The following is a 142,639-nucleotide window of genomic DNA, read 5'->3' as shown; positions in this document are numbered from 1 at the left end:
GGTTAGGATTTGCATTTTAAAATACAGTCCTTCATCTCAGTGCTCCAATAATGGTTCTAGGGCACAAACATTTGCAGAATCAGAACCAAATGGTGGAATCTTGGCATTGGCGTATTTGCCTGGACCCAAGTCCATTCACACTCAGGTTTGGGAACAGATGGGTTGAGTTTTGGGGTGTGCATTTGAGGGCACTGACTACGGGGGAGAGAAGGTGTTTAGCCAGAGCAGGGACCCCGGCCTCCCTCGGGGTCCTGGCAGCCTCCTACACGGCCTCCTGAGGACACAATCAGGTCCGCGCACCGCGAGGTGCATGCGCAGCTCATCTCCTGGCTGCTCTCCTTTGTTCTCCTCTTGTTATGTTGGCGTTTTGTGTTTATAATTTTAAAACAAAGCAACAAAGGGGGAGAATGTGCACACAGTATGGGAAGCAGTCTTTTCCTGTGATTGCTGAACATCCTAGTCCCTGATGTGATGTGAAGACTCCACAAGTCCTGGGGGAGCTGTCACACTCTCCCCCGGGTGCTGGGTCTGCGTCTGGAATTTTATCATAGGCGCTCAAGTTCATTCTGCTGGGCTGGCTTCAGGTTCCTGTGGTCCCCAGAGATGACCCCAGGTGTTCCAGCCCCACATGAGTCCTTCATTAAGCCTCTTAGAATCCAACTTTTAAATAATCACAATTTTCCCAGATTCACTGCAGCCCATGTCCCTGCCTGCTGCGTCATTACGATGCGTGTTTCGCACCGTATTCTGTAAGCTGGATGCTGTGTGTGTCTTTCTTGATGCCTCTCAATCTTTCCCTGCTTGTTAAGAGAATATCAAAAAATGACAGTAAAGCCCATTTACTTTAAAGCAAATGCAGCTCACATCTACCTACAGTCGTTAGCCCTGTGCATGATCAAGGCTTGGAAATTGTTTTCAATCTTATTTATCCCAAATTATTTCAGCTGCAGTTTCCCACGGACCTACTCAGACTTCATCATAATCCTTCTTTTTTGTGATCCTTCTTTTAAAATGATTTTTTTACCCAAAAGTCAGAGTGACAGAGACAGAGAGAGAGGGAGAGACAGCAAGGGAGGAATCTTCTGTCCAGTGGTTCACTCTCCAACTAGTCCTAACAGCTGGAGCGGGATTAACCAAAGCTGGGAGCCAGGAGCTTCTACCAGGTCTCCCATAGGGGTGTAGAGTTCCAAGGCTTTGGGGTCATCCTCCCCTGCTTTCCCAGGCCACAAGCAGGCAGCTGGATGGGATATGGACTAGCTAGGACTAGAACTAGCGCACCAGTAGGGGATGCTGGCACATTGAGGTGAGGGATTAGTTTGCTAAGCCACCACACCAACCACTCATGATTCATCTTCAGTGGCAAAGTAATGTCACCAGTTTGACAATGCAAAGTGTAAATCTGTCTCTTCTTCTAAATCTTTGATTTATTCGTTTTTATTGGAAAATCAGATTTATGGAGAGGAGAGACAGAAAGATCTTCCATCCACTGGTTCACTCTCCAAGCAGCTGCAATGGCCGGAGCTAAGCTGATGTGAAGCCAGGACCAGGAGCCCCTTCCAGGTCTTCCACATGGGGGCAGGGTTCCAAGGCAGTCAGCCATCCTCAACTGCTTTCCCAGGCCACAGGTGGGGAACTAGATGGGAAATGAAGCAGCTGGGACACAAAGTGGCACCCACATGGGATCCTGGCACTTATAAGGTCAGGACTTTGGCCACTAGGCTACTGTGCCAGGCCCCAGCTTTTAACTTTTTGGCCAACTTACTTGGGATGGCTTTCCTAGAAAGGTACTTCCTGGAAACCACTGGATTTTTTTTTTTTTTTTTTTTTTTTAGAAAGAGGGGAAAAAATGAATGTGTTCATTTTCTTTTTCCCATCCACGGCATCACTCCCCAAATACCTGCTGTGACCCCTGCTAGGACCAAGGTCAAAAGTGAGGAACTCATTCCAGGTCTCCCACATGGGTGACAGGGACCCAAGTACTTCAGTCATCCCGCTGCCTCCCAGGGCCCGCATTAGAAGGAAGCTGGAACCAGGAGCAAAGTCAACACTTGAACCATTGTGCTCTGAAGTGGGCCCTGGACTTGGGGTCTTAACCACAAGACCACACATCTGCTCCTATCTGAATGGTGAGCTCCTGGAAGGCCAGGACTCTGTCCTCTCCCTGTGTCTTTCACATCCTGCTCTCATCAGGCTACAAGTGTGCCCGCTACACATGTGTGCACCGACCAAAGTTGCAAGGGGTGACTCCTGGGCTAAAAACGGCTGGGATTTGGATATTAAGCCAAGGACAGGCCTGATGTTTCTACAAGATTGGGAAAATTTCATTTTAAGCTTTATACATCAATAAACAGAAAATAAGCCAATGTCTTGTTAATAGGAGTCCTTATGGCACATCAGTGCCGTAACATCTGGTACACTGGGGGTAGCGTGGGTGCCTGAAGTCCCGCCCCAATTCCCACTCATCGGTTGTAAACCAAAGGTCAAATCACTTGACCTCAGTGATTTCCTTGGAAGCTGTATAACGCAGGTGACACTGAGACTCTGGGACTCCACAGTTACTGTGAAACCAGACAGTGTAATGCACATGATCATGCTTCATAAATACAAAGTGAATACCCTGATTCCTGTGTTCATGCTTAGGTTATCGTCAGTGGCTGAATAAAGAACTTTTGCTTGGCACACTGGAATGGCGGCCATGACCTCTGACTTCTCTTTAGAGCATCAGGTGACTGAGCTTAACAGCTCAGCCTAGTCACATGCAAAAACATGATTTCAATCATGACATGTGGAATGCAACTTTGTGCGTAGGCCACTCAGTCTCCATGAAAAGGTGAACGAGTCTCTCACTGGGCGTCCGGCTCTCCTCTAGTCACAATTTCATCCCATCTTTGTTACAGACTGGACAGCAGTTACGAGCATCCATGCAACCAAACAGAAACTGTTAAAGCCGTACCTCTGCCCATGCCTCTGTGCCCAGCTGGTGACCCCATCCCTTGGTGTCACCCTGTCCCTGGAATGCTGGGTGAGCAATGGGTTGAGATAGACGGTCAGGGTCAACAGTGGGGAGAAATTACAATAGCCTACTGTGTGCATTAGTTAGCTGTTGCTGCATGACAAACCACCCCAAAATACACTAGCTTAAAATAATACATGTGTGTTTAGCTCCTGAGTGTGTGAGCTGACTTGTTGAACTTGTTGGTTTTCTGGTCCGGAACAGCCTCACGTACCCTCCTGTGGTCAGCTGTGGGTCATCCCCGGGTTGACTTGTTGATCTTGGCCGGGTTTTCTCACGTATCTAGGCCTCAGCTGGGACAGCGAGGCTGACTCAGCTCTGCCTGCCTGAGTCTCTTATTGTTCGGTAGGCTGCCCAGGCTTGTTCTCCCGGCACCAGTGGAGAGCAAAAAGACATGGATGGGTATGATTTCTCGGGGCCCACATTTAGAACTGGTCTTCTGTCACTTGTACCCAGAGAGGAGCAGTATTCCTCTCTTGCATAGGTCTGACCTTCAGACACCTCTGTGAGGTTGTCACCACTCACAACCCCTCTTTGCAGATGGGGGTATTAAGGTTCGGAGGGATTAAGCAAAGGGACACAGGACAAAGTGGCAGAGGTAAGATCGGAACCCACAACCCACTCTCTTGGCCACTCACGCCTCACAGCGAGACATATCTGTACTGTGGGCCTGGAAAGGGAATGGACGGGGCACATGGCCCCAGATGCCTAGCAGGTGGCATGGCTGGCCAACTTGTGTCACCCGCTTCGAGTGAGAAGGTGCTGAGGGACAGAGCCCTGGAGGAGGGCAGGGCTGGGGCTGGGCTGCCGGCTGGGCACCCCCGTCACTAAAAAGGCTTGTCTAGTTACATTTAATTTTTTAAGAAAGGCCCCCTGGCTGGGACTTCCCGTGTCTGGCTTGGTAAGAGGGCTGTTTGTCTGGGAAGAACTGGGAAGCCCTTGGACCCAGGACTGCCGCGTCAGCTCAGCATTGTCACAAAAATAGCCCTTCTGGGGAAGGCAGGTACTTCCTCTGGCTGCGTTTCCCCTCCCAGCTCCGCCTGGCCCTCACACTGACTGCGCACAGGATCGCTCCGTGGCTGGGGAGAGCGCTTCTTGGGGCCTCAGCAGTAACAAAGGGAGGAAATGAATATGCAGTATTAGTAATTATACTGTACGCGTCCCAATTTGTATTTCAATATGTCATTTCCATAATAAAACTGCCGAAGCGAGTAACTAATGACACGGGGCTCATGTCAGGGAGCTGATGGGGGAGGGAGACAGAGGGATTTTTTTCCCCCCTTAATAACAAAATTGCCTTCAGTGAGCTGCTCTTCAGGAAAGCGTGCTCGTTTACAAGGCAGATGTGTTCCAGGAGGCAAAGCTGCAACCTACGCCTTTTCTGGACTGAGAGTCAAGTACGGCCAGCCGACCAGCGGAGGGTTGTGGCTACTTGAGTTCCATCAGTGTATGGAACCATTCTCCTGGCTCAGCAGAGGTGTTGGGTGCCTGGTCTTTGGAAAGCTCTGTAGCCGGAAATGTGAATTAGCGAAGATCTTATTCCTTGGGCCCCTGAATTCAATGTTACTAAACCACCCCTGCCTTTGTACACGACACCCCTTAGCACCTGGGGTGTCCTTGGTCCTCTCCTTGCCCACCTACGTGTTGGGTCATTTGAACTTAGCCTTGTGGTTACCTCCCTAGAAACCAGCCGTGACCTCCAGTCGCCAGCACTTCGTTGTCTCTTTGGGAGGAAGCTGCTTCCTCTAGTCCCTGGACTGCCACCTGCAGCACTTGCCATATCATGTGGCAAGTGTCACTGGACTTTCACCATGCACATACGCACACTGAAGGCAGAGGGCAGCTGGTCAGGAACTTGCTGGGGAAGGAGAGGAGGAGCAAGGTCATGACTTTCTCACTCATCTCCCCACTCCCACTCAGATGGGCAACCCTGCTTGGAACTCACTCTGCCCCCGTCCCTTCCAGTTGGAGAAGTATGGTCCTCAGGAAAAGGCACAGAATGAGTGCTCAGGCATGAAAAAGTAACATAACCGTCTGCTGCTGTACTAACCACACAGCCCTAGGTGGTCACTGTTTCAAGTGAAGCCCTCCTACTGGCACCATGAGGTCAGTTCACAAAAATTACAATTATTCTCATTTTATCATGGAGAAAGCCAAGGGCTTAAGACAAAGGGACCTGCACAAGGTCTCATGGTGTGAATGTGCATGTGGGAGTGGAGGCTTGAGCCCCAAGGCTCTTGTCTCTGATGCGGAAGGTGTGAGAGGTGGTTTCCTTCAGTAGAGCAGCCATCACTGTGAGCTGGAACCAGAGAGACCCAGAGCCAATGAAAGAAGCCAATAGAGAAGGGGGAGAAGTCACAGGTTCGATCTGCCTTCCCGTCAAATCATGCCACACACAGGGTTCAGTCTTTGAATTCTGCAAACACGCCCCTTCACCCATTATCTTGTTCTCCAAGTCAAAAATTACACTTAAGCTTCATCATCATAAACCAAAACAAAATCAACCAAAAGCAAATAAAAAACTCTTCCCTAGCCCTATTCTCCTGCTCTGTTCTGACCAGATGTCTGGAAGGCGCATGCTCACGGTCTGTACCTCTTTTCTTTAGTCCACCTGTCTGCTCCACCTCCACATCCACCTGCTTCCATGCGGCCCTCCTTTCCCACCCTGGAGCATTGTCAGTCCTCCTCCTCCTGGAGCACCTGGGCCCCCCACATTACACACCAGGCACAATGTGACCTTACTGGGGAAAGATGAAGGAAGAAAGGAGATGGCTGAAGAATGGTTGGGTTTCAGGCACAGACTGTCCCCCCAGAAAGGCTTGTGTGTGTGCAGAAGACCCCTGGAAGGACCTAGGTGACACCATGTGGCTGAGTGGCCGGGCTCCACCCTTTGTTTATTGATCCATTGTGACTCGGTAACAGCCATTATTAGAGCCATGGGGGATGCAGCACTTAACACAGGCACAAAATGTGATCCTCACACTTCTTAGCCATTCCTTTACCAAAGAAAAAAACACTAACTTAATAAATTAAGTAGAGAGGGGCAAAGCATATCATTCTATTGAATACCCTGTGTCTGCTCACAAGAATGGAAAGCACACACAAATCTATTTTTATGTATAAAAAGCCAAGTGGTTACATATACATTGCGTTATTTTTTGTATGTAAGGAAAGTATACGTCTATAAAATTCCGTATGTCTGCACTGATGAATGAAAACTTAGGAAGAAAAATCTGGAAGGCTTGTAGGAAGGATGAAAAGTGTGTGAATCAATTAAAGTAAACTTTTGAAACTATTTCTAAATCACATATTTTTATGTTAAAAAAATGCATAACTTTTTGGTTTTTTTGACCAAAAAAAAAAGACCCTGAGACCCCAAGGTCATGGCTGGTCTGGAAATCTCTGTCCTGGTAGAGGTAACATTTGTGTCAATCCTGGTGTGAACTGGCAGCTCAGATCAGAGTCAGGGCCTAAAAGCTTCTCTTCTCTGGAAATAAAGAAAAGACTGCTGGCTTTGAGAACCGAGTATTCTGCGCCTGAAGATAAGACCAAAGCCCTCAAGAAGGCTGGAGAGGGTGGCTGAGCCAGGGATGCTACGACAAACCACATTGTTGGCGGTGTCACCAGGGCCCGTGTTACGGAAAGCAACAATGGAGAGATATTGGCAACTTTGACATGGAGGAAATTGCTTTCTTCTATAGGAATGAGGAGTTCTGTTTTGAGGACAAAAAGCCACTTGCCCTGGCAAGATGGTTCACTAGGAGATAAGCCAGCCAGTGCAGGGAGGGGCGTTGCTGGTCACGGGGCCTGAGAATCCTGTGCGGCAGATGCTGGCTATACTGGAGCTTGGGGCTGTAGCCGGCCACTGGAGGAACAGGGTCAGCCATCGTGGCCAGAACTACCCCGCCTCTCAGGCAAGCATTGAATCTGTTGGGACTTGGGTTTGCTCAGCTGCAATCTAGTGTCTGCAATCTCCACCCAACTTGTAGGAGAGGATGAAATAAGGCAGCTTTAAAAAAATAATTGTATTTTTAATATTGTTTACATAGTTGAGAGATATGCACACCCATGTAGGTCTCAGATTAGGGTGGGGAGGTCAGGTATGGAGGAAGATGGGTGGGACAAATGCTTCAGTTTTGCTTTGCTTTGATTTCTCTCCTGTCCATAGGGGAGAAAGAGGCTACTCCGTGTTGTCAAACTACATCAGCACCTAGGGATGAAGGCAGGCCATTTGATGATGCCCCAAAATTGAGAAAATCTTCCCAAGATCTGTTGTTGACAAAGTCTAACCTTATGGCACCCAAGGAGCCAGAAACATGCCACTAGACTTGGCCATGAGTATTGTCCAGCCTGCTCTGCCTTCCGCTCTCCAATGTGGCAGTCAACATTGGAGACCTAGATGAGCTGGCTCTCACGTCGCCGTGTGCACCTGGGCATGTTGTCCACTGCACAGGCATCAGCAACTGAGGTGCTGATACATGTCGGACCACACATCCTGTGATTTTCCCTGTGGCCAGGGTCTGAGTCCAGCAGTCTAGCTGGGGAATCCCCCAAGAAACCTTGCCTAAGGTTGGCCTTAGGCTTAACTCTTGTGTCCATCAGCCAATGCAGAATCAGATTTGGTCTGTCACCTGCACCAACCAAAGCACATACTAGTGGATGCAGCTGCCTAGTTCTGCCTCAGCCCATATCATGTGAATCGACAGGTGGTGCAGCCCAGCCTAACCAGCTCACCACAGACCCAATCCTCATGAATACTAGCAGGTGCTGCAACCTAGTCAGAACAACTCCCAATAACCCCACCAGGCCTGCCCTCAACCAGTTTTTGCACGTGCCAGCCTCTGCTGTGGCCTAGTCCAACCCAGTCTGTATCCCATCAATCTCTTGTGAATACCCATGGGTGCTGTGGCTTAATTCAGACAGACTTGCCCTTAGACCTGGCCCTCACATATGCCAACAGCTGCCACCACCCTGTTCAGGTTGGCCTGCTTCCAGCCCTGGTTCTTGTGCTTACCAGAGGTAGATAAAGCCTAGCAGGGGAATGCCCACAGTTCCTCTGCCAGGCATGCTTTAAGCCCTGGATCTTGCACCTGCCAGGGGTTACTGTGGTCCAGCCAGACATAGCTTGCACTCAGTTCCAGCACCTGCCAGCTGGTGCTGTGTTCTAGCCTGACTGGCCTGCACCCATTCTGGCTTTTGTGAACACCAGTGGGTACAACAACTAGCCCAGCCTAGCCTGTTCCGCAGTAGGGAGACACTGAATTCCCCTACCAGACCCACCCCCAAACCTGGTTGTTATGTGTGCCAACAGGTGCTGTGGCCCAATTTGAGATGATCTGCCTCTAATCTCAGCATTCCCTAGCAGGTGCTACAGCTTGGCTCACCCCAGCCACTCTTAGTCCCAGCTTTTATTGGCAGGAGCAGCAGCCTAGCCCAGGCTGACCCACCCCCAGCCCTCATGAGAACTGGTGGGTGTTGCAGTCCAACCTGGCCAGGTCTTACACCATCCTGGCTTTCACTCATGCCTACGGACTGATCCTGCCTGGTCCACCTTTAGACCTGGCTCACATATATACCAACTGCAACCAAGCCTGGTCTGGCCTGCAGTGGGTAGGAACATTCTCATACTTACCAGCTGGAGCTGTGGCCTAACAGAGGAGTTTCCCATGTTTCCCAGCCAGGCCTATTCCCAGCCCTGGATCTTACGTGTGTCAGCAGGTACAGTAGTCCTGATTGGTATGATCTGCCTTCAGTCCTGGCCTTTGCATGTGCCAGCAGGTGCTACAGTCTGTCTCTAGCTCCTCTCATGCCCAGCTTCTATAAGTGTCAGGTGAGTTCTGTGGTCCAGCTTAACAGGGCTGGCTTTCTCTGTAAACCAGCAGGTGCTACAGTCTCACTGAGGTGAGCCCACAAGTCCCCTATAGCACCTGCCCCCAGATTCAATTCTCTTGCATTCTGGTGGGTACTGCAGCCCAGCCTGATGTGGTCCATCCCTTGCTCTGACATTCACAGGTAGGTACTGTGGCCTAGCTCAGCCAGGCATGCCCCCTAACCACAGCGTTTGTGAATGCCAGCAGGTGGGGGGTGATGCTATTTAAGCCCAGCCCGGGATTCCTACACAGATGGTCGCCTTGGCCTGGTCCACATGCCCTAGCTCTAATACCTTAAACCACTCTGCCTCAGCTCCCTTGCCTATCTACGAGTACCATGACCTGGTTGACGGAAGAAATTATTCCTTTCCTGTCAAACAAGCCATCAGCCACTGCCAACCTAATATACCCCAGACCTCTTTCCCTGGACAATCTGCAACATCTACACCTGGGGACCAGGGTGGCGTGCCCTGGCCCTTCCCTTCTTGTCATTAAAAGATAAAGAAAATAAAAGAACAAGCAACTCTACCGGCATACAGGTATAGTTAACACAAATTTGGCATTAGCCAGACCCATGATGCCTACCAGCTATTGGTTGCTTTTCTCCCAGCAGCGTAACATTTGACTAAGTACAAAGAAACCCAGGTAGTCGCCTACAGCTGGGGGAGACTCAGTTTTTCAGGGTCCCTGCTCAGTGCCCAGTCCCTGGTCCCTATCCATGGGTTCTTGGGTCAGACTGCTAAGGTAAGAGTCCCAGCTCCACCACTCACCCATTGTGGGAGGTGAGCCATCTCATGACTTCTAGGTGCCTGGGTCCATTGACCAGTAAAATGGAAAAACTACTAAAACGTTTTCATGGGTTGAGTTAATGCCAATAAAGTGACCTGTGCCTACCCCATAGTGGTGCTTGCGACATAGGAGTTCCTAAGGAGAGCAGGGACAGGCAATGCAAGACAAGTTCAGCCAAGGACTCAAAGCTGTCTTCCTCATGGGCCATTCTCTCACTGTCCAACCATAAGAGTTTGGAAGAGGCTCAGAATAGGATTTCCCTTCTTCCTTTGCTCACACTGATCCACAGGCAGGTAAGCAGCCTCGTTCCCCATGCTCAGCCATGCCTGCAATGAGGGGACGTAGCCCCCAGGCCCTCAGCTCCCTGGTCTGGGGACCTCTGTCCTCGCTGGATGCAGCTCCAGGGCTGCCATGCCAGAGATCTAGTGGTATAGATTTGGAGCTCCTGGCTGAGTGGCCCAGGGAGGCCCCAGGAGACAGAGGCTGGCAGGGCTGGGGTCTCCTCGGGAGAAGGTGGTACCGGAACTGGTAGACGCCGTCAACACTGAAGCTGATGACCCTGGAAGCCTGAGAACAGTGATGTGTGTCACTCTGGATGGATTGGCACCATTGGTTGGCAGTTTTCATAGAATTACTCCTTTCCCAAAGTAAACTGTCTTCCCTGAAAACTGTCCACCATGATGGTGGTAGCTAGGAGACATCTCATGCCAGTGTCCCCAGTCTTTGAGCAGAGTGGTCTTTTTAAATACCTATGTTGGGGCCCAGCGCTGTTGCCTAGCAGCTAAAGTCCTCACCTTGAACACGCCAGGATCTCATATGGGTGCCAGTTCTAGCACTGGCTGTTCCACTTCCCATCCAGCTCCCTGTCTGTGGCCTGGGAAAGCAGTGGAGGATAGCCCAAAGCCTTGGGACCCTGCACCTGCATGGGAGACCCAGAAGAGCTGCTCCTGGCTTCAGATCAGTGCAGCTCGGCCATTGCTGTCACTTGGGAAGTGAACCAGCGAATGGAAGATCTTCCTTTCTGTCTCTCCTCCTCTCTCTATGTTTATCTGACTTTGCAATAAAAATAAATAAATCTTAAAAAAAAAAAAAAGATACCTATGTCTACAGGGCAAAGTGTCCTGGGATGGGTCATCAGCCTAAACCTTACACAGCAGCTACAAGCTCTTCAGAATTTAGTTATCGGTCCCTTTTAAGTGAGAGTACCATCCAATTGTAGAGACCCTGGGTGTGTGGGTGTGTGGGTGTTGGTGTGTGGGTGTGTGGGTGTTTGGGTGTTGGTGTGTGGGAGTGGGTGTGTGGGTGTGTGGGTGTTGGTGTGTGGCAGTGGGTGTGTGGGTGTGTGGGTGTTGGTGTGTGGGAGTGGGTGTGTGGGTGTTGGTGTGTGGCAGTGGGTGTGTGGGTGTGTGGGTGTTGGTGTGTGGCAGTGGGTGTGTGGGTATTTGGATATTGGTGTGTGGCAGTGGGTGTGTGGGTGTGTGGGTGTTGGTGTGTGGGAGTGGGTATGTGGGTGTTGGTGTGTGGGTGTGTGGGTATTTGGGTGTTGGTGTGTGACAGTGGGTGTGTGGGTGTGTTGGTGTGTGGGAGTGGGTGTGTGGGTATTTGGATGTTGGTGTGTGGGAGTGGGTGTGTGGGTGTGTGGGTGTTGGTGTGTGGCAGTGGGTGTGTGGGTATTTGGATATTGGTGTGTGGCAGTGGGTGTGTGGGTGTGTGGGTGTTGGTGTGTGGGAGTGGGTATGTGGGTGTTGGTGTGTGGGTGTGTGGGTATTTGGGTGTTGGTGTGTGACAGTGGGTGTGTGGGTGTGTTGGTGTGTGGGAGTGGGTGTGTGGGTATTTGGATGTTGGTGTGTGGGAGTGGGTGTGTGGGTGTGTGGGTGTTGGTGTGTGGCAGTGGGTGTGTGGGTGTGTGGGTGTTGGTGTGTGGCAGTGGGTGTGTGGGTGTGTGGGTGTTGGTGTGTGGCAGTGGGTGTGTGGGTGTGTGGCAGTGGGTGTGTGGGTGTGTGGGTGTTGGTGTGTGGCAGTGGGTGTGTGGGTGTTTGGGTGTTGGTGTGTGGGAGTGGGTGTGTGGGTGTTTGGGTGTTGGTGTGTGGGAGTGGGTGTGTGGGTATTTGGATGTTGGTGTGTGGCAGTGGGTGTGTGGGTGTGTGGGTGTTGGTGTGTGGGAGTGGGTGTGTGGGTGTTTGGGTGTTGGTGTGTGGGAGTGGGTGTGTGGGTATTTGGATGTTGGTGTGTGGCAGTGGGTGTGTGGGTGTTTGGGTGTTGGTGTGTGGGTGTTGGTGTGTGGCAGTGGGTGTGTGGGTGTTTGGGTGTTGGTGTGTGGGAGTGGGTGTGTGGGTGTTGGTGTGTGGGAGTGGGTGTGTGGGTGTTTGGGTGTTGGTGTGTGGGAGTGGGTGGACGGGTGCAAGGAGTTGGGCTGGGAAATGGAGATTTTCACACACAACAGAGAATCGACAATTTGGCAAACTTTTCTCTAACTTTCAAGCTGTGCAAGCGTATATCCAGCTATTCTCTTCTGGGAATGTGTCCTTAGGAAATAATTAAGGATGTGGGCAAAGATTTTGCGACAGGATGTTTATCGGAACCTTGTTTACAGAGGAGGGGGAAAATGTTTGAAAGCAATTTAAATGCCTATTGGGAGACTGGTAAAATAAATGGTGGCGCAACCATACCATAGAATATGGGGCAACCATTGAAATATTAGGAAAGTCTATTTGTTGACCTGCAAAGATGTTCAGAATTGATTTTTGAGTGAAAAGAACTTAGAGTGTGCAGTCTACCATTTCCATTAAAAATCATAACCATAGATCATGCGTGTATGTACTATATGTACGTATGCAGAGCATGAGTGCTGGTGGCTAGGGGGGCCTTCTTGTACAAAGGAGTTTTTTTAGACGGACATGCAACACAGGGCCTTGCACAGAGAGCTCCTGTATCCTGATGATACATGTTTTTTTTTTTTTTTCACTTAGCGTGTTTTTACTTTACCCTGGAAGGGTGGAGAAGAACCTCAAATGGAAAACTAGGTGTGTCCGTGTATATGTATCAACCAAAAATGTTGTCAGTAGCAACTGAGGTTTGGAGAAGTTGTGTTATCTTATTTCTCTGATAACTATGTACTTATTTTGAAAATGTTAGTTTTTTTTTTAACTATCTATTTGAAAAGCAGAGCACAGGGAGTGGGACAGAAGGAGACACAGAGAGATCTTCCCCCACTGGTTCCCTCTCCAAACGGCTGCACATCCACATGGAAGATGGGATGGAGTTCCAGGCTCGGGCCTCAGCCCCCAGCCCTGTCTCGGGGGCATTTGGGCAATTAACTAGTATAAGAAACACCTCTTTCTTTCTCTTTCTGCCACTCTTCTTTTAAATAAGTCTTCATATATGTGTGTATATATACACACACATATATATATGCATATATTATGAATACCTATAATCTGAGCTCTTTTTGTGTCGGAGGCTACCCAGTTGAAGCGGAATAGAATGGTGAATAATTTGGTGTACACATTCATTACTGATGAGTGGTGGATATGCTTGTGTCTTTCAAGGATAATTTTGATTTCTGTTTTCCTTTTTTTCCCCCTGGGTTTATTTTTTAAGCTAATTAATTTTTTTTTAAAAAAATCTGACTATTAATTCTACACTTTACCTAGTTCCTCAATAATTTAAAAAAATTTTTTTAAAAGATCTATTTGTTTATTTGAAAAGCAGAGTAATAAAAGAGAGAAGGAGAGACAGAAAGAAAGAGAGAGAGCTTTTATCTGCTTGTTCATTTCCCTGATGGCCACAAAGGGCAGGGCTGGGCCAAAAGCCAGGAGCTTCTTCCTGGTCTCTCCCGCGGTGGTGCAGGGACCCAAATCTGGCCCCAGGTCTTCAATCCTGAAAAACCACTGGATGATGTCACAACCAGGATTTTAACACCTTGTAACATCAAGAAGACACAGAATAGTTGTGTCACCACAGGGAACCCTCATACTGGCCTTTCCTGGACACACAACTGCCTGTTTTATCCTCAGAGTGGTTTTACTAGCTCTAATTCATCTGCCTTTATGGCAACAGGTTAGAACAATTGTGTTTATATTCCCATGGCTCTTGCTTGATTTCACAGGGAACACATTAAAACTGGGTATCAGTTGTACAGAACTAACATCTTTACTATGTGGAGTGTTACCATCTGTGACTATGTCTCTCTTTTTATTTTTGGCATATGTGTAGACTAGCCCTATGCACATCGTTGGGTAAAGACTTCCTCTTTCATGTATAGTTTTGAAATTTTCAAAAATATTTATTCTTATTGATTTGAAAGGTCGAGAGAGACAGAGACAGAGAGAGAGAGCACAGTCTCCCCTCTCCCCAAGTGCCTAGGGCAGAGCTAGACCGAAGCTGAGAGCCCTGATCTGGTGCTGGGGCACCCTCATGGGTGGCCGGAACCAGGGTGCTTCAGCCTCAAACGTGTCAGCAAGAAGCTGGGTCCGAGCAGAGGGATCAGATCCCAAACTGGCGCGCCACGCATGGCCTACCCGTCCCAGTGGTCACCGTTTGTCCTTCTTTCTTTTCCTCCTACTTACTTTGGCTTTATTTTTGCCTTCTAACAGGTTCTTGGGGATAGATTAAATTATTTCTTTGAGACTTTCTAGCTTTTCTGACATTCATTTAGCGCTATAAACTTGTCCCAGCTCTGTTTTAGCTTTCCTCATCATGTTTGATACATTTTAATTTCCATTCGGTTAAATGTACTTTTTTATTTCCCTTGTGGCATCCCCTTTGATCCATGGATTATAAAGAAGTGTATTGTTTAGTTTGCAGATGCTTGGAGAGTTTAAAGTTTATTTATTTACTTGGGAGGCAGAGAGAGGAAGATGACAGAGAGAGCTTTTGTTCACTTGTTCACTCCCCAGATGCCCACCCTGGCCAGAGCAGGGCTGGAGGCCTGCGTCAGGAGTGCGGAGCTCTGCCCAGGGCTCCCACATGGGTGGCAGGACCCCCTATGTTTTATTTTATTTTATTTGTTTTTATTGGAAAAAGGTTTGCAGAGAGAAGCAGAGACAGAGAGGAAAATCTTCCTCTGGTTCACTCCCCACGTGACCGCAACGGCCAGAGCTGAGCTGATGCTAAGCCAGGAGCCAGGAACATCTCCTGAGTCTCCCACGCAGGTGCAGGGGCCCAAAGCTTTGGGTCATCCTCTACTGCTTTCCCAGGCCACAGGCAGAGAGCTACATGGGAAGTGAAACAATCAGACACGAACCTGTGCCCATACAGCACCCCAGCCCATGCAAGGCAAGGATTTAGCCACTAGGCCATTGTGCTGGGCCCTTCAGGACTGTAACTGTTTAAGCAGTAACTGTTGCGTGCTGGGGTCTGCAGGGAGCCAGAGCAGGCACTAAGCTCAGGCACTCTTCTGAGGAGGGGTGCAGGCCACTCCCCTGCTTGGTTCAGCTGTGTCCGTTGTGTCCCATCGTTGATTCCCAGTGTGATTCTGTGGCAGTTGAAAGGCATACTCTAGGATTTTAATTGTGTTGCACTTGCTAAAGTTTTGTTTTGCAGTCTATCAAAAGGTCTATCTCGTCACATTAAAAAACTGTGTTCATTATAGCTGCACAGAGTGTTGGATAACTGTCCATTAGATGACGTTATTGAATCCTTCCACGTCCTTGCTGATTATCACTGTAATTATTCTGTCAATTATTAAGATAAAGCTGTTGAGACATCTGTAACTGTGGACTGATCAACTTCTTTTTAGTTTTAACTTCACATTTTTTCTGTTTATATTTTTACTGAATAGGCATTTAGAGTTGTTACATCTTCATTATTTTTGAACCTTTTATTATATTATGCTTTATATTGCTTTCTGTCTCTAGAGGTGCTTTTTGTTTTGTAATTTATTTTATCTGGTATTTCTATAGCCCTATCAACACTCTGGGTTTTTTTTTTTTTTTTTAGAGATTTATTTATTTTTATTGGAAAGGTAGATATGTGGAGGGGAGATACAGAGAGAAAGATCTTCCATTCACTGGTTCACTCTCCAAATGACTGAAGCTGAGCCGATCCAAAGCCAGGAGCCAGGAGCTTCTCCCATGTAGGAGCAGGAGCCCAAGCTTTTGGGTCACCCTCAACTGTTCTCCCAGACCACAGCAAGGAGCTGAATCAGAAGTGTAGTAGCTAGGATACAAACCAACCCATACAGGATCCTGGACATGCAGGGTGAGGATTTAGCCATTAGGCTATTGCTCCGGGCCCCAGTATTCTTGAAATATTATTATTATAACATATCTTTTTTCATTTTCTTTTATTGATTGGACTGCATAGTTATATTTGGAGTAAGTTATTAGGGACAGTGAAGATGGTCACATTTTTTTAATCCAGACTGTCAATCTCTGTATTATAATTCTGTGTTAGAACACTGACATTTAATGTAATTTTGAATATGCTGGACTTGAGTCTGCCGTTTCAGTTTTTGTTTTTTGATTGCCTATTTTCTTTTTCCTGACTCGCTGTGGGTGATATATGAGTTTACTCTTTAGAATTCTATTGTGATTTCCCTAATGTATTTCTGATACCTTCATATGACTTTTTAAGAAGTTACCTCCGCATTATGCTCTAGACACGTAACTTCTTCGTGTCTGCTGGCATCATCATTCTATGAGTTGAAATGTAGTAACTTCACTTCTCTTTGCTTTCGCCCACTCATAACATACTGGGCTAGCTCCCTCACACACATGAAGAGAAAGGAAGTCTAGTGTATTTATTATCCCTACTGTGTTGCTTACTGTGACCTACCTTTCTTCCTGATATTCCAAGAGTCCTTTAAAAAAAAAATCCTCTCTGGGGAGTTTTGTAATGATTTGGTGTAATGATTAAGCCAGGCCTGTGTTGATGTGTCTGGATTCAAGTGCTGGTCCTGTTTCTGATTCCACTTCCTGCTCGTACAGATTCTGAGTGGCAGCAGGAGGTGACTCAAGCACCTGAGTCAGTGCCACCCATGTGGAAGAGTAGGGTTGAGTTCCAGGTTCCTGGCTGGCTTCAGCCTCGCCCAGACCTGCCCTGCTCTATTGCAGGCACTTGGGGAATGAACCAACACACGGAAGAACACAAGATTCCCTCTCTCTCTCTCTCTCTCTCTCTCTCTCTCTCTCTCTCCCCCGCCCCGTCTCTCCTCCTTTTAAATAAATAAAAATAAATAAGCATTTATTTTTTAGAGGTCTTCATTCTTATTTTGAAAACTTATGCAAGCTATTCTTTTAGGGTGTGTCTACCACTATTAAATTTTCTTAGTTTTTTCCTTACTTAAGAATATCTTGATGGTCCCTGCATCCTTGAAGAATATTCTCATTGGCTATAGGAGTTTCAGGCAACAATACTTTGGGCACTTGAAAAAACTCATACCGCTTATTTCTGGCCCTCAGTGATGTTGGTGTCATATGTCTTATTCTAAAGGTAAAGTATTACTTTTCTCTGGGTGCTTTCAAGACTTCGTCTTTAGCTTTCAGAACTTTAATTATGTTATTTCTTGGCATGCCAAATACTTGCAACTGCATTATGTTATTTATTTGGATTAATCTTGTTTGGGGCTCACTCATCTTGAATCTGCAAAATATGTCTCTTGACAAATTTGGGAAATTTTCCATCATTATTTCAAGTCTTTTTTTTTTTTTTACACACCCCTCTTGTTCGTCTCCCTCAAAACTCCAATGACATGACTATTAGACAATTCATTATACTTGTATGTATCTGTTGGACTCTGTTCATTTTTCCTAACAACTTTCTCTCAGATGTTCATTACTTGTTTTTTCTATTGTTCTGCCTTTCAGTTCACTAACTGCTCCTTCTGTCTTCACTGCACTGTTAAATTCATCCACTGAGACTTTTATTTTAGTTATTGTGCTTTTCAGTTTAAAATTTTTCATTTGGTTCTTCTTTGTATCTGCTATTTCTTTGCTGAGGTTTTTAAAAACTGTGTCTCCAACGTGTTTATAAGTATTCATTGAAACATCTCTGTTATGTAGGTGCTGACTTCCATCTTTAAACCAACTTTTCATTACGAATAAAAAATCATATGTGAATATTGCACCATAGGATGTTTTGAAATATGTGCAATTAAGTTATGCACCATCTCACATGTTTATCTTTTCTGTGGGGAGAAAACAACTTTCAAGTGTAGTGCATTGCTCTTGACTAAGATCGCTCTGTTGTACGCCGAAACTCTTGACTTTACTCTTTCTAGCTACTTGAAATTTTGATTCCTTAAACAATGTCTCTCCAATTGTCTCTCCTTCCAACATTTATTTATTATGTTTTTTTTCACTTGGGTTAGATCACCTTAGCTTTAAAAATGGTTATTTGAAGGTAGACAGCAAAGGAGGTACATGAAGATCTCCCACTTGGTTCATTCCTCAAATACCCTGGACCTGGGCCAGGAGTCAGGACCTCAAGTTGGATATACCCATGTGGGGACCCGGCTGCCTGAGCAGTCACCAGCTACCTCTGAGAGCGGACACTCACAAGCAGCTGGAAGGAGGAATGGAGCCAGAACTACCATGTATAAGGAAGGTATCCTAAGTAAAGTCATAACCACCGTGCCAAACACTTGCAACTGCATGATATTTAAGCCCTTTGGTCCACATGATTTTTCCTGCTACAATTATGACAGGGGAAGTGGGTAGGAGGGCTCACATTCATGGTGGATAGAAATAAAAGTGCAAGGTCCTGTAGTAGCCTCTGTTGCTGATTGAGGATAACGCCTTGTTAAATGTGCAGAGATGGGGCTGACATTGTGGTGGAACAGGTAATGCTGCCACCTGCTACACCAGCGTCCCATATGGGTGCCAGTTTGTGTTCTAGTTGCTCCACTTTTGATCCTGTTCTCTGGCAGTGGCCTGGGAAAAACAGAGGGAGATGATTCAAGTGTTTGGGTCCCCTGTCATCTACATGAGAGATCTGAGTGCAACTCCTAGCTCCTGGGTTCAGTCTGGCCCAGCTCTAGCCATTGTGGACATCTGAGTAGTGAACTAGCAGATGGAAGGTCTCTCTCTCTCTCTCATTTTCTCTCTCTCTCTCTCTCTCTCTCTCTCTCTCTGTGTGTGTGTGTGTGTGTGTGTCTGTAACTCTGACTTTCAAATAAATTACTAAGTCTTTAAGAAGAAATTAAAAGTGTATATTTTTGAAGAATGTGCAGAGTCCTCTCTGAAGGCTGTCCTAATAGAGGTCAAGGGGCTCTCATTACCGCCTGGCAGGATTGGTGGTCCTGTTTGCTGGTCTGCCTTCTCTGATCTCACGTGGTGGAGGCGAACAGCCTTGTTAGAGCTGGCCAGGGTGGAGGTCCAAGCTTCCCACTTGGCCTCTGCAGTGAGCGTGTGGGTGAGGTCACCATATGTCTGTGGTGCTTGGCTAGAGTAGAGTGATTATTATCTAAACATTTTTGTCCTGCTGGGTTGTTCCTTTCCTGGTCCTCTGACTTGTGAAAACAGGCTTTTGTTGGCCTTTTTTTGTTTGTTGGTGTGTCCAGGTTGCCAGATTCTTTAACTCTGTATCTGGTACTTAGGAGGCAAAAAATAAATAAATAAAACCAGAGAAGTTTCGCTGTGTCATTGCTTGGGTTTGCAATCCCCAACCAGTCTGGCTCTCTCTTGCTCTGCCTTCCAGAGATTTCTGCTGTTTGTTTTGCACATAATGTCCAAGGTTGTGTGTTGTGTTTAGAAGGAACAGAGGAAAGTATGTCAACTCCCATCTTCCTGGAAGTAGAAGTTCTTTCCTCTCTGTTTTTATTTGTGCCTCTTAACCATAGCAGAAAAACCACTGGAATTCCAGTACCATTCCAGTTTTTACCAAACATTTTCAGTGTTCAAAGCCCTTTGCTAAGCGAATGTCATCATGAGATATTTTGGACCCATCTTTCCAGAAATAAAATTGAACCTGCAGTATTCAAAGATCCTCCTCTGTGGATAAGTCTGTTGTCACAAGAAAATGAGCCCTGGCAAAGGGTACCGAATCTTGACAGCTTCTACACTCAGAAGGGCTGTCTCAGAAACACCTACAAGACCGGTTGTGGGTTCCTGCTTGCCACAGTTCCAACTGCCAGCTGATGCACCCCCCAAAAGGGACTATCTGCAGCCTCAACCCCCCCCCACCTTTGATCTCTTGGAGGTGCTGCCTAAATTCTTACTATATTTCTTTCTGTGAGGAAAGTTATCAAAATCAAATCAGAAATAAATCTGAATCTTATTAGTAAAGGATGAGTTTCCTTTGAACCATAGTTTTCGTTTGTGTGTTTTTTAACTGTGTTTTCCTGAGGTTTCCTGAACAGCTTCCACAGGAGTCCGTGACCACTTTGATTAGGAATTTATCTCATGTCCTAATGAAGACAGAGTTTTCTCAGAACACCCGTCAGCGCGAAGGCTGGCCAGTTATGTCTCCCGGAAGATGAACTGACACAACTCCTCCTTGGAAACAGCACAAACAGAACGATTTTCCTCATCAGAGGTAAGGGACAGCTGTTTCTCCAACTCTGGGCCCTGTTGACAGAAAACAAAACAACAAAACAAAACTTGGGCAAATCTGAAGAAGACTTTTCTTTAGGTTTCTAGTTTGCGTTTAGGTCCACCCTGATAGGGAACAAACATGTTGTCTTTTGGTACTCTATTGTTTTGGTTGTTCAGGGATTTGGAGAAAGATGGGGGTGAGTGTGTATGTTGTGGGGGAGTGTTACGGGGTGGATAATGGAGACAGATGGCCATGCAATTATCACTTGAAAAACAGGTTTGTCCTTCAAAAATGACAACAGCAGTGGACTTTCAATGGCAGGTGAAATTTGAAAAAGGATTAGGAAAGGATTACCTAAAAGAAAAAGAACAGGTGCATGGAGGGTGCTCCAGGGAGGCCAAGGGGCTGCAGCCTTACACCGACACCCTCAAAATAGCCCTTTTGCATTTCAGTTCCATTTACCCCACGGACTTTGACAATGGTCAGTATCAGTGAGGTTTGAGTCATCTTGAAGAAGTCCAAGAAGTGCAATAAACACCAATATGTTCCTCAATTCTTTGAACAGTTAGCAAAGCTTGAAGAAAAGGGGTCTGGCATTGTGACACAGTGAATTAAACTTTGGCTTGTGACACCCGCATCTCATAGTAGTGTGTCACTTATAGACCTGGCTGCCCTGCTCCCATCCTAACGTGACTGGGAAAGCCATGGGTGATGACCCAAGTACTTGGTCCTCTGTGACCTATGTAGGAGACCAGAAAGCAATTACTGGCTTCTGGCTTTGCTCTGGCCTAGCCTCGGCTATTGCAGCCATTTAGGAAATAAAGTAGCAGATGAAAGATCTCTCTCTCTCTCTCTCTCTCTCTTAAAGCTTTATTTTATTTTTATCTGAAAGGGAGATTTACAAAGAGAAGGAGAGACAGAGAGAGTGAGTGAGAGAGAGCTGCGATCTGCTGCTTCACTTCTCAAATGGTCACAACAGCTGGAGCCAGGCGAATTTGAAGCCAGGAGCCAGGAACCAGGAACTTTTTCCAGGTCTCCCATCTGGGTGTATGGACCCAAGGACCTGAGCCATCCTCTGTTGCTTTGCCAGACCATAAGCAGAGTAAGATTGGAAGTGCAGCAGCCAGGACTTGGTTCGGCACCCACATGGGATTCCACCACAAGTGGAGGCTTAGCCCATGGCAATGCCCCCCCCTTTTTTCCTCTCTCCCTCTGTTTCTGATATTCTGCCTTCCAAATAAGTAACAAGTAAGTGCCAAATCAGGGTACTTACAACTCTCCAAGCTCTGTTACCTGTGGGTGCTCCAGGACCCCCACTTCACCCTGGGTATAGGTAAGGAAAGAAACTTAGCCCTCTGGAAGGGATGGCTGTGCAGACAAGGGCAGCTTTTTTTTTTTTTAAAGATTTATTTTTATTATTTTTGATTGGAAAGGCGGATATATAGAGAGGAGAGACAGAGAGGAAGATCTTCCATCCCATGATTCACTCCCCAAGTGAGCGCAACGGCCGATGCTATGCCGATCCAAAGCCAGGAGCCTCTTCCGGGTCTCCCACGCGGGTGCAGGGTCCCAAAGCTTTGGGCCGTCCTCGACTGCTTTCCCGGGCCACAGGCAGGGAGCTGGAAGGGAAGCGGGGCTGCCGGGATTAGAACCGGCGCCCATATGGGATCCCGGGTGTGCAAGGTAAGGACCTTAACCACTTGCGCCACTGCGCCGGGCCCAAGGGCAGGTTTTCTACAAGGGAACTGAACCCAGAGCGTTACTGATGGATGCAATCATTTGGCCTATACCCATTTCACAGATGAAGAAACAACTCTGACAGGTACAATGGCCTGCATTAAGGTCATAACTAGTTACTGGCAAAGTTACAAATGGAATTTGGGGGTCAGGTCCCTTCTGCCTGTTTCACCCCTTTCCATTATGTTATTAGCAATATAATTTTAATAAGCTCAGCCTATATATTCCATCTCAAATGCCTAAAGGTGGGAATAGGGGGTCTAAGATGTACTATGTGGACCATCAGCTTCTGCTCTCATTTTGCCTTGGACTCAGAGGGTCTGCAGACCCTTGGAGTAGGAGGGTCTACTTCCCTTCTTGGGAAAAACTGTTGCAGCGAAATAATAGTGGTTATTTATTAAAGCTCCGTCTAAGTCAGGAACCATGCAAAGTGCTTTATGGGCATTATCTCCATGATCCTCCCAATAACCGTGTGAGGTCAGGATAATTATCATTCCCATCTTGCAGATAAAAATTGAGGTTTAGAGAGGTAATACAAGTTGCCAAAGTTTATGTGCCAAAGTAAATGACAGAAATCAAATTTGGACTCATCTCTACCTGCCTCTAATCCCATATTTGTGACCACTGTGTTGTGCCACTTCTCAAAGGCAGACTTCACTCTGATCTCCACAGCTTCTAGCTCAGGCCAGCCCATTCCAGCTCTGACTGGCTGGGGCTCGAGGAGTGGCCCACAGAGCTCCAGAAAGGCAGAAGCTTGGGCGGGTAAGATTCGTCACGTGTCCTCATCCCATCTCTACTTTGGCTTCCTTGCTCTGGACCAGCCCCTACTTGCTCTCCTGTGTCCATCAAATACATTTACTATACCAGGATGGACTGAAAGGTCTTCTTAGATCGTTGGTATTTGGGTCCCATTTCCAGGCACTCTGATTTAATCATTCCAAGTTAGGATTCCCAATGCAGGGGTCAGATAATGTACAGGATGTCCAATTAAATTTGAAATGTCAGTGAGAGATTATTAACCTAAGCATGTTCCAAATATTGCATGGGTCATACTCATTAAAATATTATTGGTTGCTGAAATTCAAATTAGCTGGCCATCCTGGATTTTCATTTGACAAATCTGATGCTCCTAGCAGCAGGTGAGCATCAGTCCTCTGTGGGTGCTATCCTTGCCCTTATGCAGACGCACTATTCTCGGCCCAGTGGGCACCTGCAGGTACTTTCTGACGACTTCCTGTAACAGCCTGGTGTCTATCCTCCCCTTCATGTAACAGGGAAGACAGACCCTTTGTGTGGGCACTGTGCGTGCTGAGTGGAGGTTGCTGACAACGCTATGAGGACTGCCTGTCCCTGTGCTGGTCCTTTGTGGCATTTCTGGAGGTTGACAGTGAGCACTGGGCAACTACCCGTCAGGTACTTGGAAGGCCTGCTGGGGAGGCCATAAAGCCATGGAAGAACTCACAGTCTGGGTTGGGAAAATGCAGGATACTGTGATTATAAAAAAATATTCTAGTGGGAATTTGGAGCAAGTCTTGTTGTTACACACATAAACCCACTCAGCAAGACTGCATACAACCCATTTAGTTGGACATACATTTATACCCATTTACTTCTGGCCGAACAGAACTAAATGAAGGTCAGGGGGTCATATACACCAGAAGGGATGCCCTGCTGTCCTGCTGGATGAGGCTGGAGCACCAGCCCTGCCACTTACTAGCAGTGCCTTCTGGGTTAAGGCGCTTAGACTACCTCACTCTTTCTGTGGAGTGTGTGTGTGTGATGATATCTCATAGCTCTTGGAGTGATTATGAGGAGGAAATGGAATTGATCCTGGAATATCTGAAGCCTTGTATGAATGCTAACTCCTAGTTACAGTCCTGGGCCATTCCATGTATTCATAATATACACCAAAGTGTTCCAGTCACAAGCATGTGAGATGAAAATGAACAAGACAAGAAAACATTGCCTTTGCATCAGGTCAACATAAGATAGGACAGAGCCCAGCTCTCCCAAGAATGGAAAGGGAACCAGGAAATGGAGACCTTCCCAACCCCAGCCTCTGTGTTCGGGATTGTCTATTCAATTCTACTTTAACAATGATGCAATTAAGTATCAAAAGTCTACAGCGAATCCTTGCAACTGTTTGCCAACGTGTTATTCTCCTGTGCCTGCCTGTCTGGGGTGGCTGTTTTTAGGGTGTAGTTATACGGAAACAGCCTCTGATTATGTTTCTGTCTTCTCCAGGTAGGTTATAATTTCAGACAGTTGTTTTGACGTGACTCTCTGGCAAGGCACACAGGTTTCTGCAAAATCTTTGGACTTTTTGTTCATTAGAATGACATATGAAACTTTGGAAAGTAAGAATAGCTCTGATACAAAACTTGACACATCTTACTACTTGGAAACATTAAGCAGTCCGTTGTGTGCAAACAAGTACTAATTTCCTACATAAACAACAGGAGAGACAAAGGAAACACCACTGAGGTTTCCTCACTCTTTCTGGATTGTTCTTATGCTGTACCAGACAGGGATGCAGAGCTGGGTTTCTGCCAAGGGCCATTTGATTTTTGCATAACATCATCTGGGGGCCACATAAAATTATCAGCTTAGAATTTAGCCTACTAGGGAACCTAGCACAATGACTCAATTGGCTAATCCTCTCCCTTCAAGTGCCGGGATCCTATATGGGTGTCAGTTCATGTCCTGAATGCTCCATTTCCCATTCAGCTCCCTGCTAATGCAACTAGGAAAGCAGTAGAGGATGGCCTAGAGCCTTGGGCCCATGTACCCGCATGGGCGACCCAGAAGAAGCTTCTGGCTCCTGGCTTCGGATTGGCTCAGCTCTGGCTATTGCAGCCATTTAGGGAGTGAACCAGCAGATGGAAGTGCTTTCTCTGTCTCTCCTTCCCTGTGTATATCTGCCTCTATAATAAAATTAAATAATTTTATTTGAAAAAGAAAAACATTAGCCTGCTCCAGACTTACCAACTTCCAAGTTCCACCAGCAGGTGCCTTGGCAGAACCCAGCCAAATGATTTCATGAGCCCTGTAGCAGCACATCCCTCGTCCCTGTCATCTACGCGAGACCCTGAACTGTGGCCCTAACTTGGAGTTTACATTTCGTTGTTGAAAAACACAGAAGTTCTTGAGCCTGTCTTTGGGGGTGTCTGCCTATATGTGCATGTGCATACTTTGGTAAGAAATCAAGCTCCTGCGGGTGGGCTCCACGGCCGCGGGCTCACTGCTGTGTCCCAGCACGAGCCTGGCACGTGGGAGATTCTGTGTCTTCCAGTGGAACAAATGGAGGTGGATGCTAAGGACGTGCTCGCCTATCTGCTGTGCTCTGAGTGAACAGCTGCTTCCCCAGTGTGAGCTGCACACTGGTGCAGGACAGCGAGCGGGATGGCTTGCAGGGGAGGCAGAGAAAAAGAGAAAGAGAAAGCAAGTGGTACAGGTGAGGAAATCGGGTGTGGTGGGCAGGGCTCCAGGCAGGAGGGCAGGAACTAGAAGCAGCCAATTTTGCTGCTGAGGAATCATCAAGAAGTTCCTGGAAAGTGTGTATTATTATAAATACTATGCCTGGATTTCATAGTTTTGTGCCTTTCTAGCCAAAGGAATGAGAAAGAAAGAGAGAAATGAAAAAGAAAGGAAATGAGAGTTTATATGTTCTGATTTACTCCCCACATGGCTGCAATGGCAGAAGCCAGGAGCTCAGTGCAGGTCTCTCACGTGGCTGGCAGGACCCACTCGTGGGAGCGGGATCTGACTTGGCAGGAAGGCAGAGGCATGTGTGGGAGCCAGGTGCTTCGGGCCTTAGCCGGGGTCTTAACCTCCAGGCCAAACATCTGCCCTGACTTACCTTTCAGATTCACTTTTCCATAAACTTCTGCAATTACTCTCACATCTTCCAATGTGGGGGGCGGGGCAAGTACTGCTTTGTAGATTGATTTGTCTGGCAGGTTATTGTTTATTAATGGGCATCCTGGACCCCCAGAACTTCTTAAAGAACCCTCCCCCCTTTTTTTGGCTTTTCAAGAAAGCTCCAATATGATATAAGCTTTTCCCATGACCTAATAAACCTGGTAAAATTCTTTCGTTTTTGGCTAGATTTCTGCCAGTCCAGTACGGGTGCCATGCTGGCCTGACAGCTCCAGCAGACAGGGTCATGCTGACCTAAGGTGAATCAAAGGAAGTGTGTGGCATGGAGAAGACACCAAACGTCTGTGCCAGTGGAACCTCCTCTTGGTGGACAATAGCCCTATTGCTCCAGGCGACAAGATTATTTTTCCAAAAAATCCCACAGGAGTGCAGTGGAAGAGTTGGCCCCAACCTGGTCTTGGAACTCTTGGTCCCATCTTGGTGGTCATTTGTCTTATCTGAAAAGCTGCCAGGACTCTTGACACAACACAAGACGTTCAAGGTTCCAAAGTCCTTTTCGCATCTCCCTGAAGCAGGGCAAACATCACTCTTCCCACTCAGCAGGTGACAGTCCTGAGACTCTGGGAGGCTCAGCGGCCGTGAATGAGCAGTTCAGCCAGCAATGACACACAAGCAGACCCTCTCTCGGCCACCAGCTGCTTTGCACTCTCAGCTCCTGATGTCCAGGGTCTCATCAGAAGGAACGGCTCCCCTCAACATAAGATGTCTCCCATCTTTCATGCCAAATGTCCCTAGGAGGAATCATACCTTAGTGGCCTAGGAAACTTTTGAATATTCTCCATCCGAGGCATCTCACTACAGAGGAGTCCTGTGTCACCAGCAGCTCGGTCACCAACAGCAAGGGCAGGGGAAAGGACGGCTGAGTTGTCCTTTTTGGTAAGGGAACCTCGGCCATGTGACTCGATCGGTTCTTGGCTTTATTCACATAAAAGCATTTAGATATTTAAATTTTAATGTTAGTGATGCAGGAATCTTTTTTCTTTTTCTTCAGACAACGTCAGATGCTTCTTCTTGCCACATTGGAGCAAGGCAGCCTTAAAGGGTCAGCTCTGAAGCTCCACCCAGCTACTTGGTGTCAGGCATGTGTCATGTGGCATGCCAGGGGCTGGAGCTGCCAGGGGAGAGAGGCATGCCCTCTACCCTTGATGAGTTTATGGTCTACTGAATAAGTACGGGAAGTCCCAGGAAGGGCTCGCCGGACTCAGCGGTCCAGTGTGCCCAATCCAGGAGAGCGGCGATAATGTCTTGGGAGCGGGTGGCTCCAAGGAGCTCCACTGTCTGATGGGGGTTGTGTATCCCCTGCCCAAGGCTACACCCACTGGGGAGTGTGTGGGTGGAGGTGAGGGCATGGGGGAGTGATAGGAGGAGGCCTTGTCAGCACTTTTCAGCGAATGGGACAAGCAGAACCATCTAGTTCTCTCTGTAGCAGCCACTCCGCTTCTATGGTGCAGTCTCTAACCCACTCTCCCTCCTTTCTAACAGTTGAAGGCTGGATTAAGACCAGCAGAGAGAAGGGCCAGGGAACCTCATTGCAGCGCGTAGATGCCTGCTTCCTTTTCAAAGGGGAAGGCATTTAGGACCAGCATGACTGGGAGAGCCCAGCAGTGGGGCTCGGGATGTATGTGACAATGAGTGACAATGCAAGGGACAGGGCTATCTGTCTGAGACACTCCATCATGACGCAAGGAAAAGCTAAGAGTTGGAGTGATAGGAAGAAAAGAATGGGTGAGGGAGGAAGGGCAGAGCTCGGGAGCCAGAAGGCCCAAACGACCCGTGACGGCAAGAAGAACATCCCATCCGAAAGCGAAGATGGGCCGGTCTCCGTGGCGACCTTTCTATTGCCTTCTCAGTAATTAACCAGCCTCTGTGTACATAAAGACATAATTATAGGCAAAACAACTCCTTTGATGTGAGCATATAGAATGTCTGGGGGGAGAGAGAGGTAAATAAAAGAGAGAACAATCTTTCTTTAATATGCAAACAAGGCCAGTGGAAAAATATTACCAAACAGGCCGATGGGACATTCAGAAGGTTGGGAAACCAAGGGCCAGGCCTGAATGGTCTTGCCAGGCAGCTGAGGCCCACCGGGAGCAGCCAGCTGACCTCATTGGGCATGTTTGCTTTTTCTCTCCCAGAGTTCACACCTGCTTAGGAGGTCAGCTTTGTGTTCATCCCCTACCTGGTCCCTGCAATTTCCAAAGAAGCCTGTTTACTTCTGGAATCAAAGCTGGGGAGGAAGGGAAGGGAGAAGGATGGCTGCAGAGGATCTGAATGGCTTCTCCTGGGAAGCAAAGCTAATTGGGAATGGGACGGAGCTTGTAATCCGGCATCCTGGATGCCTGTCCTGTGGTATAAGCCCCCTAACATCATTCTTTCTGTTGGGGCCAACTCTATTAGAGAAATCTGCTAATTGGGGATTGGAAAGAGAGAAGGGAGAGAGAGAGAGCAATGTGATGTTGATATGATTTAACACTCGATGGGCTCTGACAAACACATAAGGAAGAGGCTTCGGGCTTCAGCTGGGCGCACTGGTGGTTCCACATGTATGGTACCAACATGAGTGCATGCCACTGAACCACCTGCGCCACTCTGGGGGCACAACAGCGTAGACATCATGGAACAAAAAGGCAGTTCTGTTGCCTCCTCTGTGTCTCTTGCGGTGCCATTGTCTGGGGCTAAGAACTCACATAATAAGAAAAAACAATGCCCCCTATGAAGGGGGGAAGACCTGGTTTGGCACCAGCCGGGGTGTTTTCCATGGGAATGGCAGTGGGGGCTGTGGCCAACTGTGGGAATAGTGCAAATCAGCACTTTTTTTTTTTTTTTTTTTGTAGATTTTCTTCAGGCCATTGTTTATTTTGGCTTTGGTTGGTTCCGTGGCCCAGCTTGAAGATTCCCGCTGGGCTCTGTAGCTCACAGACCTATGAGCAATGGAATAAGGATAAATAAATAATTACCAAGCACGGCTGCTCTGCCCTGGCATTGTGTTTGGGAGTGCTGCATGCACACACACACGTGTGTTGAAGTATCCTGTATGGGACCCATCCCACTTCTCACAGAGGAATTAAAGAGAAACCAAGATTTTCTCTGGGTTCGTTGTTTATCATCTTTCCTTTGGGTCAGGAAGTGACAGGTTTTGCAAAACGGCATTGGGTGAAGCTAGCTGCATAGACTAGACTTTCCTGGCAGACATTCGAACATGAATGACTCAAGGTTGTGGTTCTGACAGAAGCAAAGGGTCAGCCATTGTTTTTGATAATGGAAGATGAACTTGTATCTCGTGGCTTCTAGAAGCTTCTACTTTGCCCTGGTCAAACTGGCATACACAAGTGGAACTCAACCATGCCAAATCTGTCACAAGATGGAAAGTGAGCAAAGAGTATGTGCACTATTATGTTGTAGCCCCAGATGTGAATACATGGGCTTTAAAATGCCAATCTTTATTCTGTCACACCTGCAACAGGCTATTACAGATTTTAAAGTCCACAGGAGCTTTCTGGAAGGCCCTATATATGTATTGTAAGACAACACTAAGAAGTGTACTTTCGCTGCAGCAAAGCCCATTTCCAGTGGGAGCCTTGGTGGCTGCCTCTGGGCCGGCTGAGCACCGCACACCTCCAGGGGGCGCCACTCGCTGAGTCCGCCCTGTAAAGGGTCCCCTGGAGGAGGTCTCCTGGGTGGCAATGAGCTTGTTGTGGAGATGTTTTCCAGAGAGGTACAGACACTGCGCCCGCTCCTCTCCTGGATGACAGTCACATCTATCAAAGGGTGCGGGCTGGAAGGAACTGTAGTCCTAAGGGCCAGAGCCTGCTGAGTGCAAATACAACCCACACGACCTCAGAGATTTCGGGGGGCGGGGAGCTTAGGCCCCCGACAGGTTAAGGAGCTCGCCCGAGGTCACGGAGGTCACTAGGTCTGTATGTGGCAGAGCTGGGGTCTGAACTCTTGGCTAGGGCACTGCAGAGCAGCCCTCAGCTGTCACCCCCATTCCCCGCCCCACCCCAACCCCCACCACATCCCGCGGCTGGAAAACATCCGTGTCAACTGAGGCAGGGGGCTTCAGAGCCAAAAGTAGGAATTCAGCTGGAGGGGAGGGGAGGTGGTTCCAGCGCCACAGTTCCCGCCTCCCTGTCAAATCAAAGGCGGCCAGGTGCAGGGCACCCTGAGTGAGCTTTACACAGCTGGACCAGGGCTGGGGAGGAGTGTGGAGAGAGATGCTTACGCCTCCTCCCCCTTCCTGGCAAAAAAAAAAAAAAAAAAAAAAAAGACTGCATGTGAAGGAGGAAGAAGGATTGAATCCATCTGTAACCAGGCCTTGGGCAGCCTGTGGGCTTCACTAGACTGTGGAGGCACGCACAGGTGTGTGTGTCTAAGTGTGAGTGTGTGGAGGAGAGCTGTGCAGGAATGCGCATGCCACATTGTGAGAGCGTAGAGCGGCTAAGGAAGTGTGTGTAGAAGCCTCTGTACACACGCGTGTTGTGTAGAAGTGTGTGTGTCAGAAGGTGTGTGTGTGTAGGAGTCCCGTGGTGTGCGCAGGAGTGGCTGCCTGTGTGGGTGTGTGTGGAGTGTACACAGTGTAGACAGCAGTGTATTGGGGGGACTGTGTGTGTGAAGGAGTGTATATAGGTGTGCAATGAATAAACGTGTGTTGTGGAGGTCTGTGTGTAGAAGTGTGTGTGTTACGAACGACGAGCATCAGGTTACATGGGATGGTTTTGGGTTGCTTTTTTTATTAAAAAAAAAAAAGTGATAGCAGTCAACCATTATCAGGGACTGCTTTAGAGGTAGGGTGGTTCTTGGTTTTTTTCGTTGTTTTGCTTTTTTCTTTTCTGTAAAGAAAACAACCATCTCAGGAGTTTGTTTCCCTCTGCAGGTGCACTCCGCGCAGCGAGCGCGATCGGGGCGAGGCGGGGGCAGGCAGGCCGCTCAGGTCTCCACCTTCCGTTGTGGCCGCTCCGCCGGCGACGGGCTCGCGCTAGGACCCAGCGCCAGAGCGCCTCCGTCCGTCCTGTAGGTTCATTCAATCTCCCATACACACAGACCCACAGCGAGACCGACACACACGCACACTCGCGCGCACACACAACTGCACGCCACCAGCCTCCTCGGGAAGTCGGGCCGGCTCCTCGCTCCGACGCCTCCTCCGCTCCTAGCCTGCCGGGTCTCCCTGGGGGCCTGCCGCTCGGGCCCCGGCCACTCCTCCTGCCCCGAAGCGGACGAGCTCAGCAGACCCCCGGCTCCTCCATGGGCAAACGCGGGCGGCCGCGCAAGGAGGCGCGCGGCGAGGGCGCGGGGCTGGCCCCCGCCGCGGCCGCGCCCCAATCCCCGGTCCAGCCCGAGGACCCCGCGGGGGGCAGGCCCAGGTGCCCCTTCTCGGACATTTTCAACACCAGCGAGAACTCGATGGAGAAGCACATCAACACTTTCCTGCAGAACGTGCAGATCCTGCTCGAGGCCGCCAGCTACCTGGAGCAGATCGAGAAAGAAAACAAAAGTAAGTTTGGGGACCCCCTGGCTCTTCCACGGCGCCCGGCTCCTCTCTCTCCGACTTGGGCGACCCCTGTCGCCGGCTCGGCCCGCGCCCCCCGTCCCCAACACACACACACACACACACACACACACACACACACACACACACACACACTCACACGCGCGCGCGCGCAGCCCTCGGCGGTGCAGCCGATGACACCGGGGGAAGGACACGCACGCACGCCCAGAGCTGCCGGAGATGTAACAAAGACGAGCGCGGGCAGCTGGGCCTGCGGGGCGTCCGTGTGTCCGTCTCGCGCGGCGGGCCGTGCCGTTTGCTGACAACTGCGTCCGGAGCCCAGCTCTCCGAGGGTGCCTTTCTTCCCTATTTTTTTTTTTTTTCTGTTTTTGTTTTTCTGGGAACCTCTTCGTGCAGACAAGTGTTGTTTTGCTCTGGCTTGTTCCCGGGTAGGATAAGGATTAGAAGCCGAAAGTTGGACACGGTAGGCAGAGCTCGGGGTTCCAGAAAGAAAACACACAGGCGCGCACCACAACAATAACAACCGGCGGCGGCGGCACAGCCTCTCCGGCGTGGGCGCCGGCTGCCCCCTCCCTCCTGACTACTTCTTGCGTTCCTGCCTTCCTGCAACAGGACTGGGCTCCGGCCATCGCGACCCCAGGCCCTCTGCGCGCCCTTCGTCCTGGGGTGCCATCGTCCCTCCACCCCAACCCCCCCACCCCCGTCCCTAAAGAAACAGGCCACGGGACCCGGTAGCTCCAGCAGCTTGTCCTGGACCCTCCCGTCCTGCGCCCGGGAAACTTGACGAGGGGGACGCGGCGAGAAGGAAACTTTGGGATCTCGCAGAAACAATAGTTGGCGAAGAAGGTGTGGGGCAGTTGTGTGCGTTTTCTTTATTTTCCTGGAGACGGCTCCCGAGTGAGGGCGCAGGGCTAAGGAAGGCAAACGCTTTCCCGGTTCTCCCCCCCCCCCCCGCCCCCATCCGCCTCCTCGTCTTCAGGTTGCAAAGCAATGTAGGGAGGGGGGTAAGCGCTGGGAGCCCCACCCCGGCCCGGCTTCCTTTCTGTATTTGTTTCCTTTGGCCCCTGCCAGCGGGGTCCCCCGGCCCTCCCCGGGTAGGCGCCCTAGCGCCCTAACCGGGGCACGCGTGTGCAGCGTCTCGGGCACCATCCATGGAATAATAGATGTGAGCGAGGGGAAGGGGCCAGGCAGACAGAGCGACAGATCGGAGGAAACCGCGGCGGTCCGTGTATCCGAGCCAGTGGGAAGATCCGTGGGACGGGAGGTGGGAGTGGGGGGAGAGAGATGCGACTGCAACGTGTCAGGTATCGTCTCCCCACAACAACGGCAACGCTGAAGCACAAAAACGCCTCTGCTGACCCACACGGGGCCTTCACGATCAAAGCCGCCAGTGTCGCCGCGCGTCTGTGCCGGCGCTGTTCAGAGCAAAACGAGGCTTGGCGTGGGGAGCTGGGGGGGGGGGGTGCGTTCTTTTCTTTCTCTTCTCGCCTGTTTTCCCGGAGTGCCTGGGCTGCGAGAAAGGCACATTGCAAGCTGTGTAGACGAATCGCTGTGCGATTATTTACCGGGGGAGGGTGGGAATGGGGGTGGGAAGCTGGGTGTGCTCTGGCCTGGAGGGTAGTTTTTCCAAAGCGCGAACTGGTGGGGAGCTGGATGAAGACGTGGTTTTGTTTGCTGTGTTTGCTTTTGTTGCGGGGGGGGAGGGGCGCGATTTCTTTAGCCACCCCCCGCCCCCTTCGCCCCCCGGGTCTCCCGAGTCTGCCCAGTGGCGCCGGCTCTGCCTGGGGGTGCACCCAAGAGGGCACCTTGGCAGCGTGTGGCCAAATTGACCCCCCACCCCCACCCCAGGAGGTATATGAAGGAGGCGACCGGAGCTTCCTCGGCGTCCCGTGTCCCCCGCCCCCTCCCACCCCGGCCCGGCACCCGCAGACAATTGGAGACCTCTCCGCCCCACCCCCCGCCGCCCTGGCCGCCGCCACCTCCTTGTTTACCCCTTGCCGGGGCTCCGGCGTGGCCACTAGTCACGTAAGCAGAGAGCCGGGCGCGCCGCGCGGGGCGGGGAGTGGGGCGCGAGAGGCTGGCGAAACCAAAGGGCTTCCTCCTGTCCCCTCTCGCGAAGAGGGTCGTGCTGCAAACCCACCGGCCCTAGAGACGTGCTCGGAAGCCCTGATCGCCCCAAAGTCAACTTCGTGTGGGTGATCGGCCCCCGGCCCAGCAGCCCGCCTCGTCCGGCCCGCTCCCCCACGGGAGTGTTTTTTTGTGTGTGTTGTTTTGTTTTCATTTTGCGCTTTTTTTTTTTTTTTTTTTTTTTTTACTCTAAGCCTCTTTTCGCCGCCGACGTTTGGCTCTACATGACGTGATGCCCAAGGTCCCCAGATTTCCCCGGGAGCGTGGGTCGCCGCGCCAGGCACGGTTCGACTGGAGAGAGCCGGCTCAAGGCCCAAACCCCCTTCCCAACAGTTCAGGCAGCCCGGGGGTTGACCCCTTAGCAAACTCTGCGCGCCCATCCTCCGGGCCCTGCGAGCAGGGGCTCGGCCCAAGGGGGCCCCGCTCAGGCCTCCCCGCTTTCTTGCCCACCCACCCCCCTCGCCCGGTGCGGGTCTCCCGGGCGAAAATCGGCGGGCCCTGCGCCTGCTTTCACTGGGGGCGCTTCCCGGCGCTGGCGGCGCTGGCCGTTGTTGTCTGCTGGCTGCACACAATGCCCGCGCGTCACGGCGGTCCGCGTGTGCACAGCAATATCGCGAGTCGGGGGGCGGGTCGTGCGTGCGCCGGGCTCGGGCACTGCGGGTCGCTCGGCGCGCGCGGGGCTTGTTTTGCTCCCGAGCTCTGCTTTCCGAAACGCTTACATCATTCTGCCGCTCGGGGAGGGAGGGGTACCTGGGCGTTCCGATAGGGCTCGAGCGTTACCCACGTCTCGGGCTTTTGGAGAAAGGCAAGGATCTTAGCTTCTTCAGAATGATGATGATGATGAGGTTTCTTTCCTGGGGGAGCGGGGGAAACAGGGAAACAGGAGGTGGTCTCTGGTTTGGTTGTGCAAGTCTTTTTATTTATTAATTTTTTAGGTCACTCCTGCAAAGGGCATAGCTGGCCGGCTCAGGTGCACAACCTCCCCGCCTTCATTTCTCCGAGTTCCCCCCGTAATCGCTTGATCTCAGTTTCTCCGCCTCCTCCTCCTCCCCCTCCCAGCTAGAGACACATGGTTTCCACATGGAGACAAACTTCTTTCCTCCGACTGGACTTGACCTAGCTGAGCCGTTCAGCCAATGGTAGCTTCGATTCTCGCTGACGTCACGCGTTGCTGGGGCCGGAGGCGAGGGGGCGGGACCAGGGGGCGAGCCCAGCCAAGTCTGGGAGCTGCTGTGCAGCCAGCTGGTTCAGTCTCTTCTTAAAGGGACGCTGTTCTCCCCAGAGACAAGTGTCGGGCCCCGATTCTCCATTTCGGGTTCTAGGAGACCTTCCCGAGAAGCCATTGTGAACAGTCACTCGTTCCGTTTTTGATGTTGTGTGCAAAGTGCTTACTTGGCAAGAGCTCGCCTTGTTTTCCGTTGTAGCCAGAACTGCTGCTCCCTCCCTGCCCGCTGAGGTTTCCGTGCTAGGAGTGTTCACCAAGTTGTGGTCACAGGGCTAAATTATTTCCAGTAGATGGGGTGAGTTTTCCGGAGGGGGGGGGAAGGAAGCAAGGAGTTCATGTCAAGCCACCCAGGGCTGGCATTCCACCGTGTGCCAGGCATGGACTTCCCTGGGAAATTCCCACTGGGATGAATCCCTGTAGGAGGCCTCTAGAAATACCAGCGAGGAGGCTGTGGCCCTGTTGTCACACACCCTTGAAACCGTAGGTAACCTCGAAGATCACCACCTGCTCGCGTGTGGAGAGGGGCTCCACGTAGCAATTGCATAGCAATGCTGACTGACGTCATCGCTGGAAAAAGCTTGGTCCCTGCTTTGGAAAAGGTCGAAATTGAAAGGGAGAAGGCAATTCACTGAGGGATGTCTGTGTTTAAGCTGGCTGGTGGAGAAGAGAGAGAGAGAGGCATGGTCTGCGGGAGGTGGCTCTGGAGGCAGCACCCAAGCTGAGGAGGAAGGACAGTGTGGGAGTGGAGCCGACTCTCCAGCAGCTCACCTGGGTTTGAGGGCGACCTCTTCTCCTGGGGGCTTGTGCAGGCCAAGCAGCAGCCTCTTCCTCTTGCTGGAGGAAGCTGCTGTGGCATGGTATCATTTACTCCATCCTGCCTGCCTGACTTCATCCCTCCTGAGCCACACATGAGACCTGCGCTCCCATGGGCAGGTGCACCAGGGAGCTAACTTCGCTGTCAGGTCTCTCTGCTTCACTTCCACTCCTCTGGCTCTCCAGTGCGCCCTCATTCTCTTCCTCCCCTGGGCTTATCTGTACTCTGCTCCCTTCGGGACCTGGGTTGGTGCCCGCTGCCTCCACCGAGCTTTCTCTGGCTCTTGGAACCACTTGCCTGTATTTCTGAAGTCAGGGTAGCTGAGAGAATGGAAGCTTTGCAGTCACATGGAGTAGGCAGGGCTCCAGATTGCTACTCTGCTGCTTACTGGTCTTGTGACCTTGGACCAGCTTACCTAGCTTCTCTGAGGTTCCTTTTTTTTGTTGTTTTTTTCTGCAAAGGGGATATAATTTTAGCACCACCCTCACATCATTGCTGAATAATTAAATGAAGCGTTGCATTGAAACATTTCAACCACCTGAAATATGATAGGTGCTCAGTGAGTGGTGACTTCTCGGAGCTTGGCGAATCAGTCCCAGGCCAGTCCCTCGTGGCTCCCTGTGCGTCGGCTTTATCCCCACCGGGAGATCATAAACGTCGTGTCCACCCCTTGCATCCAGTAGATGGTTAATAGAAATTTCTCGATGGAGTGGATTTGTCATTTATTGGCTATGGCATAGTGAATACTTTTGGAAGCCAGAGTGACACATGGCTGATTTTCTGATAACCTGGAGGACCTTGGGCAGTGGGACCAGGGCCTTCAAGGAGATAACAGGTCAGGCTCAGAGAGAAGCTGCTTTCTGTCTACGGCTGTGGCCTGGAGAACTGAGAAGCTACTGGCTTAGCATGTGAGGGACTGAAGCAAGTCACGCTGAAAGGCAAGGCTTTGATGGCCACCGTGGCTCTGGGGAGTCACGTTTCTGCATGGGAGCCATCATCCTACAAGTATGCCTCGAGCAGGACTGTGTGTAGTTGCTATCCACCCACTCCACATTGTGTGGGCTGCCGTGCGGGGGGGGGGGGGGGGGTGGGGGGGATGTTTGTTTTTAGTGGGGTTGTGTGAAGAACATTCTGAAGTCAGGCTCCTATTTCCTCTGCATCTTAAATCGCGTTTCCCACATGCAACTTTTTTTTTTCTTTTTAAATTGTTGTTCTGTTTTAAATGTGATCTCTGCTCACTGATAAAATGCCAGCAGGAGACTCTGAGGGCAGCATTGTGGCTTGCCTTGAGGGCTGGGGGACTGGTGAAGGGAAGCCAGGGAAAGGGGACGGATTCTTGGGGTTTTACAGACGCTGAATAATGCCAGGGCTGGCCTGGGTGGGGGAGAAGAGGGCTTGCATTGACTAACGGCCCAACTTCTGTCTCTGGTGAAAACATCGTTCCTTCAGCACCCCCAGAAACAGGGATTTTTATCTGGGGGAGGGGAGCAGGAGGGGACCAGGCAAAGTCTTGAAGGTAAAAGTAGAAGCAATAAAGAGGGTGCCAGCATGTAGCAGTGACTGCTGATTGCATATCAGTTCCTGCTGCTGCTCATTGAACACTGCCTGTATACCAAGAGTAGGGGTACACAGGCATTGCCATCTCCTCCCATATTCACATCAGTCCTGAGATGGAAGCCATTGTACTACTCCCGCTGGACGGAGGGGGTATCTGAGAGGCTGGCACGGTGGTAACTCTCACAGAGCTCACAAGGTTAGCAAGAGGCAGAGCTGTGTTTCCCAGCTGCGCTTCTATGCCAGAGTCTGCGCCCTCCACTGTACACCCGTGCACTCATTTTGCACCCAAGGAATGAAGTCCAGACAGGTGCAGTGACTGGCTCAAGGTCACCCAGCAACCTGGAGCAGAGTTGGGAATCGAAATCCCGGCTTGATTGCCCGCAAGGAGCTCTTCCTGCACACAACTTGTGCAGGAGAAACTTGGAAGTGAGGTTGGAGACAGATGAACCAACCAGAGACGGTTTGGTTTTGTTTTTCAGAGTTGTTCAACCCTCCTGGCCCTAACTCAAGTTTAGGGCTCCTAGGAAACACCAACCCCCACTCCTGCTGCCTTTTCCAAGTCTGTCCTCTGTGCATATTAGAGGACTTGGGGCTGTTGCCATGGTACTGGGGCCAACAGCAAGTTCATCAAAAGCCTGGTCTTTTGCCTTAAAAAAAAAAAAAAAGCCTGGCCCTGCAGCAGCGCATTGGCCACAAAGATTTGCATCAGTCATTGTGGCTCGTTCTGTGTTCTGTTTTAGATCCCCCTGCTTCCCCACCTCTCCTCTCCCCCCCACCACTTTCTATAAATACAGTTGGATAAATATTGATTTAAACTGGGTTTCTAGAAGAGCAGCACATGTTTGCCCTAGCATGGTCTTCACTTAGATACCATGAGTCTGTCAGGCTGACACACCTAACCCCAGCCAGCTCTGGCTTCCAAATGACCCATTCTGGAGAGGTGAGTAGTGGTTTTGTGGCTTTTGAGTTAAAAAAAAAAGGGGGGGGGAGGGGTTAGGAGAAGAAGTTAAAAAGCAACAACCCAGCCAGAAATGGGAATTTTCTTGTAGAATTGAAGCCAGCTGTTTTCAGCAGGTCCAAATCCAGGGATGTCGATGGGAGTCTGCTGTCTGAAGTGCCTTTTCCCCTTCTCCATCCCTTCTTCTTTCACCTTCAGCAGGTGTCACCTGTCAGCATCGGGTGCCCTCACTGTACAGACATGGAAGGCATGGTTCAGAGAGGGACAGTGGCTTGCCCAGTGTGACAATGCAGAGCCACAGCCAGCTCTTTCTGGGCTGTGCTCCCTCTTGCCTGATGCAGGACCTAAACAGGGCCTTTGTTGTACAGGTCAGGTGCTCATCAAGTCAGCAGTGTTGCAGCCTGGTTTACTGATCCCAGGGTGTGTCAGTTATTGTAGAGGTCATTGCAACATGCTGGGTAGGCTTTCAAAATGAAGCTAATTTGAATTTGTCATGCTTAGGAAAATATTTCCCTTTACTTTTTTTCTTTTTTGAGGCGGGAGGAAGTAAGTGGGTGGAGGAACCTGAAGGTGATGGCTACCCCAGAACCCTGGGGCCTTCACCAGAGGGGAGGAATTCGTGGGTGTGGTGTAGGTGTATGGGGGGGGAGGTCTCTGGGGGTACAAGTGGAGTTTCTGGCTCACACCAGGGATAGACAGTGAGCCACAGAGACTTCAGTTCTCCAGGGATAGACACCTACTCTTGGGCCCTTCTGCTAAACTTCAGAGAAGCAGTTGTCTTTTGATATCATTGTCCCTGAGTGGCCTGGCAAGAGGTGTGAAAGCTGTCAACAGCTGACTCCATCTCTGTGGGGCATTTGCAACCCGCCTCCCCCAACTCTCCCAGCTGGAGGCTCCTTTGCCGCCTCATCTCAGGAGGAAAGCTCTGCTGGGCCCCTTGCTTGTGAAGGATTTGGAAAGTTCAAGTGACCCTTGCTTGGAGCAATATGTCTCCAGCAACTACATATGAACAGAATCCTAAAAAAAAAAAATCAGACTAGAAAAAGAGGCCTTTAAGAGGCCTTGTGGCTATTCCATTGCAAGATGTGGCATTTTGTTTTGCGCCACTCATTCTGCCTAGATTTGTTTGTTCGTTTATGGGGCAGACTTGTGCCGAAGGAGCACGTGCCTGCCCTGTGTTAGCCACTGTGCCAGCCCCTGCAGGTGTAACCCCTGCTCTCGTGGGAGGGTTCCCCTGTTGCACAGGCAGGTTTTAGAGATGCCTATGGTGGACCCCAGCAGCGGGGGATGGCATCTGACATGGGTTTTATGTCTGTGGCTCTCATGATGACAGACAACAGGCCAGTGTGTCCTCGGTTTCCAAAAGAAGTACTTCCTTCCCTTTCCGCTCTCTCCCTGCAATGCAGTGTTGAAAATCATTTGTATTTTTTTTTTTTTTGTAATTTCTACAGACCTGAATTTAAGGGGAAAAAAAAAAAAGCAGCCTGAGTTTAGGTTTACCAAATACCATGTAAGCAGCCTTGCAAATAAACACATTCCACTCTCTGTTCCTTCTAGACAAGGCTTCCTGCACATGGAGAGACTGTCCACCCACACCAGTGTCCTCATCATGCACCCAGTCCCACTCCGCCTGCCCTTGGCCCCATCCTTCTAGTATGCGACTCCAGTGTCTGTGGTGGAAATTTAAACACAGCAATTTTAGAAAGATAAACATACTGTCCTCAGGGAGAAGGAGATTGGGAAATTCAAAGGAAAACCAATAAAAGGGGGTTTGGATTACCTACTATTTGAAATAGTCCACTCTGTATTTTCTTGCTATTTAGCAAGGATAGTCCAAGAAAGACACTTTGGGGCTAGGTAGGCTATTGCGTTACAGTGAAGGGCTGGCTTGGTCCCACCTTGGCAGGCAAGTGGGAGCTGCGAGTGGTCTTGGTTTTTGATTTCTATAGAACCTAGAACTACTGTATGCCATGCATGTGTTATCTGCCCCTTACCCCTGCTGTGCCCCCACCATCGCTACCGTAGTTGTTGGGTCCCAGGACTCTTCAGGTTGCCTACACCTTCTTTCTCTTTGTAAAAGTCAGCTCCATTCAACAGATAATTTCTAAAACATGCCAGGAGTCAAGCCCTGTGCTTGGGGCTTCCATGGCGAAGCCTGTATGGTCTCCAGTTCCAGTTCCCCATTCCAGTTCCAATGAGAGAGGAACAGAAACTAATAAACAATCCTAGCTGCCTCCTGGGAGTCTGATAACCTGTTCCCAAGAGGGCTGCTGGCCAAGTGCAATGCCTTCTCTGTTTTCCAAGGCAATAGTGACAATGGCCTGCTTTCACTGCACATTTACTGTGTGCCAGCACAATGCTAAGTGCTCTGTGTTAACTCCTCGCAAATACCCACTAGGCTACAATAGCTAATTGGGAGGTGCCATAATTCTCATTTTACAGACAAGGAAAGCCTTAGCCTTTGCAAGGCTGCCTAGCTTTCCAAGGCCACTGCTAACACACATTGGAGCTGAGTGAGACTCAAGGGAGAACTTAGGGCTCTGGGGGAACTTTCAGGGGAAATAAGTTTGTTAAGACACAGGAAACAGGGTCTGAAATATTTGCAGCCCAGGCTGAGCTCCCTCCCTCCCCATACCTTCTCAGGGTGACTTCCTTTTTTTTCCACCATTCATCCTAGGGTGGAGAGAGGGCATCCAGAACCGTCCAGGGCTCTCAGGCAGTAACGATGAAGCTACATAGGGCCACTTTTCGGGAGGGTCACAGTTTAGGGCGTTGTTGCTTTGTATGCCTAGCATCTCCTGAACAACTCACCCAACCAGTAGGGCTCCCGTGGCTCTGCACTTGGGGCTGTCAGGTGTGTGAATACACACCCTCTCAGGCTGGGGGAGATTTTCCTGAAGCGCCCCAGCTGGTAGGGCAACTGGACAGCCCCATGCATGGGGCCAAGGGCTTCTGCCACACAAGTCAGGGAGGAGGCTAGGGGGAGCCATCAAGGTGAGTGTCTGCTCCCTGCTGCATCCCAGCAGACAACTTGAACCCAACCACTTCCTGTCCCTGCTGGAGATTAGGAAAGAAGAACACCCTGGCATGGAAGTGACTTCATGTTACTTGTTTAGAGTCCTCCAGGAGTTACTTTGCTGTCCCATGTAGAATTCAAACTCCTTACCTCAGCCTTCACTCTTGCTGTTTAGACTGAGTGTGGCCTGAGCCTGGGCAGCCTCAACTTCTTCTGGAAGCTTGTCAGAAATGAGACTCCTACACCTGCTGGATCAGAAGTTGCATTCAGCCAGCCCCCAGGATATCTGTGCACTCCTCCACATCTGAGATGTCCTAGGCACCCTTTGTGATCTTTGGGTCCCTCTCTCCTCGCTTTTATCACTTGTCTTTTTTTTTTTTCTACTACTTAGCCAAAATTCACAGTTATTGGACTTACTTGTCCTCGGTCTGTCAGGCTAGACTACAAGCTCCTTGAAGACAGGAACCAGAAATTGATTAGTTTGTTCTGCTGTCTTTAGTAGCTGGCTTCGTATGCAGTGTGAGATAGATGCTTAGGGAATAATCGTGGGACAAATAATGAGTTTTCTGATCCAGTGTTTCTCATCAGGAAATTGGTGGGACGGTTCTTCCTGCTCAGATCAGTCTGTAACACTGCAAGAATTAACGGCCTTGGTGGCCAGTCATTGTGACACTCAGAAGACCAAAACAGCAACAACCACAAACCCAGCTTTTGCACATTCCTATAGCCTTTTAGAGGGACAGAGTTGCCCTTAGCTGAGTCCACTGCCCTAACCAACTTTGATTTAATCTGATTGAGTGTGACATAATGTATGCTGTGGGGTTCCAGAGTCAGCAAATCCTGGTTTGAATCTGATCCCTGCCTGTGTACCCTTGGGCAAATCTCTTCACCTTTCTGGACCTCATGTGTCACACAGGAATTTCAGAGGTGTACTCGGGATTGAAGAAACTGATGGAGGAGCCATAGAAATGGCTGCATATTGTTCTAGGATCTGTGGAGGGTCTCGGGGTCTTGGGATCAGGGAACTGTAGCTGGAAGAGATGGGCAGGTCTCGTGACCTCAGACAGCCCAGGGGCTGGTGCTTTGATTAGAAACGCTGCTCAAGGGAGCAGGGGCTGGATGTGTGATTTGGTGTCCAGGGCTGGCTGGACTTCACTGAGACCTCCCAGAGTTTCTGCTCCTGGAAGGGAGTGGTGGTGCCAGGGAGTGGGGGCAGGGCCTCCCTGGGCCAGCTCCTGGCAGGGGGAAGGAGGGTAACCCAGGGCTGTGGAGGAATGTGGGGCATCCTCTTAGCAGAAGGCTGGCTTCTGGCAGGTTTTTGTTTTGGTTTGGTTTGGGTTTTTTTTTTTTTTCTTTCCCTTCAGACTTTAAAATTCAAGTCGCATCTAACTTTGAAAGAACAGAACATGGCAATAGCGAAACCTGATAAATGCAACCAAAGAGACAATTATAGTTTACTTGTGCTATTGACGACAGATGCCAAAATCCTAAGCAAAATATTAACTCATAGCACATTGAGCAGGGCTTCAAAAGAGTAGTAAGCCGTGGTTGACCAGGTTATATGCCAGACGTGGCTGAGAGTCGTGAAATCTCATGGATACGTGATGACAGATGCAAATTAATGGAAACTAACATGAGACTACAAGTGATGGAATGTCGCTGCAAAAGCTATTTGGAGTGGTTCCCCATGAAGGCAACTGCTCCAGCACCCTACCCTGCCCAGTTTACCTGTGGTGGTCTTTCAATGCAGGTGGAAAGGACAGGTTGGCCAGAAGTGCTTGCCAGCAGCGAGGGTGCTGATTGTCAGGGTAACCTTATTGAGCAGAAGACTAAACCTTGAACTGAAAACAAAAGCCACACTAGGGCCCCACAGGTTAAAAACATCAGAAAATGGAACTCTTATTTTCCTTTAAGCTTGAATCAGCCAGAAAAAAAAGAGCGTTAAGGACTGAAAAGGATGAGTCCTAACCCTTGCTCCCTCAGTTTGAGGGATTGCTGTGTGGCCTTGAGTAACTCACCATCCCTGTCTGAGCCTGATTTCCAAACTGAAAAAAAATGGAGACTGAGAAATAATCTCAATGATGTAAATGTCTTTGGTGCAAAAAAAAAAAAATCATGAACTGTTGCTTGGGAGGAACATTCAGTTGTTCTGGCCCTAGCAAAAGCTTCCAAATACCTCATCAGTTGATCAGTTGCACCTAGTATCACCTCAAGTGGAGTACTCCAGACTGAGCAAGCCACTTTGGATGTGCACATTCATTGAGTCCTGCAATGCAATGCAGATTTCTTTTTGGATCCAAGTTCAGGCAAAAAGAAAAAAAAAAAAAAAGACATTTGAGAGAGTAGTACATTCATTATAATCACCAAAATAGGCTGCTGTAAGAAGGGCCATTTAATAAAATGTAAGAAGCCCTTTTCTGAGAGATGGGTCAGGATGGAAGTCAAGTGCAGCTGCTTGAGCCGCTGCCAGTGGTCTGATCTCACCAGAAAAACTGGAGTTAAAAAACAACACACTTCTAGCTTCAGCAATTTCAAATTAACACTGCCTCTTCCTGCTGCTCTGCCCACCTCGTGACTGTCCTTGCGTTTATACCTTTCTCCCCAGCTCGGGCACCTGGGTCACCTGGAGCTGTGTGGTTGGGATGTCAGCCGGCAGTCCTGGCGACTGGAGCCCCGGGAGGCGGCAGCTACCTCTCGGGTTTAGCATTACGTCATCCCTTCTAGACCCAAATTTATCTCAGCTGCACACAGCCCCGCAGCTCTGAGCTGCTGCTGCTGACTTGAGGAGAGCTTACGCATGAAGTTAGGCAGGGCTGACTCACCAAGCAGACAGGAGGGTTTTCAGCTTTTTCTTCACATTTCTGGATTCTGGAGATGTGGGAAAGAGGCTGGCCATCTTTCTGGGTGTGTACGTGGTGGGGGGTGGGTGGTAGATGTAACATGTTATAGTTCTCATTTAGAAGCCCAGAGCTTATGAACCGCTTGTTCCAACTTGAGTATTTGAAAATCCCCTTCTGGATGATTGCAGAAAACCATGCCCTCAGCAGGCAGCACTTTGGCACTCTGCATTTCCAGGGAAGTGCCTGTAAGCGCCAGGTGTCACCAAACACAGTGACTTTGGACTTGCAACTTAACCTCATGGCTTCTTCCCCTCTCTCTGGCTCTTTCATTTGCAGAAAATATACAGAACACATCACCCTCCATTGTTGATGAAGCTGCCACAAATCACTTGGAAATTTGTGCGTAATAAACTGTGCTGGGAAAGGACCCCCTAAGGACTGACAGCTTTGCCTGGTCCCCACAGAAGGCAGATTGTTATAGGTCTGGAAGACTCTGGGGGACTTTTTCCATTTTCAAATGAAACTCCCAAGGGAGGAAAGGAGGGGCATGGCTTGTGGGGAAGAGGAGATGGGTAAGATTCCAGGTTCTTTTGTCCACAGATTCTGGAAGCCTTGCTCTCCCCCTCCTCCCCCTGCCCACTGCCTTTGTTCTGCTAACTGGATTCATCTGAGCCAAAGAGGGGTCCTGGCTCCTCCTGGGTTCTTTGTGCTGGGGGAGGCCCTAGTGGTCAATGTCCAGGCAAGGACGACACCCATCGGCTAGTAGAAAAGAGTGGAGATTTGTGAACCCACCAGCCCTTAGTGCTGCTCCCAGCCCACCAGACTCTTTCCCTGTTACCTGCAGATGGCAGCTCACCAACTGCCTGCTCTCCTCTCTTCTTGGCTCCAGAAGGGTGGTTTGTTCATCTGGAGGTCATTCGGCCCTAGGCATCTGTCTAGTCTTTCACCACCCTTTGATAGCTCTATGACCCATGCAGTTCAACGGCCCTTGCATTCATGTATATTTTCAATTTGCACCACTTTTCTTGATTGCATGTCATCTGGGTTTATTTACCTGTCACTGGGTAGAGTCGGCTTTTACTGAAGTTCCTTGGTAATTTGGGATCTGGATCTTAAGAGGTTCAATCTAGAAGTTTCTATCCTCAATCGACAGATGCTCTGAGTAAATGGTTGGAAAGTAGTTGTTACCTTCACTCAGTGGTGAAACTCAGTTCTGAAAAGATCCAGCAACAGCTGAACAAAGCATAGTCCCTTTGCAAACACCCCCACCCCAAAAATATCCCGCATGCCTCGTTTCCTCCTCCCATTTTGGGTCTCCCTGCATTTGAGGGAACAGCTAGTTGCTTCCTAAAAGTTGTGCCAACTGTAATATTTAGAAGGTCTGGCAGCAAGTTTAAACTTATAACCTCATTGGAGATCACTGCACAGAGCTAAAGGTATAAAGGAGAGAGTTACACACAGTGTGATGCCCACAAACATAGCTGAGGGTAAGATTTCCATTTCAAGAAGATTATTTCTGCAGGAGCCAAAGCAATGGCTGCAGCAAAGGGAAATTCCTCACGTATTGAGCATCTCCTGTCAGTGTAGATATCTACCAGCAGGTTAAGTAATCAGGTAGGAAAAAACAATGAACAATGACAAATACACATACCTGCTTCCCAGCTGGCTCCTAAAGTGGTCATCGCCTCTGGCCTCTGGCCTCTGGCTGGTCTTCCTAAATCACTTGCTCTCAACCAGGGGAGATCTGACTAGATCTGGAGGCATTTGGAGTTGGCATGTTTGAGGAGTGGTGGTGTGCTACTGGCATCTACTGGGGACAGTCCTGGGACTGTGCTAATCATCCTGGAGGACACAGACAGAACACCCATTCCAGAACGGGACTGTCAGTAATGGCAAGGTTAGGAAATCCTGGCCCAGCCTTGGAGGACTTGTTAGATGAAGGACGGGAAGCACGGTGTTGCTGTAGTGGTTTCCTGTCTGTAGCCAGCACCTCAGTAAAACACGGGACACTGTAGGAGGAAGCAGTTGTCAGCATAGCTTCCATTTACTCCATTTGGTTTTCAGTATATCTGGTATATACTGCATGCCAGGATCATCTCGCTGAGTCTTCACAGTCAGCGCTGATGAAGGGATGCTCCTTGGGAGCAGGGCCATGTGTGCATTTCCAGGGCCTAGCACGTGGCAGGCCTTCAGTGGCACGTCTAATAACCCTATCTGTAAAATGCGGGTTTCTGGAGCCCAGTGGAGGACTACGGGGAGGAGCAATCTTTTTAGAAATAGGATTTAGGAGCTGGTGATTGGCAGAGGCATTCAGTCAGCTCACATCGCACTGGCTGCCTGTGTGGGGTCCCGCTCCGTTGGTGAGCCGACCTCAGGCTGATGTGCACCATGGAAGGCAGCAGGTGGCCCAAGCAGGTGGGTCCCTGCCACCGATGTGGGGGACCTGGATTGGCATCCTCCTGCCTTTGGCTAGACTCAGCCTTGGCTGATGGGGGCACTTGGGGTGTGAGGGTGAACCAGCAGAGAGAAAATGGCTTTGCCTTTCAAGTAAAAATGCAAGTAAATAAAAACTTAAGTACTACGATTTTAAAAGCTGCTTGGGTGGAAGCGGAAGTGCATGAAGGAGCTATAGAAAGCCCTCTCTGGCGCTGACGAAACATCCCCTTGTTTTGAACAGCGACTGTGGCTTTTCAAGAGTTTCAGTGTGTGCTGCCCGGGCAAGTGGGGAAACTGAGGCACAAAGTTTCATGACAAACCGGTAGCAGATATCGGACGGGAAAGTGGCACTTCGGATGGGGAATGCTACAGCCTCTGGCCGCCAGCGGCAAGTCGCTGAGACTTGACCCTACCACACGGATCGCTCAACTCCTTCCCTCCCAGAAGGCAAAGCCTCGGCAACTCCTTGCGCGTCCTATCCTGGAGCGACTACAATTCCCAGCGCCCCCTGCGGAACATCCCGTAGAGGGCGCAGGCGCTCCGAAGGGAGGGGCGCCTGCTCCGCTTCCGGGCGTGCGGAGAGCCGAGGGCGGGACTACATTTCCCAGGGGGCAGCGGGAGGGGCGGGAGGGGGCGGGCCGCGGCGCTGCTCCCGCCCCTCCCCCGTGCTCGCGCCGAGAGGTAAACAAACCGCGCGCGGGCTGCGGGCGGCGGGGGCGGCGGAGAGCGCGCCGAGCCGCGGCCGGGTGGCCGGCCCGCCCGCCGCACCAGTCCGAGGGCGGCGCGGGGCTGGAGCCGCCTGCGGCGCCTCCTGTCGGCCGGGGAAGGCAGCGCGGAGCGGCCCGATGGAGCGGGTGCGGATGATCAACGTGCAGCGCTTGCTGGAGGCCGCCGAGTTTTTGGAGCGCAGGGACCGAGGTAACCGCTGGACGCCGCCGCCCGGAGCCCGGCGCCCTCCTGCTCCGCGCGCGTGGCGGGAGTGCGGTGCGGCGGGTGAGGGCAGGCGCGTGTGCGTGTGTGGAGGTGCACGCGCGTGGGAGGCGAGGCGCGAGGGGTGTGTGCGTGTGCGCGCCTGTGCCTGGCAGGGGAGGTGCGCATGTGAGGAGTTACACACGCGTGTGCGCGGAGGCGCGCGTGGGGCCAAGTGCACGCGTGAGGAGGTGCACACGCTGCGGGGCTGCTCCTGATGGGGACGTGCGTGAGACCCAGTTGAGAAGCAGGTGGTGTGGGGCCAGCCGGGTGGACGCACCTGGGCTGCAGGTGGCCAGGGACGGCGGGCATGCGAGGCGCCGCTGCTTCTGCCTGTGCTGGGAAGGACACGAGGGAGGGGAGGATGCGGGCTTGGGTTGAAGCCTGGGGCAAGCCTGGACTCCCAGGCAAGGCCTCGGGAGTGGAGAGCTGGCAGGCGAGAGGGGGATTCAGAGGCGGGGAAGCACGGAGCTCAGGAATGCAGGCCAGGCCGACTTCGTGTGGATGGGCACGTGGCTCTCGGTGGTGGCCCAGCCTGGCCTGCGAGTCTCCTTTCCTAAGGATCCAAGCGTGGGAACTTGTGCTTTGAGGCATCTGTCTAGCAGTCATATTACACCTGTTTCTGGCTCTTGCTCTCCACAGAGTGTGAACATGGCTACGCCTCGTCGTTCCCCTCCATGCCGAGCCCCCGGCTGCAGCACTCCAAGCCCCCCCGGAGGTTAAGCCGGGCACAGAAACACAGCAATGGGAGCAGCAACACCAGCACTGCCAACAGGTACCAGCTGGGGGGAGGGGGCGCTGGGTGCCTTTCTAAAAATCGTAACCTGCTTTGTGTGCAAGGGAAGGAGTAGAATCCGGCAGGACAGCTGCAGGTGCCCCTGGTGGGGTCGTTGAGTTGGGGAGGTCTGTGGCTGAGGGTGTCCATGCTAGGGGTAACCCCCAGGCCAGCTTTCCTTGCAATTTTCAAGTTTCCTTGGACCCAAGAGAGACTTTTAAAAAGAACAATCTCCTGCAAGATGTCAGGCCGAACCCAAGGTTTGTTACTGGAAGAGAGATACTCATGTCCAGTAGGATGCTATTGGGAAGAATTTCTGCGCAAGACGATTGTCCTGTGCAAGCTTTGCCTTTTATTTGCTGGTAAGAACCGGTTCTGTAGGGCCCTTAAAGCAGAAACGCGGGGAGGAGAGCTGTCCTTCCAGGAGTCTTCTGTAGGTGTGCTCTTCTGTGTGAATGTGTCCGGCTCATCCCAAGGATTCATCTCCTGTGAAGTTTCCTTCCACGGGGACCCACAGCTTCCCAGCCTTTTCTGTTAAGAGGAATTTCATGGGACCTTTGTTGCCGGTTCTGTCCACTTGGTCTAGGGCCGTAATAAGCATTGGCTCTCAAAGGGGACATGGCAGCCCTTGGTTGGCTAACATTCCCTGAGGTCTCCAGGGAGTGCTGGCAGGTGCTAGATCGCAGACCCGAGAGGTGGGAAGGATGGGAAGTCCGCAGGGCAGCCGAGAGCTGGACTGCACTTCTCACCCTGAAAGTTGACTCATAGGCATACAAATCTCTATTCCTCGTTTTCTCTAAGTGTTGGAAATCTTATTTTCACAGCAGTACTATGGAGGAGGGGGGAAATGTGACCTTACAAACATATGTACCTTGCATGTCATTTGTGATCCTTCTGACAGGTGGGAGCTGGGACCTATAATATGTAATTATTGCCTAAGTGCATTGTTGGTTTAACTGTATCCTTGGTCCTTCCGGCACACCTCTGTGTCGCCCTTGCTGAGATGGTACTGCCATTAGAGGACCTAGCTATAATAGCTCTCTGTTCTTCGGAAACATCAAGATAAGCTCAGAGTCTCAGCTTCTTTACCTGTTTCATCTTACGACTGAAACATACAAAGGTCTGTCATTTTAAAAATTGCTCAGTGAGCAGGGGCTGCCGTGTCCCACTGGTTCCTTCCCAAGTATCATTTGAAACTGCCTTCTTCTGCTTGTCAGCGTCATGGCTCACCTTACGCCTGTAATAACCTCCAGCGGAGTTTTCCTCCAGTCACAATTCTCACGAATGATGTCGGCTGACCTTTCAGTTCAGTGTGCAGCATCTCCTTCTGCTGCAAGGTCTTTGCACATATTCTGCTTCCTGCTGGAAATAATTTTTCTCCCCACGTGTGAGGTTGTCTCTTGTAGCAGTCTTCCTTCAGGGTAAGCGTAATTTACTCTTAGTAGCTCAGGTTTTCACATACTTCGGGGACCCTTACTTTTCCTTTTGTTTGTCAAATTCATAAAAACACAGATATCTGACTCTTTCTCAAATTTGTGTCCCATTCATTGGACTGAAAATTCCCTGAGGGTAGAAATTGTCTCTTTAAAAGAAAGGGAGAAATTGATTGATTGATTGAAAGAGACAGACAGACAGGGAGGTCTTCCATCTGCTGCCTATCTACCAGAGTAGACACAGCAGCCAGGGCTGAGGCAGGCTGAGCCAGGAATTCTGTTCTCTTGCACGCTGGGTGCCAGGACCCACATGCAAGGGCCACCTGCTGCTTCCTGTGCGCATTGGCAGGGAGCTGGATCAGAACTGGAGGCTCTAGGCCAGTTGAACTGTGCCACCGTGTTGGGGCTCTGTGCTCAAATGTGTATCCCGGGTACCTGTCATGGTGCCTCTAATGCAGTAAATGTGTCTTAAGGAGTGGAAGATTGGGGCCCGGCGCGGTGGCGCAAGTGGTTAAAGGTCCTCGCCTTGCACGCCCGGGATCCCATATGGGCGCCGGTTCTAATCCCGGCAGCCCCGCTTCCCATCCAGCTCCCTGCCTGTGGCCTGGGAAAGCAGTCGAGGACGGCCCAAAGCTTTGGGAACCTGCACCCGCGTGGGAGACCCGGAAGAGGCTCCTGGCTTCGGATCGGCTTCGGATCAGCATAGCATCGGCCGTTGCGCTCACTTGGGGAGTGAATCATGGGATGGAAGATCTTCCTCTCTGTCTCTCCTCTCTGTATATCCGCCTTTCCAATGAAAAATAATAAAAATAAAAATCTAAAAAAAAAAAAAGGAGTGGAAGATTTTCAAACTTCAAGTAATTGGTCTTAATGGAAATGGATTTTGTGTGTGTGTGTGTGTTGAGTAGCATATTAGACTGGAAGGAGAAAGGATGAAAGACTGTCAAGCAAGTATTATAGAATACTGTAGAATATAACCTTTTGTTTAACAAAAATTAAATATTTTTGAAAAGCAGAGAGCAGAGATCTCTCCCGTCTGGTTCTTCCCCAAATGCGCACCACAGCTGAGTCAGGGCCATGGTGAGCCGGGGGCTGGGAACTCTGTCTCCCAGGGAGGTGGTTTGAGTGCAGATGCTCGAGCCCTTAGCCGCTGCCTTCCAGCCTGTGCTTGGATGAAGAACCAGGACTCCAGCCCAGCTCATCTGCTGTGGGGTGGAGGTGTTCCACACGACAGCTTAACCATCACACCAAAGGCCTCTCCCTAGCTTTAACTTTGTTCACTGTTATCCTGTCATGAAAATAAAGTTGCTATTCAGACTTGTGTGTTCTGGGCTTGTGTGGTGGAGCAGTGCGTGTAGGCCAGCATCCGTGAGACTGGCATCTCATGAGGGCTCGTTTAAGTTCCAGATGCTCCAGTTGATCTGGCCCGTGCACCTGTGAAAGCAGAGGAAGATGGCCTGGGTTCTTGGGTCCCTGTGCCCATGTTGGAGACCTGGGTGAAGTGCTGGGCTTCAGGCTAGCCCAGCCCTGGCTAGTCTAGCCATTTGGGAAGTGAGCCAGTGGATGGAGAATTTGTTCTCTCTCTTCCTCTCTCTCACCCTGCCCTTTCAAATGAATAAATCTTGAAAAACAGAAGAACCAGAGGTGTGTCAGCTATTGATGGTGAATATTGGTAGGAGCCTGTGGCGCGTACACAGTGATGGTTTAAGGGACTGTGTCGTGCCGTGTCTTACGTTGCTAAGAAATGTCTCGTCCTCCCTGTGCATGCTGAACAATGTCACAGCAGCAGCACTTCAGCAAAGCAAGTTTCCTGTTACAAGACCTTAACTTCTCTTAAACCACACAGTAGGTGTTTTGGTCTGACTTAAAAATGCTTATTTATTGTTTTATTTGAGAGGCAAAGAGGCGCACGGAGACCTGTGACCTGCTTATTCAGTCTCTGAATGCCTGCAGACTTCCCAAGCAGCATCTTCGCTGCTAAACCTCATGCCTGGCCTTGTCTGGGATTATGTTGTATTTTCAGTCTTATGTCTCTTTTTGGCTATTTTCATGGGTTTTTACATGTTTTATTTTTGAGAGTTAGGATGGTAATGAATTCTTTCTCTACAGTAGTTAAGGAAGCATGCATTTGAGTTAATATATCTTGCATTTTGATCCTTAAACATGTTCCTGTTTGGGGCCAGTGCTGTAGTATTACGGGTTAAGCCTCTGTCTGTGGTGCCCACCTCCCATATGGATGCTGCTGTGAGTCCTTGCTGTCCTACTTGCTAATGCGCTTGGGAAAGCAGTGAAAAGTGGTCCAAAGCCTTGGGCCCGGTGTGGGAGAATGGAAGAGGCTGTAGGCTCCTGGCTTTGGATTGGCTCAGCTCCAGCCATTGTGGCCATTTAGGGAATGAACCAGTGGACGCAAGATTTCTGTTTCTCCTTCTCTCTGCAAATCAGCCTTTGAAATAGAAATAGATCTTCTAAAAAAGATCCTATTTGTTTGTAAAAGAATTGAAGGAAACTTAATTTTTATTTTTGTAAAGTTTCTTTTCACTATGCTTTTCAAATTTCCTATATTGAAGAGCAGATTCTTGGTCTCTGTCTAATGTAAAATTTGCACGGTTTCAGAATAGAACTGGGACTAAGTAACGGCCAAAGTCTTCGTGGTTTTAGTTCCAGTATTATTCTTGATTATTTTCTGCATGTTGAATGATTGATGGAATTGAAAAGTTTTTTTTTTTGAGATACTCTGCCTTCTGCAAAACAGACATAAATGCGAAATTGTCAAGAACTGTTCCTTTGCCTTGCTCTAACACGCAGGCTCGCCGTGAAGTGCTTCGCTGGAGCCCCAGTTGGCTGCTGCTGGGTGCTTAGGCTGATGTTCCTCTTTGCAGGAGTTGCTGGAGGGGGACCTGGTGTGTTTCTGTCGGTGCGTCAGCTGCTTCTGCTCCTTTTTTGGGGAGGCCTTTGTGTCGCAATACTGAATGTATGATGTGGCACACTGTGGTGTGGAAAGGGAGGTCGGTTGCATTTGGCACAGTTCTCTGCTGGTACCTGTCACTTGGCTTATGGTTAAGGCATATGTTAAGAGGTGGGGAGTTGACTCTAGGTGGTAGGTTTCTTCAGTACCAACCTGAATTTCAAGCAGTATTAGTATCGTTTCAGCCAGCTCTGATTGTTGAATGGAAGCCTGCTCTTCTAGATCTTTCTTCAGATGAAGCTGTGCCACCTCGTTTTATCATGGTACAGCAGGATTTTCAGTCGTTTCCTCTGTAAGGATGGGTGCCTTTTTAAAAATATATATATCAGCCTAAATAAATATTTGATGGTATAATTTGATAAAACATACCTCTAATCCTGTTTTGATTCCGATATACAGAGCTGATGTGATTTCCTCATGCATTTCGTTTTAGGTTTTAGGTTTTAATTTTTTATTTAAAGATTTATTTTTATTATTTTTTTTTATTGGAAAGGCAGATATACAGAGAGGAGAGACAGAGAGGAAGATCTTCCGTCCGATGATTCACTCCCCAAGTGAGTGCAACGGCCGATACTATGCCGATCCGAAGCCAGGAGCCTCTTCCGGGTCTCCCACGCGGGCGCAGGGTCCCAAAGCTTTGGGCTGTCCTCGACTGCTTTCCCGGGCCACAGGCAGGGAGCTGGAAGGGAAGCGGGGCTGCCGGGATTAGAACCGGCGCCCATATGGGATCCCGGGCGTGCAAGGCGAGGACCTTAACCTCTGCGCCACCGCGCCGGGCCCTAGGTTTTAATTTTTAATGTTTTGTTTTCTATATTAAAAAATATTGGCAGACTTTCTTCTTGTATATCTGTATTTATAAATATATTTTTTCCATCTTCCTGCTAATGAAGGAAGAACATCTTATCAAATAAACACACAAACCTATTATTTCAAAGTGAGATGGACTTCCTGTGGGGGCAGCCGAGGGTCCTGATTGGCAGACTCCCAGAGGACCTGATTAGGGTTACTGGACAAGTTTTGGTTTTAGCTTTTCCTGCAGATTTTTCCATACTCAAATCTGTTTATCATCTGTGGTTGTTGCATGGTACTATGTTGTGTGTGTGCCGTAGTTTTTAAAGTCAGTTGTCCATTGCCGTTCAAATTGTCGTCAGAGCTTTTAGCTTTTCCAAGCAGGGTTGCACACATACCTGCTATTTGTTCACCCAGATCCTCAGGCCAGACCTGAGGAGTTAGAATTGTGTGGAAGGGTAGGTTCTGTGGTTCGTAATGGTGACACCTTGCTTCTCTGTTGAATTTCAGAGAAGTTCTGTGAAGTGAAATTGTTTTCCTCATTTTTTTTTTCATTTGATGAGAAAACTAGACTAGTGTGCAGAGTAGCTCACAGGTAGAACTAGAGGATAAGCCAAATCCCAGACATTTGTTTCTGTGGGATCAACAGTTTTCATTAATAATTTACTTGAAATCTAGGGCTCAGTGGCCATAGCCTGACATTTTGTGTGTTGGTGCTCGGCATTCCTGCTCTGTCAGATGCCTCCCCTCCTTCCTGCCTTGTGTAATTCACCATGTCAGACTGGGTAAATGTCATCAGTTTGGGAATATACCACGAGCTCCTCTGCAGAAAGGGACAGTTCTGTACAAGTTCAGTAACTTTGGTTCTGTAAGTGGCTGGTGACAAGGGGAGTGGGAGCTGCTTCTCCCCTCTGTGTGTTGGCGCAGTCTTACTTACCATCTATCTAGATTTCATGCATGTGAAATCATGTGTCATATGTGCTGTCACAAGTCTGATGTGTTTCCTCTAGTGTAAGGTCCTGGAATCCATGGTGCACTTTGTATCATTTGCTGCTTGGTGGTGCTCGGTGTGGCAGGCCTGTTGGAGCGTGTTTACCCATTCTTCAGTCTGCAGACATCAAGGGTGCTTCTGGCTTTCTGCTATCACAGAGGCTGTTAACCTCTTACGAAAATGCTGCTTCCTGGGCACATACTTTATAATTTCTTCTAGGTGGAATTGCTGGCTCTTGTAGTATGTGGTAAGCATGTTTTTAACTTTATGAAGAAACTGCTGAGTTTCCGAAGTGTCAGGAGACTTGCTGTAGATTCACATCTCCATCAGAGCTTAGTACTGTCAACCTCTTGACCTCTTCCGTGACTTTGTCGTGACTGTTCACCCTGGGCGTGCTTTCACGTGCTCATGAGCTCTTGGTGCGTCTTCTTCGGTGAAACATGTTGACGTCGAGTTTTTATTGCGTGCTAAGAGTTCTTTGTAAATTCTGGATACAATTCTGTGTGTCTTTTCCAAACCTGTTTTACTCTGTGGTTTGGCTTCGAGGAAGAAATCTGCATGTGCCAGTATTCCAGGGTTTCTCTCTTACATTCCAGCAATTTGATAATGCTAGGTTTTATGGTCAGATCTGAAATCTATTAAGAGTTAATACATGTAGGTGTGAGAGTAGGGTTAAAGTTAATTTTTTTGCAAGTGATTTTCTAGTTGTCATTGCACCATTTTTTTTTAAAAGACTCCAGTTTCTGCATTAATCTTACTGTGTTTGTAAAAGATCAATTAACTTTACTGTTTTGTATTTTTTTGTGAACATACTTTAACATATCCTGAAGTATTTACACTGTTGTAAATGGCAGTCGAATTTGAAATACTGACCTTGTAAGCTGACTTTGTTAACGTGATGTATTCTGGTAATTTGTATATTCCCATAAGAACATTTTAACTTCTTCCCATTCTGTATGACATTTCTTTTTATTTTGCTAGCTAAGACTTTGGTAGGGTACCAGTAGAATTAGTAAGAGTGAATATTGCTATCTTATGTTCTTTCTTAAGAGAATATGGTAACCGTAGCTTTTTTTTAAAAAGATGCCTTTATGGGAGGGGTGGGGGGAATTCCCCAGCGCCTATAAAACTGTACTACATAATACAATGTAAGCAACAATAAAAAAAAAAAAAAGATGCCTTTAAGTTGAAGAAATTCCTTCTCTAATTTACCAGGAGAACATTTACAAACTATTTTGAGGGGAGCTGATGCCTTGGCATAGTAAGTTAAGCCTCCACCTATGGTGCTGGCATCCCACATGGCCACTGGTTTAAATCCTGGCTGTTCCACTTCTGGTCCAGCTCCCTGCTAATGTGCCTGGGAAAAAAGTGGAGGATGGTCCAAGTTCTTGGGCCCGTGCTCCCACATGGAAGATCGGGAAGAAGCTCTTGGCTCCCGGCTTCAGGTGGCCCAGCTCTAGCTGTTGCGACCATTTGGGGAGTGAGCCAGCAAATGGAAGATCTCTCTGTAAATATGCCTTTTAAATAAAAATGAATAAATATTAAGAAAATGAAGGGCAGAGAGAGAGATCTCACCCATCCACTGGTTTCCTTCACCAGAACCTGCAGCAAAAGCCAGGAGGCAGGAAATCAGTCTGGGTCTCTCACATCCATGGTAGGGACCCATCACCACTGCCTCCTGCGATGCAGATTAGCAGGAAGCTGGAAGGAGTGGCACCAGGACTCAAATCTGGGCCCTCAGATCCAGGATTTAGGTTTCCCGCCACCCCCAAGTGGTGTTTTAATCACTGTGCCAAATGACTTGCCCTGGTAAGGATTTTTGTCAGATGTTTTTTCTGTATCCATTCCAAGGTGACTGGAAGCTTCTTCCCTGTTAATACGGAAGATTATGTTGGTTGGATTTTGAATTTTAGACCACCCTTGCATCCCCAGGTGGCGTTGGGTTTGATCCTGTTGGGACTCTGGCACTAACCATTGAGTAGTAGCACAGCTTCCACACATCTGCCCTGACAGCAGGTCAGGGATCCCTAAACCCACCCTGACTTCTGATGCGTTTGCTTCAAGGGGAGGGATCCTGCGCCTCCCTCAGGTTTCATCATCTGTTGGAATGCCTCATCAACTCAGGGAAGTTGTACTTTGAAGATCTCTCTCTCCCTTTTTAAATAAGCGGTAATAGTTAGGCCCAGCTAAATGAAGACACATTTGGGATGAGACCTGGAGCTTCTGTGCCCTCCTCCCATGACATCGGTACCACCAGGAAACACTGCACCTCGGGTTCTGGAGCTTTGTTGGTTTGCCATCAGTCAGGCATGATTGGCAGGTGGGCCTTGTGAACTGCCTCACTTCTCCTGCAACAGAGGGCTGCTATGACTGATAGCTCCAACACTGAGCACACAGTCGGTCCTTCCGGTATGACCTCCTCTGCTCTGAGTCTCCAAAGCATACATTCAGTTGTAATCCCAGAGCTGCTGTGAGTTCCTGGAACGGGGCACAAAGCCGTGTTGTTATATAACAGTGATGCTTTCTGTGTTGTTGATGGAGTTTATTAATGTTACACATTTTTCTGTGTGGTGACATGATCACACAGTTTTTTTCTTTGCTTCCTATGTATTTTTTTTTTTTTTGGTAGGAAGCTTGGTTTTATTATCATTCTGGTCTCATAAAATGACTTGTGAAATGTTCCTTTTACTATATTTTTTGATGTCTTTATATATAATTTTTTAAAAAGATTTATTTGTTTTTATTGGAAAGGTAGATTTATAGAGAGAAGGAGAGAGAGAAAGATCTGCCATCCAATGCTTCACTCCCCAGGTAGCTGCAGTGGCCAGAGCCGAGCCAATCTGAAGCTGGGAGCAAGGAGCCTCTTCCAGGTCTTCCCCGTGGATGCAGGGTCCCAAGGCTTTGGTTCATCCTCCACTGTCTTCGCAGGTCACAACCAGGGAGCTGGATGGGCAGTGGAGCAGCCAGGACAGTGCCCATTTGGGATCCTGGCACATGCAAGGCAAGGATGTAGCTGCTGAGCCATCAAACTGGGCCCAAAATTGGTTTTATGTATTCCTTGAATGCTTAGTGAAACTCACTAATGAAGACTTTCTCCTAGAAGTGTCTTTGTGGAAAGGTTGTTTTTGTTATGAAATCCATTTTAATAGATACAGATTTATTCAGGATTTCCATTTTCTCTTTAGTCAGTTTTGGTCATTTGTATCTTTCAAGAAATTTGTCCATATCATAAAAGTTGTCAGTTTAGACAATATGAACAATATTAGCATAAAATTATTTATATTATTCTCTTACTCTTTGTTCTTTATTTTTTAAAAGCAATTTTAAAAATGTTTGTTGATTTTTGTTTAAAAGGCAGTTTTACAGAGAAAAGGGAGACAGAAAGATCTACTTAGTCCCAGGGGCCAAGGCTGAGCCAATTTGAAGCTGGGAGCCAGGAGCTTCCTCTGGGTCTTCCATGTGGGTACCGGAACCCAAGGACTTGAAGCATCTTCCACTGCTTTCCCAGGCCATAAGCAAGGAGTTGGATCAGAAACAGAGCAGCCAGGATACAAACTGGCACCCGTGTGAGATGCTGGTGCCGCAGGTGGAGGGTTAGCATGTTACCCCACTGCACCAGACCCTGTTCTCTCATCCTTTTAATGTTGTTGATATTTTCTAAGTTTTTGTTTGTTTGTTTGTTTATTGGCAAGACAGATCTATAGAAGCAGAACAGAGAGAAAGATCTTCCATCTGCTGGTTTACTCCCTGAGTGGCCGCATGGGCTGGAGCTGAGTTAATCCCAAGCCAGGAGCTTTTTCTAGGTCTCCCAAGTAGGTGCAGGGTCCCAGGCTTTGGGCTATCCTCTACTGCATTCCCAGGCCATAAGCAGGGAACTGGATGGGAAGTGGAGCAGCTGGGATATGAACCGGCGCTCATATGGGATCTAGGTGGGCGCAAGATGAGGATTTAGCCACTCTAGGCTATGACACTAGGCCCAATTGAATCTTTATGATGCATATTATTTTCTTTCTAATGCTGTTTCTTTTTGTATTATAATTTTTGTTTTTGTTTTTCAGTTTTGTTCCTATTTTTAAAGTCAGCGTTGAGTTTTATTGATAGTGCTGTGTTCTGATTTCTCCTCTTGTGGTTGGTTTTCTCTGAGAGTTTTTCAGCCTCAACACTATTAACATTGGAGGCCAGATAATCCAGTTTGGTGTGCTATAGGGCGATTAGAGGCATCCCTGGCCGCTGCTTACCAAGAGCCAGGGCTTCCTGTAGTTGGGATAATCAGAAAGAGCTCCAGGTGTTGCCAGCTGCCGGTGGGCAGACACCGTGCTGGACTTCCTACAGGTCAGTTTGTCCCTTCGTAGCTTCTTAAGGTGGAATCTCAGACCACTGATTGTTTTATACTTGCCTTCACCCACCTCACATAAAGATTTAAAATAACATTTTTCTCAAGGCACTGCTTTAGTTGTGTCTAATACATATTTGTGTGTCATGTTTTCTTGTCTTTTGGTTCAGGATGCTTCTTAATTTCTTTGTGAACTGCTCTTTGATCTGTAATGACTTAGTGTCTCCACCCTTTGAGTTTAATTACTTTTGTTTTGCTAACTTAAGATGAACGTAAGACTTCTGATTTACGAGCTTTCTCTTTTTTCTAAGTATTAACAAATAAGAATCAGTCTAATTACATCTAGCAAATTTTGATGTTTTCATGATTTGGAATACTCGCTTCAGTATATCTTCTAATTTATCTGTGGTTTATTTGACTTGTGGTTTGTTTATTTATTCTTAATAGATTTATTTTTATTGGAAAGGCAGATATGCAGAGGGAAGGAGATATAGAAAGATCTTACGTCCGTTGGTTCACTCCCCAGGCGGTAACAAAAGCCGGAGCTGAACCGATTCGAAGCCAGGAGCCAAGAGCTTCTTCTGGGTCTCCCATGTGAATGCTGGGTCCCAAGGCTTTGGGTTGTCCTGGACTGCTTTCCCACAAGCAGGGAGCTGGATGGAAAGTGGAGCAGTAGGGATTAGAACTGGCACCCATAAGGGATCCTGGCACATGCGAAGCTAGGACTTTAGCCACTAGGCTTCTCCTCTAGGCCCTGATTTGTGGTTTATAGTCTATATGTAATTCTGCTGTTAGAGGACTTAGCTCACTGTGTATGATTCCTTCAGTTCTAAAGGATCCTTTACAAAGTGTGTGGAGATGTTGTTGTAGCATGCAAAAGGTTTGTCAGTGAAGTTCTGGCCTTTGCTGTGTTTGAAATAAGAATTGCCTTCTCTACAGGTGGCAGTTGGAATGCTAGTTGAGATGGCAGGACCTGGGTTAGGAGCCTGGCTCTGCTCCCTGCGGATGTAGTCGTGATGGTGCGGTGTTAGGGGTCCTGCCACGCCGTGGACTTTCTGGCTCCTGGCTTTGGCTTGTGCTGCCCTTAGACCTTGAGGGAATGGCCCCTGGTGGGAGCTCTCTCCCTTCCTCCCTGCCCTCCTTCCCCTACAAAATTTCTCTCTAGAGAATGCAATTGCTATGTGATTTTTTTTTCTATTTATTGTTTCCGGAAACTCTTTTTCTATTTATTGAAATAGAATGTACATACCGAAAAATACGTAGCTCTTTTTTCTGCAGCAGCTCAGTGAATCCTGACAGAAGTGAAGAAACAGAATTATCAGCTTGGCCTAGGAACCACTTGCCCAGATCCCAGCCAGTTGCAGCGCCTGGCCGAGGAACCACTGTGTTGACATTCACGTCGCGCTGTGCGCTGCCAGCTTAGAACGACAGGGTGATGTGCGGCTGTGCTTGTCTGTGACTGGCCTTCTTCATTCAGCATTATGTTGAAGTTGTGGAGATTAATTCATGTTACTGCATTATAGTTGGATTTTTAACAGTTTTTTTCCGTTACATTGTATGAGTTTTTCCTAATTTATTCATGCTACTACATTTATATATACTAAACTTTATTTATTTTATTTGAAATTCAGAGGCAGAGCTCGGAATTTCCATCTGCTGGTTTGCTCCTCAAATGGCTGCTCCAAAGCCAGGATCCAGGCGCTGCTTCTGTGTTTCTCACGTAAATGTAGAGGCCCAAGGCCTTGGGTCAATATTCTTTTCTCTCCCAGGCCATTAGCAGGAAGCTGGATCTTTTTTTCTTTTTTTTAAGATTTATTTTTGTTGATAAGACAGATTTACAGAGAGAAAGATCTTCCATCTGCTGGTTCACTCCCCAAATGACTGCAACAGCTGGAGCTGAGTGGATCCAAAGCCAGGAGCCAGGAGCTGTCCCGGTCTCCCACGTGGGTGCAGGATCCCAGGGCTTTGGGCCGTCCTCCACTGCCTTCCCAGGCCACAGGTGTGGAGACTGATGCAAGTGGAGCAGCCGGGACACGAACCAGCACCCGTATTGGGTTCCCGGTAGTTGCCAAGTTGCAAGGCGAGGATTTGGCTACTAGGTTATGGAAGGGTGGAATGGGGGCGGGGGGCTGGGACATGAGTATCTCAAGTGGAGGATTAATCTGCCTCGCTCCTCTGCATCTTACCAGTAATGGATGTTTTGTTTCCAGTGTTGGTTAGTATGCAGAGAGCTTTCTGAGCATTCTTTTCTATGTCCTTTGAAGAAGGAATATATGTAGTTTGGTATTTGCTATGAATGGAAATGCTGAGTCCTAACATGCATGTATTCTAATTTGTTTAATTTTTTTAATTGAAAAGGCAGATTTACAGTGAAAAAAGGAGAGACAGAGAAAGATCTTCCATTCGCTGGTTCACTTCCTCAAATGGCTGCAATGGCTGGAGCTGAGCTGATCCAAAGCCAGGAGCCAGGAGCTTCTTCTTAGTCTCTCACACGGGTGCAGGGTCCCAAGGCTTTGGGCCGTCCTCCACTACTTTCTCAGGCCACAAGCAGGGAACTGGATGGGAAGTGGAGTGGCTGGGACATGAATTGGTGCCCATACGGGATCCTAGTGTGTTCAAGGCGGGGATTTAGCCATTGAGCCATCATGCAAGGTTCGATACCTAAGTTTTAAGGAAAGAAGTGTACTGATCATAAGTATTCTTTGCATTGTTTTTAGATACTTCGTTTTTGTGGGCTTCATGTGGTGGCTATGTTTTTTGTCATTAAGGAAAAAGCAATGTATTTCTTATGAGACATTTTTCCCCTAAAAGTTTGTAATATTTGAGTTTTTTTACTGTATTCAGCAGATCTTAAAAATAAGATATACCTTTTAATGGAAACAGCTGTGCAACACCACCCATTTTGAAAGATGAATACTATAAGTAGAAGTTTTACTGTCACACTAATCCCAGTAGAATTTCGCTGTTAACCGGCATTAAAAATATGCTTCCTAGATCCCTGCCATATTGTGGCTGAGATTTTTTGTTTTATTGCCCTTTGAGAGTGTGTGTATGTACATTTGTATATGATTTATGAACTTCAGGATGTCAGTTACAAGATATTCATGTCTCCTCAAAGAATAATAGCTATTAGACATTTTAGGGTTAGAACGTAATACTGCAGTTTTTCACAAATTAGAGGTGTTCTCATTAATTCAGCGGAGACATAGGTCTTTTCTTTGGCCAGAAGGAAGTAGGGATGCTGGGATGCAGGCTTGCCCTTTCCACCCATGCCTCGCTGCTCCCAGGCAGCTGTGTAGTTCTGTGCTGCTTTTCCATGCCTCCACCCTACACCCTGTTAGAGCTGAGTTGAAAGTAAAGTCACAGATATAGTTGATATGATGGCTCCATTCAGTTAGGAATACATTAGAATATCTCCTTAAACGTGGGCTGTTTGTGAAAACGATTACCTGTGACTCAGTGAGAACGACTGAGGACAATGTCTCTGTCTCTGAGCATTTTTAGGCAGTCAGAACAGCATCTGAAAGGAGACCAGTTCTTTGGAGTTTGTTCTCAGAGGTGCTTTCTGGTTGGAGAGGGACAGTGGGCTAACCAGGTGGGTGGCTCAGAATCTCCCATCCTTCCAGTTTGTCCTCGCTGAGTGTTTCAGTGATATTTCAGTGGGGTGTCGTTGGACGGGCCCGGTTGGACTCAGGCTGAGAGAAGCACGTAGCTTGCTTCTGACGGTAGCAGTGTGTGAGTTGTTAATTTCCTCACTGTTGCCTTCACTCTGGCTTCTTGCGCTCTGTGCGGGAGATGAGGCAGCGTGTGTGTGCCGTGTCCTCAGTCCTGCCCAGCTGAGCCAGTGAGCAAGCAGCTCCAGGTAGCCATCTTTTCTCCCCCCACCCCCAAAGATTATCATGATTATTCTCATTCTTCATTTTTCATGATACAGTTCCTCAGGCTGAGGGATTTCCCCTTCCAGCCTCCCTCATCCCTCCCAGCTTTCTCCTTTGCTTCCCTCAACAGCAGCCACAAGGCCATCATTCTGCTGTGTGTGTTCTGACACTCTAGGTACAGAGTGGTGTGTAGTCCAGCGTTCTAGTGTCCACATGGATCCAACAGTGTCGGTGGTTTACTTTCTCTCTTCTTTCCCCACTGTTGGTTGGTTGATTGCTAACCGCAGTCATCCATCTCTGTTTGCTTGTTTTAGGACAGTTCCGAATGTCGCTGAGAACCTGTTATGTCCCACGAGATATATTTAACAGTATTTTGATTAGTGTGTTTTTAGTCTTGTTACATGGAATGAAATTAATAGTACTGGCTAATGTTTATTGAGTATTTGTTGAGCTGGTTGCTTTCCTATATAATTTTTTCTCTAATTATCACAGCTAAGGCATGGGATAATATTTTAGTTTTATAAATGGGGAAGTATTAATCAGGTTAAACAATTTGTCCTGAAGTTATACAGTTAGTGTGAGTGGAGTGGCAGAGTTAATATTTAAACGCAAGCTTTTCCCTCTAACACAGTAGGTCTTTATGTACCTTTCCTGTTTCCTGGTTTTGCTTTGGGCTTCACAGCCCTGCTGGTTTGCCTGACTCTCCTTTCCACTTGGAATGTCGCCTCCTTGGCAGGTTCCAGACTGTTCTGTAGCACGGGTACTCAACTTCAGCCCTGGGCCAAATGCCGCCTTTCCCCAAGCCCCATCTGGATGTCAATCTTGGCTCCTTTAAACTACCGCAAATACTTGATGTATCTAATTATCATGATACGTGGCGTACTTTACCCATTGGTGGCTATGATTTCCTGCAGCCTAAAATCTCCTGGGACACTGAGGGTTTTCACATTTGTTGACCTGATATTACAGGCAAAAACTTAACCAAGCAGAAGTAACAGGGATGGGCGTTGGGGACCGGCAGGTTAAGCCTCTGCCTTGGGTGCTGTCCTCGGTCTCTGCTGCTGTTCCTGGGAGGAAGCGGGTGCTGACCAAGTGCTTGAGTCTCTGTTACTCAGTGTGGGAGCCAGATAGGTAGAGGTCCTGACTCCTGGCCTGGTCTTCACTGTTGTGAGCTTTTGTCTCTATCCTAACTTACTACACAGTGTTAAAAATTGTGCTTTTCAAAATAGGAATCAGTACTGCTGATCAGTTTCTTTAGATTGGAAGAACACGGCAGTAGGGTGTTGATGAGTGCATTTCTGCTATTTGGGAAACTTGCTAAATTTTGCTCTCTGTATAGCTAAATATGACAAGCATTTCTTGGTTCAATGAAAAGGTTTATAGTTTTAGATGTCTTTTTTTTTTTTCTTGAAAGGCAGTAAGAGCAAGATTTCCCAACCACTGGTTCTATCAGCAGATGCCTGTGATCACTGGGCTAGGCAGCAGCTGGAGTCAGGAATTCAAGTCTGGGTGCCCAGGATTAGTATCAGGGGCCCGGCTCCCTGAGCTTGCATCTGTGTGCCCATTGGCAGGATGCTGGAACCCAGCCTGCGGTCGGGACCTCAGCCTGGGCACTCAAGCATGGGATCCGACCCTTCGGAGCAGCATTTTAACCACCATGCCAAGAGCCTTCTCGCTTACCTATCTTAAAAAAGAAACAAAATAAATAATGAAAGTCCATAGAGAGAGAGGTAGGACGAACCTGCTGTCTTAATTTTGCTCACAGCAGTGGGTGAAATATATTCTTTTATTGCCAAGTTTGATATAATGAGCTCAATATAATATTGGAATTCGATAATTATTGTTTGGCATATTTTGCATTTATGACTGTCAGTGGGTTACTTGACTTTTCAGAGTAAGCTTGTGGCAAGCAGTCTACCCTTGCCGCGGAATACCGATTCTGTTGGTTGCTTGCTGTAGCATTTTGTGTGTGGATTGCCTTTTGTTTCGCCTATTCTTAGTTTTCTCCTTAGAGAAAGGCAATTAAACCAAAACCTGCTCAACAAGAGGGACCAGGGTAACCTCATTACTATCCATTTACATTTTAGAGAGTATTTTGTTTGTTTATTTTAAATTGCTTACTTGAAAGAGAGAAAGAGCGTGTTGTCTTTCATTCACTGGGCCAAGTCAAGACAACCTGGAATTCCCTTCAGGTCTCTCAGAGTGGATGGAAGGGGCTCAAAGTGCTTGGATCATCTTCTGCTTCTCCAGCAGGTTGGATTGGAAGGGGGTCTCGAACTAGCACCTTTTAGGGATGCTGGTGCTGCAGGCAGGGCTTAACCTACTGTGCCACAACACTGGTCCCTAGTATTTATTTTAAAAACTATTTAAAATATTTGTTTCCGGGCCTGGCATGATAGCATAGCGGCTTAAGTCCTCGCCTTGAACGCACTGGGATCCCATATGGGCGCCGGTTCTAATCCTGACAGCCCCACTTTCCATCCAACTCCCTGCTTGTGGCCTGGGAAAGCAGTTAAGGACGGCCCAAAGCCTTGGGACCTTGAACTCATGTGGGAGACCTGGAGGAGCTCCTGGCTCCTTGCTTCGGATTGGCTCAACTCTAGCCATTGTGGCCGCCCGGGGAGTGAACCATTGGATGGAATACCTTCCTCTCTGTATTTCCTCCTCTCTGTATATCTGCCTTTCCAACAAAAATAAATAAATCTTTAAATTAAAAAAAAATTGTTTCCTCTCTTGTAACTTATTAATTGGCTCTAACATTTCCTTTAAGTAGAAGAACTTTATTAAAACTTAAATACTTGTATTGTGATAATGGGTTTTGTTGTTTTATGTATTGAGATTTGAGCTGAGTCTGTTAAACTGACCATTGTATATTTTTATAACTTCTTCCATCTGAATTGTATATTTATTCACTGTCAATTTTGCTGGACTGTTGAAATAGTCTAAGGTTCTTTTTTATCGCCTTAAGGGAGAAGTGCTTTCATTAAGATAATCTGTTTAAAATGAACTTATTTTTTATTATATGTCATTTGAACTTTATGAAACTAGTAAGAGAATAAAAGTGGATAAGAGACAGTAACTCAAAGGAGTCTTCTGGCTCTTGGACTAAGCCAGTGCTTAAAATTTCCACAAATCACAAGGCTGCTAGAATATCCTCGTTAAGGTTTTGGAGTATGATTTACTAAAACATCCTTTGGACAAAAAAAGTGAGACTAAAGCAGTCAGTTGTATAATATTCTAAAGCCATTTAACATTAATCAGAACAGAGAAAATGATTAAAATTTAGTTTTCATGATAGAAGCCTAAAATATGTATAAAGATTATATATAGAGAGTATATAATATATATAATATTATTATTATATATAATATATAATACTATAATATAATATAATAATATATTACATTATTATATATTATATACTCTCTATATAATATAAAATATATTATATAATATATTTGTTATATATAAATAGATCATATTATTATATTATATTATATTATATTATATTATATTATATTATATTATATTATTATATTGTATTATAATATAATACATTATATTATTATATATTAATATATAACATTATATAATATATAATATATTATATTATATAAAATATATATAATTTGCTTGAGAGGTGGAGTTAAAAGCGCAGACAGAGAAGGATCTTCGGTCTGCTGGTTCAAACCCTAAAAGGCCACATCAGCCAGGGCTGGGTCAGGCAAAGCCAGGAGGTTGGAACCTCATCCGAGTCTCCCACATGCATACAAGGGCCCAAGCACTTTGGCCATATTTTGCTGCTGTCCTGGGTATATTGGCATGGAGCTGGATCGAAAGTGGAGCAGCTAGGGTTCAACCTGGCCCCGTTATGGCATGCTAACATTCCAGGTGGCAGCTTCACTCACTCACTGTACCACAGTGCCAGCCTCAAAATTCTTGTTAATGATAAGTTATTGCAAAAGTATTACATGTTCATTCAGGGGCACCTACTATGATATAATTTGAATGTAACTGATTTTATTGTTTTTTGCTGTTCAGTATGAACCTTGTCGTAGTCGCACAAGGCAGATGACATGCTGCTTCCATATAACCTGTGGACATCCTCCGGCATGCTTACAGTGCCAAGTACAAGTTGGTTATATGTAAATAGCTGTTATGCTATGACAAGAGAGCCTGTCGGTGTTCAGGGTAAATGCAACCCTCTCCGGCTGATATTTTCCGTCTGCTATTGATTTAATCTGCAGACGTGAAACCTGCAGACATGGAAGACTCACTGTACTTTCCTTATTTCACAGATGAGGAAACATGAAGGGACTTTCCCAAGGCCACACAGTATGAGCCCATGAGTTCAGCTTTCAAGTATGCGTCTTTTATTCAGTATTGATTCCCACCAGGAGATTAATAAGACTTTGAAGTTTGGAATAAGACAGATTTTTTAAGATTTATTTTTATTGGAAAAGCAGATATACAGAGAAAAGGAGAGACAGAGAAAGATCTTCCATCTGCTGCTTCATTCCCCCAAATTATTGCAACAGCTGGAGCTAAGTGGATCCAAAGCCAGGAGCCAGGAGCTTCTTCCAGGTCGCCCACGCGGATTCAGGGTTCCAAGGCTTTGGGCTGTCCTCGACTGCTTTCCCAGGTCACAAGCAGGGAGCTGGATGGGAAGTGGAGCAGCTATAACATGAACTGGCACCCAGATGGGCTACCCCACCTGGAGGGGAAAGATTAGCCTGTTGAGGCACAGTGCCGACCCCAAGGAGACAGATCTTAACTTAGACTGCCTCTTACAGTCTTGGGTTGGGAGTAAGTTTCTTGACCTCTCTGAGCCACAGTTTGATTGTTTCAAAACAAAACAAGAGGGTTGTTCTGGTGTAAAATGAGATATGTGCTTAGCACATTGTTTAGCATGCTTGTTACTGTGAACCCTAGAATCTAATAAATAAATTCCTTTAAATTAAAGAAAGATATCATCAGAGCAAATTAAAAAGCACAAAAACTGGGAAGCAAAAACAAAAAACATCACCAAAAGAAAACAATCACAGATAATATTTTGAATCAGATTCTTCCAGTCTTTTAAAATGTTCCTTGATTTTATTGATAGATCTTCTGAACTCATGTTAACATTTTTTTCCCTTGTATAAAATGCTCTTATATGGGGCTAATAAGTTGGCATAGTGTGCTAAGCCTTCTGGCTGCGTTGCCAGCATCTCATGGGACTGGTTTGAGTCCCAACTGCTCCACTTCAGTCCGGTTTCTGTTTAAGGCCTGGGAAAGCAGTGGAGGATGGCCAAGGGGAGGAGATCTGGAGGCAACTCCAGTCTCCCGGCTTCAGATCCGCTCAGCTCTGGCTGCTGAGCCGTTTGGGGAGTGAACCAGCAGATGGAGGTTCTCTTTCTCTGTCTCTCCTTCTCCCTCTGGAATTCTACCTTTCAAATAAAATTAAATTAAAATTTTTTGTTTTTGTTTTTGTTTATCATAAAGGCAGGTTCAGGTTTGCAGTTTGAGCATACTTCCTGTGTTTGGGAGAGTGGAGCTAGAGGAAGACAGGGACTTTTTTTTTCTTTTTAAACAAAATGAGATTATGTTTGAGAAAAATATCTACATGTCAGCAAAATGTGGGATACTATAAGCAGAACATGTACTGATATGTCATTAAAAAAAAAACTCCAGTTTGAGAATGTTTAGTCCGTTCTGAATAAGCAGTCCTCATGAATGCAGATGGCTCTGTGATGAGCGAGGTTGGCAGAGTCTGACCAGATATTGCACTGTTAAATAAATTCACCAGCTGTGGTAGAGCAGGGATGAACTCCCCTTCCCACAGTCTTATCAACAAGCATGGCTAATGCTCTTTCTTTTCTTTTTTTCTTCTAGATCCACACACAATGAGCTGGAAAAGAATCGGTGAGTCAGTGCTAAGATGCAGCTTTCATTTACTGTTTAAAAAGCAAACGCACCATTTTACCTGTGAAGAATCACGTAATAATGCGTATGTAGTTGTAGTATTATTGTTAGAAATAGATAAGCTAGCTCAGTTCTGATGCGTTGACAACTTCTTTCCCCTCCACAATGTTAAGTCTTGGCCGGAAGAAGTAAATACTTTCTTGAATTTTGTATTTCTGTCATAACCTCCTTCATTTTTGTCTTTGAGGATGGTTCAGTTGTGATTGTGGCTTAACTATGGTCTTACTAGGGAGTAGGTTTCTTACGAGTGGGTCATAAACAGGACAAATTGTTGAGCATTGAATTTTCTTTACAGTTCATTCATTTATTCACACAATTCAGATATTTATCAAGTGTGGATTATAACTCAGTGTCAGGTAGGCAGCCTGTTTACCCAAGAGATTTGTGTCAGGCAGTTTTTGTCAGTGAGAAATGCAGAACTTCAGAGATGGATCATTAAAATACTGACCAGTCGATAAGCCGTTGTGATGGGTGCTGGTTGTAGTCCTGCGTGCCAACACACCTGGGAAGGTGTGAAGTAACCGCAGAAGCCGTGTGGGAAAGCAGGGTGGCCTTCCTGGATCCTGTCCTGATCCAGAAATGCCTGTTGCAGTCATTTGGGAAGTAAGCCAGTTGAGAAGAGATTCTCTCTCTCTTTCAATTAAATAGTCCTTAAAAAACAAATACTGTGTGAGTGGTCCATCCAGCAGTGGAGAAGCACAAGGCCCTGGAAGACCCTCTGTACAAGTTCCCTGTTTGTAGGGAGTCTTAGGCTCCACAGCGTGCGAGCAGCTTGTATTAAGAAAACTGCAGGAGGTTCAGTATGAGAGAAAAGGTGACGGATGAGGTGAGGCAGGCTGGGCGTGGAAGAGGCTGGTCTTCCATCCTGGGAGCAAGTGAGTGATGTTGAGATTTGTGTTTTGGAAACATTGCTTCAGATTCACCTGTTTCAGTGTGGTCCCTGGGCCATTTTCTGTGCCTTTTAAGGGACATTAGCAGGAAGCTGAGTGGGAAGCAGAGCAGCTGGGGCTCCAGCTGGTACTAGATACCAGCATCGCAAGGGACAGCTTAACTTACTGTGCCACTGTGCTGGCCCCGATACAGTATTTTAATTACATCTCTCTCCCCATGAAATTTTGAGTTCCTTGATGACAGAAACTATGTTACACGATTTTGTATTTCCTGTCAGTATTCTGCTTCCCGGAAGAATTGGATGGTTGGGTGAAGGGGTATTAAAGGCGTGTGGACCCTTTTGAAAGGTATCCATGGAGACAGAGACAAACAAAATGAGAATGGAGCGTAATAGATAGAACATAGTGATGTCAACTGACTGTAAATTGTTAACGTTTAGGTGGTGTTGCCACTTACTGTGGAAAAGAATGTAGGGAGAGGACAAGCTTGGGAGAGAATACAAGAATTATAGGAATAAGATACTAACTTTTGCACAGATTAGATTAACAGTTAACAAACAGGAATTGTCTGCACGAACCAGTTTTGACAAATTAGATCTCATGGCTGTCAACTTTTTGTCATGCCTTTGTGCATTTAAAGATATATTTATTTGAAAGGCAGAGTTAGGGAAGGAGAGAAAAACAAAAATCTTCTGTCTGCTGGTTCACTCCCCATACGGCCACATTGGCCAGAGCTTGGCTGCTCTGAAGCCAGGAGCCAGGAGCTTCTTCCTGGTGTCCCATGTGGACGCGAGGACCCAAGCACTTGGGCCATCCTCTGCTGCTTTTCCCGGCACGTTCGCAGGGAGCTGGATCTTAAGTGAAGCAGCCCAATTTTCTGGCTTCACCTGCTAAGCCAAGCACTGCTGCCTAACCCCTTATTTTTGTTTTTATAAGAAGGCTTCTTATAGCCTGCCCACCTAACTGCAGATCTGATAGATACCAAAGCCTTTTTAAAAGGCGGACTTAGCGGCTTTTCCCACTGAGCACTGTGTTTTGTTCCTATCTGTTGTTGTAAGCGGATAGTTACTGCCTTAAAGGCTGGTGACATTGTGTTCAGCTTTGTATCCTCCGGCCTAGCATTTCACCAGGGTGCACTAGATGGTGGTTTTAGTGTTGGTATTTCCTGTAAACTGTTTGCTGTGGCATGGCTATAACATGCACGCTTTTTATAAGTGGGCTATGGGCTATCTCCAATGAAGGTCTTCTGTTCCTGGTTCATCCACTAAGGCCTAATACTTTCTAGCACTTTTCTTGTCATACCTCTTAAAAGGCTGGTCCCTCTTCATCTGATAGCTTTGAAAAAGCTCATGGGCTTTATTAACCCAGGGCTAGCAGATTTTAATAATTTTCAAGTTGTTTCTTGCCATCTCCCATCTCTCTGTGCTTTTTTCTTCTCTGCCGTCCCTCTTTTCCCTGAGGTTTCCTTGAAAAGTGATGCAGGATTAACCTTTCCAAGATGAGCTTTTGCAAGGATTCTTACCAGTGTCAATATGATTCTTACATTCGTAATGTGTGCCAGAGTGTCAGTTCCAAAGGGACAATTAAATTTAATAATCCATACTCCATTTCTGAAAAGTAGCCAAAAGCCCCAAAGTTTTAGTAGGCACAAGATTTTTAAATGAGCAGGTATTTTAATCGAGTGGCAGAAGGATGACACTGAAATATTTCTAGAACCAAAGCCTATATCATTATTATATATATATATATTTTTTTTAAAGATTTATTTTTATTATTTTTTCATTGGAAAGGCGGATATACAGAGAGGAGAGACAGAGAGGAAGATCTTCCATCCGATGATTCACTCCCCAAGTGAGCGCAACGGGCCGATGCTATGCCGATCCGAAGCCAGGAGCCTCTTCCGGGTCTCCCACGCGGGTGCAGGTTCCCAAAGCCTTGGGCCGTCCTCGACTGCTTTCCCGGGCCACAGGCAGGGAGCTGGAAGGGAAGCGGGGCTGCCGGGATTAGAACCGGCGCCCATATGGGATCCCGGGCGTGCTAGGCGAGGACCTTAACCACTTGCGCCACCGCGCCGGGCCCCATTATTATATTTTTAAACTCTTGCACAAGTCTGTTTAATATTTCTTTTTAACCAGCATACTATTTTTACTTAATCTGTTAAAGAAAAAAAATATTAGCTTTGGTGTTCTTTAAAATAAAAAGAATTTTTGCTTTTCCTTTTACCTTGCTTTGAATACATTCTTGTATGAAGAAAGTATACAAAAGATAGTTTTGTCTTCTTTTTGAAAAAAAAAAAAATTCATAGTAATTCATGTTCTTGAAATTTTCCAACTTTGTAATCCTGTATTTAGATCAAATTACTTTTCCCCTTTTTATTGATTTAAAAACTTGTGTATAAAGCTGCTTGCATATAAAAAAGGTGGGGCAAATACAGTGAGAATTAGAGTAGGTGATTTTTAATTGTTGGTGAGTGGCAGGGTGGTCTCCAGATGGTTATCTTAAGAACATTGGAGATTTGGGGTCTTGCATGCTGTTGTCCACAATTAATTCAGAAGCCTACAGCTTGTTAGGGAACATTGGCTGTTTTCAAAATTGATGGAAAAATTCCTGTTATTTTTTGGGAAGATCTGGGGACAGATTTCTCTGCCTGTTGGTTTTACTCAGCCTGATCTTTTTTTAAAGAGTTGTTTATTGTTTTTGGAAAGGCAGATCTTGATGGTTCAGAGCCTTTGTTATTTGTGTTCTTGCCCAGTCCCTGCGGACTCAGAACAAGTTGCAACAAGCCGGTAGAGACGGGGCCAGGCAGGAGAGCTTTAGAGGGTCTGCACTTGCGGCAGGTACCGGTCATCTGGGCAATGCAGTGAATGTCAACGACTGAAGAATGGAGTTTCCCTCTCTCACTGGCCTGTCCTTTGGATCCTTCGCCAGGGAAGAAGCTGCATAATAAAGATTTTCAGTCACTTGATTGTTTTTGCATTTTTCTCAGTTCAGATTGCTGATGGTGCTTTTTACAGAGTCAACAGCTTGAACAGGACCTAACTGGTCAGGAAACTTAGTGAAGACTTCACGGGAGGCCATTCCACCCAAATACCTGCCATACCTTTGAAAGAAAAGCCTTACGCTTCTGACAAACTTGATGAGACTGGAAGGCTGATGAGCACACTGACCCCAGAGCCTTCCTGGGCAGAACATGGCTGTGTGCGTGGCAGAAGGAGGCGGTCCAGGGGACAGGAGTCGGCGTCTTCCCTCTGGGGACTCCCACAGGCCTCTGAGGAAGGAATGAAAATGAGAGCTTACAGAGTCCTTTACTGGAGTTTCCCCATTTTGCAAGTCTGTTCCATTAAGTAGGAAGGCACAAAGTGTGGGTCGGCCGTTAATTACAAATAAAAATGAGATGGATATGAACGAACACAGGGCGACCCTAATCATGACCCCATCTCATCTTGAATAACTGGTTTTTTTTCCTAATTTATAACATATATATTTTTTTTAATTGGAAAGGCGGATATACAGAGAGGAGAGACAGAGAGGAAGATCTTCCATCCATTGATTCACTCCCTAAGTGAGCGCAACAGCCGATGCTATGCCGATCCGAAGCCAGGAGCCTCTTCCGGGGTGCAGTGTCCCAAAGCCTTGGGCTGTCCTCGACTGCTTTCCCGGGCCACAGGCAGGGAGCTGGAAGGGAAGCGGGGCTGCCGGGATTAGAAACGGCGCCCATATGGGATCCCGGGCGTGCGAGGTGAGGACCTTAAGCACTTGCACCACCGCGCTGGGCCCTTGAGTAACTGTTTAATATGAATCTTTCTTTTCAGCCATGGTTAAGAAATACTGTGCGTATCATTGTGATCTATAAAATACATGATACTGACTCTTTCCTAAACTTAGAGTCATTTTAGTTGTATATTTGTAGGTTTCATCTTTTAATGGCATGATCTAGTGAAGTGACTAGTGTCAGGAAGACACACTAGTAGTGGTTTCACATTGACCGTCAAAACTTGGGCCTGGTCTAGAGTGTTTTAGTAAGTCACTTTGTGGAAAAGTTATGGTATAGTTGAAAGTTCATGGCCTGGCACAACGGCTTGGTAGCTAAATCCTCACCTTGCAAGCACTGGGAGGATCCCGTAAGGTCACCGGTTCATGTCCCAGCTGTTCCACTTCCCATCTAGTTCCCTGCTTATGGCCTGGGAAAGTAGTAGAGGGTGGCCCCAAGCCTTGGGACCCTGCACCCACATGGGAGACCTGGAAGAGCTCCTGGCTCCGGGCTTCATATTGATTTGGTTCCAGCTAAAGTGACTGTTTCGGGAGTGAACCAGTGGACGAAAGATCTGTTTCTCCTTCTCTCCGTAAATCTCATCTGCCGTTCCAATAAGAATAAATTTTAAAAATAAATAAAAGTGAAAGTGCATTACATAAAGTAAAGTTTAATGTAAAATGGTGGAACTCGTATATACTAGGTCATGATGTTAAACACTGTGGGTTGTAGTCCAACTTCTGCCCTGCACAGTTAAAGGGAGTGTATGCGGAGCTGTGAAGAAGAGACTGAGCTTGAATACAGGAAAAGAAAGAGGGAAGGAGTCCCCGAGCCTAGAGCTGCTGCAGCAGCAAGTGGCATATCTGAAACTGTTCGGGAAGAAGTCAGGGAACCACGTTGAGTGGACTAAGTCTCACTGGATTAGTGTGGGAGAGGGAATGGAAGTGTGGTTCAGGATTTGTGGTGTGTTTCTGAATGTCAGGGAATTTGGATTTTATTTTTTTGGCAGTGGTGAGTTACTGAGACTTTGGAAGCAAAAAGAAAGGTATGAACGACACGTTAAAGGAGTAACAGAAGAGCAGTTCGATTGCCAGCGAGGTAGTCCATGTGGTGCAAGGGAGATGCTCCAGCCCGCAGGGCCCTCAGAGTCACATGGGCTGGTCCTGCCAGGCTGTCACAGGTGACACTTGAAACTTAATAAATCTGTGGCATAGTTCATTTTTAAATTTTTGGATTTTGTGTGTCTGGTGAATGGTATTAAAAATATTCAAATTGGCCCTTGGCAGAGAAAGATGTTCCCTAGCCCTGATGTAAGCAGAGGATTTAAGGTCCAGTGTTCAGGCAACAGAAAGGGAAGGAGAGGAGGAAGTGACATTGTAAACAAAGAAGATCATTTTCTGTTAACTGCGTGTCATTCTTCACCCGGCAGCACGCTCATGGTCTCAGGATACTGTCAGGTGGCAGTGCTTCTGTTTACAGTCCTCCCCCCGGTTCCCATGGTAACCATCAGATAAAAGCTGTGGCCTGCAGAGTCCCACCACCCTGTCCGTGGTCTTGCTGCCATGGCCTCTGCATTTCCGCCTCATTTCTTCCCAGACCTCCCATTCTTATTTCCATCTTGGCATTTTTGCTTTCCGCCTTGAGAAAGCCCTTGCTCTAATTCTTCACCGTTATTTAATGCTTAGCTCTCAGGTCATCTCCTTAGAGAACAATAGTCACCTCCCGTCACTTTCTGTTCCATCCTCTTTTATGTCACCTTAAGATTTATGTCTGCATTATTTACTTCATTACATATTCGTGTTATTTATTGCTTTCTTAAAAAAAACAGTTTTAGGAAAAGTTTGCACTTAGCAATCACATGGCAGTCATTCAGAAAATCCACATTGAATGAAGGTATAATATGTGATATTGAGTCGATTGACAATCAGCAACATCTGTTGTCAAATTTTAATAAAGTGTAAGTGACAAAATTTACAAAATACTCTTGAAAGCACAAAGACCATACTTATAAAAAGAATTTCATAGGAGGAGAGCGGAAAATTTTAATTCTTAAAATGTAAACGAATTTGGTGAGAACTTGAAAACTGGTAACATCTTAAAGAGTTTCTGTGTTACAGAACTCTTATCCTACTTTTAAGAAGTCATAACTTTTTGAAAAGTTGTAGAGGCTTCTTGGCTGTCAGTTCATTAGCATACCACACAGTGTTGAGACAAGGACAGGGAATTTTGTAAAGGGGAGCGGCGTATCAGGCGGAGCTCAGACTCGGGAAGTCTGCTTTTTCTTATTTCAGTGTGTGAAGATTGTAAGCAATTTATTAAGAAAACATACACACATAAAACAACTCATAATTAACTTCATAAATAACTTCAGATCTGTTTGGTGTGTGTTAAAATCTTTGTTTTTACGTATTTGAGAGAGAGAATGTGTGTGTGTGAGTGAGAGAGACAGAGAGAGGATGAGAGTGAGCGAGGGCAGCCTGCTTCACTGACCGGCTCAGGTTCCCACAGGTGGGCCCGGGGGCCCTTGTCCAGGCCGGGAACCACGATCTCCAGCCTGGCCTCCCGCTTGAGTGGCAGGGACCCAACTACTTGGTTTGTCACTGTCATCTGCCGGGGCACATGCAATCGGGAGCCAACCAGAACTTTCACCTGGATGCTTGAATATGGAATGTGGTTGTCTCCGATAGGGTAATAACTGCCAAACAAAAGACTTGTCCCATTTGTTAGAATTTTTAATATATTAGTTATTTTATCTCAATTACTTGCACGTAATAACGGATATGTCGTTTTTCCAGACCTCCTCCCATGTCTCTGTTTGACATGGATATTTTCGCAGAATGGTTGTTTGGTGTGTTTTATCTTAGAACAGAACTTAAGAGTAAACTTTTGGGCAGTGATTTCTTGGTGCACCACCTGACTCCTTAGGATTCCTTGGTGGGATGAGCAGAACTTTACTTGTCATGACTTATTTTGTGTGCTTGTAAGGTATTTGCTTAAAAAGGACTTCATAGGGGCAGGCGTTGTAGTACAAGGTAAACAGCTACTACCATACAGGTACTGGTTTGTTTTCCAGCTTCTCCACTTTGTTTTTTAAAGATTTATTTATTGACGGGCATAGTTACAGATTGAGAGACAGGAAGATCTTCTATCTGCTGGTTCACTTTCCAAATGGTCACAGTGGCTTAGGCTGGGGACAGGCCAAAGTCAGGGGCAAGGAACTTCTTCCAGGTCTCCCATATGGGTGCAGGTGCCCAGGCACTTGGCTCATTAAGCACTGCTTTCGCTCAGGTCAAGTGCGTTAGCAGGGAGCTGGATGGGAAGTGGAGCATCCGGGATTTGAATCCGTGCCCAGTGTTGTAGGTGATGGCTGTTTGTGTGCTACACTGCAGTGCCTGCCTCAGCTGTTCTGTGCCTGCTCCACCTTCCTCCTGAAGGCCCGGGAAAGCAGCACGCACGTGCTTGGGCCCTGCTACTCACATGGAGACTCAGACAGAGCTCCTGCGTCCGTGTGATTCAGCCCTGACTGCTATGGCCATTAGGAAGTGAACCAGCAGTGCAAGATATTTTTCCCCTTTTTCTGTCCCCCCAGCCCAGTAATACTGACTTTTAAATAAATAAGCCTTAACAAAAGAACATATGCTGTTATATACAGAATCCATGTTTCAGGGGCGAAAATGTACACTTGTTTTGTTAGAGGATAATACAAGATTAGTTTTGTGAGAGTTTTGTTAAAACTCTTATTTCTCCTAATAGTTCTAAAAGAATATTTGCTTGTATCAAAGACAGTTTGTATTTAGGGAACCAAACCTTTATTGTAGATTTTAAATTAACCTCTGACTACAACTGAACTGAAAGTTTACAGTTTGGGACTGGGTCTATAATATTGAGAAATGTAGTGAAATGCCCTTCTTAGCCTTGGTTTACTGTTAAAATGTGACAGGTATTAATATGTCTCAATGTGAACGTGTCTTACATTAAAGGTGTTTAAAAGTGACAGTGAGGGCCCAGCGCAATGGTGTAGTGGTTAAGGTTCTCACCTTGCACACCCTGGATCCCATATGGGCGCCCGTTCTAATCCTGGCAGCTCCACTTCCCATCCAGCTCCCTGCTTGTGGCCCAGGAAAGCAGTCAAGGACGGCCCAAAGCTTTGGGAACCTGCACCCGCGTGGGAGACCCGGAAGAGGCTCCTGGCTTTGGATTGGCTCAGCTCCAGCCGTTGCGGCCGCCTGGGGAGTGAATCATTGGACGGAAGATCTTCCTCTCTGTCTCTCCTCTCTGTATATCCACCTTTCCAATAAAAATAAAATAAATCTTAAAAAAAAAATGACAGTGAGCACTAAGTAAAAGCTCTGCCATATGGAATGACACATATAATAGTGAAAGAGGGATGCTTTCTGCTAAGATCAAGAGTAAGACGTGCATGGCCACTGCGAAGACCTGGATTCCACATTGGACAGCAGGTTCTGTCTGGGACAGTTAGGCAAGGAAAAGAAACAGAAGGCACCCAGACCAGAAAAAAAGGAATCTGTTCTGTTTGCAGATACCAAACTTACATATCAAAAAGCCTTTAAAATAGAACCTAAAACTGAAAAACATGCTTATCAGAGTTATAGGGTGCAGGGTTGATAGGCGAAAATCTAGACATGCATCTGTATAGGAGCAGTAAACAGCATGAACACAGATTTAAGGAAACAGCTCTACAGTCACATCCAAAGCAATAAAATCCCAAGAAGACAAAAGATCAACACCCTGTTGAAAGAAGCTGAGAAGACCTAAGTAGATGGATTGAAACTTAATATGATTTAAAATGGCACTTTTAACAAACTTATACGGGACTTATATTAATAAAAATAAAATGGCACTTTTATCCAAATTGTTCTCCAGATTCAATGTGAACCCTGTCAAAGTTCCAGGTGCATTTATTTTTTACAGAAGTTAACAAGCTGATCGAACGGTTCCTATAGACGTGCAAGTTAAGGCCCACCCGGCGGCGTGGCCTAGTGGCTAAAGTTCTCTCCTTGAACTCGCCGGGATCCTATATGGCCGCTGATTCTAATCCTGGCAGCTCCACTTCCCATCCAGTTCCCTGCTTGTGGCCTAGGAAAGCAGTCAAGGACGGCCCAAAGCCTTGAGACCCTGCACCCATGTAGGAGACCTGAAAGAGGTTCCTGGCTCCTGGCTTTGGATTGGCTCAGCTCCAGCTGTTGTGGTCACTTGGGGAGTGAATCATTGGACGGAAGATCTTCCTCTCTGTCTCTCCTCCTCTCTGTATATCCGCCTTTCCAATAAAAATAAAAACAATTTTTTTTTTAAAAAAAAAGCAAGTGCAGTGTCAGAGGAAAGTGCTTTTTGGACAGTGTGTGTGACTGACACATGCTCAGATTAAGCCAGTGAACACAGCGGTTCCTTCTGTAGTGTAAAGGTGGGAAACTGACACCCCTGGTTTTCATTCATGTCGGAATCTGCAAGAAGACAATTTCAGTTTCTGTGCTGTTAGACAGTAGAAATCCAGTTACAGTAAGAGCAGTTGTACAACACTTTAAATTGGATTTTTTGGTTTTATATTTATTGATTTTTATTGGAAAGGCAGAGCGAAGGAGAGACAGAGAGAATGGTTTTCTGTTCACTTGCTTCACTATCTAATCCAAATCAGAACATGGGAGCTTCCTCCAGGTCTCCCATTGGGGTGTGGAGGCCCAAGGACTTAAGCCATCCTCCACTGCTTTCCCAGATCATAAGCAGGGAGCTGGATTGGAAGTGGAGCAGCCGGAACTCAAACTGGTGCCTGTATGGGATGCTGGCACTGCAGGAGGCAGCTTATTCTGATATACTAGCATGTCGGCACCTTAACATACTTCTCATATGGAGCTGTAAAACTAGTTACATCTGTGACTTGATATCTACAATCTGAAGACAACACTTATCAGGCATATAATTGATGTGCTATCTTTTGTATACTAGTAAATGAGTATTTTAACCATTTTTATAGGATGAATATGCTGAAAATTTGGCCAGCTGGAAATAACTGTCAATACAGAAACAGACATCTGTTCAGAATTGAGTGTTATGTGAAAGTTGAAGTGATGGGCAAGTTTGAGAGACAAAATTTATGGATAATAGAAGAAGAAATTGCATACCTGAAATGTAGTCTATGCAGTGAAATCCTTGCCTCTGTGTCTGGAGAGATTCCATTTTCATATTGACCTTTACTGGACATAGCTCATTAGAACTGAGCTTTCTGTGTCCTGACCCAAGCTGCATAAATGTCAAAGTGACAGACATATTCAGAAATAAGGTTCCCATCCTAGAAACGGAATGTTCTCGGGATTTCAGCTGCCCGGTTTCTGAAGCTTAAAGCCACTCTACAGGTGATGCAGGAGAAGACGTGATTATGTCCTGAAATTCTGAGATGATATCTAGCAGTGAGCAGTCAGGCCAGGTACCGAACAGCTGCCGTGTGAATGTTGTAATATGGATGCTTTTTATCCGAGTGATTGCTGAGTATCACTCTCGGTGAAGATGTAACCTGGTGAAGATAACATTTCGGCTCAAAGTATGAAATTAAGAGTTTTAGAAAAATAGGAAGAGTTCCATGCATTTTCCTGAGATAAGTTAGATGAGATCGTGTACAGCGTGTGCAGCTTTGACGGTTCTGATTTGTACAGCTGTCCTTCAGGAGTGAGGTGCATTATGGGGAGGAGAACCCTGCCAGACTTAGGGCGGTGTGCTGTTTCGCTACATTCTTGGCTACATTTAGTAATAAATTGATGCAGTGAAGATGTTCTTGATAAATACTGAAAGTCCACAATAACCACAATTCAAGTATTTCTTCTTAAACTATGGTCTCTTCTGCATTTGAGTTCCTATTGTGTTAGAATTTTTGGCAGTTACGACATGCCCAGAGGTACAGCAGGAAGAAACCCACCTCTTCAGATGACAGACTTCACCAGTGTCTTGAAAGGCTGAGCCACAAAGAGCCTGTACAGGATGACTCAGTCCCCAAGACCCAAAACAGCCAGAGCTGGCCCAGGCGAGAGGCAGCAGTCAGAACTCAGTCCAGGCCCCCTCAGTGCGTCAGCAAGCAGCTGGGTGAGAAGTGGAGCAGCCGGGCTGTGAATCACCTCGTGGAAGCGGGTGCTGGAGTCGGAAAATGGTGCCACAATGTGGGCACCACATTTCTCTTTTGAAAAGGAAGAAGTTCACAGTCTTTGATACGTTATGGCTGTTTTGTGGCAGAGGATAAGTATTTTGCACTTATCATTTTCTACTTATTCTAGTGAATAATGCCAACTGAAAGTCCCAGGAGTGTTATTAGTGAAAAGCCTCAGATCTAAATAAGGATTCAGTAATGAGAACAGACTTTCCCAATTGATTACTTACCAGCTCTTGAAGACAGATTTGCTCAAAAAGTAATTAATTCAGCATGGGGACAAACATGTGACATATTGCCTATGATCTTCTAAATCAAGAAAAGTTGAAATTTAACTCCTAAGTAAATGACTTCCTGTTTGTTCTGGTTTTGGGAAAGCCAGTGAAGGAAGATGAGCTTTGATGCCTAATCCGATTAAAGAGCCCAGTTGTGGAATGGGAATTCATGAAGCTGGAGAGCAGCTTCAGGAACAGGTGATGCATTGCTACGGGAAGGTTGAAGGATAAAGCTCTCTTCCACCTTCATCACTGATGGGTTGTGGATGTTGTGTTAAGTTCATGAACTACTTGAGGTCTTACTTGTCAAGGCTGTAAGAGACCCGTTGACCTCTGAAATCCCTGCCTATCGAACAAGTTCAATAACTGCAGGTGTGTTGGAAAGTTTTTAGTCTGTTCTTTGAAACATTTTTCTGAAATAAATGAATGTGTTACCTATGTTTATTTGTCGCCTTCCCAACATAGACAATTGAAAGAGTAGATGGAAAAGTCATTGTAAAACCTCACTTTAGGGCCTGGCGGCGTGGCCTAGTGGCTAAAGTCCTTGCCTTGCACAGTACCAGGATCCCAAATGCATGCCGGTTCTAATCCCGGCAGCCCCACTCCCCATCCAGCTCCCTGCTTGTGGCCTGGGAAAGCAGTTGAGGACGGCCCAAGGCTTTGGGACCCTGCACCTGTGTGGGAGACCTGGAGGAGGTTCCTGGCTCCTGGCTTTGGATCAGCGCACACCAGCTGCTGTGGTCGCTTGGGGAGTGAATCATGGGTTGGAAGATCTTCCTTTCTGTCTCTCCTCCTCTCTGTATATCTGACTTTGCAATAAAACTTGGTACTTTAAAAGGAATCTGAAAATTATTGTAATACATGGTTCAGTGGCTATAATGTAAGCTCTTGTATGATAGTGTATTAGTTTGATAAGTAAGAAATAACTGGACTTTGCCCTAAGCAGCAGCATATGTGTGTGTGACTATGCTATAACACATTCTTCAAAAGCTGCATGTGTGTGTGTGTGTGTGTGTGTGTGTATAAATATAGATAGGTGTAGATATGAATTCCACAAGTTAAATTCTGGACCATGTTCTGATAGGAAAGTTACTTATGGCTGACTTCTAAGGAAATGTAACATTAATCTGTAAGTCATTATTTGTGATTTTGTGGATGCTTTTTCTTATTCTCTGGCAAGTTTACATTTGCTCAGTCTCTGGCTGTGCCTGCATGTGGTGCTGCTCCTGGTCAGTGGCTCCGTGTCTTCCTGTGAGCTCTGGGTGAGGAGCACTGCTTGGGCTGGAAGAAGCTGTGGGTGGACACAGTGAGGAGAGACAGGGCAGCTCATCTGTGTATTTGTGAATAATCTTAAAGGAAGTTGGCTGCAGATCAGTTTTTGAAATGTTTCTTCTTACTATATAGGTGGTAAAAGTGGCTTTTCAGTAATGTTGTCACTGCTTTAATAGTTTGCTAAGCACATTCCTGATTCTGGGACATCCACACATCTCTTCACTTTCAGAATTAAGAGTTACTGGAAATTAAAGCTATATGGACTGAGTCTGCCACACATTTGTGTAGTCTTTAATTGCATTCTCATGTGGATTGAGTATTCTCCCTTTTATCTTTCTATAACATTCTTAATGACTCTATCCTTCTGTTTGTTTGTCTGTCTATCTATCTATCTACCCACCCACCTACCTACTCACCTACCCACTTAGCCATCTACCTGCCCACCTACCTACCTTGCTAACAACGTGGTTCAGACACAAAGATAGTGGTCACCAAAATCACATCCTAGTTATGGCCTAGGTTAGTTCTTCTAAAATGAGGCAAAGAGATTGAGTGAGTATTAAGATCTCTTGCTGTACTTCAGCTTTGCACTGTCAGATCTAACTTTTAAGTCGATGAGGGGGCCCCATATCTGCTGTCTCCTGCTCTAAAGGCTTTAGTGTATTATTGTGACTGTTAATTTCTCCTTGGCTGAAAATGTGAGTGCCTCGTTTGAGCTTCTTCCAATTCCCTACATTTTCTAGCTTTAAGATTTTGGCTCAGGTTCGCTGACTCTACCCTGTCCCCCTTTGGAATTTTTGCCATGCACAAAGAGACACGAGCAAGAATGACAAGAGTTACCAAAGCCAAAAATGGAAAGAAATCTGAATTTTGGTTAATACAAGAATAACTGAATGAATGATGACATATTTGTACCTTGCAACATAAAAAAAACAGTGAAGTAGACTTGTGTATCTCTACGTGGAGAAAATTTCAAGACACTTTCAATGAAAAGAAGCAAATTAGAAAAGCATTTTCAGTATGATCTGATTTGTGTTTAAAGGTAACACATCATAGGTTTCCATATTTACAGAAATGCATAAGTAAATGAATTGCAAAAGGTCAAGATGAGTTGGACTGATAAATTTGTTATCTTTGGAAGAAGACAGTAAGATTCAATGGCAAAATATGGTGTTTATCTTAATTTTAGAATTCTCATAGCAAGAATACATTTGTTATGAACTAAAAAAATATGTAAAGGCAGTCAGTATAAGGCCGTCCACTCATTTTCATAGACGATAAGGCTGAAATGGGCATTAGAGAATTGTAGATTCTTTTTTTATTATTTTATTTTATGACACAGTTTAATAGGCAAAATTGTAGATTCTGATACTCAAATCCCTCTGTGTAACATGCTCCACTAAACCGGTTAACGGCAAAGTTGGGACAAGAACCTTGGCTTTCTGATGGCCAGACAAGAGCTGTTTCACAGCACCTTTAAGGCATCGTTAAAATATGTTTTTCATGAAACCATTCTTCATTATCCGAAATTATATCCTTTGAATTCTTGGGATTCACTGTTATGTCACCAGTATGAGTTTTAACTCACGCTACTTTGTAATGTAGTTTCTCTTCTTTCTAGATGACTAATATTCTTTCCAGATCATGTGTATTACACGAGGGTAGAGACTAGCTGCTCATCCTTGCGTCTGACACTGTAATCGTTAGTAAATTAGCAAGGAACACTTGCGAGACACACTATGAGCTTTTTGTGAGCTAAAAGAAAAAGTTCAATGCCAAGGCGAATAAATAGCTGTACTTTCTTTTCTTTTCCTCCCATACCTTCCACTTCAAGATAGAGAATAGAAAATTTTAGGAAGGCACAATGTGAGATATTTGCTACATTGCAAATATCTTACCTTTCCAAGAAAATAGTTTTGTTCTGCACTCCTGCTTCTGAGAGAACAGTTTGTTCCCGTGGGATATCCCGGGTAATATGACCTTCTGAGGCTTCGGGGAGGTGGTGGTGCTGTGTAACAGAGCCTCTGCTACAGCCATGCCTCTGCAGTGCGATGGTCTACAGGCGAAGGTGCATTGCTTTCTGTGTTTGAATTGGTACAGCTGAACAGGAAACACAATTGTAATTTAGAATTTTACTAAAAATAGCTTAGGAACCATGACTTGATCTCCCGTGACTATAAAAAGTTTCTTCAAAGTATTTGAATTTTAATTCAACTCTTTTCCTCGATGTGTTGTCATCTCTTGTATTTAGCTTTATTATTTGATGCTGACATCGTAATTTCAACCAACATCTGGATTACTCTTGCATGATTGATTTTTATCTGTGGTTGTGTTTATAACCTGGTTCGTTTTCATAGCTATTTCATTTGACATAAGTAAAAAGCCTGTAGACTTCTTTAAACAGTCTTTAATGGAAATTTCCACGGTCAGCTGGAACAATCTACTTTTACTGGGCCTTGGAAGACTTACTCTTTTTCAGAAAATGAATGCCTGTTAGTTTTGAATTAATAGCTTTAAGAAAACATAGGCTGCTGTGATGTGCCTAAATGCTGTTAGCCGCAGAGATTGTTACTGAAATGGCCAGTTGGTACTTGGTGTGTGTTCTTGTGCAGTCATCCTTAGGCTGTGGGCATTTGGCCTTGTGCTGAAGGTGTTTGAACTGTCTGCCAGAGTTTGGGTCTTGGTTCTGGCTCCCAGTTGCAGCTTCCTGCACCTGCACATCCAGGGTGGGGAGTGGGGAGTGCAGCAAGGGATGGCTCAGAGTCGGGGGCTCACACAGGGTCCTCAGGGCTGGCCTCCGCTGGCCTGTTCTTGGCTGCTGTAGGTACCCAGGGGTAAGGCATCACCTGGGATCTCCTTCCATCTGTCCATCAGTCTCTCTTGCTCTCTGCCTCTTAAAAAAATCCTAGTGTGAGTATAAGATATGTACATATTTATAAGAGTATTTCATAGTTCATAGAACATGGAATTAAGAATTGGGTTTATTTTGGTGCAACACATTTCTGAAGCGCATGCAGGCTACAAATTATTAAAATATACTTTTCACAAAAATGTTGAAGATCTCTTGTGAATAGATTTCAAACTTTTCTTAAAGAAACATTTTTTTAAGGTTTATTTTATTTTTTATTGGAAAGGCGGAGAGAGAGGAAGATCTTCCATTCACTAATTCACTCCCCAAACGACTACAACAGCTGGAGCTGAGCCGAAGCCAGGACCCTGGAGCCTCTTTCAGGTCTCCCACATGGGTTCAGGGTCCCAAGGCTCTGGGCCGTCCTCGACTGCTTTTCCAGGCCTCAAGCAGGGAGTTGGATGGGAAGTGGTGTAGCCGGGATTAGAACCGGCACCCATATGGGATCCTGTTGCATGTAAGGTGAGGACTTTAGCCACTAGAGTACTATACCAGGCCCAAGAACAACTTTTAATTGCATTTTCTATGAAACTTTGGAAGTACTCTTGTATGTCTTTATGTTTTTACAAAAATATTTGTGTCTGTAAAAAAGCAGTTATAAGAATTGGGCTTATTTGAAGGCTGTGAATGAATTGAGATAGAGATACAAGAGTTTATTAAATAGGAAGAGATCTGTAGCTATTTTATTGATTTTGTCATATATTGGAACTTGTTTTCTGTTGAGCATTTTATTAGAAATGTAAAAATAGTTTTTTAGCACATTTTGGTATATACTTAGAAGGAAGGATACTGTGGTTGATTTTTTTTACTATTATTATTATTTTTTTAATTTTTGTTTTTCATGAAAATGTTCCATAGGCTCAGGGATTTCCCCGTTCACCCTCCCCATTCTAGATTTTATAAATTATAAGTTTTTGTCTAAAGAAAGATTTATTGGGTAGATGAATTATTAAAGTAATTTTTTACATGATGGCCATGTAATGGAGAATGTATGAAGCATAGTCTAGGATTCTTTAGACTGAATATGGAAACATGCCCTTGATTGACAAAATGAAGCTAGCTTGGGTAGCCGTCCAGGCATTGCCCGGGATGCCCGCATCCCACACTGCCTCCTGATTATGTGTTCTGGCTGCCGCTGGGAGTTGGCAGATGACGGCTCTCGCAATTAGGTCATTGCCCGCACGTGGGAGCCCAGGTGGAGTGCCAGGCCCCTGGTTTGGGACAAGCCCAGCCCTCACTGCTGTGGGCTTTTGGGAGAATGAACCAGCAAATGTAAGATCTCACTCTTTTCAAATAGAATGAAAATTTAAAATACATTTTAAAAAAAAGGAGAGATGGACTGCTCTTTTTTGGGGAGTGAATCATTGGATGGAAGATCTTCCTCTGTCTCTCCTGTTCTCTGTATATCTGACTTTGTAATAAAAATAAATGAATCTTTTAAAACAAGAATTAATCATCTTTTACTAGCAGTTTTACTTTTTTTCAATAAAATACAATTTGGTTTTTCTCTCTACTTTTCTTTCTGCCACTTTGCATGTTATGGGGGTGATAGCTATGAAGATAGTGGAAATTTTATGTTTATGATTTAAATTTGATCGTTGGAGCTTGAATATTTAGGGTTTATTTTGAACTCTCTGAATGTTAGTGTCTGATATATAAATAGTGGGTCATGGTTGGATAGATATGTTGATGTTTCTTACACACCATTAGCCCCAAGAGCATTTATTTTTTCTAATAGAATTATTTGAGGGACAGTGTGAGAAAGCAAGAGAAAGGAAGGTAGGGCTTCCACCTGCTGTTTCCCTCTCCAGATGGTTAACAGCTGGTGCTGGGCCTGAGGCCAAGCTGGGAGCTGGGGGCACAGTCCAGGCCTCCCACGGGAGTGAAAGGAGCTCAGTTATCTGAATTATCACTTCTGCCTCCTCAGGTCTGCATTGGTTGGAAGCTGGAGGCAGGAGCCAGAGCTGGGAATGAAACCCAAGTCCTCTGCTTTTGCATGTGGGCGTCTTCCTAGCAATTTGCTGGATGGAAGACATGTGTGTTTGTCTTTTGCTCTTCTCCTAGCACCTCTCCTCAACTTTTTTTTTAAAGATATATTTATTTTTCTTGGAAAGTCAGATTTACAGAGAGGAGAGACAGATCTTCCATCTGCTGGTTCACTCCCCAAGTGGCTGCAATGAGTAGAGCTGAGCTGATCCAAAGCCGGGAGCTTCTTTCTGGTCTCCCATGCAGGAGTAGGGTTCCAATGCCATCCTTTACTGCTTTCCCAGCCACAGGCAGAGATCTGGATGGGAAGTGGAGCAGCAGGGTTATGAACCGACATCCATATGGGATACTGGTCCTTGCAAGGCTTAGGTTACTAGGCTACTGTGCCGGGCCTCTCCCCTCAGTTTTTAAAACCAGCTTATGTTGATAACAGTACTTTGTCACAAGACAAATTATGTTTTCCATAGAATGCCTTATCTCCAATATTTTTATTATGAAGTAACTAGAGCAAAGCTGAATCTTTGAGCTAATCTGAAGTGAAAGATATAGGCCTTCTCATCTGGAAAGGCAATGGCTAAGACGGATATGTAGAAATGAATAAAAAAACACACTTAAATTTCTTTACCAAAACTCACAAAGAGTAGGAAGCATGGTTCCCTTTGAAGATGAAACTCTTAAAAAAATTTTTTAGTTAGTACAATATATAAAGTAGGGACTTAACTAAGTTTAATTCAGTTCTTTGACAAAGCTGCTAAATGGGCATTATCAAGAAACGTTAAGGATGTGTTCCTGTAACACATGTCGTTGTCATGAAGGACAACCATCAGTTTCCCTGCAGCACTCATTAACATCACCGAAAAAAAAGAACTCTGCCGTTTGGACCATTGATATAAACCAATTTTGGCATTTTCCTCTGTAATAGTAATGATTTTTCTATCTTGATTCTCTTTCTTCCGCCCTGATTCACAATTATTCTTTTACAGAACAGCTTGTATTTTAGCAAAGCTGTTAAAAAAAAAATTCCAGTCTCCCAAGTAAGACTCTTTTTTAATAGAAATTTTGTCTCTGCAGTTGAAACATTTGTAAACATAACACAAATTAGATAGGGCTAAATGACTTTGTAAAACTGCTGTTTTGGTGAGAGAAGGCTTTTCCGAAAGAACACTTTGACGAAGCTGGGTTCTCAGAACTCTGGAAAACAGTTGGAGTCTATTTCTGCATGGAGTGAGACGAATGAGGGAGTATGGGCTTGCTGTTCAAGAAATGTGGGTGTTTTCAGAAGAACACAAATGGATCCATGTTGGATCGTCTCAGGACTCTCAAGGATGTTCATGCATCTTCTGTTCCGAGAGATGTGCATCTTTGGGGATCCTGAAAGATGTTTCAGGACTTTGGTCCTGAAGTGTGTGGAAGGAAGGAAAGCTTAGCATATACAACCTCTTGTCTCCCCTGGTTGCTTTATGTTCTTGTTAATAGAATACACTTGGGGACCTGGCGCAGTGGCCTAGTGGCTAAAGTCCTCACCTTGCACGTGCCGGGATCCCATAGGGGTGCCGGTTCTAATCCCAGCAGCCCCACTTCTCATCCAGCTCCCTGCTTGTGGCCTGGGAAAGCAATCGAGGACAGCCTAAAGCCTTGGGACTCTGCACCCACGTGGGAAATCTGAAAGAAGTTCCTGGCTCCTGGCTTCAGATTGGTGCCACACTGGCCATTGCGCTCACTTGGGGAGTGAATCATTGGACGGAAGATCTTCCTCTCTGTCTCTCCTCCTCTCCGTATATCCTAATTTGTGATAAAAATAAAATAAATCTTTTAAAAAATACACTTGGACAGGAGGGTTACACAGTCTGCCTGCAGAGTAGCAGTAGTAACAAAAGCAGAACATGTCCCCTCCGCCTGGTTCTTTCTTCCCGAAGCCAAGAAACTACAGAGTTTTCAGGATTGCCTACCTGAGTTGCTGATGGGATCAAAGCATAAGCGGGAAGGAAAAAGCGGGAGAGCCCTTGGGGCAACAGTCGTTGGATAGAAATCGCTCAGTCCGCAGCTGGGGCCCTCGCAGTACCAGAACTCTGTTTCCTCTCTGGCTTTGCTGGCGAAGAGTCAAACTGAGATATAGAGCATATTGAAGTGAGGTCATCGCTGGGACTCAATAAAAGGTTAGCTGCTAGGAGATTGTAACAGTTGTTCATCTGTTGAGCCTCTTTCCCTTTCTGAAGGGTCTAAGGTAAAATTGTTCTAACGGAAAGGCCTCTTCCCCTTCTCCCTGCGTGTGGGTGTTCATGTCGGTGCTCGAATACCACCTGAACACGCCCCTGTCTTATCGGTGGGGAGCATGCCCAGGAGGGTGCCAGGTGGTAGGCTAAGCTAGGCTAGCCTGCTTAGAAAACTACACTCAGTTGAACCCTTTGTGGCCAGAAATAAGACTGTAATGTCACACAATGAAAGAGAAAGCTCCGTATAGTCAGGTAACTTAGAAATGACAAGTGGACCCCAACGTTACTTCTCTGTCATTACTAAGACCACATCATATTTTTTTTTTTATTGGAAAGTCAGATATACAGAGAGGAGGAGAGACAGAGAGGAAGATCTTCCGTCTGCTGGTTCACTCCCCAAGTGACTGTAGCAGCCGGAGCTGAGCTGATCTGAAGCCAGGAGCCAGGAAATCTTTCCAGGTCTCCCATACAGGCGGGTGCAGGGTCCCAAGGCTTTTGGACCATCGTTGATTGCTTTCCCAGGCTACATGCAGGGAGCTGGATGGGAAGTGGGGCAGCTAGGACACAAACTGGCACCCATACGGGATCCCAGCATATGCGAGGCTTAGACTTTAGCCACTAGGCTACTGTGCCGAGCCCAGGGCCACATCATATTTTACATTCTCTGAATTTTGCTTTTGCAAAGGCTGCAAATGCCCTGTGAATGCCTCAGCGTTACACAGAGCACTAGTACACACACACAATCAACAACCCCTTTTGTCACCTCTTTTCAGTCCCAAATTTTATTTTTCTTTTCACCGAAAAAAAAACAACAACAACAAATAAAAGCTCTGTATCTTGATTTTGGGAAAATTGTGCTGAAATCAGACTTTAAAAATAACCCCTGGCTGTCTTGGTGGAGTTGGCAGATGCCCAGCCATGCCCAGCCATTTGCCATCTGCCAGTAGAAAGCACGGTGACCACTTTTCATCACTTAGTTCTCCATTTCAGGGTATTCTTCATCAGAATGGGGAATGTGGACCTTCCAGGCAGGCATGAACTCCTGAGTTCTTGTTCCCTTTAAGAAAACGTGTCTTTCCTTCTAAGTGAATACACTCCCTTTGAAATGAACCATTATACTAATCAAGTCTGATCAGTGGGGCCATTTTTACAGGCACTTTGCCATTTTCATCTTGTGCTTCTAAATGAACAGTTACATCACAAAGCATTCCTCAAGGGTGCTGTCTGTGCTGCGTGGGGTCACGGCATTGTAGCGATTGGCAATAGCATCCTTCATTGCCTCTGCCATCTTGGGCAATCATTTGTTAGAAAAAAAAAATCAAACTAGACTTTGGGTGGCAGGGATGATGTGGAAAGTTGAACTGCTGTAGAAGAACTTTTAGTTGTATTTTGCTTATAAAACTAGGATCATGTCTTAGTATTATCACCGTGTCTCAAATCTGACTTGCCAGCACGTAGGGAGTTTGTTTTGGTTTCAAAATGTACTTTACCCCATGGTGGCTGGCAGGGTACAATACTATTGACATCACTGCGTTTCAAATAGAAAATGAACAAGCGGCTACTGCTGTGACTGCAGAGTGCCGTCCCAGGGCCTGGGAGAGAATGCGCTGCCCCTTGCACGGCAGCCCTTCTCAGCCCCTCAACACCATCAAACCATCAGATCAGCCAGCGGGGGCAGCCAGCACAGGGATGCACACCAACAAAGGGCTGAGAGGAGAGAGACCTAGTAAGACAGAAATCCTTTATCAGTTTCCAGATTGATGTGAAAGATAAATATATATACTTTTTAAAACAAGGCAACACAGCACCCTCTCCCCCGCACCCCTCAAGTGTCGTTTGTCAGTGGTCCAGGCTCCGGGCTCATCTCCCACAGGGGAGTAGCCTTCCCCTCCACTCAGGCCCTTGGAGACTTGCCAAAGGAAAATAAGCTATTTTGTATTTAGAACAGATTGCCACTGTTTTCTCCAGTGATGTAGCCCTATTTCCCAGACTTTGAAACTTGGAATACAGAAAGTTCTTATGTGACCCAAGAAGAAATATGGTGAATGAATACATTTGGGGCGGGGGGGGGGGGGACCTTATAAGCAAATAAGAAAATAAGAAGAGATGTATACATAGAAACAAGTTTTAGCCCAGAATGAACCTCAGAATTTCTGTGCGATCACTTTGGAGATGGACTTCCTCGGGGGAGTTTCCTCATTCCTGCGGCCCCCCACCCCCAAGAGGAGGCTGTCAGAGTGAAGTGTTCCTTCGGGATGGAGGACGTTGTGGGTTTCTGCGCCAGCCTTCACTGGATCGGCAGCCAGGGCACGGTACACCTGTGCATAAGAAGTTCGTCCGTAGGATGGGCGAAAAACTGTTCCTTGAACTCTGTTTCTTGCTTGCACACGGAGTACTTTGTCTAGGCGTTTCCTGGCACACTTGGGCTTTCACAGGTGTTTATGTTTTTTGTAGCAATTGCCTTGCTGACACTGTATTTGTTTCACTATTTCTTGGATAACAACTGAAAGAGGCCAAAACTTGAATCACTTCTAAGTTAGGTCCAATTTTCTACCTGCTAAGAGGCCTGTGAATAAGGTCAGAAAGCAGAAAATGGTGATTTTTTTTTAAAAAATTGGATTTGAATTTTGTTTGGCATTGCTGTCTTAGGACTTCTCTCACTGTAAGCAATTTGATGAAGCCTATTAAAATGATACAGTTCTTCAACTCTCCACTATGTTTTTTTGAAAATGTGTTAATTCATTTGAAAGGCAGAACTAAAGAGATAACAGAGATCTTCCATCTGCCAGTTTATTCTCCAGGTGGCCACAATGGCCAGGGCTGGGTCAGGCCGAAGCCAGGAGCCCAGAATCCTGTCCGAGCCGCCCACGTGGGTGCAGGGGCCCAAGCACTTAGGCCGTCCTCCACAGCTGTCCCAGAGACAATAGCAGAGAGCTGAATTGGAAACGGAGCAGCTGCTGCTCTGGAATGGGATCCTGGCTTTGCGGGTGCTGCTGGAGTCCAGTGCTCCACACGATGGCACCTGTGCTTCACTGTGAAGGGGGTGTTGACTCTAACCAAGACTGGGATTGAGTCTATTGGTTACACCATGGGTGATGTCTGTGGTGGGATCCATCAAAGCATCCACTGCACTCCCCCTCCCCACCCCAAATACAAATATTTAGTGTTCTGGCAGTCATAAGCAAATTTTTTAATGAATGGTTGCCTAACATAAGATTAAACTATTGGTCCGGCGCCGTGGGCTAGCGGCTAAAGATTAAACTGTTGTTGATTGTTACATCAACTTGGGTAAGTTGAAAAACCTCAGATTATTTCCAGATTTGTGTGTTTATTTGAAAGGTGGAATGACAGAAAGAGATGGAGACAAAGAGACAGAGGTCTCTCATCTTCCGGTCCACCTTCCAAATTCCTGCAACAGCCAGGGCTGGGCTAAGCCTGGAGCCAGGAACCACAGGCAGCGCTCCTGGGTGGGCAGCAGGGAGCCATCATCGGCTGCTACCCAGGCTGTGGATTCGCAGGAAGCTGGGGTGGAGGCAGAGGTGGGTAACTGATCCCAGAGACTGCCAGGTGGCACCTTAACTCCGCACCACGATGCCTGACTCATTGTCTCTTACCCACCGTGTTTGTATTGGAAAACCTGAAGTGACTGAAAGAATGAATTCAATCTCAAACTATAGTGACAGTAGCATAAAATTAAATTTAAAAAATTAAGTACTATTTGAGAAAGGAATATGGTAAGGAAGGTTACACGGAAGAAGCAATAGTTTGGCTGTGAGCTAAAAAGTGAGCTAAACACCCACCCGGCAGACAGTGAGGAAGGGGCCGTCTGAGTGGAACACTGACCGGAGTGAACATTTGGAGTTGGGTGTTCGGCCTGGTGGTTGATGCTGAAGAAGACACTCCAGCCCACTCCGGACCCACAGCTTCCAGCCAGTGCAGACCCGGGAGGCAGTGAGGACAAGGATGGCTCCCAGATTTGGGGTCTAGCCACTCACAGGGAGTTTGCGTCTCATTCTGCCTCTTGGCTTCTCTCCTTCCCTGCCCCAGCTGTTGAGGGCTTCAGGGAAGTGAACCAGCTGCTGGAGGAGCCTGTGCTTGCTGGCTTTCCCTTCCAACCGTCTTCCCCCTCAGACTGAAAATAACATTGGTGGTGAAAGAGGTTTGCAAGGGTATTGGGAGTTGATCAAAATGAGGCTGGTAAAGTGGTGATAGGGCAGGACTCCTTCTTTACTAATGATAATGATCATCGTTACTGAGGGTGCTTCCTGCTCTTCATATGTGATGGTGAAATAAGATTCCAGCCGACATAGAACGGGTGTAGTTTGAGAGAGAGAGTATCCTGCAGTTTTGTCATTACTGACTTTTTTATGAGGGCACTTTACTTTTCTCAAGATCTGTTTATTTAAAGAGTTGGCAGGGGAGAGTGGTCGATCTTTGATCTGCCGCTTCACCCCCAAATAGCTGCAACAGCCAGGGCCCACGGCAGGAGCCAAGAGCTTCTCTCCAAGTGTGCCATGTTGGTGCAGGGGCTGTTTGCCGCTGCTTTCTAAGGCCCTAAACAGTGGCCTGGGTAGGAAATGGGGTGGCCATTTACTTAACTGGTGCCTATATGGGATGCCAGTGTTGCAGTTGGAGGCTTTCCCTGCTGCCCTGCATGAGGGTATTGTAGGAAGTGTGTGGGACAGTGGAATTCATAGTACACGGACGGGTGTTTTTGGAGCTCCTGCATCCTGTATTGGAGTGCCTGGGTTAGAGTCCTGGTTCTGTTCTGATTTAGCTTCCTGCCCATGTGCACCCGGAGAGGCAGCAGGGGATGGTGCATAGTAGTTGGATCCCTGCCGCCTGCAGAGGAAACATGGACACAGTTCTTGGCTCCTGGGTTGACCTGGCCCAGCCCTGGCTGTTTTGGGCATTTGGGAAATAAATAAGCAGGTGGGCGATCTCAAATCTCTCTGCCTTTCAAAAATAGACAAATGAGAGAGAGAGAGAGAGAGAGAGAGAGAGACTTTATTGTGTGAAAAGTTTTGAAATCCACAGAGTTTCTAAAATAAAATATATTTCCCTGGACTTTGTGAAGCTCCCTAGACTCAGTTACGTCCCCACTTGTCCTTCCTGTCCCTCACATCCCATCCTGTCCCTCTTCCTCCTTCTCTCAGTTGGAGAGACACAGTCCCAGCCATGAGTCAGAAAGGATCTGCCAAGTTTCAGGTTCTAGTTGAGGCTGTAGTAAATAACTCCAGCAATTTGGACGTAGATTCCTGGAGGTTTGTGGAGGTCCTGGATTGATGGGGTGTGAAATGATGCCAGATTTATTTGAGGTTTCAAATACTTTAAAAGTGCATTTTGCAGTAACTGTGCTTTCTTACATAAAATAGTGGGAGGTGGTTGTTGTTTTTGTTTGTTTTACGAATCTTTGAGGAAATGATAACTTCTAGAAGTGAAACCATATTTAACCCTGTGGTGTCAGATGTCTTCTGACTTGGTGTCAAGTGGATCATATACACAGCTTGCTCTAAGATCCATGGATCTCATTGGGAAAAAGTGGTTTTCAAATGCTTTCCAAGAGTATCATTTGTCACACTGATTTTCGTTCTTATTTTATATGCATACAAGCCCTTTCACACAAAGATTAACAACATGACAATAAATTGCATTATGTGATATTTTTAGTTTTCTGTGATTCACAATCTTGTAACACTTGATATACCTATTGAATTATTGTACAACTCACTACTTCAGAGGAATATTAAGTGAAAACAACTTCTTTTTGAAAAGTGAGGAGAGGGTCCTAGGTGTTTCCTGCAGCTTGTCTTTCTGCTATCATTGAGTCTCATGACTGCCACTGTCGGGTCTCACACCAGGGGGATGGCGCTTGACAAGTCACTGCCTGGGAGTTAACAGGCTGTTTCTTTTCTATAAAATACTTAATCCAGAAAGTTGCAGGTAATGGGCTTGGAGTGGTAGCCTCGTGGCCAAATCCTTGCCTTGCATCTGCTGGGATCCCATATGGGCACCAGTTTGTGTCCCGGCTGCTCCCTTCCCATCCAGCTCTCTGATTGTGCCCTAGAAAAGCAGCAGAGGACAGCCCAAAGCCTTGGGACCCTGTATCCGCGTGGGAGACCTGGAAGAATTTCCTGACTCCCGGCTCCAGTCCAGCTGGACTCTGGCATTGTAGCTACTTGGGGAGTGAACCAGTGAATGGAAGGTCTTTCTGTCTCCTTTTCTCTCTGTAAATTTGTTTTTCCAATAAAAATAAATCTTTTTTTTTTTAATTTTCAGGTAAAATATAGTTACCAAATGCCATTTTATAGGAAAAGATTGTCAGGCTTTTGCATTTTATAATAAAAACAAAATGCTGAACAGAAAATGATCATATGTTTTAGTAAATGAAATCAGTAATTTTCAATGTGTTTGGTATATATCTGGGTCCATCTTAAATGTCATTTATATGAAAAGGCATATTTTTTTCCTCCTCTGGTAACTTAGGAGATTTTCCAGAAATTCTCAGCAGATTAAATTTTAGAGAACCTGTGGATGTAGAATATGTAGGATTAAGTAGCGAGCTGCTTCATGTGCAATAGTGTGTCTGTGTGTGGTGGGCGGGTATGGGGGAGTACTTGGGAAACCTGGCTACAAGCCACTGCAGCTTTGAAGAATGTGGCTCATGGGAGGCCTCGAAGTTCATTGTATGACATTAACTAGAGGGAAATACAAGCCCTGTCTCTATCACTTGATTTGTTTGCCATTTTGACTTAGTTAGTTGGCAAAATCCTTGGGGTCCTGTAGAGAAATGAAAGACTAACCAGGGCCAGGGGACCATGCTTGCAGGGGCATCAGCCAGTGGATGGCTTGGAGGCCTGGGCTGGGCTTTCTCATTGTTGGGCAAGGGGATTAGAGTTTTGATAGACAACTTGAAAAACATCATCATGTGATATTTGGCTCCTTCCTCACCAGTGTGTGTGCTGCGTGTGTGTGATGTACCTATGCTGAAAAATAGCACAGCTACCAGGAGGGGATGTTTCTGTAGCCGAAATAATTTCCCTCCATCTTCTGTGTGGTATGTCAGTTTGGCAGTAGAATTTACAGGGTTTGAAATCTAAAACAGCATTGGCTTCTTCAGGGAAAAATGATCCCAGTCTACCAAAATAAAAGCCAAACAGACCATAATTGTTCTTTTTGCCACATGGGGCTTACCCTTTTGGAAGGTGCGGGTAATTATGATGGGGCCCTTCCTTTCTGAAAGGGCTAGTAGGCTGCAAATTGCCTTTTCTCCTGGGTAAAGCTCACTTTTAAATCTCATATTAAAACAGAGCTCAGTGTCGTTGAAAAGTCAAGGTACTTTGCTGTCCATCTTTCCAGCCTCCTCCCTTTCAGCAAGGAGACTCCGGCAGGTTTCTTGGGGAACCTCCTGCCGCAGTGTCCAGTCCTAACTTGGCTTCACCATTCCCTGTGCTCGTTGAGGACAGATTTCAGCTTTGACGTTCTTATCAAGCTATCAGTGTATTTTTCAGTGAATATATATAAAAGAGTATTTATGTTTTAAATAAAGTGAATGCTGACCAGAGAGCTAGAATTTTATCATTTGTCATCAGATGTGGTCCCATAAATTTTGCAGTGCAGGGTGCAAAACCATGCCTTTCCTACATTTTCTCTTTGAAGTCTACTTCTTGGAGACTTACCATCGTTGTAGGATGCTTGCAGTTTGTTCCTCAGTGAATAAAGATTTTCAGATCAAAGCAAGTCTTTTTCTTCCTTTGTCTCTTTATCTTCCTTCCTTCTTCTCAAGTCTTACAGCCCGTAATTTGGCAACTCCATACAGGAGGCCCCTAGCCACAGTCCCGTGAGACTGAAGGCAAGAAGAGAAAGGACCAGATGGCATCAGAAGATACGCTTTTCTAGGTCATTGGTGGTTAAGCTTGCAATCTGGTTCCCAACAGAGAGACTTTGGAGAAAAGGGAAGGAGAGCAGCACTGCTGTAAGGGAAGGAGGATTTTGCTGTACAGTTCTTGTTCTGTGGATTTGCTGTTGAGAAGACATACGGAGGAAAAGGTGTTTCTGATTTAATGGTTTCGGGTTTTCACTTGCAGGGACTCTGTTGCTCTTGGATGGGTGCATTCCTCTAAGTAGCTCATCCCCAGGGAGGTAGGACTCAGTAGTGTGGACTCAGTAGTGTGGACTCGGTAGAGAAGTGGACTCAGTAGTGTGGACTTGGTAGTGGAGTGGACTCAGTAGTGTGGACTCGGTAGTGGAGTGGACTCAGTAGTGTGGACTCGGTAGTGGAGTGGACTCAGTAGTGTGGACTCAGTAGTGTGGACTCAGTAGTGTGGACTCAGTAGTGTGGACTCAGTAGTGTGGACTCAGTAGTGTGGACTCGGTAGTGGAGTGGACTCAGTAGTGTGGACTCAGTAGTGGAGTGGACTCAGTAGTGTGGACTCAGTAGTGGAGTGGACTCAGTAGTGTGGACTCAGTAGTGTGGACTCAGTAGTGTGGACTCAGTAGTGTGGACTCGGTAGTGTGGACTTGGTAGTGGAGTGGACTCAGTAGTGTGGACTCAGTAGTGTGGACTCAGTAGTGTGGACTCAGTAGTGTGGACTCGGTAGTGGAGTGGACTCAGTAGTGTGGACTCAGTAGTGGAGTGGACTCAGTAGTGTGGACTCAGTAGTGGAGTGGACTCAGTAGTGTGGACTCAGTAGTGTGGACTCAGTAGTGGAGTGGACTCAGTAGTGTGGACTCAGTAGTGTGGACTTGGTAGTGGAGTGGACTCAGTAGTGTGGACTCAGTAGTGTGGACTCAGTAGTGGAGTGGACTCAGTAGTGTGGACTCGGTAGTGGAGTGGACTCAGTAGTGTGGACTCAGTAGTGTGGACTCAGTAGTGTGGACTCAGTAGTGTGGACTTGGTAGTGGAGTGGACTCAGTAGTGTGGACTCGGTAGTGGAGTGGACTCAGTAGTGTGGACTCGGTAGTGGAGTGGACTCAGTAGTGTGGACTCAGTAGTGTGGACTCAGTAGTGTGGACTCAGTAGTGTGGACTTGGTAGTGGAGTGGACTCAGTAGTGTGGACTCGGTAGTGGAGTGGACTCAGTAGTGTGGACTTGGTAGTGGAGTGGACTCAGTAGTGTGGACTTGGTAGTGGAGTGGACTCAGTAGTGTGGACTCGGTAGTGGAGTGGACTCAGTAGTGTGGACTCAGTAGTGTGGACTTGGTAGTGGAGTGGACTCAGTAGTGTGGACTCAGTAGTGTGGACTCGGTAGTGTGGACTCAGTAGTGTGGACTCAGTAGTGTGGACTCAGTAGTGTGGACTCAGTAGTGGAGTGGACTCAGTAGTGTGGACTCAGTAGTGTGGACTCGGTAGTGGAGTGGACTCAGTAGTGTGGACTCAGTAGTGTGGACTCAGTAGTGTGGACTCAGTAGTGTGGACTCGGTAGTGGAGTGGACTCAGTAGTGTGGACTCAGTAGTGTGGACTTGGTAGTGGAGTGGACTCAGTAGTGTGGACTCAGTAGTGTGGACTCAGTAGTGTGGACTCGGTAGTGGAGTGGACTCAGTAGTGTGGACTCAGTAGTGTGGACTCAGTAGTGTGGACTCAGTAGTGTGGACTCGGTAGTGGAGTGGACTCAGTAGTGTGGACTCAGTAGTGTGGACTCAGTAGTGGAGTGGACTCGGTAGTGGAGTGGACTCAGTAGTGTGGACTCAGTAGTGTGGACTCGGTAGTGTGGACTCGGTAGAGAAGTGGACTCAGTAGTGAGGACTCAGTAGTGGAGTGAACTTGGTAGTGAGGACTCGGTAGTGGAGTGGACTCAGTAGTGTGGCTTCTTTTGGTCAGCTGTTGTTCTTTAGCTGCCAGTGACCCTTTGTTTCTCTACCCTACAAATGCCTGTTTCATTCACAAGTATAAAAGTAAAGACAATGAAAAAAAAAGTGAAGGCAATGGGATTTTGCTTCCACAGGAAGACCCACACGTCACCACTCACTGCGTATCCTCAATGCTAACGTTTATTTTGGAAGACTGATAGGAGGTTCACAGAGTTCACTGCAGCAGGGGGTGGAGGTGGGTAGGAAATGGGTGTCCAACTGGCAGTGAAGACATTGCTTTAAACATCAAGAATACCCCGTTTCTGCTCCCAATTCTACATGCTGCAAATGCATACACCCTGCGAGTCGGTGCATTATGACCTTAGGAACTGGGCTTCCGCTACCCAGGTACAAGAGCTGAACTGTGCTTCCTCATTCCTGGCTGCAGCCTTTCTGGAGGAGTGAACCAGCAGATGAAAGCTACTTTTGTGACACACACGCAGAGGAAATGAAATTAAAGATAGGTTTAGTTTGATGCAGAAAAGGAAATGCGTATGTATTTTTTCATAGTGCATATTTCCATAAACTTTTATTTCAAACACTGTTTATTTGAAAGTGTTAGAGACAGAGCGCTTGCATCCTCTGGTTCATTCCGCAGGGTGGCCACATGGCCAGGCTGAGGCCAAGAGCCAGGCACTTGTTTTGGAAATTCCATGTAGGTGTAGGGGAGCACACATTTGGCCATCTGCTTTCCCGGATGCGTTAGCTTGGAGCTGGATTGCAAGTAGAGCAGCCAGGACTGGAACACACACTCACCGTGCTAGGGCCTCTCTGAACTTTTGAGGACTTCACATATGCATGGATTTCAGCTTCTTTGCACCAAAAGAAATTTGCCTCAGTTCTATTTCCACAAGGCATCACTGGCCTTTGTGTAAGCTGTCTTGGTGATTTATTATTGCTTGACTGAAGAAATGTTTAGCAGTGGCTGAGGGCTTTTGCCTCCCTCCTCACTCAGGCATTAGTATTGGTCTGGGACACCTCACAAGCTCTTGGGGTTACTGCACAGCCCCAGCCTGCTGAGCCCGGACTCCTGCTGCGGCACAGGCTTTCAATTCAGTGCTCTTCCTTGAGTGAAGGAAAATGTTTTTAATTTTAAAGCTGAACCCAATCTGTAAATTTAGGTTTTTATCATTGTTTTAATAACATGGAAAATCCTTGCTTTTTCAAACTTGAATTCAAGTCCCAAGTCAAATGTCAGTCCCCTTACAAGCCTGCTTCCTCCACTTACAACTTCTCCATTTATTCAGATTCTGTTGTCCTTGACATGTCTAACAATCATTCTGGTAATAAACCAAAATAAAACCATGAACATAAAATAGTATGTTTCATTCCTTAGCAGACTATGAACTCATTTCCTTCTCCCTGCTCCCTGTCTGGAACAGTGCTGAGTACCCAAGTCATGTCACTAGTATACTACTGAATTTTTACAAAGGGAAGAAGACATTTCAATTTTACTGTATTTTCAGCCTAGGTTTTGTAAATCTCAGAAAAGGGAAAATTAACTCATCTTTTCTTCCATAATGTGAAACTAATAAGGACTCATGCCCAACTTTCTTAGATGAAAATGTTAAAAGATAATTCCTAAATATATTGGATTTCTGGAGTTAAGTAACTCAAAAAATGTGAGCAGCTCTTCTTTCTAGTAAGATAGTTAACTTTCCTCGTTATTATTTTTTTTAGAAGATTGTCTTTAAAATTAGCAAATGCCATTCAGGGAAATCCCTGATACACTTTAGATTTCAGGAAAATAAGGACATTTCTTTATCCACACCAAGTATGTCACATTTTAGCCTGGCGCCAACTACAGGCTTGAAGTATTGAGCTCAGTGAAGAGATGTGAGATGGAATTATGCTAGTACCTGCAGTGAGAACTGGCTTAGTGGGTGCTCAGTCAGTCTTGGTAATTCATCGACCAGACCTCACTGTTCTTAATCATCCTTGCTTGGAAGTGGCATAATTGACTGTTTGCCATCTTCTGCTTTGAAATTGGCGATATTTGGGAGTTTCACTTGACATATTTTCTTGCATGGTAAGACAGAAAGCATAGTTTGGGTCAGTTTATAAAACCATTTAGTTTGCTTTGAGAAAATGAAAGGTATGTTTTGTTCCTGGTGTAGTTGAGACGGTAAAATTTTAGTTGTAGCTCTTTAGGGAATAAATGTATTCATATTTTATTTTCTTGTCCAAATATACTGTTAACTGCTGAAATATGTTATGCCTGATGAAGCACAGGTCCAAAGATGGGGATAGTAAATCATTGGAAAACTTATAAAGTGCTTATTTTATATATATGTATACACACACACACACATATACACGATTCCAAAAAATAAAAATTGCTTTGCACCAATATTGACATCTTTTAATTCCAATTTTCATGAACTTTTTAAGGACTTTTTTTTTCAAGATTTATTTATTTTTCTTGGGAAGTCAGATTTACAAAGAGGAGAGAGAGAAAAAGATCTTGTATCTGCTGGTTTACTCAGTATTAATGAAGTTGAGACACTTTGTGGGATGGACTAAATAATAAATCATTTCTAACATTACCACTGGGGATGATAATCCATAGTGGACCGGTGTTCCAGAGAATCTTAGGACCAGCAGACTGAAAGGCAGGTGCCCTGTGCTCACTCTGGAACTGAAGCATGAGGATTCTCACATGGCCACAGGCTGAATAACTGCAGAGAACTGTTTGCCTTAAAATAGGTTTTATCATGTTTCCAGTGGAATATCCAACTGTGCTAATTGTTTCTTTGTCTTAGACGAGCTCATCTGCGTCTATGTTTAGAACGCTTGAAAGTTCTGATTCCACTAGGACCAGACTGCACCAGGCATACAACCCTTGGTTTGCTCAACAAAGCCAAAGCACACATCAAGGTGAGAATTTTTACTTAAGGATCTGCACGATTCTCTGGGTCTTGCTTTAATTATTAGGAATGATCAGTTAACTCACATACTTTCCTTAAATAGATGACCTCAAGGGAAATCATTCTAAAACTTACCAGCTAATCTTGATGGGAGCAGCAGTAACCTGATTAAGCCAAATTGTTTTGACAGCGTAGCCATTTGAAGAGCTTGGAATGCTAGGAAAATAACAATTACCCTCCCGACACCCAGGAGGACAGCAGTTGTGCCCTCTAGTGGAGATGACTTCATTGGTTTTAGTCCCGCAGTACTTTTCCATCAAACCCACTGCAGATTGCTGTACAGCCTTTGGTACAGATGACTGCACAGGCTTTCGGAAGTCTCTCTTGTTCAAGAAATGCAGTACTGATATCCAAAAAAGTAAAGACTAACTGCTTTGACGTTTAAAAGCACTTATATTTTATGTACGTACACACACACATATTTGTATAATTCATTTGTGTTTTCGCTGCTAGAAAATATTGTAAGATGTTAGGCAGAAATCTGTTTGCATTGGGCTGCACACAAATGTAATTATCATTTTAGAAACTTGAAGAAGCCGAAAGGAAGAGCCAACACCAGCTCGAGAACTTGGAACGAGAGCAGAGATTTTTGAAGCGGAGACTGGAACAGCTGCAGGGCCCTCAGGAGGTGGAACGAATACGAATGGACAGCATTGGATCCACGATTTCTTCCGATCGTTCTGATTCAGAGCGAGGTAGGCAGCGCACCTCTCTGACGGAGCACGAAGCGTCTCTGTGTCTGGTTCTGAGGAGGTACTCGTCTGCTTTCTTGACACAGCCAGCCGTTCTAGGCTTCATGCAACTACAACATTGCCTAGCAGTGCTTGTGTATTTTTGTTACTTTTCATTTATACTTGGTATTTTGAAATACTTTAAAAGATTTATTTATTTGTTCCAAAGGCAGAGCCACTGGAGAGAGATCTTGCATCCACTGGTTCGGTGCCCCAGTAGCCAGGTCTGGACCAGCCTGAGGAGCCAGGAACTCCATCCTGGTCTGTCACACATGTGGCAGGGTTCCCAGTGACGTAGGCATCTTCAGCTGCCTTCCTAGGCACAAGGGCAGAAAGCTGGATAGGAAGTGGAGTAGATGGGACTTGAACCAGCACTCCAGAGGTGTCGACATCACAAGCGGTAGCTTAACTTACTGTGCCACAATGCAGCCCCTTGATTTTTAAGTTTTCAGAGTTCTCATCTACTCTTCACTCCGTTTCCTTTAGTGCGTGCATAACCATGGCATAATTAGCACAGCTAAGAAATTAACACTGACCTAATACTCATTTTATAGCTGACAATAAATCTTACTCAAATTGTCCTAATTTTTTTTTCATTAATGTCATTGTCTGCTCCAGGATCCTATGCCAGCATCTCACTGGCATTGCCTTAGGTCTTTTTCCTTACCATAACACTTTTGAAGAATAATAGGCAATTAATATATATATGAAATGTTCCTTAATTTGAGTCTTATGGTTTCAGAAAGTTGGATTAAGGGCATGTGATCCATTTTGGGGAAACGGATATCACAGAAGTGATGTGGTAACCTTCTAACTTCGTAGGTGTATCTGAAGCACTACAACTCTTCATTTCTTTTCGTGTCTGTCCTAGAACATTTCTCTTGGGCAGTTAAAGGACAGAAGCAGCTAAAAAAGCAGTGGTCTGAATTTCACTGACCTGTGAGTCTACAGCTCCTGCCACATCAGGCCAGTGATGTGGAAACTAGAATTCATGAAACCCTCAGGATTCTGAAATATTAAGCAAGTGGCATTTGGCTTTAAAACTTAATTTTAGTTTTTGTTTTGACATTTTAAAAAAGATTTATTTTTATTTGAAAGTCAGATTTTTACAGAGAGAAGGAGAGACAAAGATCTTCCACCTACTGTTTTTCCCATGCCACAAGCAGGGAGCTGCATAGGAAGTGGAACAGCTGGGACACAAACCAGTGCCTATATGGGATATCAGCACTTGAAGGCAGAGGGTTAGCCAATTGAGCCAAAAAATTTATACTTACTTTATGAAATATATTTCAATTAAAATAAGCTCCCAGATATCCTTCATGCAGTTAGACGAGCTGCCCACATCCTGGCATTCATTCTTCACCATTCTCACTCTGAACATTTAAATCTGTCCCCGATAAAATAATTTTGTACCTGAATACTTGAAGAAATAGGAGAGATGTCACAAAGTTTATGGAAAATGAAAATGAAGAAACCATGCTGAAGTTTTTTTGTGCAAAGGATAATTTTGTTTTTCTCACCATTTTTAAGTACTTTCAAAACACCATTGTAATATCCCACAAAAATAATAAAATCAGATATATAACACCATCTAATAGCCAGTTTGTTGGTGATCATTTTCCTACAGTTGTCTCAAAAAAGGCTTGTTACCACTGGCAGGTTTACATCAGTACCCAAAGTCCAGAATGCATTAGTTTGCCTTTTTAACTATTTGTTTTATTTATTGTTGGAAAGGAAGATACACAGAGGAGATACAGAGAAAAAAGATCTTCAGTCTGCTGGTTCACTCCCCAAGTGGTGGCAAAGGGCAGAGCTGAGCCAATCTGAAGCCAGGAGCCACAGAGTCCCAAGGCTTTGGGCCATCCTCCACTGGTTTCCCAGGCCACAAACGGGAAGCTGGATGGGAAGTGGAGCAGCCGGGGACTCAAACCGTTCACATGGGATCCTGGCATATGCAAGGCAAGGATTTTTAGCCACTAGGCTGTTGCAGAGGGCCCAATTTGCTCTAATTTTTAAGATAGTTTTTGATCTATGCCAATGCTTATACTTTTCTAACTCCAAATTTCAGAGTGCACATGTTTTTATCATTAGAGTTCTCCCTCCTTTTTTTTCTAAGTACCGCCAGGGAACTTTTTAGTGTGTACCATCCTAATCCGTAGCAAGTCTTTCATTCCCACCGTTACAAAGGATTTGGGTAACATCTCTGGTCTGTCCTGAGCAGTCAGTTGTTCTGTTCTGAGATCCGTGTGCTGTGCTGGATAGGGTAGTTGCTGTTATTTCCCAATAGAGGGGGTTATAGTGAGTAACTGCGAAGTATGGTATGGCCCTGAAAGTTGGTAAGGATAGGAAGCAAATAGTCATGAATAGATTATCTAAATGCTTGTTTGGAGAGCTGCTTGCATTTTTTTTTTAAGCTAATCACTAAAACTTCTGAAGCAACAAGCCCTTTTAAAAAGTGTATTCTTTAATTTCACCCAGCCTTTTTGGCTTCATCAAGAATCCACTTTTTAGGGTTGGCACTGTGGTGCAACAGACTAATCCTCCATCTTCAAATGCCAGCAGTCCCTTTAGGCGCTGGTCCATGTCCTGGCTGCTCCACTTCCCATCCATCTCCCTGCTTATGGCCTGGGAAAGCAGCAGAGCATGGGCCAAATGCCTGGACCCTGCACCTGCGTGGGAGGCCTGGAATAGGCCACTGGCTCTGGATCTGCTGAGCTCTGGCCTTGCAGCCTTTTGAGTGAATCCAATGCTGAAAGATCTGTCTCTTCTTTGTAGATCTACCTTTCAAGTAAAAATAAATAAATCTTAAAAAACAAACAAACAAACAAAAAAACACTTTGTAAGCAGTGTGGGCACATAAAGTCAGTGCCAGATACGACATACAGGCTTTGTGTGAAGGGAATTGAAAAACACTAAGTTTCATCCTAGCTATAATGGGCAGAAAAACTGTTTCTAAGTGCCTTTTGTTTTTAAAATGTGCATTGCTTTTTATATATTAATGATTGTACTATAGTATTTAATAGTTAATACACCTAGTGATAGCTGGATCATAAATTATTTAGGGTTTTCATGTTTGGCATTTAAAACTTAAGTATCACCACCCAAATTCCTTTGTACATCATAATCCATCAGGTCTTATTTCAGGGTGTATTTGATAAAACAAAATTAAATTAACAGATTTCTGTGAATCTACTTTATGATGAAGTGTAGAAGTCTAGATCTGTAAATGGTACCATCAAAGGCTTAGATGGATAAACATTCTACTTTAGCCTGTATTAACTTTGTATGTTTTTTCTCCTCCTGTTAAGGCAACCCTGATTAATAAACAGCACTGAGTAGTTTTTGGTTTGATGCAAAGCAGATGTTAAACCACATGAAATTGGGATCTTTTAATATTAAGCACTAATTCTCAAATAGGCCTAGTGACTTTAGTGGGAGGTCCAGACGGACTGGCGCCAAGGGGTTTTAGTAAACTTGCTGCCTAAATTAAGACCACCATTGTCTCTCAGGCATTCCCCTGTGCAAGCAGTATTCCTGTGTCTTTTCACCTTTAGTCCCTCTGTTCTCCAGAGATCATGGATAGTATACTTTAACTTGTATGCCATTTTCTTCATGTCTTGTTAATTTTTAAAGGTACCCATGTGCTGGATTATTAATGTTGTTTTGTTTGTTTTTGTCCCCCTTGGCAGAGGAGATTGAAGTGGATGTTGAAAGCACAGAGTTCTCCCATGGAGAAGTGGACAATATAAGTACCACCAGCATCAGTGACATTGATGACCACAGCAGCCTGCAGAGTATTGGGAGCGACGAGGGCTACTCCAGTGCCAGTGTCAAACTTTCGTTCACTTCCTAGAACCCAGCATGACGTAACAAGTGCAGGGCAAAATCATCAGTGGGCCAATTCAGTACAATCTCTTCAATTGGGTTCATGATGCAGTCTCCTCTTTAAAACTAAATGAAAGAAAACTATACTTGAATAAAGGGGTCAAAAGACCTGTATTTAAGCAAATACTTAGCAAAAAGTGGGGCACAGCCTCTCCAGCAGAACAAACATTCATATTGGAAAAATGACAGTTTCTAACAGCAACAAACTTGTCTGAAATTTTCTTGATTTGATTTAGTTCATTCAAAAGAGGACACTGGAGATGCCATCCTCTTTTTCTGAATTTGCTCAAACCATGTTGAGTAAACAGAAAGAATGGGATCATGTTCCCATTCTGAGCTTTATGGCCCTAAAAAAAAAAAAAGAAAAAAAAAAAAGAAAAATCAAACCTATAGAAATGAAGACAAGATAATCAGGCATTATTCCTGGATAGCTAAAGCTATTACAACTTAGCCTGGGACAGTTTATCATGAAGCCTGTGGATGATGAATTCATTAGAAAAATTTAAAAAGCTCATTTCATGCTCTACGAAAGGAGAGACGCCCATGAAGCCTTTTGCAAGGGATCATCATGCAGCTCGGCTTTCTGTTGGATTCCATGCTAAGCAAGCTAGCCTTTCCCTGCATCATTAGCACTAGGGCACCCAGCTGCCCACTTGCCAGCCCACCGCCCCTGGGCCACACGGGGGCAGTCCATGCATGGCAGCCTCTGTCACACAGGCCTGTGAGTCACGGACTTGGGGAGCCAGGAGGGAAAAGCTCCACGTGCCTCTGTCTGCATGGGTCAGGAAAGTTGTGCACACATTAGCAGGCCAAGGTCTGAGCCATGGCAGCATTTTTATTTCAGATTTTGATAACTGTTTGTATGTGTTGAAAACCAAAATGACATCTTTTTAAAGCTTGTCCATAGGAAAAAATAGATGTCTTTTATAGTGGAAAAACACATGGGAAAAAAATCATCTATTTTGATGCAGCATTTGATAATGATAAAACACCTCACTCTTTATAGTGCACAAAGTGAATGAGGTCTGGGTTAGGTTAAGAAAAAAAAGTCAATGCTGTTTTTGTTTTCTTTCGAATCATTACTTTTACCATCTTTTAACCATCTGATATCTATAGTAGACACACTATCATAGTTAACATAGTTAAGTTCAGCACTTGTGTCATTTTAATGTTAAGATTTGCTTCCATTTCCCTACAGGCAGTCTCTCTCCCTCCTCACAATCCTGTTGTGCAGGTGCTATTGTTGCTCTTATGAATATTTTCAGAAATGTTATTTTCTTCTAAGTGAAATTTCTAGCCTGCACTTTGATGTCATGTGTTCCCCTGTCTTTTCAAACTCCAAGCGTCTGGCCCTGTCCCCTGGGAAGCCTTCTTGGAGACTGCCCCGGCTGTTTGGACTTTGTATACTTTAAATAATTTAACTGCCCTTAATTACTTAAAAAAAAAAAAGCTTTATGATTTTCATAACTTATTGCTGATTTTAATGGGTTGTTAATTTCAGTCCTATAGTTTTATTTTATGTTTAGATAGGGCTGGGCAAGAAAAAAATAAAATAAAGACAACCGTATTTAGCAGTGCAGTTGTGTGTTAATGTTAAGACTGTCTTTTCTTGAACAGCACTTTCAATGGCATACACAGACTATGCATAAAATGTAGCAGCTTGGACATAAGGCCTCAGCGTATACTCAATTGTTCTTGTGCTCTTCTGTGCCTCCAAAAATATATTTTTCTTGATTATGCTATGTTCTCTGAAGTAGATGTGTATGAAAACCTGCATGCCTTTAGAAGCCCAGTGTTAGAATGTGCTACACTCCAGGTGCTGGGGACTTAAATGAAAAACATGACAAAAATTCATTCTGTGGTCCAGGTAAATTATTTTTGGTTTCATTTATAAATATTCCTAGCCAAGTCAAACTGTTGCTCTATATATTTATATACTTTTTTTGACTTTTGAAAGTGAAGACAGTTTGAAGACTACCAGCTGTCATGGGAAGTAAATGAAAACCAGTGACTAAAGCTTGATTTAGTTTTTCATGTGGCATTCAGTGGTGTCACACTGTATATGGCTGGAATTGAGGACTTCACTCAGGCAAACCTGAGGTGCTGTCACTTTGTTGTATGCTCCTGTGTACAGGATAATGGGCTGGGAAGCCTCTAACAACCCTATAGAAAATTTTCAACTGCCCTTATAATTACTTTCCCTGAGTTTGTTTTCCTTGGGGGAGGAAGGAGGGTAGATTACACAATGTGTGTTAATATTTTAAAAGACAAATTGACTTCTAAGACCAGAAGTTAACTTCAAGAAATCAAGGCTGACTTTTGTTTCCCCCTGAAAAGTTTGAAATATTACCAGTCTTGAAAAACTAATAAGCCAAGCTGATTATCTCCTTCTGCCCCCAAATCCAGGATGTAGATCACAAAGAAATGAAGCTGCATACCTCACTTCCCCAGGAGGTACACAAAAAGGCTCACCTGAAACACTTTTTAAAAAAATTCTAGCAGCACATTTTGTAATTTTTAATTTCCTCAAGCTGTCATTTTTTGTCACTAGAATAGCTTAAAACAGTCTTGATTGGTAGGGTGATAACTAGAATATTTATTTTAGATATTCATACCAGGGCACAATAACAGCATTATAAAAATGTAACAAAAGCCATTAAGTGTCTAAAATGTATGTAAAATATGTAAACTTCAGAGGTCAGTTGTTTGTAAATTAGCTTCATCACACTTACTCTCAAAGTTAGGTCAACTATACCTGGTAGTGCTTTTGGAGAGAAAAACTCCAGGCAAAAGAACTGAAGAGATACTTACTCCTTCCAGCTCCTTGTGAGCAGTGAACAACTGGAGACTTAGCATCTATTAAAGACTAGCCTAGCTGAAGATGTCTGGCTTCAATTCTAGTTCAATTCCCAGGATATGGAGTCAAGTGTTTCCTCCAAGCCTGAATTCTGTTTCTCTGGTCAGAAATTCACTGCATCTTGCTAAAATAAGTACAAGGCATGAAAGGGGGGGAGGGGTGGAGAAAAAGCAGGTAAGTTTTGCAAGAAAGGGAAATCATGAGCCAGCAAAGTAATAACCGTGATTTGGGGCCCCAACTAGACAACGTGGCTCTTCAACCAAGAGCTGTGCTCTTAATAATTTGGGCGAGCATTGTGGTGCAGCAAGTCATGCCGCCAGCCATGATGTTGGCGTCCTTGTAGGGACGTTTGTGTCCCAGCTGCTCCACTTCTGATTTGGCTTCCAACTAAAGCACCTGCAGAGCACTGAATGACAAGTACCTGGGCCCTGCACTTACACAGGAGACTGGAGAAAAGTTCCCAGCTTTGGCCCAGCCTAGTCCTGGCTGTTAGTTGTCATTAGGGGATGAACCAGCCGATGGAAGATCAATTTTCTCTCCCTCCCCTGTCCCATAACTGACCTTCAAATAAATCTTGAATATTAGTTTACAATTCAAGACTTAAGTCTGTACTGGTTTTCTAAAAAATAAGCTGGTAAGGGACACAGCCTAAATATACACCATCAGTGTTTCTTGCTGGGAAATGAATGAAATTCACTGTTTTTAGCTAGCTCAGCAATCGGCTATGTTGTTTTCTGATTTGTCTTATGCCATTCACAGCCACCAAATGAAAAACCTTACAGAAGCATAACACCATCTCTCTTTTACTTTGGCTACGACAAAAATTGTTAGAAGGTTCTATTGGTTAATACTGGTTTCTGAACCTCCTATATTTCTTAATGTACATACATGGTATTAAAAAAAACAATGGGTCATGGGACTCAATTATTTGAGGTTTTCAATTCAAACTATGGTATTACCTGTTATTCTGTCTGCTATGCTCTTCCTCTCCACTGCAGGAAAAATTCTGTTTAACTTGCAACTCAAAAATCCTAGATGTAAAGAACGTTTACATTTACTGTTGAACTTATAAATTGCCACTTATACTAACTGCCCCATAGTATAATACAAATACTTACAGTAATCTGCAGGTACTTACCCCTCTAAACATCTTAACAAACATTTTAACACCCAAGTTAGGGCAAAAAGCCAATCCATGCTTTAAATATTTTGCTGAAATTGCAACTGGCATTTTTGACAGTATAAAAAGGTGTAACATAAATTAATTTTCTTGACACTTGGTGGCTTCCCTTGCTATTTTCAAGGCAGATACATTCACAACATTAAAACTGTAATACTGGAAACGTACACCTCCTTCATTTTTGACAAGCATTTTTTTAAAAAAGATGAATGATAATTAACTGATAAATTTGATGATGGTTTCAGGCTTAGACCTCATTAGCCCAATAAAGCTGCCAATGAAGACCAAATTCCAAATGCAAGAATCTAATTCCTTTTACAGTCCACCCAGAACACAATTCTCACCAAGGATCCATGTCATCACTGTGACGTCTATCAACCAGACATACCTGGAAACACAAAGTCTGGAATAGGAACCAAACCTCCCTCAATTTTTAAACCATATCATAGTAGGAAAACTTAAAACTTTCCTAGAATTTACTCTCGTAACTGATACTTTCGATAGTAGTTCTAATTAGGGACCCCATATCATAAGCAACGAATGCTATGTTGTAATACTAACCACTGCTATTAAAGTTAAGGGAAAAGCACATATTCACTGCTGCCGCTCTGCACAGCAAGACACTTTTACAGAAGATACTCTACTGAACTTCATTCAGTAAATTTTAGGACTCTTCAAACCCAATGAAACAGATATAACTTCCATTCCATAGATAACTGAGGCATGATCATCCACATGGGGTAATAAATGGAGAACCAGTATTAAAATAGTCTTGTTCTGGAGTCCTGGCTCTTTGAACATGCTCTTGAGGCATCTCTACATGTTAAGCAAAACAGTATTTGTTATCTGTGATTTCTATTAAACATTTTGTTTACTAAATTTTGGGGGTGCTAAGATCATTCTCCCCTGAAAAAGCCAAAAAGAAAGTACCAAAAACCGGTATTCTCTCCAAGAACCCCAACTCTTATTTCAGTCTACACACCACAGTCACCCTGGCACTGGGATTTTCCCAAGGGCCATATCTAGTTTCTGACACAAGGACTCCTTATTGAATGCTCTAACGTGGCTACTTTTATTCCTTTTCCCTCTCCCACTGCAAAGTTCCCCAAGGAAAATTAACCAAGGCACAAGTTGTAACAGTACTGCATACGAACATCAAGGAAAATGTTGTTGAATTCAACATAAGGTAATCAACAAAAGCTATTTTCTGGGGTCACATAATTACGCTAAGTTCCCCCCCTCTCAAAAACAGTCCTTCTAAAAATATCATCGACAATTTTTATGTTTTTCTTTTGGAAGACAGCATATTTTCATCTGCTAGTTAATATTCCACTGGCCAGGACTTAAGCTGGAACTCAATATGAGTCTCCCACATGGATGGCAAGAACTCAAGTCACTTTAGTAATCACTGCTGCATTAACTCTGGGGACATGGTGTCCCAACTACTAGATTAAACACCTACTCTCCAGAACTTTTTAATTCAAAGGACTTTCTTAGTCTTTCAAGGATTATTAGCATGCTGAGAAGATATGTGCCATAAGGTTGCTGGCGTAATGATACTGGAATCCCTGGGGTGCTGGATGAAGACCTGGTCATTATGCTTCTAATTCAGCAAATGTTCTTGGGTAGGCAGTAGATGATGGCCCAACTATGGAGAGGTCCTGCCACCCTTGTGAAAGACCAGATGGAGTTCCTGGCTCCTGGCATTGGCCTGGCCCAACCATTTGGGAAGTGAACCACTGGATGAAGTTATCTCTGGAACTATGCTATTCAAATAAAGTTATTTTTTTTAAAAAAAAGTTGCAATAGTAAAAAGATGAATACTAATATGTTTTAGTTGTAAATTTCCACAGCTTAAATAGTCCTTTATCCAAATTATGCCTTTTTGGTCCTACATGGTTAGAGGAAAAAAAGGAAAGAGCATTGAAATGGAATGAAGTGATGCAAGAATACCTCATCAACCACCCTAAAAATTTCAATATATCACCAAAAAAAGAAAAGTAACATTCACAAATGATTACTTTCCCTCTCCACCAATAATTTATAAACATAGACAGCACAAGCCCTGAAAATAAGACTGGTACACCTGTTAGGATACAATTTTCTGTCTACTGGAGGAATGCTTAAGGATTTACTGAAACCTGTCATACACTCAATATTCTTTGCCACAGCAATTCTATGTGCAAGTATAATACTTAACCACGCTCCCAGCATAGGCAGCTAAAGATTCATATGCTGTTAACACACCCTGGAGATTTTAAAAACACTTTATTTAATAAAAGTTAAACATACAAAACTGAAATTAACACACAACCTAAAAATCATCTTCCATTAGTATGAAGACCCTTTTTATGTATATTTGGCTTAAATTCAACTCAGGATTAACTGTAATGTTCACTTACACCAACAAATGCTGGTAACTTGATCTAGTTAATGAAAATTACAAGCTCAGTTACATGAACATAATATACAGGGAAATCATGGTCAGATTAATGCACAAGAAATACACGAAATTTTTAATGATGAGACATTCAGTATTCTTGTTCATTAATTTAGCCTCAGTTTTGTTTTTTTGTTTTTGTTTTTCTTTTTTACAAAAATAGTATCTACACTGTGTACAGGGCTATACATCAGCTTTTTGTTTTCTCATATAAACATTACACATTCAAAACAATGGTACTACCACCAATAAGTGAACATCAATACATTGAAAAAAAGCAGATACACCCCCCCAAAAAAACCAGAAACAAAAACCCTTACAAAAGGTAGCTCCTCATAAATGTTTATCTCATAAAATTCAATCTCTATGAATGAAAATACGGGATCTGTTTTAGAGATGATCTAGTAAGGTTAGAAAACCTTTTATAACATATGAAAGGATCTTATTAGGTTGGTGTTTTGCCTTGATGCTCCGAAGAATTGCCAGGACATATCAAGGTCAAAAGCATATGAAAACTCTAAAATAAAAGTATGTGCCATCAGTTTAGTGGGGGCCTGATACTAAGATCTGAAGTTCATTGAAGTGCCATATTAAGCAGCATCTTTCTACAAAAGTTGCTTTAACATACTTTGAGGGAACTGTGGTAGTAGTAATGAATGGTAAATGAATAGCAATTATCAAATGCAACATCTTCACGTTTCATTCTACTAAAGTCAAACAATAACAATGGTATCTTCTTTAATCATCTAACAAATAATTTACCTTTAGAAAAATATAAGGATAAAAAGGTAAATGTAAAGCCCTGCAGAGATGAAACTCAACAGTTTTTCTGATTATTGAGGCATCAAATGCCTGACATTGTATTTAGAGGTATCTTGATACTGTGTCATGGGTTTATCAGCAATTCCACAAGTTCCTACTCCAACTTTGCCAGTAACACTCTCAGGTGAAGCAAAGATACTCCTCTTTACCTAGGGTAAAGCAAATACAAACATTCCTTGTTAGTTTCAGGAAAAGCAAATTTCAAATTTTATGTAATGTTCCCGGGTTCAACACTTATGGGGAAAGCAAGCACATCATCTATGTTTGTTTAGGGTCAAAAAATGGGCACTGAAATAGTCCCACACTGGAATCCAGGCACTTAAACTTGTAAGTTTATAAAACATCACCACACACTACTAACACTTCTAACAACTGCCTTCAGATGTCCCACTGTTCTTGTTTTGGCAGCAAACATTGTGGCATAGGTTAAACTACAGTGCACAATGCTGGCACCACATGCACGCTGTGGTTTGAGGCCTCGCTGGGCTCCACTTCCAATACCAGCTTTTTTGCGAACATGTCTGGGAAAGCATTAGATGGTCATGTTCTTAAGGCCCCGCCACTCTGGGAGAGCCAGTTATGTTCCAGGCCAACGAGCCCCAGCTGTTGCTGCCATCTGGGGTTTGAAATAGACAATAAAGTTCTCTTTCTGTATAACTCTGTTTTTAAAATACATACTTTTTAAAATTCTAGTTTTATACACTCAAATGCAAAGCTCAGCTCTGGCAATCCATTGTAAAGTTTAAGCAGGCTGAATTAATGCTTACTGTGCACAGTCTGCTGTCATTTTTTTTTTTTAGATTATTTTTATCAGAAAGCAGATTTACAGAGAGAAGGAGGAGAAAAAACAGATCTTCCACCTGTGGTTCACTCCCCAAGAGGCCGGAGCTGAGCCAATTCAAAGCCAGGAGCTTTTTCAGGGTCTCTCACACAGGTAGAGGATCCCAAGGCTTTGGGCCATCCTCTATTGCTTTCCCAAGCCACAAGCAGGGAGCTGGAAGGGAAGTAGAGCAGCAAGTCTCCACAGGATGCTGGCGCTGGCAGGTGAAGGTTTCTGCCAGCCCCTGCTATCATTTTTAAATTGTCAAACCCTCTGGCCTTATAACATCTTTACAGAAAAAAAAAATGCATGCTAGCCATGTCTACTCCTGCAGAGGCTATCTTGACAGGAGTGAAATCATAGGGGAAAGCCAGGTTTATCCTTGCTGCATGAATGCTAGAGTGATTTCCTGCCCAACACCACTAGAACACAGCCTATCAGGGAAACCTGAACTCCTTTTACAGAGAAGGCGCTTCTGATGCCTAGGATAAAGGCGTGCTAAAACAGCAGAGTCCCACCGCAGCCCCGGTCTTCGGTGTAATTCATGACAGAATTCTATCGCTATTCATAAGATTTTTAATTACAGTGACTGAATAATTTCTCAGTAAGCCAAAGGGAAGATTGACAATGACTGAATTCAAGACCTGGTTAATCAGGCTGTTTGAAAATCTACGTTTTCATTTTAAAGTTACTTTTTTTTAATGAAAAACTATACTTTCCAGTGGTCCTGAACAGAATGAGGGATGGTGATCTTAAATTATGCTAATAAAAATCTTTAGTATAAAACAAAACAAAACAAAAAGCTATACTTTCCAAACACACACAGTACAATGGAAATTTACCAACCTGGCCTTTTTTGTTTTTAGAATAGGCTCTGTTGTTGAACTGTTGCCATTTCACCTTCTGGTCCTCTCTCTCCTGCTCAAGCTCTTTTATTCTCTGTGCTTTTTTCAAAGCTTTCTTCTTTTTATATTCACGCTGCTGGGCAATCATTTCTTTTCTGAGTGAAAAAAAAGAGCTAAATGCTAACTTTTAAATAAAACAAAAGCCAATTTCCTTGCAGATTTTAGCAACACATAAAAACAACAGACTTACCACTGTCCTATCGAGGAATAAAACATCAATGCCAACCACTCACTACCAGGTTTTCCTCCCTCACGTAACATCTTTAAAAATATCCAAACATAGTAACATATACACCCTTCAACTATGACTTTTTGATATTTACACAGCTTCTGAAAGTTAGTTTTAAACAAGCTCAGTTTCAACACGAGTGTTTACCTTTATTAATTTCCAAGAAACACCACTAACAAATATGCAATACTTGGAAAATGTGTATGGAGAAGAGATTCAATACACTGGGATTATTTCACTTAAACTGAGAAACAGCATTACAAAGGGGAAGAAAATCATAGCAATGCTGAAAAACGACAGCGAAAGCCAAATTTTCCTCCGGAAAAATCCTAAATAGGACCAGAGCCTAAAACTGTCCTTCTCTGTTAATTCTGATTTCTAATCACAGAAATTTTTAACAGACAAGAAAGATCAAGGCTCTCCTTCACTATACAAACACCAGGAAGCTAAGTATACTTTTTGCACAGAAATCAGCCAAAAGATCAAATAGTTCTACAATCTGATTTTCCTATCAGAGATGCTTATAAAAGTATCATTTTTCTAAGTTGAAATACAGTTATGTAATGACATAAGATTTTAAAAGCTCTCAACAAATCCAAAATAGCAAACCACGGCAGATCCGTAGTCAACCAAAAAATGGTTAACATTGCTGAGTTTAGACCATCACCATCTTACATCGGGGTCATGTAACAGGAGATACCTTCCCACAACTGCTAGCAGTAATTCTAAGGCTTCACTCTGACCACATGACATACTGTCTACTAAAATCATTACCAGTGGTTTGCAAGTGTTTATAATGTGTCTTCCTTCCGAAATCTCTTGTCCAGTCACCCAGCTGGCCGGTCCCTGCTTTTTACCACAGGAGTTGTTACTTCAGTGTTCTCCCTCATTTTTCAAAAAGGAAGTATTAATCCAAAGAGGGAGTGTGCCCCTAAAATGCGAAAGTCAGAATCACTTACTTTGACATGGGTTTGCTGCCACTGTCTTCCTTTGCCTTCCTCCCTTCTTCCACAGGTTTCAGGTTCAACAGCGGCGTCACTTCGGCGTTGCCATAACCAGCAAAGGTGATTGCAGCGGTGCCATTCTCTTCATCTATCTCCTCAATCTCAGCTTCGTAACACCTGTAAAGATATCATGGCTGTAAGCAGGTGAGTAAAGGTTTCGTACTCAGCCCAGACTTACACTGTAGTGATTCAATCAGCACGTTTCTACATTGAAGCTTCTATACTTAAATGGCCCTTCCAGCCATGATAACCAAAGTCTCTGGAGTTAGCCATCTGCTATTTAAAACAAATCCTAATGAAAATACTGTCAGATAAGTTTCTCATATATATATATTACATATCTGTTTTTGATGTGTTTTAATCTGAAAAAAACATTTCTTAGAGGAATGATTTCAGTATGTACACTTCACAGTTACCTGAAATAATCAGGCATTTACATCAAATTAGAAAAGGCTTTTGAAAATATACATTTGTTTTTTTTCACTTTTCTTTCTTATAAGATCCAAGCTACTCTTTTCCTCACACTGAATCTAAAGCTAAAACTAAATTGTAGTCATCACAACCACCCAAGAATCAAAGCTGGCTTTACCAATCACATGTCCTACATCAACAGAGTAGTTCAAACTGAATGAAAACATCTTACCATTGTATTTTATTATTTCATGTTATAGTTAGAAGGTTTTTTCTACACTTACTGTCCATCTTCACTCCAGATTGCCATACATTTGTCTCCTACTTTCCATGAATGAGTGGGCTGAGTAGAAGCAAAACTGTCGGAACTCGTAAGGGTTTCAGAAGGTTGAGTCGACAGAAGATCTTTGGTTAGTTCTATAACTTCCTAAAGAAAGAGCAAAAGCAGCATTCTGATTATAAACACTCTCACATCACGTGGCACTTGTTACTAAGCACTCTCCATATGTATTTTCTGTAGTGTAGAAGCTGAGACATAGTATTGTATACTAGTCCAGTGGAGGAACTATGATTTAAACTCATTTATGTTTAACCTAATCACAAATACTAATGAAAATAGATGAATTTATACCATGCATTAATTCTAAGTGCCCATCTTAATTCAGATCTCTTAAGATGAGAAATCAAATCAGAAACTGAAATAAATTCAAGACTCCTTTTACTTGCATCGTCATGTGTTTCATGCAATCATACTTTTACTGGGTTTTGCTTGGCAATTCTCACTCCCAAAATCACCAAAACAAAGCAGCCTTATTAGTAGCAATGTTATATTTAGACTTTTCTACTAAAATATTGTTCTAAGCATATGTTAAGAAGCCAGCAGTGTTCACATTTATTATAAAACTTATGCATCTAAGTAAACCAATATGGTTTCATGTTAGCCACATTAGCACAGCTTCATTTAAAAGGAAAAAACCAAGTCACGTACACAGAGGCAGGCAATGCATCCTCTCCACGGGGCAAATACTTCCCCTAGCGCAAGCTTACATTTACTGGCTTCGCTCTAAGGTGTTTGGGCAGGGATGACTACAAACTTCAGACACAGTAAGTACAGGCAGACCTGGCCTCCCATTTGCTACACCTATATTCCAATGAAGATCCATGTTATCCTTTATACTATCTACTTTAAGTTCATGATATCTGTTCCCCAATTTTTGTACTAAAATCATCCAATTATGTGTTCAGGAAAAATAATTAGCCAAGTTCAACTCTATCGAATTTGTTCTGGCTGCCACTAACATTTCCTAAGAAATTCAGTAGCCAAGAAAGTCAAATATTACATCTTCCGGCTAGTATTTGGGGATTTAAAGGTCAGTTTTGTGAATAAAATTTTAAAAATCAGATCTGAATTAAAATGTCAGCTGAATATCTCCAGATTTTGACTTGTAAGTAGCCATCCAATTATTTTTTAATCAGACAGTCCTTTGCATTTAAATATAGCAAAGAACTTCCAAAAAAATAGATCATGTAGTCACAAAGACTAAAGCATCCTGTTTTGTCTAGTTAACCAGGTTTAATGTCAGGAATGTAATCTAGTAAGCCTGCCTGAAGAGCCCACACAATCCCCATCATCAGATACTTCCACATCCTCCCAGAGATCATTAATCCTGCACCTGTCTCAAATTTAGGGTTTTCTTAGACCAGGACACTTCCCCACTGTATTTTTATAAGGATATGCAGTTTTCATCAAAGAAAGGCATCTTGAGCAGCTGTGCATGCTACAGAACATTGTACTAATAAAAAGACCTTTAAAAATCTGTATCCAGAGTATCTGCCTGGTGTCATCTATCACAGTTTTATGTATCCCTCCCAATAAACTATGAAGAACCTCAACATTTTTTTTTCTCCACGTTTGCATATGGATCAAGAAACTATTACAGAAACTATTTTATGAATGAGGGGGTTCTTAAAGGTACATACCATTAATTACTTTTCCTCCCCCAAGTCTGAATTCTGAAACTGCTCCTTCCATGACAGATGGGCAGCAGTTACAGTAAGCGGCAACTCCAGGAAGCACAGGTGTTGTGATCTACAGATCAGCAGGTCAAAGGGGTGCACTCAGGCACTCTGCTTCCTGAAGGAAGGCGTTTCGGGGATGTAGAGCCACTGGAATATATGAGACAAGTGACTGGACCCCTGCCTCCTTTAGAACCAGCTTATTCAGCTAAACAGCCTAAGAAATGGACTACTGTTGTGACCACAGACTGCCTGGGGAGTTACTCTGCTAGTTAGCCTGGATTGTAATACTTCTTTTTAAATGAGAAAAAAAAAAGACAGTATGACTTCAGTAGATTAATTTCCTGCCTTCTCAGTAACTTTATTCTACATGAAAGGTAATACATGCAGGACAAACATGGAAACTTTACTGAAAAAAATCGAAGTCACTGGAAAAATGCAGAAAAGGTATTTTCTCATAAATCAAAGGGCAAATGAATAACAAATAAGAACTTAATAGTAAGAATTTAAATCCATAAGTGGAGCAGAAAAAAGAAATGACATGATAGCTTAAAAATATCAAAGTGAGGGAGGTCACACAATTTAGTAAGCAGTCTGACCAGACTTTTCACCAAGGTTAATGGGCAAAATTGGGCCTGGCGCAATAGCCAGGTGGGTAAAATCCTCGCCTAGCATGTGCCAGGATTCCACATGGATGCAGGTTCGTGTCCTAGCTGCTCCACTTCCTTTCCAGCTCCTTGCCTGTGGCCTGGAAGGCAGTCGAGGACAGATCAAAGCCTTGGGACCCTGCAGCTGCATAAGAGACCTGGAAAAAGCGTCTGTCTTCCAATCAGCCAGCTCAGCTCGAGCCCTTGTGTCACTTGGGGAGTGAACCAGTGGCTGGAAGATCTTCCTTCTCTGTGAATCTGACTTTCCAATAAAAATAAATCTTTAAAAAAAAAGGGTGGGGGCGTTTCAATACTAAAACAGAAGCTATAACGGTGTCATTTATCAGCGGAGACAATTACTTGGTGGAAACACATTAACAAAATACTTTCCAGAACATTATCTTGATTTTTAGTTCAAAGTACACCTGTATTTAGTAATCCACATTTTTTTTCTCAATGAAATACCAGGAAAAGAAACTGTACAAAACTGGTCAGGAAGACACTTGTGTTTTATCTGTGATATTATAAATATGCTTTTGTGCCATTACTATTCATCACATATGGCTGTTTAATAAAGGAAAAACTTCAGCTCTCTGAATCACCCTAGCTGAATTTCAAATGTTAAACAGCTTCATATGCTAGTGGGCATGACAAAGAGCAGATACAGAACATTTCCACCATCAAAGAAAAGTTTTTTTTTGGACAGTGCTACTGTAAATGGTTACAGGAAAGAGGGTAATTTATACATACAGGATTCCCAGGTCATGTTAGCTGAACCCTAGGGGAACTCTTTAGGTTCTTTCCTCAATGTCTCCACAATGGTTTCTCATGTCATCAAAAGGCAGTTCTGTCTAGACTCTAGTCAAAGTTTATTCTAGAAATTTTGTAAAAACCTGTTTAAAAATGCTGCTTTAAACACCACTCCCAGTCTCTCCTCCAACTGACCAGGAAGCAACATATAGTATGGCACTCAATATCTTGTTTTCTTCAAAGAAAGAAAGTGCTGCTTTTTGGAAGATGGACAGCTTATACCTCTTTGAAGCAAGAAAATTGTTGCTTAATAGAGCAGAAACATATCCAAGATCAAATGCCCGTGTCACCTCATCTTCAGTGTATACTCACAAAACTTTTGGACCAATTAAATGAACGGGCAGATGGAAAGTAAACCACTAAGTTACTTCTGAGGAACCCGGAGAAGAAATTGCTCCTCAAAACATTTTTTTCTTATTGCCTGGTATCCTGAAATCCACATGTCTGGCTTTTTATATACTGAACATGGCCTGTCCATGTTATTTTGCATGTTCTTAAAAATTAACATCTATTCCCAACTTGACCCTAAATCTAGAATTTGAACTTAAAAATATTCAACTCACCTTAATTATGCTCAGATAAGCTATTTCACAATCCCAAATCTGGACCCCTTTTCAGATAAGTTTGTCTGCAGTCCTAATATTCCTAAAATATTAAGTTTTGATAGACAATGGGTTGATAGCACGGGAAAGGATTCTTTAGATACAGATTCAAATTTTGCACTGAGTCAGTAAAGATCATCCAATCATGACACCTTTATAACTTTTAAAAACTCAGGTGCAGAATTTTAAGGCAAATGCATTAAGACAAAACTGTACAATACAGTATTTACAAAACATATTTGCCATTTTTCTTCAGCTACTCTGCTGAGAACTAGCAGCCATCATGGCTGTCTTGAAAAGCAGGGCTTCTCACTGCTGATCTCTCCTGTGACAGAGATTGCCTTTACATCAACTTCAACAAGCCCCCAGCCACTGCACTGCTGAGACGTTTAAACCTCTAGGCAACATTCACAGAGAAAATTTACCTCAGGTGTATTTGTTTTTTATACAAGGCTTACTTAGCCTTGGGGGAAAAGGTCATACAATTCATTTGCAAATCATCTCGTGTCTTTAATAAAATCTTAGTTACCTTATTCATTGTGTTCTTTGCCAGGTCTTAAAAAACAAAAGCACTTCCACTGTAAAGTTACACAGGGTTCGTTAAGGACACAAAAATGCACTCTGAAAAAGTACACATGCATTTCAAACATTTTTACACCAAAGTAAGCATCTCTCTTCATTCTGTTTTCCACGAACCTTTTGAAATACTCTTCCCTGGAAAGTTTGACACTTTCACAATCAACTCTCTATTCCTATGCTTAATGAAGAAGCACAACGTAACATCCAACAGGAAGTACCTAGACAACGGGATGCTGGACTGACACTGGACCCACAATATCCGGGCACGCAAATAGTAGACGGATGGAATCATGGCTCCTTACGAAGAAGGCTCTACTCAGTGGATGCCTACCGACTAGGAGAGTAACGCTATTTCCTATTACCCACGGTTCTATGTACGTATGCACACACACACACACACACACACACACACACACACACACACCACACACGGGGGGCGGGTATCCCCCTCTGTAGGAAACACTCACAGGTGTCTACCCATTTCTAAGCCCTGAATCATTTGAAAAACACAAATATGCTTTTCAAGCAACTTTAAGAGCAACTATCCACCCATACTTACCTGTAAATCTTTCTTCAGTTTTAGCAAATCTTCGTTTTCTCCATTTCCGGACAATGCAGCTTCAACTTGTTGGAGCTGAGCTTTGTAGCTTGCCAGCTGCTTTGCTAGATCCTCGGACATCTGAAGGGCAGTAAGGAGGGTCAGACCAAGAAACTGAACCAAAACACACAGTGCACAAAACAGTTCGCCCGCCTGCCTGAATGAACCGGTTTTGCTGCCAAGTCTTCGGCATTACTATTGCATCACCAACACACTGAAACTTAACTAGACCACAAGCATCAAGGCAAGGGGTCCTGAAAACGACAACCGGCTGAGAGGATTCCAGGGAAAAACAGAAGCTGGAGGACGCAAACGGAAACTGTCATCTCTCCAGGAGTTCAAGTGTAAGGCTGTCATACCTTTAAAACCGTCTGTTGGGAAAACTCCCAACTTGCAAGAGAATAATAGTTCGGGGCCATTAAAAGGTGCGTCCAAAGCCATATGCAGAGTTCTTCACTAACTCCCCCATCTGAGCCACTCCACAGGGCATAGTAACGAGTTCTTTCCCAGAAACACTATTTTCTCCAACAAAACAGCACAAACCCAGCACTGTTTACATATCCTAAGAAAAACTGACTGTGGCAGAAAACAGCGCAACCAGGATAGCAGCTAACCTTTCCTCGACTGTTTGTAAGTTCACACACTGGGTTTCCCCAGGAGCCCGCCGCCCCGCCGCTCGGCTTCTCCCGATTCCCCCAAACCAGCGTCCACCGAAACGACCAGACGCTCTCGGCGTCCCAAGACGCGCGGGGGGTCCCCACTGCACCCCGGCCCCCCGGGCGGCCCTGGACGAGCGAGGACGCCGCGGCCCGACACACTCCCCGACGGGGCCCGGCCGAGGCCGGCGGGGCCTAACTCCCACACGGGGTGCTACCTTGTCTGGGGTGGGGACGGGGCGGCGGGAAGGGGGCAGATGAGCCCGGGGACGGCGGCGACGGCGACAGGAACAGCAGCAGGAAAGGGGAGAAGACACTCCGCGACGACAACCAGGCGACTCGCTGCGAGAAGGAAGAACTCGGTCGGCGGAGAGGGGGAGGGGAGGAACGCCGGGCGCCGGGAGGAGGAAAAGACAGAGGCGAGCGAAACCTCGCGAGACCTGCCCACTCTCGCGAGAGGTCTTCCTGCGCACGTGACGCCTTTCATCCTCTCTGCGGCCGGCGGGGCTGGCGCAGGGGCTTGTGGGATACGGGGCCAGGCGGAGAGGAAGTGACACGCCCGAGCCGCCCCGGCGCAGGAATTGCGTTTGTCTTACGTCAGTTCCGGCTGGGACGTCGCCTCCTTCGTGAGGGGGCGTTGTAGTCGCCTTGTTTTTGCCGAGGTTCTCGGGGTGGTTACCTCGAGTCTGTCAGTCTTGAACCCGCGGTCTGGGCACCCGGGCGATCGTTGGCCACGCAGACTCTTGAATGCGGAAGCTGCGTGGATGTGGCAGTGGGCTGGAACAAGCAGGAGATGCTGATGTCCCCCCAAGTCGGAAACCGCCTCCTGCCTTTCAAGCAAACAAAAGCGATACTGCATTTGAATTCCTCGGAGAAGACGGAAACAGTTGCTCGCATCGACCTAAGCACTTCACATGTATTCGTTCTTTGTGCAGCAATAATCTTTGACTAAGAGTGTTATTCCGAATAGGTTTTCTGGCATAACATCTCTGCTGAAGACTCAAGATCTACCTTCAGTGTCTTATTTGTCTTCAAACGTTGGCCTTCAGACTTCACGGTAATTCTACCTGAAGTCTTTAAGCTTGTCTTTAAGTCTTTAAGACTCCCAAGTTGTCAGACCATACAGCTGTTTCGACTGCTTGGGTTGCTGCAAACCACGCTGTTGCAGGCATTTGAGGTGTGAACTGGCGGATAGACGATCTCTCTTTGATACCTAAATAAAAATAAAGTACATTATAAACAAAGAAAGGAAAATTCTCCCACCAACGAGAAGACTACCAGCATTCCTTCAGTTTGAGAGATTGTGATCTATTGCCTTACACAGGATCAGAAACGGCAGTCATCCAGAGTTTGTTAGGCAGCAGCAGCATGTAGTAGCACAGATGGAGTGGCCCGAGTCTGGAATGCTTTCAGTCAGAAGTGTTGAGCTTACACAAAATTGTTCTGAGAGCTTTGGAAAAATTTGGATATTTGCAATGAGATGTCTTGCATACACGATGTTTATTTTCTGTAAACACTTTACACAAGTGCACGTTAGAAGGCAATTTAATAGCATGTTTTAGTGTATCCACAGTTTGACTGCAATCGGTCACAGGAAACCAGGAGCACGTTTGCCTTTGTCGTGTTACGTCAGTACTACAGATTTGGGATTTTGGAGCTTTTTGAATTTCAGAGTTTCAGATCTGTATGATCGGCCATGTTCTAACCATACATTCTTAGGAGTATATGTTCTGGAATTAAAAGTACTGAAACAGACAAATGCCCTCAAACAGGTTCACCGCCTAGTAGTATTACAATTTCAAAGCTTATGTCTATATTAAAAATATATTATATACATATGAAAGATGCAAAAGTAGCTGTGAGGAAACCATCAGATGTCAAATTTGAGTTATAAGTTTTCATGTATTTTTTTTTCAAAGCAATGTGACCCTATTTGAGGGTGCCCATATATTGATACCTCAATGCCATTCCTCAGTGAAAGGAAAGGGCATTTCTTAGACAAATCGTTACTTTCAGATCGCAAGCCCAGTAAGTACGAAGTGGAGCTGAAGTCCTTTTCCAGAAAACAAGGAGTTTTCCCCAAACCAATGGGATCAGGTCAAAACCCACAAATATTAGCTTTGAGGCTGAAATGGAATTTTTTCTTTTTTTTTTTTAAGGTTTATTTGTTTTTATTGGACAGTCATATATACAGACAGGAGGAGAGACAGAGAGGAAAATCTTCCATCTGATGATTCACTCCCCAAGCAGCTGCAATGGCAGGAGCTGAGCCATTCCAAAGCCAGGAGCAAGGAGCTTCTCCCAGGTCTGCCACACAACTGCAGGGTCCCAAAGCCTTGGGCCATCCTCGACTGCTTTCCCACTCCATAAGGAGGGAGCTGGATGGGAAGCAGGGCTGTAGGGATTAGAACCAGTGTGCATTTGGGATCCCGGTGCATGCAAGGCAAGGACCTTAATCACTACATTATCGTGCCAGGCCCAGAAATGGAATTTCACTAGCCTAGTTTGAGTCAATTTGGCTGCTACAAAGAGTAATGGGGTGTTTGGTTCAGAAGTTTAGTTGCCACTTGGAATGCCTGCATTCTATATTAAAATGCGTGGCTCAAGCCCTGTCTACTTCACTTCAAACCAGCTTCCTGTTAATGTGCTCTGGCTAGGGCTGGAACAGGCTGTAGGTTGAAGCCTGGAACATTATCTGAGTCTACCACGTACCGGGCAGCTGCCCAAGCATTTGGGCCAGGTTTTGTTACCTTCCCAGGTGCATTAGCAGAGAGCTTAATGGGAAGTAGAGCAGCCAGGACTGGATCAAGTGCTCGGATGGGATGCTGGCTTCCACGTCACAGACTGAGGCTTAAAATTTATGCCACAGCACAACAACCTAAGGTCAATATCTTTGCTTAGAAATGAAGTGTTGGCCCCAGCGCGGTGTCCTACCGGCTAAAGTCCTCACCTTGAACACACCAGGATCCCATATGGGTGCTGGTTCTAATTCCGACAGCTCCACTTTTGATCCAGCTCCCTGCTTATGGCCTGGGAAAGCAAGGCCAGCCCAAAGCCTTGGGACCCTGCACCCTTGTGGGAGACCTGGAGGAAGTTCCTGGCTCCTGGCTTCGGATTGGCACAGTACTAGTCGTTGTGGTCACTTGTGGAGTGAATCATCAGATGGAAGATTTCCTTCTCTGTCTCTTCTCCTCTCTGTATATCTGACTTTCCAATAAAAATAAATCAATCTTTAAAAAGAAAAGAAATGTCAAGGACCTGGTGCAATAGCCTATTGGCTAAAGTGCTCCCTTGCATGCACTGGAATCCCATATGTGCACCAATTCATGTCCCAGCAGCCCTGCTTCCCATCCAGTTTCCTGCTTGTGGCCTGGGAAAGCAGTCAAGGATGAACCAAAACCTTGGAAACCTGCACCTGTGTGGGAGACCCAGAAGAAGCTCCTTGTTCCTGGCTTCGAATAGGCTCAGCTCCTGCCATGGCAGCCATTTGGGGAGTGAATCAGCAGACAGAGGATCATCCTCTCTGTCTCTTCTCTCTGTATACCTGGCTTTCCAATAAAAAAAATAAATAAATCTTAGAAAAAATAGTGCAGTGTCATGATATCTATAGCTTGCGTTCAGGTGATCTGGCTGAAATATGTAAAATTTTGTAAAATTCTTATATATATACACGTTTGTGTGAATATACATAGATACATACAGAGAGAAAAATACAGGAAGTAACAATATGTGTAAACCCAAAGTCTCAGGGCTTGGCGCAATAGCCTAGTGGCTTTGCATATGGGCACTGGTTTGTGTTCCGTCTGCCCCACTTCCTTTCCAGCTCCCTGCTTGTGGCCCGGGGAAGCCGTGGAGGATGGCCCAAAGGCTTAGGATCCTGCATCAGTATGGGAGATCTGAAGGAAGCTCCTGGCTCCTGGCATTGGATCGGCTTTGCTCTGGATCGGCTCAGCTCTGGCCGTTGCAGCCACTTGGTGAATGAATCAGCAGATGGAAGATCTTTCTGTCTCTTGTTCCCCCTGTAAATCTGCCTTTCCAATAAAAATAATAAGTCTCTTTAAAAAATAAAGTCAAGTGTTTCCATTTTTTGATGTGTTTCAAATTTTTCACAATGAAGAGCTGGAGGAACGGATCCACAGAACAGCTTTGGGAGGTAGTGCGCGTGCCCGTGTGCACACACATGCGTGTGAGGATGTGTGTGGAAGAATGGTGGAGCGGAGCAGCAGACTAGGGAACTGGGGGACAGGGGTGGTGGTGGCAGTGGCTTCCCTAGCGGGATGCGTCAAGGCTTAGCAGGAAGGTGTGGCAGCAGAGGCGGAAGCAGTCAGCGGGAGAGCTTTGAGGGCCAGGAAGGAAAGCCTGATTAACATGAAAGAGGTCCTCCAACTTGCACACTTGGAGGAGAGTCCAGTGGGCCTTGCCCTCTGATGTGGTGTTAGAAGCTGCTTTTTATTTTCTCTCTTCATCTTTGGCCCTTGTTTAGCTGTCTTCATCCGATAGCTCCAGCGGTCCCTGTAAGGAGCTCTTAAACCCAGAATTTGCTGGTTTCATCTGCTTCACACCCACCCAAAAGCATCTTTGTTATCCGGGTATTTCCCACTCGCATGTATGTGTGGCCGGCAGCTTCTTTGTCTCCTACAAAGGATAAAACAGTCCATGTCGCTTTTACTACGCAGTGAGTTACCGTCCACTGTGTTTTTGTAGGCGATTGTTGACTACTTAAACCAAGCAAATATCGGAAGAGGGGAGAGAAGTTGTTCAGTTGACTTTGTCCAGAAGCCAAAACGAGTTCTAGAGTTCTACCCAGTGAAGACTAGCAGCCCAAAGCTTGATATTTAGCCATTTTATTGATAAGTCAGACAAAAAAAAAAAAAAAAACCAGTAACTATGCAATGGAGACCGTAATGCTCAATGAGTCCATTAGATGGCAGTAGGGAGCCAGGCACGATGCCTCCTGTCCAAGCCAACCCCCACCTGACACAGTGATAAGGGATCCGGAAGCAACATTACAAAGCATATTGGTAACAAGAGGGGAGGTGGGAAAAAAGAAAGAAAGAAACCTGTGGCTTGCAGTCTCCAACTGTGAAGAACTGCTAGTCATCTGGTTTCAGCTCCTGTTCTGGGCCTAATACCCAAGCTTTGACGCGTCCTTGCTATGACTCTGGAGTAAAATCTATAAATTTTATAAATCATAAGCCCTATAGATTACTTGTGTGGTGTTGACGTTGGTTTTAGAACCTTAGTGGGAAGGGTGATAGCTTTTAGTCGAGACCCAGTGTATTTTTTTTTCTATATTTGCTTTTAGTTTTTTCATATGAGACCTAGTGTATTTAATAGGGGTTTTGACAGCAGGACAGCCTCATCCCCTGTGATTACTGGCCACTAGAGGCGCTGTGGACCTGGTAGGTTTCCTGGGGGGGAAAGGACTCTGATTTCTGTGTAGAGTTGGCTGGAGAGCGCTCTAGGAACATCCATCGTAAGAGGCACGGAGCAGTACACAGCAGAGAGCCGAGGCGAGTTGCTGTATCCTGGGGTCATTGTGGGATGCTGACATTGCAAGTGCTGGCTTAACCCACCACAACGCTGGCCCCAAAACAAATTTTCTCCATATCAGTAAACATTGTACTTGACAATGATTCATATTCTAATAAAGATTTCTTATAGTTGATATTAACGACATTTTTCTAAAACCCAGATATCAATTTCCTCACAGGTTCATAACCATAGTAAGAGTAAAGAGTTAATATTTTAGGCATTTCACAATGGAGAGAACTCCACTGGGATGGAACACACGGGACAGGGCATCTCTGAAGAGCCAACCCAGCCTTAGCGGCTCCGCAGGATTGGCAAAGACCCCTATCCCCACAATCGCGGTGCGTGCTGCCAAGGGTATAAGCGGGGAAAGGAAGGCTATTGCAGCTGTTTGGGAACAATTTAATCAAGTTCTCTCTGGTTTGTTTTTTCAGTGCTGCTGATTAGAGGCCCACATCTGACAACTTCTCCAGAGTGAAAATGAAGCAGAGCCAGTGAACCTGTCCATCAGCGAAAGAACCAACTACACTGAACTGACGCAAGAAAGTGCCGACGCTGTGGAGATAGAGGTGCCCGTCGATTCTGCAGTTTGTAAATCTGTGGAACCAGGGGTTCTGGAAAGGCAGGGCTCCTTCTCATTCTCTCCCTCACTTGCCCCAATGACAATGGCATGTGGTGTGGACTCTGCTTCCAGTTGACTAAAGGGGGACACTCAGGAACTCCACCGCGCTAAGAGCTGTTCCCCATCCCCCAGTGAAGAGAAAGGGAAGGTCATTTGGCCAGAATTTTCTTCCGTGTCACCCTCCCAGCACACACACCTAAAATTTATTCATGTTGATTCATTCGGGAAACATGGAAAGAATCTGACTACCATGGTTGGCACATGCCCACCAAAATGCAGGTAGAAATGTCATCTTACTGTGAGGCATAAGGAGGTGGGACTTTGAAAAGGCAACTACTGCATGGGAGACCCAGATGATGCTCGCACCTCCCGACTTCGGTCCAGTCTGTTTGCTGGTCGCTGCGGCCATCCATGGACCACTGGATGGAAGAGCTCGCTCCAGGGACATCGTCTTTCTGTGTATCTTCTGTCTCTATGTATCTCATTGATTTTTTTTTTTTTAATTTTAAAAGGCGGTCAGGTTAGAAGGACCAGCCCTCATGAATAGAGCAATGGATTCACACGTGGTCCGACTCTCTTGAGAGCAGGTTTATAATAAAACCAGCTTAGCTCACTTTTTTGTGCCCTCCTCCCTCACCATGGGTTGCCCCTGCAGGGCCCCCCAACAACAGGAGAACTCTCACCACGTGTGCACTGCCCAGGAGCTGAACAAAATTTTATTCTTCATTAATAATCCAGTCCGTGGGATTCAGTTAAAGCAGCAGAAAACAAACTAAGACAAAGATTATGTTAAAATTTCACGTTTGTCTATAAGCGAAAGCATCAGGAAAAGAACATGCAGACCACCGGATGGTATCTGTCGGAGCTGGAGTTGTGGCCTAGCGGGTAAAGCCACTACCTGTGACACCAGCATCCCAAATGGGCACTGATGTGTGTCCCGGCTGCTCCACTTCCGATCCAGCTCCCTGCTAATGCACCGGGGAAAGTAGAAGAGGACGACCTAAGTACTTAGACCGCTGTACCCACAGAAGAGACCTGAAAAAAAGCTCTTGGTTCCTGGCTTTATCCTGACCCCACCCTGGCCCCACCCTACCTTAACCATTGTGGCATTGGGGAGTGAATCAATGGGTGAAATCTCTCTCTCTCCTTCTCTGTCTTTCAAATAAAGAAGTCTCTCATAAAATTTAAAACTTCAAAAGAGCTGATAGATATCTGCAAAAGAATTAGTAACCAGAATCTGTGATTCATTACGAAAACAGAGAAATGACCTCATGAAATTAGCAAGAGGATATAAGTACAGCCGATCTACTAAAGATTTTTCAAGTGGCTGATAAACATAAAAAATATTCTAACTTACAAATAATCAAAAACCAAAACCCTTCAAACGGGAAAATGTAAGAGTCTAAAAACAAAAACCACCCTGGAAATAGTAACAGACACTTGTGGGAACATATTGTCACACCCGCAATGTAGAGCAACTTGACCTTTTTGAGAAAAGGTGAAGGTGGGCCCTCGGGGCCGCTGGTCTGCTCTTGGAGAAGCTCTTGTGTCTGTGAGAAGGAGGCACTTCCAACCTATTCCAGCCTCCGTGTGAACAACAGCCCTCCGCAGAACACAGGGCGAGAGGGCTGAGCTCATGGAGCATGCGATGAATCTTCACAAAATGAGTGAATGGAGGCATGTGGCGCCACCTGCTAGACCTCAAAAAGAGCAAACAACAAAACAAAGCAGCAGCACTGGGCTCACTGTGTGGGATGCTCATGTGCCATGTGAGGGTGCCTCGGTGCAAGTCCCAGCTCTGCTTGCTGCCAAGTGCCACCCTGTGAGGCACCAGACAACAGCTCCAGCGTTTGGGTCCCTGGCCCCTAGGTGGGGGACCCAGCTTGAGATGTGGGCTCCTGCTTCAGATGGGTCCAGCCCTCCACGGTTGCAGGCACTTGGGAAGTGAACCAGAATATGGAAGCGCTCTCTCTCTCTCTCTCTCTCTCTCTCTCACCACTTTGCAAATAAAGTGAAAAGAAAAAGAAAATTGCAGAGTAATGTGTATGGTGGGAGACAATTCATACAAAATCTAAGATCATGTAAAACTACATTGCTTATGGAAACACTCCTGCAGTAAAGGTATAAGGCCATGCCTGGGAATGAAAACAAAACGCCAGGGAAAGTGTCTTCCTCTGGGCCCACATGGTCCCCGGTGACAGTTATGACTTGAACAGAATGGGCCCCTTCCGCTGGGGCCCTGCATGCAGCCTACACCCAGTAAGACCTTGTTTCGTGGCCCTGACTACAGCAAACACACCATCTTCCCTTCATTCCCACGGTGAGGTCTCCTTTCTGCTCAGGGCACACCTCTCCTCCACTCCCGCTCTGGTTATCTTCTGGCCCCTGCAGCTTCCGCTCTGCTTCTCTTTGCTCACTCTAGCCCAGCCTTTGGCTCTGCCTCTCTGCTTCCCGCCCCTCTGGTCTCCTCTTCCAATGCATCCCTGAAACACCAGTCATGCACCAAGTCCCGAGGCCCTCTTAACTCTGCAGGTCTCACCTCCCTTGACCTTTGCAGTATTTGACATCTTCCTTGACAAATTCCCCTTGTGGCTTCTGTGACATTCATTCCTGGATGTTCGTGCTTGGGCTGCTGGGACCTTTGTTTGCTAGGCTCTCGTTCCACCACAAGCTCGGTGAGTGTCAGTCTTTCTTCCTCATTTTTTTTTCCTTCTTACTCTCTCCAGTATTCATTGAACAAACACTTCTTAAATATCTACCCCATGCTTGGCTCCTTTCTCAGTGCTGGGACGATAGCAGGAAGAAGTCCATCCTCCTAGGCCTTACAAGCTGGTGTGGCGGGGAGAGAGGACCACATATGAAACTAGATCTCTGATAACTGCTTCATGATAAGACAGAAAGGGGTGAGGACAGAGATAGGTGGTGCGAATGGAGGAGCTGGGCTCTGTTTGTGTTATAGCAAATGGTCCGCAAAGTCTCCCTGAAAAACTGATTTGGGGACTAGGCCCTCCAGGGAGTAAGGCTTGTGAACCAACTGAGTGTCTCAGGGAAGATGGGGGTCCATGCAGAGGGAGCGGCAAGTGCGAGGACTCCGAGGTAGAAGTGCCGCAGCTGGGAAGAGGTTGAGTTTAAGATGTCTATTCTAGAACACTCAAAGGGTATGTGGGGGTTATCAGAGACCTACTTTCGTGTGTGGCAAAGAGCAGAATCTGAGTTAGCGAATGCCTGAGTGCAACAGTCAGGACCAATCACTCATACGGAACCTCACCATTTCTTAGCCACTGTTCTCCGATGATGATAAACTTTTCCCAAGTTAGTATGTACAGATGAGAGAATCAGAAAACAACCAGCCACACAGGCCCAAAGGGAAGAACGGCTGGCAGTGAGAGCACCAGGCTTTTTTCCTCACTGAGGGTCTGCGTACCAGGGACCGGCAAGAAGCCTGAATGAGCAGAGTACTTCCTCAGTGAAACTACCCTATGCAATGAACTACACGCGACAGATTATCCTCCCCTGCATTCTCTGTCTCTTTTAAAAAATTTTATTTATTTTTATTGCAAAATCAGATATACAGAGGGGAGGAGAGACAGAGAGGGAGATTGTCTGTCTGCTGATTCACTCTCCAAGGAGACGCAATGCTCGGAGTTGAGCCCATCTGAAGTCAGGAGCCAGGAACCTCCTCCGAATCTCCTGTGCAGGGTCCTAAGGCTTTGGGCCATCCTCCACTGCTTTCCCAGGCTACAAACAGGAAACTGGATGGGAAGCAGAGCCTCTGGGAGATGAACTGGCACCTATATGGTATCCCAGCACATGTAAGGCTAGGGCTTTAGCCACTAGGCTATCAGGCTGGGGATGCACGGTCATTTTTTTGTGGAATAGCACTAAGGCCTACCATTCACTTCCTAGGGCCCCTTCTCTGGTTCCAAACAGCTTACTTGTCCAAATACTTCCTTTGGTTTGTATTCTTTTTCAGCCTTTTGTCATTTTGATCAATTTCAGGGCCACTCTGAAGAGAAGGTTATATAGAAAGCAACTGTCACTTAAGTTAGAGATCTGCTCTAATTGGAACGGTGGGACGCACAGAAAAGTCTGACTCCCCTGGCCAAACGGGTGGGAGCCATCCTTCACTCCATCACGGCCACTCATCTGCTGCCCTCCTAATGCTCCTGCTCTGGCGGCTGCTTCCTCTTTTGGCTCCCGAAGCTGGCTGAGCACAGAGCCAGGCACCGGGTGAACCAGCTCACCCTGACCCTGACCTCGCTGGCGTCTGCAGGTTCCTCTCCTCTGTGGCCTGGCAGGTGTCTTTTCATCTTCCCCTCAGTCCTTCTGGACTGTGATCATTGTCTTATTCAGGTTACATCGGCACGCCTGCTTGAAAGATATGCATGTACCATGTTTGTTTCCATGGCTGAAGCTAATTTCCACGCCAGCACTTTCTGGATATACCTTTCGACTAGAATGCACTGCTCAGCTACCCTGGGCAAGGCTCTGAAAGCTTAGGAAACATACTTTTCCTTCTGAGCATCTGCTCTGAATCACACACTGGGGTCAGCTCACCTTCTAGCTCCCAGATATTCTTTGAGTATGAGGGAGACCCCTTCTGAGTTCACTAACAAGCAGTTTAGAAGCAGCTCCAAGAAAGACAAAGAGGGAGAACAAGTTCGTCAAGGAGGGTGAGTGATGTTGCAGGTCACAGAATTCATGCCTGTCTACATATTTCTAAGCATGTGGTGCATGCATGCATGCAAGCCAGTGGCTGACGTTGATGTCAGCCTGGCTGAGTGAGCCCATGCTGGATGACTCACCCGCTGGGCTGTCAGCGAACAATGGAGCTTCTGCAGGTTAGTTAACAAACTTACTCAAGGAAACTCTATTCTGAGTTCTGTCACTAATTGGATCTCTGAAGGTAATCCAATTGCCAGCCTATTTACGAACTTCCTCCATGGTCTCTAGGTTCTTTCCAACCTTCCTCCTAACCTCCTTCGCAGCCTGGCAGAATTTGATTGGGTTTATCTTTGTTTGCTTTGAGGAGGAATTGAAATGCGTCCTTCTCTAAGCAGATGCGTGTGTCTCCTTTGCACAGGCTGGGTAGAGCACAGAGGTGATCTCATGGGGTTTTTCCACCCACTGGATCTGACTTGGGAAAGACAAATACATGAAAGCCCCAGTGTCACCTCTTAAAATCCCCTTGGTGCTCAAAGAGGAAGCCTGGCGAGTGGTTTCAGCCCAGTATCAGAAATATCAGGTGATGCTGATTCACCAAATTCTGGAAACAAACCTCAGTTTCCCCAGTCTTGGGTTCAAGATGAGAAAACTTCCCTTTCCCATGGCTCAAAGCAGAGACCAGTCTGTCCTCTGACAAGCATGACACATGAGTTTGATGAATGTCTCCTCACCCCACCCCCAGTCCAAAGGCTCGTGCTGTGCCCATCTGGCTCCATTGTTCCCTGTGGTCCTCCATTCAGGTCTTTCTCATCTTTGAAGATCCTGTTCTCCCCAGCATCCTGCCCTGAGTGCCTCTGCAGGTGGATCTGCATTTCTCCATGGATATCTATGATAGATCTGCAGGGCAGGCAGTGTGCTGAATTCTAGCTTGTGCACCTGTGAGGTGGCTCTCACAGCCTCTATTGCACAGCATGTCGAAGCCACCCAGGAACAATGAGCAATTACACATGCCTAGACACACCTGGGCATTCTCAATCAGCCACTCGAGCAGAACCATTGTGCTTGCATCATTGGAAGGATGCTATATGCTTACAGATGACACTGTTGCAAAACAAAACAAAACAAAGCACTTTTTTTTTTTCATGGCAAACACTGGTTCCAGTTTGTAAAGCACGCTATGGCTGCCCCTACCACCACCCAAGCACCCTGGCTCCTGCCTCCCTTCCTTAATAATTCTGTTCAGAGGGTTGTCACTTCTCTACCCAGCCCCTGTGCTTCAAGGGAAGCTGACACTACCCTCAGTGTTGCATGAAGGTCTGATTCCAAGATTCTAGGATTCAGGGGTAGGCGTGTGGTCCAGTACTGCCCACGGAGATGCAAAAGGGAGGGGGCTACTGGGCTTCCATGAAGAGCCTCCCTCCTCCTTGTGGGAGCTTCTTGCTCCCTCCTGCCATTGCCCCAGTTGTTACTGCAGTCTGTGATTCTTCTCCCTCCCTCTCCTTTCTCCAAGAGACACATCACAGCAGGCTGTCATGAGAAGCCCTGGGCAATGCTCAGCCAGTCAAGGAGCTCTCCGGACTGGACGTGAAACAGCAGCAACCGGATGGCCTGCTACTCAATATCTAAAATGATGGGTTGTATATGGGCTCGAGTCCCAGCTGCTCCAGTTCCGATCCAGCTCTCTCCTCGTGCACTTGGGAAAGCAGAAGCTGGTCCAAGTACTTGAGTCCTCTGTCACTTACATGGGAGACCCGGATCAAGTTACAAGGATGGGCCTGGCCCAATCTTAGCTGTTGTCGCTATCTGGAGAATAAATCAGCAGATCGAAGAGCTCTCTGTCTCTTCTTTCTCTGCAACCCTTTCAAAGAAACAAATGTTTAAATAACAGATTCTTCTAGAACTGGTGAAAGTTTCAACAATACATTTTAGTTCTCTTGGGGAAAAAAATATAATTAGCATAAGCTCTTTTTTCTTTTGTTCAAATTGAGTCTCTTCCTCTGGGGACAGACAGCATCATAATTTTCTCTGGAAGACCCTCCCTCCCATGCATTCAAACCAGGTGCTTTCAGTAATGACGCTGTCAGCCATGTTCTGGAATCTAGAGGCAGATACATGGATGAATGCATTTATTTGTGTATCCCATTCCCCTAGACATGATTGATTTAGGAATGGGGACATGACTCAGGTTGGTCCAAGGGACATCCATTCTGAGATTTTTGACAAACAGCTTTCTGTTGAGGTTACCATATATGAAAGAAGCCCAGGGCTTACAGGGGCTGTAGTGTGAAGAAAACCAACTCAGCAAAGCAGAACTGGCAGTGGGACAGATCAAAAGACCATTCTGGCAATATTGCTGGAGTCCCTGGAGTCTGCAGCACCTGCTCCTTTTTCTTCTTCTTTTTTTTCCTGTTGCTGCTGCTTTAGACATCTCAACTGGGCTCCCATGGCTGGCAATGTGGTATCCTGCAAAGGCAAAAAGTGGAAAACGTTGTGGGAAATAACGGCTTTCTCTTCTCAGAGTTGAAGAGATCCAGTCAACGTAGCCTTACACAGTGTCTCCTGTCGCCAGAAGCACTGAGGGCACAGCCACAACCAGAGGCCCTGGCCTTTGTGTGTCTTCCATCCCAGCGGGAAGAGCCAGTTATGAAGCGAATCAGCAACAAACACATAAGGAGAACACACAAGTTGCTGCCCTCTCAGAACAGGACTGGGCTCTGGGGAGGTGACGTTTGCGTCGAGATTACAATGACATGGCAGGAAGAGGCAGCTGCCCCAGGAGTCAGGAAATCACCCGCAGCAGACAAGTGGAAAGGCTCTGAGACAGCAGGGACACTGGCCTGCTCTGTTAAACACACAGAAAGCGTGTCAGCCGTGTGACGCCAGAAAGGGACGCGAGCCAGTCAGCTGGTCCGTCCCCTCCAACTGCGAGACTTTGACTTTTATTCTGAAGGCAGTGCCCTCACTGTGGGATTGGAGACTTGGTTTACCTTTGAAACCATTAGCCCAGTGGTTGTGGGAAGGTTGAAGTGAAACAAAGCAAGAAGCAGACATGAGAGACCACGTGTGAGATGGAGCAGCAATCTAGGTGGGCGGCGACTGGAGGGTCTGGCAGCCGGGCTGAAGCGGTAGAGGTGGAAGCAAAGATGCTGCACTGGGGATGTGGGGTGCCAACGGGAGACCCCGAGACCCCGTGGGTGAGCAGCGAGGTGTGAGGAGAAGGATGTCAGGCTCAAGGACTAAGCTGTAGGCTGAGTCGCCGGTGGTGGTGCCGGTTACCAGAGAGCCCTACTGGGATAGGGAGGAATCTGCTAGTGTTCCAGCAGTGCCAGCCAGCTGGGTCGAGATGTCAGAAAGGCAGCAAGGCAGAGCAGGCCCGGAGTTGGAAGGAGATGTTTCAACTGGAGGCACTTGCGAGTGACAAAGAGCTGGACTGGAAGAGGTCATCTAGCTAGTAAAGTGAGAAGAGATGGCCAAGCCAGAGCCCCGGGATGCAGCATGCCAAGAGTGCGTATGGATATGCGCTGAGCCTTAGCTAGGATAGAAACACTTTCATGGAGCCTTCAAGGAAAACAGTTATTTAATGAGTTATTTATTTAGTTTATTTAAAAGGCAGAGAGAAATGAAGAATTTTTGTGGTTTTTTTTTTTTTTTTCCCCAACAATGGCCATGACAAGCCGGGGCTTGGCCAGGCTGAACTCAGGAACCGGAAGCTCCAGCCAGGTCTCCCATGTGGGCGGCAGGAACTCAGGTACTCACACCATCAGCTACAGATTCCGGGGCGCAGTGGCAGGAAGCTGGATCAAAGCTTCTCCTACGGCACTGTCACTCGGGGTGTGGGTAATCCACGTAGCCACTTAACATACTGCATGACCACACCCCACCCCCCATTTTTATAAAGATGACTAAGAAATCAGAAGGCCTGGGTTTCCCTTGCAGCCCTGGAAGGTGGATAGCTGTGTGATCCTCAGCAAATGACTTAAGCTCTCTGGACCTCAGGCACGCCAGAAGATGCTAAGAGTCCCCGTGGCTCCGTGGGAAGTGGGACTGAAGGAAGCAAGGTGGAAGGTGGAGGTGCTCCACGGACAGGTGCTCCCATTTGTAGGCATGCACCTGCACTGACCTTGGCCAAGGAGCAGCCGGGCCTCTTGCTTGCCTTCCCACCTCCCCCTTTCAGAAACTATCAGTTGCAGCTGACATTTGTTGTGGCGTTTCCGCGGTACCACCAATCACCCCCAGGCAGCTGAGAGGTTAGCGCAAATGGAAAGCTGCTGGTAATTAGGTGGCTGGATATACAGGCATTATTGCTATTTTTAAAAAATCAATTAGCTGTACAAGAAAATGCCACTGAGACAAACATTTATTTCTCTCCCTAGCATGATTCCAGCTGGGTAGGAGGACAATGCGGTCAGTCTAGAGGGGAAAATAGCTTGCTGATATATTGGGACTTAATCCAGTTCTTAAAAACGGAATAGAAGGAGACAGAAGCCTTTTTTTTTTTTTTTAAGTTTCTGTAAGGGAGAGAGAGGCATCACAATAATTGCCTGTGATTTGTACCCTTGCCACCTTATTAATAAGCCTCTCACTCTAGTAATGACTGCACCCTCATTTCCTCTTCAGAGGAGGTGACAAGACGTGCTTCTAGGAAGTCTGGTTACAGCTCCTTTAGTCCCCCCTTGGGGACAAGGGGTGGAGTGGTGTAAAAAGCTAAATGAAGGATACAGCCAAATTGCTTTATTCCTGTTCTTTTCTTGCTCTTTGTCCAAATAACTGCACTGAAGCAAGCAGATATTCTGAGACGGTTGTGTTTTTTTTTTCTTCTTCTTCTTTTTAAAGATTTATTTATTTTTGTTAGGCAGATTTACAAGGAGAAGGAAAGGTAGAAAAATTTTCCATCTGCTGGTTCACTCCCTGCAGACTGCAATATATGACTGCAATATTCAGAGCTGGGTTGATCTGAAGTCAGGAGCCTGGAGCTTCTTCCGAGTCTCCCATGCTAGTGCAGGGTCCCAAGGCTTTGGGCCATCCTGGGGCTGCTTTCCCAGGCCACAAGCAGGGAGCTGGATGGGAAGTAGTGCTTACAAATGAAGGATTAGCCTGCTCAGCCACTATGTCGGCCCCAAGGCTATTTACTGACAGCCATCTTTCCTGGTCTACTTGGGCTTGTGTCTTGTACAAATTTCCAAATCCTGGTCAAGGGACTGAAAGAGCCTTCTTGAGTCTTAGTTTTTCCATCTGTGAAAGGGACTGGTGTTTGTTGCCACCTGAGTATATGTGTGTGTGTGTGTACGTAAACTAGGAAACATAACACTCCAATAAGCCCTTATGTGTGCCTGGCAGGTGACTACCACTCAAAAACATCAGCTGTTTTACTCTTAGGGACAAGAGGTGGTGCTTGCTCCTGGGAGGTGGGGCAGGCTGCAGGTCTGTTGGCCTTTTGCGTATCCTTGGGAAGACCTGAATGCCTGGAGGCTTTTGCAAGAAACCTTGTCCCAATCCCTGTCTACCCCCTCTCCCCACTCTACCTCCCCAGCCTGGCGTTCAGCTGTTTCCACTGCCTGCTGTGGCACCCTGAGGATCCCAAACAGCCTGGGCAGAGAGGGGGTTCAGATGTTGGCAGCCTCCCCTAGGAACTGGTGGGGACACACCCCTCTCCGCACAGCGGGTAACATGTGCCCTTAGCACAATGGAGGCCTTTGCAGAACTATTTTTCTTCTCCTGCTCACAGCCTTACTCACCTCACTCCTCTGTGTTACCGGAAAGGAGAGGGGTAACACAGCCGGCAGCCAGCGATGAGTCAGATTTCAGTGGAGCGCCTTGGCTGGGCGCTGCTGCTTCTCCTGCGTGCCTGAGATTTGCTTCGCGGAGCCAGGCCCGAGCGCCTGCCCTTTGGCGCGCTTCTCTCTTTTCCAGGAAGGGTGGCAAGTGAAACTGTTTTGATCAGGTTCTTTCCCGTGTACAGAATAAGGAAAGTGACCTTGTCAGACCTGGCTCAGCCTTCTGCTGAAGCATTCCCCATGATGGCTCTTCCGCCCATCCTTCCTGTGTGGGAGTGGCCATGGTGGCAGTGGGCTTTCTGCTCCTCCCCTGGTCAGCACACCAGGAGGACCGTCTGAGCAGGTGGGCAGCAGTTAGACTACTGCATTCATCTCAGTCCAGAGGCTGCTTCCGGTAGGTGCTGGGGCCTCCACCCAAGGCTCCCACCTCCCCTTTTATAGCCATTGATCTCCCCTCCCCCACACAATTTCTGGGTGAATTCTATCCAGTCTCTGGATAATCATGACTTTTTTTTTTAGCTTGAGAAAGGAACAAAAGTGGCCATGGATCTCAGCAAGGAAAGCTGTGACTAAGAAGATACTAAACAGGATGCTACAGCATGTGGTGGGGCACAAACCAGCCCTGATGTGCTCCCTGTGTTTCTAGGCTGCTCCCAGCCACTCATGGCTGGGCCCTTCCATCTCATTGTACCAAACTGCCAACCGCACCAAAGGAACTAGACTCCAGAATAGCCCTTTGGATTTCTGATGCTGCACATGTAATCTAAGGTGGGTGTGCTTTAGTTCCACTTGTATCCCTGTCACACACATCCCTATCGCACTTGCAAGGGCACATATACACACACAATACACCCACATCCTGAGAATATACATTCAACACATACATAGCACAGACTCAGTAACATGCTCAATGGCCATTCAGTACACACAGGCCTTCAACACTCACAACACACCCTCTGCACTCAGCCCTTCCACAGACACACTAGCCAAACCACATCCAAAATCCACACACACTCAATAGTCACGTAGCTATTCATGACTCTACAGGACTCAGAATTATTTCTCATTTCCTTGCCTTTAAAATCCAGCAAACAAACAAACTGGATAGTATAGAAAGTTTGAGTCAGGAAAGTCACCATTTTTAGTTATACTTTTATGTTATTTATCTGTCAGATCAGGAGCTACTGGAAAGAATGTCAGGAAAAACAAGCAGATGAACCGTCAGGAGGAAGGCCCGCTGTTCCAGAGTGCCCTCTCTGCTGCTCACTGACTCTCTCTCTTCCGGTCACTGAGTCTATCTCTGCAGCAATTATGGTGACTCAGAGGAATGAGCCATTTACAAATGAATTCAACAAAAAGTTAGTGTGTGACAGCTTTCAAAGGCTACCTGTTTGAAACAGACTGTGCTGGGTGAACTGCCACCAAGCTGAAAAGTCTACGGAACACTGCAGACACCAGCTGGGAAAATAGCTGACGTGGGATGACACAAAACCAAAACTTCCATGAAGCATCTTGTGAACAAGTGGCAAGAGAAGATCTTGTCACATCTAAAATTAATTTGCTTTCATTTCCAAAGTCGGATGCTAGAAGTGTTCTTCAAGCTGACGAACCCACAGAGCATTCTGGGTAAGGCCATGTAAGCGAGTAGGGCCACCGTGTTCCTTGATGGAAAGTCTCGCAGACCATGTCATATGGCAAGCAATATGCTTGGGTAAATCTATTCTCTTCTCCATCTGGTTGTTTTCTTGGGGACATTTTGTCATTTACCCTAGTGTCCTAGACTTTTTCTTTGTCATGTCTGATAGTTTAATTTTCTTTCTCTCATGCTCCATTTTCAGAATTCCGGGGCTGTGTGGTATTTTTATCCTCTCCATTTCAGATTTTAAAGCATCTGTTGAGCATCTAAATATGTCTGGCTCAATACAGGTACTGTGCTTAGAGAAACCTAATGGGGTGATCAAAGCCAAAGTCACAGGAGAGTGCTCAATCTGAACGCCCTGGTGATTGTCTTAGTACCTTTCTTTGTTTTTATATTCAATCATCTCATCTTAGAACACCTTAGTCTGCCCTTAATGGGAATAAAAAGAGACAAGTGGCTTATCATTTACAGATGGGTTGAGAAACAGTGACCTAGACAATTACCAAAGTTAAAAAAAAAAAAAGGATTCTTGAAAAAAGACCCAAAAAGAACAAGAAAGTCAGCCACAAAATGGGAGCAGGGGCTGAAACAGTCATTTTCAAGGATCTCTAAGAATCAGTTCAAATACAAATGACAAAATCATGAGACACCATATATACGAAGAAACCCCAGTGCCCGATGACCATGCAAGCTTGGCCCCACTGTCATCAGGCACATGTGTGGGAAAGCCACCAGGAAAGCCGCAGGACTAGCATGTCAACAGGCACTAGAAAGTCTCACAGTCCCTGATGTTGGCAAGAATACTGAGTGGGAGGAGCTCCTGAACCTATAGGAACAGACTGGGCAAAGCCTTCTAGAACATTCTGGCACATCGACGATTTTCAGGGTGAAGCTGTGAGCAGCACAGACCTCAGGAACTAGCAGCCATATGGCTGCAAACCTGATGACCAGGATGGTCAGAGCAGTTTGATTGCTGGTGGTCAAGACGGAAGCCAGTCAGATGCCCACCAACAGCATCCAGCATAAATAAACAGTGCGGTTTTCACATAGTGGAGACTGTTGAGCCCCAGCTTCACATGCCATTGGTCCCCTCTGGCTTCCTCCCCCTTCCCTACAGCAATGCCCACTGTGAGAGCACTTCAGAGACAAACTTCTCATAAATTTAGTAACGTCACAGTGCTAGAATTGTTCATGTCTTCAGAGCCTGCTCCTGTTTGGTGCCCAGATGTGTGGGGGTGAAGAGAGCCTCAGGGCTCCCTGCTGGCTGCCTCACCCCTGGTCATTGCTGTGGTTGTTTTCTGTAACTGCTGTCAAGAGCATCTGCTCTGTGGGTTCTAGAACCACAGGTGCTTGTTCAAGCTGAATCCTGAGCCTCAAGTGTTTCACCAGCTCCCACTGCTGCTCCTGGCTGTGCAGCTGTGCTCACGGTGTCTCCTCTGGGATGCTGGAGACACAGAAGATTCTTAGGTGCTTGCATCCTTCTTCCTGCCCCTTAGCTTAGTAAGTACATAAAAAAAAAAAAAAAAAAAAAAAAACAAAACTTTGTTGGGGCCCAGCATGGTGGCCTAGTGGCTCAAGTCCTCACCTTGAA

The 142,639-nt window shown here is 45.8% G+C and overlaps 2 protein-coding genes and 2 long non-coding RNA genes across 7 annotated transcripts; 1 reads left to right on the top strand and 3 right to left on the bottom strand.

The window, feature by feature from the left end:
- The first annotated feature begins 30,859 nt into the window (after window positions 1–30,859).
- On the top strand, window positions 30,860–106,636 carry MXI1 (MAX interactor 1, dimerization protein). Of its 4 annotated transcripts, none has more exons than XM_040992130.1 (6): window positions 30,860–31,318; window positions 47,918–48,050; window positions 68,314–68,343; window positions 101,460–101,574; window positions 102,148–102,319; window positions 106,045–106,636. In XM_040992130.1, exons 1-6 carry the CDS (start codon window positions 31,069–31,071, stop codon window positions 106,206–106,208), a joined length of 864 nt encoding a protein of 287 aa, XP_040848064.1. In that variant the 5' UTR covers window positions 30,860–31,068; the 3' UTR covers window positions 106,209–106,636. The 4 variants fall into 4 exon arrangements, with proteins under 4 accessions (XP_040848064.1, XP_040848067.1, XP_040848065.1 ...); XM_040992133.1 differs by lacking the exon at window positions 30,860–31,318 and adding an exon at window positions 47,052–47,224; XM_040992131.1 differs by lacking the exon at window positions 30,860–31,318 and adding an exon at window positions 47,058–47,299.
- A 1,014-nt stretch (window positions 106,637–107,650) lies between these two features.
- LOC121164160 lies at window positions 107,651–110,428 on the bottom strand. The gene is made up of 2 exons (XR_005885042.1): window positions 110,057–110,428; window positions 107,651–109,221 (listed from the first exon to the last, which is right to left on the bottom strand). It is a non-coding gene; the product is annotated as an uncharacterized LOC121164160 (long non-coding RNA).
- Window positions 110,429–111,325: 897 nt separating this feature from the next.
- On the bottom strand, window positions 111,326–133,836 carry LOC121164159. Its single transcript, XR_005885040.1, has 3 exons — window positions 133,826–133,836; window positions 125,483–125,485; window positions 111,326–113,136 (listed from the first exon to the last, which is right to left on the bottom strand). It is a non-coding gene; the product is annotated as an uncharacterized LOC121164159 (long non-coding RNA).
- On the bottom strand, window positions 113,279–123,196 carry SMNDC1 (survival motor neuron domain containing 1). The gene is made up of 6 exons (XM_040992135.1): window positions 123,035–123,196; window positions 122,122–122,241; window positions 117,193–117,335; window positions 116,453–116,614; window positions 115,206–115,359; window positions 113,279–113,688 (listed from the first exon to the last, which is right to left on the bottom strand). Exons 2-6 carry the CDS (start codon window positions 122,239–122,241, stop codon window positions 113,551–113,553), a joined length of 717 nt encoding a protein of 238 aa, XP_040848069.1. The 5' UTR covers window positions 123,035–123,196; the 3' UTR covers window positions 113,279–113,550.
- Window positions 133,837–142,639: the final 8,803 nt, after the last annotated feature.

Source organism: Ochotona curzoniae, unplaced genomic scaffold (assembly GCF_017591425.1).
Source record: "Ochotona curzoniae isolate NIBS_2020 unplaced genomic scaffold, NIBS_Ocur_1.0 contig_66, whole genome shotgun sequence".
NCBI lineage: Eukaryota > Metazoa > Chordata > Mammalia > Lagomorpha > Ochotonidae > Ochotona > Ochotona curzoniae.
The sequence above is the reverse complement of the archived record's forward strand: the minus strand, read 5'-3'. Positions and strand labels throughout refer to the sequence as shown.

Bases quoted from the DNA above. Each gene is read 5' to 3' on its own strand.
- MXI1 (XM_040992130.1), top strand. From the start codon at position 31,069: ATGGGCAAACGCGGGCGGCCGCGCAAGGAGGCGCGCGGCGAGGGCGCG. The intron at 48,051-68,313 runs GTACCAGCTGGG...TTTTTCTTCTAG, and splicing joins AACACCAGCACTGCCAACAG to ATCCACACACAATGAGCTGG. The intron at 101,575-102,147 runs GTGAGAATTTTT...TTATCATTTTAG, and splicing joins AAGCCAAAGCACACATCAAG to AAACTTGAAGAAGCCGAAAG.
- SMNDC1 (XM_040992135.1), bottom strand. From the start codon at position 122,241: ATGTCCGAGGATCTAGCAAAGCAGCTGGCAAGCTACAAAGCTCAGCTC. The intron at 117,336-122,121 runs GTAAGTATGGGT...CTCTTTCTTTAG, and splicing joins AACTGAAGAAAGATTTACAG to GAAGTTATAGAACTAACCAA. The intron at 116,615-117,192 runs GTAAGTGTAGAA...ATATCTTTACAG, and splicing joins ATCTGGAGTGAAGATGGACA to GTGTTACGAAGCTGAGATTG.